Source organism: Oncorhynchus nerka, linkage group LG7 (assembly GCF_034236695.1).
Source record: "Oncorhynchus nerka isolate Pitt River linkage group LG7, Oner_Uvic_2.0, whole genome shotgun sequence".
Lineage (NCBI taxonomy): Eukaryota > Metazoa > Chordata > Actinopteri > Salmoniformes > Salmonidae > Oncorhynchus > Oncorhynchus nerka.
Window position 1 is genome coordinate 53,550,839 of NC_088402.1, and position 125,017 is coordinate 53,675,855.

At 43.0% G+C, this 125,017-nt stretch overlaps 5 protein-coding genes and 1 non-coding gene across 7 annotated transcripts; 2 read left to right on the forward strand and 4 right to left on the reverse strand.

Moving 5' to 3' along the window:
- Window positions 1-15,042: 15,042 nt before the first annotated feature.
- On the reverse strand, window positions 15,043-42,369 carry kif5aa (kinesin family member 5A, a). Of its 2 annotated transcripts, none has more exons than XM_029664026.2 (29): window positions 41,757-42,369; window positions 34,812-34,899; window positions 34,460-34,533; window positions 34,058-34,162; window positions 31,660-31,708; window positions 31,491-31,546; window positions 31,249-31,336; window positions 30,370-30,494; window positions 30,076-30,180; window positions 29,433-29,581; window positions 28,816-28,964; window positions 28,309-28,493; window positions 27,603-27,671; window positions 21,886-22,092; window positions 21,489-21,635; window positions 21,105-21,293; window positions 20,527-20,644; window positions 20,375-20,436; window positions 20,150-20,280; window positions 19,914-20,015; window positions 19,740-19,800; window positions 19,506-19,577; window positions 19,284-19,388; window positions 18,007-18,223; window positions 17,685-17,850; window positions 17,491-17,573; window positions 17,266-17,293; window positions 17,016-17,101; window positions 15,043-16,887 (listed from the first exon to the last, which is right to left on the reverse strand). In XM_029664026.2, the coding sequence occupies exons 1-28, from the start codon at window positions 41,883-41,885 to the stop codon at window positions 17,023-17,025; spliced, it is 3,138 nt and encodes a 1,045-aa protein (XP_029519886.1). In that variant the 5' UTR covers window positions 41,886-42,369; the 3' UTR covers window positions 15,043-16,887; window positions 17,016-17,022. The 2 variants fall into 2 exon arrangements, with proteins under 2 accessions (XP_029519886.1, XP_029519887.1); XM_029664027.2 differs by having other exon boundaries at window positions 20,171-20,280; window positions 41,757-42,368.
- Window positions 42,370-42,832: 463 nt separating this feature from the next.
- Window positions 42,833-55,925, reverse strand: LOC115131925 (methyl-CpG-binding domain protein 5-like). The gene is given in 16 exon segments (XM_029664022.2): window positions 42,833-45,477; window positions 45,600-45,666; window positions 47,587-47,639; window positions 47,790-48,160; window positions 48,163-48,448; window positions 48,550-48,695; window positions 49,118-49,235; window positions 49,350-49,789; window positions 49,792-50,292; window positions 50,464-52,374; window positions 52,377-52,622; window positions 53,204-53,372; window positions 53,485-53,587; window positions 53,813-53,952; window positions 54,669-54,869; window positions 55,731-55,925. Coding segments are annotated over 14 exon segments (4,599 nt in total). The 5' UTR covers window positions 53,929-53,952; window positions 54,669-54,869; window positions 55,731-55,925; the 3' UTR covers window positions 42,833-45,405.
- A 1,700-nt stretch (window positions 55,926-57,625) lies between these two features.
- On the forward strand, window positions 57,626-63,764 carry LOC115131933 (SH3 and cysteine-rich domain-containing protein 3-like). The gene is made up of 13 exons (XM_029664041.2): window positions 57,626-57,865; window positions 58,345-58,406; window positions 58,676-58,754; window positions 59,187-59,340; window positions 59,447-59,544; window positions 59,676-59,736; window positions 59,830-59,927; window positions 60,056-60,119; window positions 60,940-60,992; window positions 61,119-61,213; window positions 61,337-61,388; window positions 61,519-61,656; window positions 62,023-63,764. Exons 2-13 carry the CDS (start codon window positions 58,390-58,392, stop codon window positions 62,119-62,121), a joined length of 1,008 nt encoding a protein of 335 aa, XP_029519901.1. The 5' UTR covers window positions 57,626-57,865; window positions 58,345-58,389; the 3' UTR covers window positions 62,122-63,764.
- Window positions 63,765-65,165: 1,401 nt separating this feature from the next.
- On the reverse strand, window positions 65,166-65,281 carry LOC115132900 (U5 spliceosomal RNA). The gene has a single exon (XR_003864156.1). It is a non-coding gene; the product is annotated as a U5 spliceosomal RNA (small nuclear RNA).
- A 9,312-nt stretch (window positions 65,282-74,593) lies between these two features.
- Window positions 74,594-83,285, forward strand: LOC115132777 (neurexophilin-4-like). Its single transcript, XM_029665516.2, has 2 exons — window positions 74,594-74,885; window positions 81,002-83,285. The coding sequence occupies exons 1-2, from the start codon at window positions 74,832-74,834 to the stop codon at window positions 81,797-81,799; spliced, it is 852 nt and encodes a 283-aa protein (XP_029521376.1). The 5' UTR covers window positions 74,594-74,831; the 3' UTR covers window positions 81,800-83,285.
- Window positions 83,286-107,158: 23,873 nt separating this feature from the next.
- Window positions 107,159-110,721, reverse strand: LOC115132778 (cytochrome c oxidase subunit NDUFA4-like). The gene is made up of 4 exons (XM_029665517.2): window positions 110,527-110,721; window positions 108,854-108,939; window positions 108,450-108,510; window positions 107,159-107,857 (listed from the first exon to the last, which is right to left on the reverse strand). The coding sequence occupies exons 1-4, from the start codon at window positions 110,566-110,568 to the stop codon at window positions 107,801-107,803; spliced, it is 246 nt and encodes an 81-aa protein (XP_029521377.1). The 5' UTR covers window positions 110,569-110,721; the 3' UTR covers window positions 107,159-107,800.
- Between the last annotated feature and the right edge of the window lie 14,296 nt (window positions 110,722-125,017).

The following is a 125,017-nucleotide window of genomic DNA, read 5'->3' on the forward strand; positions in this document are numbered from 1 at the left end:
GATGGAAATTAAGCTAGCCCAAGTCTAGTACTTTTTAGACTGGGCTAGTAGACAATGTGCCAAACTAGCCTGACACAGCAAACATCGCATGTCACAGATATAGGAACTGAATGTAGAAATCGTGGTCTGCTGGCCAGTGCCCAAAATCCTTATGTTACATCCCTGCATGTAAGTCCCTGTCAGACAATCCCCCTATCACTGTTGGCCCTCCTCAGTGACCTCAATGGTTTTAACTTTCAGAAGTACAGTCATATAGCTCATCACAATACTTCACCTCTTCAGGCAAATAGTACCCTAGACTGTCCTGATCATCAAGTTGAGCATTCCAAATAATACCTCCATCCCAGCAAAAATGTCCCATCCACATAGCAGGATTTTAGATGTGCAAATGGACCAAAACCCAGTCTATTTTAACGTTACTACAGTCAAGTCTGTTATGGTATTTAAATGTATACTGAACAAAAATATAAACGCATCATGCAACAATTTCTAAGATTTTACTGAGTTACAGTTCATATGATGAAATCAGTCAATTGAAATAAATTCAATTGGCCCTAATCTATGGATTTCACATGACTGGGAATACAGATAAGCATCTGTTGGCCACCAATACCTTTAAAAAAATGGGCCTCAGGATCTCTTCACTGTATTTTTGTGCATTCAAATTGCCATCGATAAAATGCAATTGTGTTCGTTGTCCCATACCATAACCCCATCACCACCATGGGGCACTCTGTTCACAACATTGACATCAGCAAACCGCTCGCCATACACATGGTCTGCGGTTGTGAGGCCAATTGGATGTACTGCCACACTCTCTAAAACGACGTTGGAGGTGGCTTATGGAAGATGTATTAACATTCAATTCTCTGGCAACAGCTCTGTTGGAAATTCTGCAGTCAGCATGCCAATTGCACACACCCTCAAAACTTAAGACATCTGTGGCATTGTGTTGTGTGACAAAACTGCACATTTTAGAGTGGCCTTTTATTGTCCCCGGCACCTGTGTAATGATCATGCTATTTAATCAGCTTCTTGATATGCCATACCTTTCAGATGGATGGATTATCTTGGCAAAGGAGAAATGCTGACTAACAGGGATGTAAACACATTTGTGCATACGCTTTTTGTAGGCCTGGAACACTTCTGGGATCTTTTTCAGCTCATGAAACATGGGACCAACACATTACATGTAGTGTTTTATATATATTCTCAGTCTATGCAGTCTGCCTGTGTGACATAGCATATTAATCAGGGCCACAGGTTGGATTGGATTTACTCACACACTCAAACTCATGCTCTTTCCTCTCTGTAAAAGCATCCCAGACTTTAATCAAAACTGACGTGTCCATCCTCCTATCCTCATGTGAGTCTGCTGGGCCATGGAACTCTAGAGCAGCACATCAAAACTACTGCCACTGTGTTGTCAGCTATCTGCAGACAGTTCCCTGAGGAAGGATGCAACTATTAAGGCTTTCAAAGGCCACATTTTGGGGTTGACCAATTGCAATAAAGTTTTGTATAAAACTACTGTTTCATTTTCTTGTTAGATTACAAAACAATAACTTTTTAATGTCAAGGTGGTCTTCACACAACCTTCTGTGATAACTTAAAAATAACACTTAGAGCTTACGATTCAAAAGGTCTAAAGTAAATTGAAGTCTCATGTCCAGGTGAATACATTTTTAGTCATGTAAATAAGACATCAAACAGGTGTGTCAACTAAAATATATATCCAAGACAAGATTGAAGATTAGGACAAGTAGACAAAGTGATTGCATCCGTAGCAGTTTGTATGAATTTGAGTGGTTAACAATACATGTTGACAGAATGGTTGTGAGACAGAGTGTTGCTGTACTCCCAGGTAAGGCCCTTGCTGGTACCACCGAAGGCCACAGTCAGGCAGCTTGAAGATGATGACACTATCCAGGCCCATGTCACAGCATGCAGTGACCTAATGAGGATATGACATGCATTATGTACCTAACCAAAGTCATGTTAGCATTTACTGCACAACAATTCAACACTTTTGTTGCCATCGAGGGTTAGGCAACCCTGGTCCTGGAATTACGCAGGCACTTCATGTTTTTGAATTTAACTGACCTGGATCAGGTGTGTTGAATTCAGGCAATCACTGAACTGATCAATTAAAACAATTAGTATTAAATACGGCTGCTAGAATTTTGACTAAAACCACAAAATGTGATCATATTACTCCAGTGCTACCCTCTCTATGCTGGTTTCCTGTTAAGGGCTCATTTCAAGATTTTACTGCTAACCTACAAAGCATTACATGGATTTGCTCCTACCTATCTCTCCGATTTGGTCCTGCCGTACATAAAGTTGAAGTCAGAAGTTTACATACACCTTAGCTAAATACATTTAAACTCAGTTTTTCACAATTCCTGACATTTAATCCTAGTAAAAAAATCCCTGTTTTAGGTCAGTTAGGATCACCACTTTATTTTAAGAATGTGAAATGTCAGAATAATAGTAGAGAGTGATTTATTTCAGCTTTTATTTCTTTCATCACATTCCCAGTGGGTCAGAAGTTTACATACACTCAATTGGGTATTTGGTAGCATTGCATTTAAATTGTTTAACTTGGGTCAAATGTTTCAGGTAGCCTTCCACAAGCTTCCCACAATAAATTGGGTGAATTTTGGCCCATTCCTTCTGACAGAGCTGGTGTAACTGAGTCAGGTTTGTAGGCCTCCTTGCTCGCACACGCTTTTTCAGTTCTGCCCACAAATTTTCTATGGGATTGAGGTCAGGGCTTTATTTTGTTTTTTTGCCACAACTTTGGAAGTATGCTTATTGTCTATTTGGAAGACCCATTTGCGACCAAGCTTTAACAACCTGAGTGATGTCTTGAGATGTTGCATCAATATATCCACATAATTATCCTGCCTCATGATGCCATCTATTAATTTTGGATTGGAGATGCTTAATGTGAGTCTGGAAGGAGAGTTTACAGTCTAGCCAGACACCTAGGTATTTGTAGTTTGTAGTCCACATATTCTAAGTCAGAATCGTCCAGAGTAGTGATGCTGGGCGGGCGGGCAGGTGTGCATTTAGTTTTAATGGTCCAAACACACCAAGACAGTCATGAAGAGGGCACGACAAAGCCTATTCCCCCTCAGGAAACTAAAAAGATTTGGCATGGGTCCTGAGATCCTCAAAAGGTTCTACAGCTGCAACATCGAGAGCATCCTGACTGGTTGCATCACTGCCTGGTACGGCAATTGCTCGGCCTCTGAGCGCAAGGCACTACAGAGGGTAGTGCGTATGGCCCAGTACATAACTGGGGCTAAGCTGCCTGCCATCCAAGACCTCTACACCAAGCGGTGTCGGAGGAAGGCCCTAAAAATTGTCAAAGACCCCAGCCACCCCAGCAATAGACTGTTCTCTCTACTACCGCATGGCAAGCGGTACCGGAGTGCCAAGTCTAGGACAATAAGGCTTCTCAACAGTTTTTACCCCCAAACCATAAGACTCCTGAACAGGTAATCAAATGGCTACCTGGACTATTTGCATTGTGTGCCCCCCCCCAACCCTCTTTTTACGCTGCTGCTACTCTCTGTTTATCATATATACATAATCACTTTAACTATACATTCATGTACATTGTAGAGGACTGCTAATTCCTATGTAGGTGACATTACATTACTGTAGCTGAGACACATAGTAAAACAGGTTGGGCCCCATACAGGATATCTCTCACACACACACACTCACTGTAATCATCCAGAACACTGTCACAACAGGATACTCCTAGCCACAGGTGCTAGCCGGCAGTTCGGCCACAACTCCCCTGAAGATAGGGACGCATACGCTCTTACACACTGACCCCAGAAGACAGGGACGACGCACATACAGTACACACATAGCTGCCGAGGACACCCAGATAAGACACCCACAGATTGGCAGAAAGCCTAGACTTAGAGACAAACTAACACACACACATAATCTCCCTCCCAGCCGAACATTGTGTGACTGAAGATAGCGCACACACCAGATCTCCTTTTCAGCTGAACAGGGTGTGACGACCAAGAACAGGCATGGCAGGATTCTACGATGACGGACAGACAACAGAGCCAATGCCGGATGACTACACCCCAGCCTGATCCAATCCGAAGATCCGATCTCCTAGATATCAACCTACTTTCTGTTCTGTATATGAAGCTTGTACCCATTGTTAGCTAGTGTCTTTTTTGCTAGTCTCTGATGAGCTAACAGAGGGGCCCGTATATACGCTGTACCAGATATCTCCACTTTGAAATAAACCTGTCGCTTGTCGTACAATCTACCACCTTGTCTGCATCGATCCTTGACCGACTCACCCTTTATCATATCCCATTATTAACAACATACTACCTCAATTGGGCCGACCAACCAGTGCTCCCGCACATTGGCTAACCGGGCTATCTACATTGTGTCCCGCCCACCACCTGCCAACCCCTCTTTTACGCTACTGCTACTCTCCGTTCATCATATATGCATCGTCACTTTAACCATATCTACATGTACATACTACCTCAATCAGCCTGACTAACCGGTGTCTGTATATAGCCTCGCTACTTTTATTGCCTCACTACTGTATATAGCCTGTCTTTTTACTTTTGTTTTATTTCTTTACCTACCTATTGTTCACCTAATACCTTCTTTGCACTATTGGTTAGAGCCTGTAAGTAAGCTTTTCACTGTAAGGTCTACTACACCTGTTGTATTCGGCGCACGTGACAAACAAACTTTGATTTGATTTGAAGTTTGAATAATTAGATAATACATAGATAAATAATTGAATACATAAAGATATATAGAGAAAATGAATTCATTTTAGTCTGTATTTTTGTATTTCCTTGCTCATGTATTTCATTATGTGTGGATTTACTCATTCATTTATTTATCTGTTTATGTGTGCATTTCTTTCTTTCTAATTATGGCTGGTTTGGTCCTCCATAAGATGAAGCCTTCATTCCTGGAATAAAGAAGTGTACCAATGCATCTTGAGGGTTTCACATGTGTGGCAAGACACATCATGGGAGTTGACCAATGGTCTAAAATCCAACCATTTCTTTTCTGGGGACGGAGCAACAATGCATCACACCCAAAAGTGAGAAAATAACTATAGTTTAACTGTGCAATCATTGAAAATAAGGTTGCATGATGCTACATAAGGGTTCAATGTTTTATACGCATTTGTAAGTGCATTTATAAATGATTAATAGCTGGAGGTGAATAATGGCTCACTATTTGGCAAGCACTGACTGGCTGTCGCACTAGTTTGACCAATTTGTTATAACCCATTTATTACTGGTTTATAATGCATTTACAGAAGATTAAATAACAGTTAATAACATAATTACAAACCCTTTACAAATGGAACCTTGTTGTAAAGTGTTACCGGCTTGCCTTGGGAAATCAAATTTCGTTTTCCAGAACTGAAAGGAGTCTATGATGTCATTTATTTGTATTTTATTGCCTTCCTCAAAAATGTTAATTTTTTGGTACTTAATTTTTATTTATTTAAAGAGCCCATGAGATATTTAGTAAATTACATAACCCCTATTTTCTTTCAAAATTGTAATTATTTTTACAAAATGTTCTGAGAAAGAATTATATATCATAGGGGAAAATGGAGGAGAAACCAACTATGACTGATATCAATTTGGACAAGATCCTTTCTACACCTCAAGAAGTACCATATTCCGTTGAGGTGGTACTGAGGAAAGTGGAGATTGCTGAAATGGGTCGGGCTAAACGAGTAGTCACATTCCAGAAATGGTTCTTCTTGAAACTCACACCATTTGCAATTACTGCTTTGAAGAATTGACATATGAATACAGTGGGGAGAACAAGTATTTGATACACTGCCGATTTTGCAGGTTTTCCTACTTACAAAGCATGTAGAGGTCTAATTTGTATCATAGGTACACTTCAACTATGAGAGACGGAATCTAAAACAAAAATCCAGAAAATCACATTGTATGATTTTTAAGTAATTCATTTGCAAGTCAAAATGAGTCTCAGTAGTGTGTGTGACCTCCACATGCCTGTATGACCTCCCTACAACGCCTGGGCATGCTCCTGATGAGGTGGCGGATGGTCTCCTGAGGGATCTCCTCCCAGACCTGGACTAAAGCATCCGCCAACTCCTGGACAGTCTGTGGTGCAACGTGGCGTTGGTGGATGGAGCGAGACATGATGTCTCAGATGTGCTCAATTGGATTCAGGTCTGGGGAACGGGCGGGCCAGTCCATAGCATCAATGCTTTCCTCTTGCAGGAACTGCTGACACACTCCAGCCACATGAGGTCTAGCATTGTCTTGCATTAGGAGGAACCCAGGGCCAACTGCACCAGCATATGGTCTCACAAGGGGTCTGAGGATCTCATCTCGGTACCTAATGGCAGTCAGGCTACCTCTGGCGAGCACATGGAGGGCTGTGCGGCCCCCCAAAGAAATGCCACCCCACACCATAACTGACCCACCGCCAAACCGGTCATACTGGAGGATGTTGCAGGCAGCAGAACGTTCTCCACGGCATCTCCAGACTCTGTCACGTCTGTCACATGTGCTCAGTGTGAACCTGCTTTCATCTGTGAATAGCACAGGGCGCCAGTAGCGAATTTGCCAATCTTGGTGTTCTCTGGCAAATGCCAAACGTCCTGCACGGTGTTGGGCTGTAAGCACAACCCCCACCTGTGGACATCGGGCCCTCATACCACCCTCATGGAGTCTGTTTCTGACCGTTTGAGCAGACACATGCACATTTGTGACCTGCTGGAGGTCATTTTGCAGGGCTCTGGCAGTGCTCCTCCTTGCACAAAGGCGGAGGTAGCGGTCCTTCTGCTGGGTTGTTACCCTCCTACGGCCTCCTCCACGTCTCCTGATGTACTGGCCTGTCTCCTGGTAGCGCCTCCATGCTCTGGACACTACGCTGACAGACACAGCAAACCTTCTTGCCACAGCTCGCATTGATGGTCATCCTGGATGAGCTGCACTACCTGAGCCACTTGTGTGGGTTGTAGACTCCGTCTCATGCTACCACTAGAGTGAAAGCACCGCCAGCATTCAAAAGTGACCAAAACATCAGCCAGGAAGCATAGGAACTGAGAAGTGGTCTGTGGGCACCACCTGCAGAACCACTCCTTTATTGGGGGTGTCTTGCTAAGTGCCTATAATTTCCACCTGTTGTCTATTCCATTTGCACAACAGCATGTGAAATTTATTGTCAATCAGTGGACAGTTTGATTTCACAGAAGTGTGATTGACTTGGAGTTACATTGGGTGTTTAAGTGTTCCCTTTATTTTTTTGAGTAGTGTATTTTTATAATCAAAGTCACCAGATAGATGCTGTTCTCTCTGCTGCTTACTCTTTGGGGTTTAGGCCTAGATACTGTAAAACACTTTTTTACAGTTGTTTTTTAAAGGGCCTTATTAACAACATGTGATTAATTGGTTGACTGCTGTAGAACAGGAGCTGGTGGGGAGTAGGAGATGGAGGAGGGAGAGGACATCCGGGAGGTGGATGACATCACTGAGGAGTGAGATGAGAAGATGCAAGACAAGATCCAGAGGTCCATGTTGGACATCCAAGGTTGCATTTATACGTCTTCAAGAGCTTTGTGGATTTCTCTTCGAACTCGACATGAAGAAAACCACCAAAACAGAAGCAGCACTCAACAAGGGAGGTGTGCGGCGCTGGTGGCGGGAGTCAAAAGTCGACGCCAGGAGCATACTGAAGATCCAGGCGCTTCAGCCGCCCACAGTGGACGGCATGCTGGTGGACCCTAACCTGGCCACCAAGTCTTCAACTGGCCTCTCCTTCATGCTGGGCGACATCGCCAGGTCCCTGTCCTGCAACAAGGCCATGAGCATGGCCTTTAAGTTCATTCAGATGTGGCTCCACAACCTGAACGAGGCACTGCAGGAGGGTATACGTCGAGGCCCACAAATCCCCTGCCCAGCTGGATGAGATGAAGGCTGACAACTACCGTGCCAACCTGGCCCATGCCAAAGCAGAACTGGAAGGGGGCAAGAGGAGGATCACCAAGCTGGAGAGAGAGAACTATACCTTCAGGGTGAGATCACAGCACACAAGTTCCAGATCCACAAGCTGCAAAAGATAGTCAGGTCAACAGGGTCCTGTAATTGAAGTGATTGAGCAGGTGATGGAAGTCCCCATGCCTCAGAGCCAACCCCAAAAGAAAAAGAAAAAAAAGAAACGCACACCTATTTAGGCAAGGTGCTGGCTAGCGGAGTAGAAAACTTGAAAGTAAAAGAGAGCCGCACACTCTAGGAGCTCAGATGCAAAAATTGAATTACCAACGTTTCGACAGCCAAGCTGTCTTCATCAGGGTATAATCACAAGCACTGTGGGATGACTCGTTTAGACTCGTGTAGTGTCAAAAGACACAGGTGTCTGTAATCATGGCCAAGAGTGGCCTAATTTCATTGGTTAATTATTAAATATTAAAATGGCATACAAATAACAGCATACAAACAACAAATGGAGAGCATACGATCATAAATTCCTTTTAGACTACACAAGCTTACAAACAATTACAATGGCAAGGTCACAATAATCACAAGAATGGCTTCAGATCCAAGTTTACGTTGAGACCGAAGGGAACAAGGGTCTTTAAGTTAAAGATCCAGGCAGCCTCTCATTTTAACAATAAATTATCAAGGTCACCCCCTCTCCTAGGGAGGGTGACATGTTCGATGCCAAGATAACGCAGAGACTAAATCGAGTCGCCTGCCTCCAAGAAGTGGGCCGCAACTGGGTAAGTAAAGTTTTTACACCCAATGGTGCTACGATGCTCTGAGATACGTACTTTTAATTCTAGCTTTGTTTTACAGAGCCAACCCCAGCCAGAGAGCACCCCAGCTCCATCCAAGCCTAAGTATTTCAGACGGCCCCCACCGCCCAAGAAGGAGCAGAAGCCAAAGATCGCACACCTGTCACCTTCGTTACGCGCATCAATGATTCATTGGACTCACCTGTACTCCATCACCTTTTGATTGCCTTCCCTATATCTTTCTGTTCCTCTGTTTCATCGCCATGTCAACATTAATGTTGTTATGTTTTTCATGTCCAGACGCTGTCATGTCCTGTTTCATGTCTGTTTATTAATTAAATGTTCACCCCCTGTACTTACTTCTCGTTCCCAAGCATCTGTCCTTACAGAATGCTGACACCACAATTTGAAGCATCAGGGAGTTTTAGTTTTTAGTTTTTGTTGGTGACGTCGGGTCCGAGTGCAGCTGCTGATGGAACCGGGGGTGCCTCAGCTGGCTCATCGGGCTTCCACGCCTTGGCTGTCTCGAGAGAGTTCCTTGCCTCGGTTGGCTCGGCAAGCTTCACAGTGTATTGTTTGTATTGTAAAACCATACTTAATGCTATACTTTGACATTAAGATGGTTAGATTAGTAAACGATGCCACAAAATGCTTACCATCCAGCAACATTAAAATAAAGAAATCAACCAAATTCCCCAAATTTCCTCAGATACGACAAGACTGTAATGTGCGCCTGCTAAACTCGTTCCCTTGCTCCAGCGACTCCCTTCCCTTCCGGACCATCGAGCCGCACAAGCTGATGTGGTCGCTAAACCCTGTCCGCCAGCGCCGCTGCCTGCCCCCTCCAGCCCAGGCCACCCACCTGGTGATGCCCGCTTCAGAGACCAGACCCCTGAGCCGAGTCAGGTACAGGGAAAAACCCACTGTAAAACCCCTAGTACTGTGAACTCAATAAATAGCCTTCACGTTGCTGCATTCATGTAACCATGCTGCAATGTTCAGCCTCAGCTCTCCCTGCTCTTCCTCGTTGGTACAGATACAGCAGCTCAGTGCTCCGTCTCTCTCAGGGAGCTGTTTACGGGGCCAGCTGCAGACACTATGGAGTTCTAATCTGACCACGAACAACATGCAGGTGACCAAGAAGATGTCCGCTCCCCCCTGCAACCTCTCCTCCATTTCCCTGCTGATGGAGATGAACATCAACCACAGCCGAGCCACCGCACTGTGCTCCACGCAGGTAAAGGGCTCACACACTTCAGCATCAGCTATCATATCAATGATCTCAATGGACATGGTGTGGTGCGGTTAGGAGCTTAGAGAGCAGCAATGTGTGGACAATACATGGCAAGATCTTAGTATTATTTCCTTGTGAAAGGAGTAGGCCGCTTGTGATAGAGTTTCTAAATTCTCATTGGTTTGTGATGTGTTAACACTGTGATTTAGCTCGGGATGAGCCACTGCACTTCATGAGCGCTGGAGGTGGAAAATTGACCTCTGTGTTTTATTACAATGCTTTTGGATATGACACTGGGGTTTACAAGCCTTGCAACCCATTTGCTGTCCTCAACCAACTCACTGAAAGGGATTGGTTGTGCAATCCATGAAGAGAGCAAGGCACAGGGAACTGATTTTTATCCTCTGTGTGTAGTGTACCCAGCACAAACATCTAAAGAGAAGCTGAAGTTTGAGTTATTGAGTGTGTTCTCGTCTCTTCCGTCTCAGGATGGGCAGGGGACAGTTGCTGCTTGCTAGAGGGAGATGTGTAGAAGTGTAGGGAGATGATCTACTGAAGCGTCCCAGTAAAGCATTGAAAACAATCAAGCAACCCCGAAAAGTGCCAAAAATAGCCCATAGTAACATATGCAGCCTAAGAAACAAGGTTCATGAAGTCAATAACTTGCTTGTAACAGATGACATTAATATTCTGACTCTTTGAAACTCACTTGGATAATACATTTGATAATACAATGGTAGCAATACATGGTTATAACATCTACCGAAAAGACAGAAATGCAAACGGAGGCTGTGTTGCGGTCTATATTCAGAACCATATTAGTGTAAATCTTAGAGAGGATTTCATGTTAAATACTGTTGAAGTAATATGGCTACAGGTTCATCTGCCTCACCTAAAGCCCATTCTGGTGGGAAGTTGCTGTAGACCACCAAGTACTAACAGTCAGTATCTGGATAAAATTTGTGAAATGCTTGACAATGTATGTGATATCAACAGAGAAGTATACTTTCTGGGTGATTTTAAATATTCACTGGCTTTCATCAAGCTGCCCACTCAACAGAACTTCACAACTGTAACCAGTGCCTGCAACTTGGTGCAGGTTGTCGGTCAACCTACCAGGGAAGTTACAAACAGCCCAGTCATTAAATCATCAACATGTATCGATCACATCTTTAGTAATGCTGCAGAAATTTGCTTGAAAGCAGTATCCAAATCCATAGGATGTAGTGATCACAATATAGTAGCCATATCTAGGAGAACCAAAGTTCTAAAGGCTGGGCATAATATTGTGTATGTAAGAGGTCATACAATAAGTATTGTAGTGATTCTTATGTTGATTATGTAAAGAATATGTGTTGGTCTGTGGTGTGTAATGAGGAACAATCAGACGCTGCACTTGACACATTTATGAAATTGCTTATTCCAGTTACCAATAAGCATGCTGTCACACCCTGATCTGTTTCACCTGTCTTTGTGCTTGTCTCCACCACCCTCCAGGTGTCGCCCATCTTCCCCATTATCCCTGGTGCATTTATACCTGTATTCTCTGTTTGTCTGTTGTCAGTTCGTCTTGTCTCGTCAAGCCTACCAGATTTTTCCCCGAACCCCTGTTTCTTGTTAGTTCCTATTTTCTAGTTCTTCCGGTTTTTGACCTTTCTGTCTGCTCTGACCCTGACCCTGAGCCTGCCTGCCGTTCTGTACCTTATGAACTCCGCCCTGGATTACTGACCCTGCCCTTGACCTGTCGTTAGCCTGCCCCCTGATCCATAAATAAACATTTGTTATTTTGAACTGTCTGCATCTGGGTCTTATCCTGAGGTCTGATACATGCACCCATTAAGAAAATGACTGTAAAAACAGTTAAATCCCTTCTGGAAATTGTGTTTGACCAGATACAATGCTATTTTACAGTAAACAAATTCAGCACGCTTATAGGGAAGAACATTCAACATGCACAGCACTTTGGGGCTCCTGAGTGGCGCAGCGGTCTTAGGCACTGCATCTCAGTGCAAGAGGTGTCACTACAGACCCTGGTTTGATTCCAGGCTTTATCACAACTGGCCGTGATTGGGAGTCCCATAGGGTGGCGCACAATTGGCCCAGTGTCATCTGAGTTAGGGTTTGGACGGGGTAGACCGTCATTGTAAATAAGAATTTGTTCTTAACTGACTTGCTTAGTTAATTAAAGGTTAAATAAAAAATTCATGTAAAAAAACTTACACAAATGACTGATGAAAAATATTGTGGGGGATGTTTTGTTAGACTTCAGTGTAGCTATTGACATTATCGATCATAGTTGCTGCTGGAAAAACGGATGTGTTATGGCTTTACAGACCCTTCAATATTGTGGGTAAAGAGTTACCTGTCTAACAGAAAACAGAGGGTGTTCATTAATCGAAGCCTATCCAACATAATCCAGGTAGAATCAGGAATTCCCCAGGGCAGCTGTTTAGGCCCCTTACTTTTTTTCAATCTTTACTAATGACATTCCACTGAATAAAGCCAGTGTGATTATGTATGCGGATGACTCAACACTATGCACGTCAGCTAATACAGCGACTGAAATGACTGTAATATTGTTGTATGGGGGTGTTATGCATTTTGTAATGTAGATATGTGATGTTGTAATAATGTTATATGATGATCTATTTTAACTTTGTTTTATATGTAATGTAAGTGCCTGAAGAGTAGCCTCGGCAGCAGCCAATGGGGATCCCTAATTAATACAAAAACACAAATACTTATCTCAACCATTATCCAATAAATACCACTTTCACTCCAGCCCATGCTCTAAGTCTAATTTACTTCCAAACTGTAGTTTCCAGTGGTGTCACAGAGGAGGAAGTAAATAGTTTAATGGCCAAGGCTGCAGAGCAGCCTAACTATCACATGGGCAGAAGGTACTGTTGTTTAGCTGTTGGAAGGAGGCGCTAAAGAATCCGGTCCCGCAGCCACTCAGTAGTTTAAAAAACTTAGATGACAGGATTTTCCCTTTCCGTTTGCTTTGGTGTCAGGGCTAGACATGGGTTGATTCCCCAAAGTGTGTTATTACATGCAGAAGTGTATTAGAGTTCCTTAACTGGTTCCTGAAAACCCAATTGCTTACAGTATCTGGCATTCCAGAGCAGTTCTGAGAATGACCTTTTCCTGTTTGAGCACCAGCAGGTAAAGAGATCTTTAGAACAATTGCAGCAGCACTAGCAGAATGACTACAGCAAATAATTAACTGTCGAACACAATATCCACCATATACATTTGCACAACAAAAGGAATACGTACAGTGCATTTGGAAAGTATTCAGACCCCTTGAATTTTACCTAACTTTATGTTACGTGAAAGCCTCATTTGAAAATTCATTAACATTTGTTTATTCTCATCAATCTACTCACAATACACCATAATGACAAAGCAAAAACAGGATTTTAGATTTTTTGTAAATGTATATCTATCTTTTTCTTAAATTAAATATTACATTTACATAAGTATTCAGACCCTTTACTCACTACTTTGTTGAAGTACCTTTGGCAGCAATTACAGCCTCAAGTCCTCTTGGGTATGACGCTACAAGCTTGGCACACCTGTATTTGGGGAGTTTCTCCCATTCTTCTCTGCAGATCCTCTCAAGCTCTGTCAGGTTGGATAGGGAGCGTCACTTCACAGCTATTTTCAGGTCTCTCCAAAGACATTTGATCGGGTTCAAGTCCGGGCTCTGGTTGGGCCACTCAAGGACATTCACTTGTCCCGAAGCCTCTCCTGCGTTGTCTTGACTGTGTGCTTAGGGTCGTTGTCCGGTTGGATCTCTCTGTACTTCCCTCGATGATGACTAGTCTCCCAATCCCTGCTGCTGAAAAACATCCTCATAGCATGATGCTGCCACCACATGCTTCACCATTCCGATGGTGCCAGGTTTCCTCCAGACGTGACGCTTGGCATTCAGGCCAAAGAGTTCAATCTTGGCTTAATCAGACCAGGGAATCTTGTTTCTCACAGTCTGACAGTCCTTTAGGTACCTTTTGGCAAACTCCAAACGAGCTGTCATGTCTGGCCACTCTACCATAAAGGACTGATTGGTGGAGTGTTGCAGAGATGGTTGTCCTTGTGGAACGTTCTCCCATCTCCACAGAGGAACTCTGGAGCTCAGTCAGAGTAACCATTGGGTTCTTGGTCCCCTCCCTGACCAAGGCCCTTCTCCCCGATTGCTCAGTTTGGCCGGGCGGCCATCTCTAGGAAGAGTCTTGGTGGATCCAAACTTCTTCCAGCTAAGAATGATGGCGGTCACTGTGTTCTTGGGGACCTTCAATTGTGCAGACATTTTTTGATACCCTTCCCCAGATCTGTGCCATGACACAATCCTGTCTCTACAGACAATTCCTTCAACCTTGTGGCTTGGTTTTTGCTCTGACATGCAGTCAACTGTGGAACCTTATAATGCATTTTTTTTAAACCTTTATTTAACCAGACAAGTCAGTTAAGAACAAATTCTTATTTTCAATGACGGCCTAGGAACAGCGGGTTAACTGCCTGTTCAGGGGCAGAACGACAGATTTGTACCTTGTCAGCTCTGGGATTTGAACTTGCAACCTTCCGGTTACTAGCCTAACGCTCTAAACACTAGGCTACCCTGCCGCCCGTTTCCAAATCAGGTCCATTCAATTGAATTTACCACAGGTGGATTCAAGTTATAGAAACATCTCAAGGATGCTCAATGGAAACAGGATTCACCTGAGTTCCATTTCAAGTCTAATAGCAAAGGGTCTGAATACTTATATAAATAAGATATTTATGTATTATATTTGTAATACATTGGCCCAAAAAAAGTGTGTAGATTGATGAGGGAAAAAATGTATTTAATCATTTCAGAATAAGGCTGTAACGTAACAAAATATGGAATACTTTCCTAATGCACTGTACACTCATACTATATGCCCAGCACATATTGCGGACTCACTCAGTAACCATTCGGACAGTCTTCACTCACACAATAGATTTCAAAACACAATGATTCTTTGGACATGATTGTCTTTAATAACTTATTTCGGTAAGGGTTTATTTCTGCCAACTACAACACAATGATTCACATATTTTAATGAGTATATACAGAAATATGCATGTCACACGATGAATCACATAACGAGCATATAGGCCCACAGAAATGAATACATACAGTACACATTATGGTTCCCTAACAAAGTAATATTAAGTGGCTAATTTCCTTTCATTTAATCACATACTGATATGCTGTTATACTTACAAGTTGAACAATATTATCACATATGCTAAAGTCAGACAGCGACACACTATTGTACTATAGACTGTAGTACAATTTCTCAAACATGTTACATCCAAAAACGACCTCAAACGGGAATCAAAACAGTCATCGGGGGCAAGCCTGGTTCGAAATCATTCAGTCTTTCATGTATCCAAGTAGAGGAGGTTATGGGTCTTTGATCACTTAGCAATTTTGTGGTTAAAAAGACCAGACATAGGTGGCCCCACTACACACTGTTATCAATCAGAGATCCTGAGATGCTGTAGGTTCCAGTCATATTGTTGATATTAGTAGACATGTGGGTCAAAAGGTCTGTTAGATAGACCTGAAGTCAACACTGTACAGTCAAGACTATAGTCAGTGTACCAACTCTATACAGTGCAATACTTGTCAAAAGACCAACACAGTTCCAGCAACCGCTGGTTCTCTCTGTCCCGATTGGCTGATCAGGATTCTGACTGAGAAAACACAGCAGAGCACTGGAGAGTAACGTAAAGCTGATATTACTAACATGCCACATTTACGATAAAATGAAAGTCTTTCAAACCCATTTCTGGTGGCAGCTCAGTTGGGAGAAGTTTGAAAACACATTCGGATGGTGTTTCGTGGTACATTGAATAACTTCATTTTTGAAATTTTTATAGAGGTTGAGAAATGTTTGGCGTGATTTTGTTCCCTGTAACAGAACACAGAGAGAACCGCTTGTCAAAATGCATTTTTGAGAAGCAGGTAGAAGGGCCCCTATTTTAAAATAGACTATCTGATCAATAACCTCATGCTTTACTTCACGAAGAGGAATCTTTGTATAAACAAACGAGTTCACTGGACAACATAACAGCTCGCTTCACTGCCTACAATCTACTAATATAACAACATATTGGAATCAGTTTTGGAAATGACGCCAAAAGTTGTATCAGTAGAGCTAGAGGTAGGAAATACACAGATACTTCTATATGTACACACATGGCTGGGTGTTATGATCATGTGAAATCAGCTGTTGTTTATTATTAAGGCTGGGCTAGACTCTAAAGGCCATAGAGCACGGCTGAGTTACACATGCCTCAGTACTGTCTAGACAATGACATCATACAGCGAGTACAAAAGCATCATAAACTCTGCATGACATCTGTAGCGGTTTTATCCCAGTTCATAGAAAAATTGAGTAACGCTGTCATGAAACATGCACAGATTCAGGTTGGCTAATTGGCTAGCTGGGCAACATGCAGAGTGAGATCCTTTGTTCGTAAGCTGACAAGACGTCTTATAGGAGAGATGCCAGGGCATGGCTATGACGACGCTCTAGGTCAGCATTTACGATGCCACTGTCGAGTAAAGTGGGACAGTACATACACAGACACAGTGCTGGTCAATACCCATACAGGAGTATACACTACTATGCGTTCTAATCACAGGAGCGTATGAGTGGGTGGTCACCATTGGGAGCATGGGGCTGAGCTATACAGTAAGACTTGGGCTACAGGGGGGGGGCATCATTGGCCACGTACGGGTGCAGGGGAGGGACGCTAGACGGCTGCATGCAAATATACGGGAAAGGTACTGAACACAGTGTTCGGCCATCTGTGGAAAGAAAAGGAAATCGATCGTTAGGAGACAAGTTGCAAACAGGGGAGAGTAATTCATCCCTTTGGCATGTGTACTGATGACATCATTTGCGGCGAGTTAATGTGTGCATGCGTGTTAGTTACCATGTCATTAACTTGCAGCGGTCTCCTGCTGAATGATGTAGAGTCTGCCTGGGTCGTCCACCTTACTGCCACAGTGCACATCACTCCTACACACACACACACACACACACACACACACACACGATTCAATACTGTAGTGTGGGAGAAGCAGCAGTTGTAGTAGTACTAATAGAGTAACAAAAGCTAGAAGCAGCAATTAGTCTCATTGTAATGCTTGTACAATATATAGTTGAGGCGCCGATATGCTTACCTGTTGTCATTGACGTCTACGGTGTTTCCTGTTCATGAATATAACAGGGAAGAGTGAGCATTAGTGTGTATAAAAACTAAAAACACTTTCTTTCCTGACAATCAATAACCTAATTACAAGCTGTTAGCTAGTGTAACATATAATGTACAGTAAAACAAAAACAAAACCAGACCTGGTGGCGTGATGGTGGGTGATTGTTTGAACTGTAATGGCTCTGGGACTCACCGTTATCCCTGTCTATGTTGAGTGGGTAGGACTCCAGCATGTCTGCGGGATTGACTGCTCTGTAGCCCAGCGCCGTGGACACTCTGCTCAACACAGACAACAGGACACAGTCACACCGAAGTCTAATAACACACCAATACAAGTCAACTATTCCAAGCTAAAGGAACTTAACACGAGCGTGAGATGGGACTCACGTGTTGGTCGGGACGGAGCTGATCTGAGAGAGAGGTGCCGTGGTCTGTTCTGTGATGGAGCTCTGGAACAGGGCATTACTGTAGGTGTTGACCGGCTCACTGGCACGCGTGTAGAACGGGTTGGTGGGAGAGCACACCGGCAGCTGCTTCGGTCGCACTGGTTTGGCTGCAGGATGACAGTAATGCTGAGGTCAATCAGTCAATAACTATTCCAATCATTATTCATTTATTATTCCGTTGATCAATAACTGCCTATGTAGCTCTCCATCCAATAAATAGCGCAGAATCACAGTCAGAGCTATATTTGGAGTGGGTGCGCTACCGATCTGTGCAGCATGGGGGCGCCTCAGAGCGTTCTTGGCCCTCATGGCTTCTTTGATGCGGTCCACTTCCTTCTGGTAACGACGCCTGTCGATCATGGCGCCCTCCTTGGCGTCCCTCAGTGCCGTCTCCAGGGCCTTAACTCTCTCAGCAGTAGACCGAAGACGTTTCTCCAGCTTTGGAAGCTCACAACGCAGATCTGCATTGTCACGAACCAGCTACAGAGAAATACAAAGAGAGAGAGAGAGAGAGAGGGAAGGGAGGAGAGAGAGAGAAAAAAAAAAAGAGTGACACAAGGGAAGAGAGATTTATAGCAGGGAATACCGATTGATCAGGGGTGGATAAGGTAAGAGAGGGCGGGTTGAGACTGGGTGACACCAGTTTGAGAGAGATGAGGGGAGATTGTATGAACAACAGGGAAGGAGAGGAGACTGCACACTGACCTTGACATAAAACGGATGCGTTTCATGACTCATCAAAAGTGACATTTAGCCACACACGCCCGCTTTCTTTCAATATTATTGTCCCCCCTGAGTATCTTGTATCACGGAGGTATTTTGAATGGAAATGTTTCTTCTCTCATAACCCGTAGCATGAAATCATGTAAACATTCAAAGATAAATACACGGTGTAACCTTTCCTCTTTCGGTCCATGCCAGACTAAAACAGCTCAGAACCTGTCAGATAACACGTGATAACGTCTCTGTGAGTACGGCGTCACACAAACGGCTCACTCTTTTCCTCTTTCAAACATCTCTCTCTGTTTCAAACATCTCTGATGTACAACAACAACAACAAAGACTGCATGCCAAGAAAGAGTGTTAAGGAAGCATCGAGCCATGTGTGTCCCTTTTAGAAGCCTTATGCGTAGTGCAAAAAGCAGAGATACATTTTAGGTTAAAAAAATATATATACAGAAGAAAAGGGGACGCCAAGCCTGCTGGGAGATGGAAGCGAAGGAGAAGCGAGGGCCTGTACCTGCCGGGTGTGCTCTTAACACACAACAACAAGAACAACAACAGAAACCCAATACACACACACACATCCATGCTCACACACTAAAAAAGCACAAGAACAAGAGGTGAAAAAGAGACAGAGACAAGAGGAGCCAAGGGTAGAGGGCTGAGTGTGCGAGGGGGGGTGAGAAGAACGGGGGGGGGACGGTAGGTCGCGATGTAGGACCATGGTGGGAGCAGGAGAGAAGTTCCTGGTGTGACCAGTAAGCTTTTACTTCATCAAAACAAGTCAGATGACACAACTATCCTGTGAGGCTCTCACCTGTTTGTGAACCTTTGTAAGCTGGTCCAGGTTATTCTCAAGAAAGGAAATCTTCTGTTTCTGGGTGCAAGACCCCCCACTGTCATCAGGCTCCATTTCGGAACTCTGTGGACGAAAGAAAAGAATTGGAACAGAGAGAAATAACGAGAGAGATGAAAGGGGGGGTTTAGTGCCCTGCATAGTGATTAGTGCATCTTCTGTCTTTCGCCATCTCTCACTCACTTTTTTAACCCGCGACGTGAGGTCTTGAACGAACAGCTTGCGCAGGTTGTGGAGGGTCTGGAGCTCCCGGGCCTGAAAATAGAGATGGAGAAGAAGAGTAGTCAAAGGGAGGAAAAAGAGGGAGAAAGTGGAGAAAAGAGAGGTAGATGCAGAGAGAGAAGAAAAGAAGCAGATGGGGCGAGAAAAAGAAAGAGAGGAGGGTTCTGAGAGCGATACAGAGAGAGGGCCACTCACGACGGTGTCCTCCAGCCCTTTGAGGTCCTGCTTGGTCTGCTCATGGCGTTCATGCAGGAATCTGACAGGAAGAGAAAACCCATCGTCATCAGCAACATCCAAATCAGAATACATTTCTTAACTTTGTGACTACACGTTGTGTCAGTGCGTGTGTGTGTTTGTGTTCAGACTTACGACAGTTCCTCCAGCCGCTCGCTCTTGCTGCTGTCTACACTCTTCAAACGGTCAAAGTCGGCAAGCACCTGAGCCAACTCAATCTGCAGCTTCTGGTTATGACTGAGAGATGGAGAGAGAGAGGATCATGTTTAATAAGAGAAAGCGAGAGAGACAAAAAAAATGTTTGTTTTTTTTACAGTGAAGTGAATATTTAATTTTTATCTCATCAACGGCACATAAACTGAGAGGGTTACAGTAGTCTTGATGACACTGACTCAGTGAGGTCATCGATGATCCTCTGCTTCTCGTTGATCTCATCCCGCAGACGGGCCATCTGCCTTTGCTGGAGACCACGGTGAGAGTCCCCATGCTGCCGAGGAACCTTCTGAACCACCATAAGGAAAAGAACAATGTCAGATTCCTTTCATTTTTGCTCGTTAACAGGTGAAACAATTAGCATTATTGGAGTCAATGTTTACCTTGACGTTACCCTCCTCGGTCTCACCCTTCTCTCCATCCTTCTCCTCGAGCAGAGAGTTATCTGTGACACACAGAGAAAGATGTGTAAGGTCTGGTTTCCCCACCCGGGGCCTGTAGCCTGGCTGATGTGAGGGTGGATGGTGTGCGTTACCCGGATGCTGCAGTTTGGCCAGCTCCTCGCTGAGGGAGTCGTGGCTCTCCTCCAGCATCCTCTTCTTCTGCTCAACACTCTGCATGTACTCCGTCAGAGAGCGGATCTTCGTTTCATGCTGCGAACGGCCCCGCACAGAGTCACTTGGCGCACAAGCACTCTCCCATCGACACAGCTCATAAAATGTCTACACGTTTTGTCAACGACGTGACGGAAGAATGCATGCATTGTGTGCGGCGGTAAAGTGCGTCTATGTGTGGATCAGAGGAGGCTGGTGGGGAGGAGCTGTAGGAGGACGGGCTTCATTGTAAATGGCTGGAAAGCAATCAATGGAACGGAGGCATAACGTGTGGTTTCCACATGTTTGATGTGTTTGATACCGTTCCATTGATTCCATTCCAGCCATTACAATGAAACCCGTCCTCCTACAGCTCCTCCCACCAGCCTCTTCTGGTATACATGGTGTCAACATACCATATGTATTTATATACATATGCTGTGTAGAGTATAGTCATTCGAGCTGGTTGTGATGTCTGCGTTTGCGTACACTGAGGTGCCCAGTAGAGCTGGAGGCTGACCTGTGAGATGAGGAGCTGGCAGGAGGAGAGCTCGCGGCCCGTCTCCTCCATCTTGCGATGACACTCCAGCTGCAGGTTCTCCAGCTGGCGACAGCGCTTCACCATGGACTTGACCTCCGACTTGATCTTGCTGATGTAGAGACGGGCCACCGTGAACTCCTCCTCGATCGCCCCGCTGATCTCCACCGGCTGCAGCAGAGCGAGAGAGAGAGAGATTAGAGGATGGGGGAGAGAGGGATTGAAAGAAAGGCTCACAGGGTGGGTGAGAGATGGAGGGGGATGACGCGCATACTGTGTACAGAACCGCTCTCTCCCTCTGCCCATCTATCTAACGATTCTATCTCAGTGGCTCCAGAGGGGCAGTAGGAGATGGAAGTAACTCACCAGCTTGATCTCCCCGTTGCCCACGATGGTGCTGAACTCACTGAGGTCCCTCATCAGGCCGTTGAGGACGTCGGCGATGCGCTTCCTCTGCTGACCACTCACTTCCTGCATGTGGGATAGCTCTGCCTCCAACTCCATCAGATTGGCCTGCACAGCAGACAAGAGAGTTGGACAAGATGATTGAACGGGGGCAGAAAAAAACCCGATAGATAGGCTACAGATTTACTTGTGCAAAAATCGAATCAAAATGATGCCGCCACGTCGGCAGAGCTCTGGTAATTTCAAGTGGAGCAATGAATCCATAAAGCCCACAGACTTCATACAACACTTCATAGAAAAGCATTGTAGACTTTATGTCCATTCTATGCCTTGTATTTATATGCCCTGCTGAACCCACCATCTTCTGGGCCAACTGGTCGGCCAGCAGCTGGTTCTGCAGGCCTTTCTCCTCCACTTCCAGGCTCTTCTGGTCGTAGTTGATGGCCAACTCCTCAAGTGCCTGCAGCACCTCCTTCACCTCTGTCTTGGCACAGTTGCTCTCCACCTGCAGGCGGCCCAGCTCCGCCTGCACCTTGTCCCCATCCCCACGGGACGACGCCAGCAGCTAGGAGAGAGAGCGAGAGAATCACGTGAACACAGCCTCACAAACATGATCATACGTAGGAACACAGTACACATACTCGGACAACACACAATATTCGTAAAATACTCATATTTTACACAGTGCAACCAGACACAAGAAACACACAGATGGCCTGGATTTAGAATTGGCATTTGAGTCATCCCCTGCTGTTGCTATGACAATTGTTCACAATTGAAAGAGATCTGCTGCCTCACTGAAAGGGTAGGAAATGTATCAGATTATTAACTATATTTAGAGTAGATATATAGAGGATTCCAGGTTATTCGTTTGCTTGGTTATAATTCTACAACATCTTCTGTATAGGCCTACTGTACATCCCCATAAGATGTGACCAGATTTCTGAAATTAAAACCGGGGACATTTCCAGTTCGGCAGTCAATATATCATTCAAATATCCAATGTTATTATCTATGAAATTTTAAAAAGAGGGACAATTCCGGTTTCATGTATTTAGTCTAACAGGCACACTGTGATAGAAAAAAACAACTACATTACAGAAACACTACAGATAAGACAGAACTGTCCAATCTGAACAGCCATTCAGTGGTCCTGGTAGTCTGGGTAGAACTGATCTGAACAGCCATTCAGTGGTCCTGGTAGTCTGGGTAGAACTGATCTGAACAGCCATTCAGTGGTCCTGGTAGTCTGGGTAGAACTGATCTGAACAGCCATTCAGTGGTCCTGGTAGTCTGGGTAGAACTGATCTGAACAGCCATTCAGTGGTCCTGGTAGTCTGGGTAGAACTGATCTGAACAGCCATTCAGTGGTCCTGGTAGTCTGGGTAGAACTGATCTGAACAGCCATTCAGTGGTCCTGGTAGTCTGGGTAGAACTGATCTGAACAGCCATTCAGTGGTCCTGGTAGTCTGGGTAGAACTGATCTGAACAGCCATTCAGTGGTCCTGGTGGCCTGGGTAGAACTGATCTGAACAGCCATTCAGTGGTCCTGGTAGTCTGGGTAGAACTGATCTGAACAGCCATTCAGTGGTCCTGGTGGCCTGGGTAGAACTGATCTGAACAGCCATTCAGTGGTCCTGGTAGTCTGGGTAGAACTGATCTGAACAGCCATTCAGTGGTCCTGGTGGCCTGGGTAGAACTGATCTGAACAGCCATTCAGTGGTCCTGGTGGCCTGGGTAGAACTGATCTGAACAGCCATTCAGTGGTCCTGGTGGCCTGGGTAGAACTGATCTGAACAGCCATTCAGTGGTCCTGGTGGCCTGGGTAGAACTGATCTGAACAGCCATTCAGTGGTCCTGGTGGCCTGGGTAGAATAAGAGCAGAAGAGAACATGAGCAAAATTGAGAGAAGAAAAAAAAACAGACAATAGTATATGTGAGATACTTAACATAATAAAGAAATAAGATGATGATGAGATTGGTAACTACATAATATACTTATACCAACCTAATCTGTATATTTCTCAGAAGAATGTATCTCCTTCAGGATTGCTATGTCTTCGGCCAGCTTCTCCATGAACTCCTGGCAGAGGAGGGTTGAAGTTTGTCTTCACAATAAGCATGGCCTTGATGGTAGGAACAGTGAACCTATTTCTTGCTGCTGTCCATAGATCATTCATTTAGGAGAACACTCTCTGGACTGGTGCTTTACTTCCAGGTAAGCACATGACAACAGAGCCTAATTTTAGCCAGGTTAGTGTGTGAGATGTCGTTCTCTTTGAAGTGGGTAACCCTTTAGGAACTGTTGCAATCCAGTAACCTCGTCAAACAATGCATCCTCATTGATGGCCACAATGGGGCATTTTTCCTGCAGTGTGTCTGCTGCCTTCTGGATCTCTTCACGCTGAGGTTGCCTTTGTAAAAAGGAGACCATGTAAATATTTTAGATGATCTGTGTGCTTTCCCCATGCTTGCAAGTAGTTCACAGCCGTAGTGAAGAACGACTGGGATGTTTTGAGAAAGCTCTCTTTAGACGTGGCTCCATTGTCCTCCAGCTCTCTCAGAAGTCCTCTGACCAAAACTGGAATGAAGTTGTCATCACGTCTTGCAGTCAATTTTGCCTCAATGTTTCTCAGAATTGCAGCGGACTCCACAGCACAGTGGTCCTGGCCCTCAAGCATCTTGATTGTGTCACCGAATACGGTCAGGTTTCCATGGACAAAGACCAGCCAAAGTTCAGTCAGTGGATCTTCGAACATTGTTCATAGGACAACAGGGCATTTGTCTTCAGAAAGAAAAAAGGATTTCAATGGCACATACGTTTTCAGCACTCTTTCTAGAGCAGGGAACATGGACAGCCAGCGAACATTGCTGTGTCCTAAAAAAAAGCTCTTCAGTCTTTCTACTCCCAACGGTGAAAATGTCCAAATATCTTTGTGAGCAGGTACTCAACATCAAGAGGGATTATATCCAAAGCTGTTCTGGCCGTGTTATGAATGATGTGGGCAGGACAACCTAAGCTAATCACCTCCCACTGCAGAGCATTTTTAACTTTGGTATGGACATTGACCCTCCCCAGCTGGTATTTGTGTTGTCGGCAGAGAATGCCGCGACTTTGTTTTCCAGGTTACATTTTTTTAAATGACCTCCAAGACCTCAGCTGCAATTTCCTCTGCTGTTTCTCCTTTCAATTCAACAAAATCAAGCAGGTTTGTTTCCACAGATGTGTTGCCATCATATATCTTACAATATCTGACTACTATTGGCAGCAGCTTTACATGTCCATGATTGGACGCATCAATGGACAGGGAGACAAATTCAACCTGGTCTAGGTCCTGTGTTACCAAAGTAGTTGCCCATGGTGCTAACACGCTACTTACTACGGCTTCACATTTTGTCCTAGCACATGTCAACTTCGGCTCATAAAGCTTCCGTTGTGCTGTGCAGCCCAGAGATCTGTAACTATGATTGTGTCGCATAGTGTGGTATGCAAAGACATCCCTCCTGCACAGCTAAATCATATTCTTCTTGGGAAGGCTCTACCTTCTTGAAGAATGTGGTGACAGAGGGCATACCAACACGGGCAATCAGGGAGGCTTTATGCTTTTTGGTCTGTTGATGTTCTACCACTGCCGTTCGTCCCCCGCTGCCGATTGAAAAAGAGGACTTACAAAGGGTGCAGTGAACCATTCTATTGTCTGGACCTGAGCGTATAAATGGACATTGTCTCATGTCATTGTGTCACTCTTCTTACTCTTAACTTTTTCTTCTCCTCCAATCTTTCTCCTACTCTTTTCTTCACTCCTCTTCAATGCCTCAATGTTGTCACTCTTCCACACTCTCCTCGCTTCACTCTTTTTACTCCCTTCATCTTTCCTTCTCCTTCTCCAATCTGTAATAATAAATAGTACACTATTAGATAAAATACTTTGGTTAACAGATTCCCATTGCTTGTCTCACTTTTGTATTTTATCTCAAAAACATTGGTTGGAATAATAAATTGGCTGTTTCTGTAATCATATCTTTACCTTTCCTCCTCTTTCACTCTTCTTCCTATCCAGTCTTCATCCTCTCCACTCTAACAGTAAACATTATGCGAATGTTATCCACGACAATTTCAAAATATATTTTCACACTACTTATTATAATGCCAAACCATCAAAATTGTAATCTACAAATAAATATCATAATTAATTGTGCATTCATTTAATATAATCATATTTTCAAAATAGCCTGTCCACTGCATGTTTACAAGTGAACGTTTTTTAACCTAGCTAGCTAACCTAACTAGATAACTTAGTCGACATAGCTCATGTTAGCTAGCATAACCTATTTAAAACCTTATAAAGCAGATCATCTATCTATATAATAAATTGTGACATTATAACATCATTAGCTAGTATCTCAAATGATTGTAACTTACCTGGCTTGAAAAGACGTTTGTGGTGATGTTGTGGATTCACTTGACACTTGCTAAGCTTCTGGCTGAGTTTTCCACAGAAGTTTTCTCTAAAACTAGCGCGAGCAAGTATTTAGTAGGAGAAGAGTGAATGGAAATGATATAGTGAGCAGCCCCATCTGCTGGACAAAATAAGCACAAGGCGATTGAGACGTCAACCGGCAGACTCTGCTGTCCAGTCTTTCTTGCCACGTAAAATATTATTTCACTTTGCAGTCTGTTTTTAACGCAGAGTTAAAAACGGGGACATTGCCGGGGGACAGGCCACCAAAAACGGGGACTGCTCCCGGAAAACGGGGACGTCTGGTCACCCTACTCTACCAATAAAGACTCTACTTGCATATAACCCAAGTTTTAGCATGGACACTTCCATTGAGGGCTTCCACCATTTTAAAGAGGTCATCGGGGTGGGGATTCCTATGGGTTGGGAGAGATCAGCCAATGATCAGAGCATTGTCTTCATCTTGAAATTGGGTGCTATGGTCTGTAAATGGCTTTAAGCTTTATCACTGCCATCCAGTGGTCACAATAAATGAATGACACACAAGATCTGGTTCAGGGCTCTAGCGCTGCAGGTGGCAGGCAGTACATCACCAATATTGGCTGTACCCTTTTTTCAAACACTTTAAAATGGAGATGGGCCTCAATGGGTTTTGACTAGATGTCATACAGCTACGGTCAGAAGTGAGTTTTTCGTAGCTGGTTAGGAGAACTTATGCAGCAGGTTAGGAGAATTAGGTTAAGGTTAGGAAAAAGGTTAGAGTTAGGGTTAGCCGCGATTCACCCTTGGTGAAGCCTGGTGAGATCAATGGCTCAAAGGAGTGGAAAACGGCAGTGTAAATCAGTGACTTTTTCGCAAACACTTCAAACCAATCAAACGCCTGGCTTGGGCGGAGCTCCAAAGGCGCTCAGCAGAGTCGTACCGTAGGAGCGACAGTGCGTGACGATGGCCAGGAAATCGCAGATGAAAAACCCTATCATTTTTGTGGCGAACCCTACGACTCTAACAGGTAAACAAACACAACCTTTTGACAGGTTAATCGTCTTTATTGCAACAGGACAGCACACTGGCGGTCGGAAAACCGTGACGAACATAACACTCCTTCTACGGGCATGTGTGGGGAGGGTAAATCTAACATCCAATAAAAATGCAACCGTTGGAAGCCGGTGGACCATTGTAGCCGTTTCGACCTAACATAGAATTCTCCAGACCTCAAGGAGGTGTGACAACAAGGTTTTCGAGGTATGGCTACACACTCTGGCAAAATCCCCACATTTTCGCTGAACGTGCAACTTTTGACGTCACTTTGACATAAGCTGTATGCCATCTACCCATGACTGCCTAAATGGCGCTGCCCGTGCTATAATGGCAGATACACAAAGGTGAGACCTCCTATATGCCTCTACCACTACCCCCCCTAGTGCCCATAAACACAAAGAGCACTATATACTACGATAGCATTATACCAGCACGTATAGATTCAGGATCATCAAGATTTGTATCCCAATAAAAAGCGGACATATTTGTTAATAAGACTGTTGCATGAACGAGAGATGCCTGGACAGAGATACATACAGAGAGGGGAACCGAGAGTGTGTCTGGAGTGTGTCCTCACCTCATCCTGATCCAGCATCTGCTCCTTCAGTTTCTCAACCAACTGGCACTGCAGGTTGATCTCATCATCCTGTGGAGAAACACACACTTTGGTCACTTGGTCTGCTAGTGGAAATATGGACGTTAGGAACCCCTTCCTAATATTAAGCTGTACCCCCTTTCGCCCGCAGAACAGCCTCAATTTGTTTCGGGCATGTACTCTACAAGGTGTCGAAAGCGTTCCACAGGGATGCTGGCCCATGTTGATTCCAATGCACAGTCGTGTCAAGTTGGCTGGATGTCCTTTGGGTGGTGGACCATTCTTGATACAAACGGGAAACTGTTGAGCGTGAAAAACACAGCCGAGTTGAAGCTCTTTACACACCCGGTGCGCCTGGCACCTTCTACCATACCCTGTTCAAAGGCACTTAAATATTTTGTCTTGCCCATTCCCCCTCTGAATGGCACACATACACAACCCATGTCTCAATCGTCACAAGCCTGAAAAATCCTTCTTTAACCTGTTTCCTCCCCTTCATCTACACTGATGGAAGTAGATTTAACAAGTGACATCAATAAGGGATCCTAGCTTTCACCTGAATTCACCTGGTCAGTCTATGTCACGGAAAGTACATTTTGTAACACTCAGGGTATGTAATACCCTTCAATGTGTGTGTGTGTGTGTGTGTGTATGGCGTGGTGTATGGTGTGTTTCAACAGGCCCTGACCTTGTCGTCCAGCTGCTTGTAGAGCTTGCGGATCTCCTCCTCGTACTTCTGACGCTCCTCCTCGGAGATGCGCACCACGATGGAGGAGGTGTCGTTGTCCAGGATCATCACGGGGCTCCGCTCCTCCACCGAATCCAGACGCACCACGTCCGCAGTGGTCCTCTCCGTCTCAGGAACGTTCTCCCCTGGAGGAGCAGAGAGGAGCAGAAGCGTCAGCAGTCCACGTCAGCTCTTTAAGAGATCTGGCTTCCGATTCATCGGTCTAGCTTTTTCCAGGAAATGAAATGTCCGTGTGCCTTGCTCCCGACCTCATGCAGAGTTCAAGGGAACATCAAGAATATGCATGACAAGCATGTCCTTTTTAAAGTATGTTAAGAGCATAAATTCAATCAACATTTAGGGGGGAGAAGAAAAAAAACTATCGTTAACAATAAAACAAAGAAATAGACTGGAAATCCTCAACCATGATAAATGCTCTCCAGCTCGGTGTTTTACAGTATGTCTCACCGTTCCTCCAGCGGTTGAGCTCAGCCTCCAGCCTCTGAACCGTTTCCTTCATGGTTTTGTTCTTCTCCTTCTCCTTCTCGTACTTCCTCTTCCACTGATCAGCCGTCAGCTCCAGATTGACGGAGGCCGTGTTCCTGATGGTCTTAGCGCTGGAGGGCAGGGGGAACGTTAATGACATTAATGACATGTTGAAGCGGTGGCTTCGACGGCTTCTATTCATCGCACCAGTAATATCTGCATATTCAACAGCTTATACTCATCATACCAGTAATATCTGCATATTCAACAGCTTATACTCATCATACCAGTAATATCTGCATATTCAACAGCTTATACTCATCATACCAGTAATATCGGCATATTCAACAGCTTATACTCATCATACCAGTAATATCTGCATATTCAACAGCTTATACTCATCATACCAGTAATATCGGCATATTCATATTGGAACAAGTGAATGTGAATACGGGTTAAGGAAATATTGCATGCAAAATCATTTGACTTCGGACATATTGGTACATTGGCCCTTTCTGTGGAGAATTGACAGCTGACACTGCTGACATGGTACATTGTCAATGCAGGGAGAAGACAAGATGGGGCAAAGTGTTTGTTACCGTTGTCCAAACATCAGGGTGGACTTGGTCTCAGCGTCGTTGAAGCTGGACGGAGAGCAGCAGATGAACATGGTGGTCCTACAGTTACCCCCCAGAGAGTCCTGCAGGATACGGGTCATCTTGCTGTCACGGTACGGCACGTGGGTTTTCTAGCAAACAAAACAGAGGAAGAAGGGATGAAAGTGAGTAAGTGCACTCTTTCGAAAAAAAAAAAAAAAAGGTTCCTAAAGGGTTCTTTGGCTGTCCCCATAGGAGAACCCTTTTTGGTTCCAGGTCTCCCAGGTCACCCTCTGTGGAAAGGGTTCTACATGGAACCCTAAAGGGTTCTATATGGAACCAAAAGGAATCTACCTGGAACCAAAAAGGGTTCTGCAAAGGGTTCTCCTATGGGGAGGGCAAAATAACCCTTTTAGGTTCCAGATAGCACCTTTTTTTCAGTTGACGGCAGAGTAAGGCCAGGAGAAGGTAGGCATTGATAGGTAAGTGTGGTGAGTTGGCATTGACCAGGCTTCAGATGGGTTATGGCATGGATGGCAGGGAGATGATTGTACAGTGAGTTGGTACTGGTGGATGTGTGCAGGAGCTGGATCGACATTAGGGTGACAGGTGTGTAAGGTAGACGGCTTCACTGTCCTGGACTCACCGTCCCTTCAGCCAGTGCAGAGATTACGTTGCCCAGGGCTGACAGAGACTTGTTGATGTTTTTCGCCTCATCAAGAACGGCACCGGCAGCGCCCGTTTTGCTGACCTGAGAGAGAGAGAGAGACTTAATTACTGACTGTGACTCAATGACCTTTGGAAAGGTCAAAAACCCCAGTGTTACTTTGCTTATAATGTCAGCTCTGTCACAATGGCATATGCAGAGTAGACTGACCCATAGTCTCTCTCACCTCAGCCCAGCTAGATAAACCAGACAGACAAGGATGTGAAGTCTTACCTTCTCACTACCAGCCAAGTCCACCAGGTAGAGTTTCCCACACAGCTTCTGCTCCGTCTCCACGTGCTCCTGCTTGATGTTGATCAGGAAGATGCTGTGACTGCGAGAGCTGTGCTCATTCATGTCTACGAGGAGGGAGAACAACACGGAGGCGAATGAGCATCTTCATGTCAATATGCACAACATCTAATCTAGTGTTTACAGAGATGGTTTTACATGTGGATTGTTTAATGAATGCTTTTCTGGTGAATTTCACTGATATAAGATTGAAATGATCAGTATGTTTTTTATTATTTTTTATTTAACCTTTATTTAACTAGGCAAGTCAGTTAAGAACTAATTCTTATTTTCAACGACAGCCTAGGAACAGGTTAACTGCCTGTTCAGGGGCAGAATGACAGATTTGTACCTTGTCAGCTCGGGGATTCGAACTTGCAACTTTTCGGTTACTAGTCCAACCACTAGGCTACCCTGCCGCCCCTACCAAACCCTTTTCAGGACAAAACTCATATCTGAATCCTTCTCCTGATGCGACCTACAATCCCCCAGAATAAGGGCTCGTGTTACTTCTCTGTTCCTATCTTATTGCACCCACTATTTTACAGTGAGAGTATTACACCAGCCAGCAGACACCCAGGTGGACCATTGCAATTGTGAACGTCCTTCAAATAGAGATGCTGCTTGTAAGCAGGATACGTGTGAGAAGAAGTCCCGTTATATAAGCCGTATAACGAGCCACATGACCCAACTGTCGTGAGACACTTGACGAACCATGTAACTCTCCTGCTAGCAGAAAGACAGGGCGCTGGACAACAACAAAAAAGGAGACGGGTGGGGATGAAACGGAACGGACGGACAGAGAACGCTCTGAAGGCTTACTGGTGACGGCAACATGGCGGTTGTTCTTCCCCTCGTCAATGACATCCATGACCTCGTCGGGGCTGGACACAAAGCGCTCGGTGCAGCCCTGCATCACAGGGAAGGGGGGGACGACAGCGGAGTGCGGTGATAAAAAGGGTTAATAATGAATATGCATACTCCTCTTCCCCTGGAAAACGTTAGGCACCGTTGGGAACGGACGTAGGTGTAGCTAGTGACAAGTGGGCATCGTCAGAACCCACCTTCACATATGGGATCTTGTTCTTATCCTCATGAACAGCCAGGTTAGTCTTGGTCACTAAAAGATACCGGGAACAACCGTTAGGATGGGCCATTTTTTGGGGGGGGAGAAGATTTGCCTTTGTAATGGCATTAGATGTGGACTTGGTAAATAAAGAACTGTGCACAAACCATCCAGCAGATCCCGAATTTTGTCCATATAGACTTCAAAATATGAAACCTAAGCACAGGAAAGGGGAAAGAGAAGAAGAACCTTAATCAAGGCATCCATACCGTGGCTCCGTGTAAGAGCACCAAGTCATTGCGGTATACAAACGGATGATTACTCTTACACTCTTAGGGAAAAAGGGTACTATCTAGGACCTAAAATGGTTCTTCGGCTGAACCCTTTTAAAGAATCCTTTTTGGTTCCCGGTTGGAACCTTTTTGGTTCCAGGTAGAACCATTTGGCGTCCCATGTAGAGCCCACTGTGGAAAGGGTTCTACATGGAATCCAAAAAGGGTTCTACCTAGGGTTGTGGTGGTCATGACATTTTGTCAGCCAGTTATTGTATAGCAAATGGTAACTGGCCGTTAATGAACATAAACAGGTTGAGCATCTCCAGGCCTCCACACCTAGAGGCCTTGAGAAAATGTACATTTAAAAATTGTCTAATAAATCAATTGAACTTACAACACCAAAATAAATCCATTGTTTATTTTCGGCAGGTCTAAAGAAACATTAGGATATGAAGAGAATGTATTTCAGAAGAACAGAATATGAGTCGGCCTACTGTATGTTATCCGGTTATGCTCTGTGCCATAGGCTGTAGGCTTGTTCATTTAGCAGACAAGATATGCTTATAAGTCCTGTGTCATTATTTTACATTGTATGATTTTATAGTAAGAAGAATATAATTGAACTTAGCTGAATAAAATATACATTTTATATTTCCCATTACGTAGCGAGTGTGCATAAGAAGTGGCTATGTTGAGCGTAAAAATGATCATTTCAAACAGGTCCTATACGTTTAGAATTTTTGGGGCAACTTTAGTTGTGAATGATGCAAACCGTAGAAGGTTTTAGAAATCAGAACATACATGTATATGGGCTGCATGATGCGACTGTAGGCCATTGATGATTTGAGAAAGTCGCAAAAAAAGCTTGCGCTCTGTTCCTTGCCTCAGGCTGCACAAGCTGTTCTCTCATCAAGTGATACTATTTTCACCCATCTGACTATTCTCAATTTAATCTTGTCTTCACTAATATGTCAAATTTGTTTCGATTTTCAATGGCCCAATATCAAATGGGCTGGGGGAAAAAGACGTCATCTGTATGCACTCTAATAGCAAATGGAGCCCGCATTTGTGCAGGTTCGTTTTTGACTCATGCCGGGTAAGCTACTCTGGTTATTTCACTTCAGCATGGCAGGTGATATTCCGCCCAAACTCTGTATGCCATGGGCTCTCCAACCCTGTTCCTGCAGCTACCCAGTGATTAATTTGGGAAACTAAGTGAAATCTGTCCTGGAAAATCAATAGTAAAATGTTTTCACAACTAAACATATTTCATTAATCTGTTGACATCTCCTCTCTCTGCATGCTTGAGAAAGTAATGAAGGAGAGAGGGGAGGAGATGGAAACGCACGGTGGTGAGATATTCTGACGATAACGGTAGCCTAATGTGACACCCTATTACTACGCTATTCAAATACAAATTCACTATAATTGTAGGATTCGTCTGTAAGCCGCACTGCACAATCAATGAACCAACAGCATCGCCTAGGCCTGTAGCCTACGTTCTCTCCTAGACGGGATAGAAAGTTTGGAGTGTGGCATCGTGTAACCAGTCCATCTAGTATGCATAATAATACAGTCCACACTCAAAGGCGATTACCAGAATTTGTTACATTTTGGAATATAGGCTAGATCAAAGACATCCGTTTTGACTTAAATCTTAAATCAGTTTTTGTGTATGTTTTTCTGCCATTCATAATATGTGGTAGGCTATGTACAGTATAACAGCACAATCCTTCTTTTTTTCCCGAGGTTGGGCTCGTATGCATAAGCTCTAATGTTGTGTATGGGTGTTTTTGAATTAATCAAAGTGCGGTCCATTTCGTTGTTAGGCTTTGAAACAGCACCCACAACGACCATGTGTTCCACTTCTTTCTTCAAATTGATTCATCACAGTGGAGTGAGTTTTAAAAGCACATACTTGCTTTGATGACAAGTGTTTAAGGAAATGTTTTATTGCATTTGCATTGATGTCAGAGTGGTTAGAGGGACAATAGAACCCTGAGTACCAGGCCTTTAGCGACCTGATGGTTGTTAGCGAGTTTGGGTACTACCAATGTCCAGAGTGCATAAAAGGAGATTACTGTGACCATGGTCACATGGAATCTTACTGGTATGATAGTAATATGGTCACTGCAACAGCCGTAGTTCTAACTGCAATAATGGTGCTCCTATGGGGTTCTCCTAAGGGGACAGCCGAAGAACCCTTTTGGAACCCTTTTTTCTAAGATTGTAAGGGATTCACAAAAAACGAATCATCCTATATATGGATGAGATGGAGATGAATCCAAACCTTGATGTGGAACTCCAGGTTCTCGTCCATGCCAAAGATATGGTTGAAGATGTCCTCTGCAATCCTGGGGATGATGCCCATCTGATTGGGGTCATGCAGTTTTCCCTATAAAAACATACTGTACAGTCAGTCTCTGGAGTTTGAGAGGTTAATACCTGTTAAATGTATATTGTATGAATATTAAAATCCTCATATAATTACTAGCAGTATTTTTTCCAATACCATGTAGTAGATGGGGTGCAAATGCCCCCAAAGCAACATCCGGGGTATTACATTTAGATTGAAACCAAACGGGAGCCAAATTTATGCTGATTTATAGAGTTATTTCATAATGGGAGATCATCACTTTTTCAGAAGTATTTGAAAATACTCTATTATGCATATCATTGACTCCCACTGTACCTCCATGGTGTGAGTCTTGCCGGAGGCGGTCTGTCCATATGCGAAAATAGTGCCATTGTATCCACCCAGAACATCTATATAAACAGAGGGAAACCAAGATAATTTGAGGAAATGGCAGAAATTAAAACAAATGCCTTCAGGCCTTCAAGTTTGAAAATAAGAAAGACACCAATAACCTTTAATATGAACACAGTTATGGGAAGTAGGCTACTAACGTGTGACGTCGCCAACTGATTTAATCAATTGATGAGTCAGAACCTCACATTGACTTCTCTTTTGTCTCTCTAATACACCTCCACGGACTGTGTGTGGATGTTCATTCTGTCCATTGTTGGCAGTATTTTTTCCTTACCCTTGACAATCTGTTTAGCACAGGTATTGTAGACCTGCTCCTGAGTGGTGTTGGTGGGGAAAACCCGGTCGAACACGTACGACCGCCCCTGGGAGACACAAAGAGATTAGGTCAGTTTTGTAAACCAAATACTGTAGCTATTATTTGGAATGCACAGACCAAGATGAACCATGGTATAGACATACTGAAGTGGAAAATAACGAGGGACATTTTCTTGTCTCCAATTGTCTTTCCAACTAGCATTGTTATTTCATTTATATATCCCAAACAAACAAACCATGGAAATGCAATCAAGTTTGATCTTGGTTCCTTGTTTATGGATAGTAATAGATGATTTATGTATGTCGATCACTGAATAAATTAACGGGACAGGCCTGGCAGTGTGGTGCCATGACAACAACCTCTCCCTCAAAGTCAGCAAGACAAAGGAGCAGATCGTGGACAACAGGAAACGGAGGGCCGAGCACGCCCCCCATCCACACCGACGGCAGCCTGTAGTGGAGGAGGTCAAGAGAGCTTCAAGTTCCCTCGATGTCCACATCACTAAGGATCTATCATGGTCCACACACACCAACACAATCGTGAAGAGGGCACGACAACGCCTCTGCCCCCTCAGAAGGCTGAAAAGACTTGGCATGGGCCCTCAGATCCTCAAAATGTTATAAAGCTGCACCATTGAGAGCATCTTCACAGGCTGCATCACTGCTTGATATGGCAACTGCTTGGCAACCAGTACATCATTGAGGCCGAGCTCCCTGCCACTCAGGACCTCTATACCAGGCGGTGTCAGAGGAAGGTCCTAAAAGTTGTGAAAGACTCCAGCCAACCAAGACTGTTCTCTCTGCTACCACACGGCAAGCGGCAGCAGACCCAACAGGACCCTGAACAAGCCATAAGTTTGCTAAATAGCTAGCTACATAGTTAACCAAATAGCTACCCAAACAATCTGCATTGACCCTTTTTGCAAAAACTACATATTTAACCAAACAGCTACCCGGACTATATACATTGACCCTTTTTGCACAAACTACATATTTAACCAAACAGCTACCCGGACTATATGCATTGACCCTTTTTGCACAAACTACATATTTAACCAAACAGCTACCCGGACTATATGCATTGACCCTTTTTGCACAAACTACATATTTAACCAAACAGCTACCCGGACTATATACATTGACCCTTTTTGCACAAACTACATATTTAACCAAACAGCTACCCGGACTATATGCATTGACCCTTTTTGCACAAACTACATATTTAACCAAACAGCTACCCGGACTATATGCATTGACCCTTTTTGCACAAACTACATATTTAACCAAACAGCTACCCGGACTATATACATTGACCCTTTTTGCACAAACTACATATTTAACCAAACAGCTACCCAAACAATCTGCATTGACCCTTTTTGCACTAATGTATCACATATGCTGCTGCTACTCTTTACTATCTGTCACTTCATTCCTAGTTATATGTACAGTGCCTTCAGAAAGTATTCAGACCCCTTGATTTTCCCCCACATTTTGTTACTGTCACGAATATTACCGAAGGTGGCTCCCCTTCTTGTTCGAGTGGCGCTCGGCGGTCGTCGTCGCCGGTCTACTAGCTGCCACCGATCCTTTGTTCCGTGTTCGTTTGGTTTTGTCTAATTGTTTGCACCTGTTCATTGTTTGGTTGTTAGGGTGCTGTTATTTAAGTTTGTTTAGCCCGCTTCTGTTTGTGTGGGCTTGTTCTTCTGTATTTTGTGAGAGGTGTTAGTGTTTTGTTGGGTTTTCTCGCTGTCCTGTTATTTACCCTAAGGGTACTATTTGTTTTAATAGTTACGCCTGTGTTGGGTAATACTATTTTGTTCTTTTTATTTTGGACATTAAAGCGTGTTTTTCCTTTGCTCTCTGCGCCTGACTCCACACCCATTCACTCATTGAGCGTTACAGTTACGTTAGAGCCTTATTCTAAACTGGATTAAAAAAAACATTTAAAAAATCCCCAAAAATCTACACACAATGCCCAACAATGACAATGCGAAAATAGTATTTATTTTTTTGCAAATGTATCAAAAATTAAATACAGAAATACCTTATTTACAGAAGTATTCAGACTATTTGCTATGAGATTCGAAATTGAGCTCAGGTGCATCCTGTTACCATTGATTCATTGAGTCCACCTGTGGTAAATTCAATTGATTGGACATGATTTGGAAAGGCACACACCTGTCTATATAAGGTCCCACAGTTAACAGTGCATGTCAAAGCAAAAACCAAGCCATGAGGTCGAAGAAATTGTCCGCAGAGCTCCGAGAGAATTGTGTTGAGTCACAGATCTGGGGAAGAGTACCAAAAAATGTCTGCAGCATTGAAGGTCTCCAAGAACCCAATGGACTCCATCATTCTTAAATGTAAGAAGTTTGGCCGCAATCGAGGGAGAAGGGCCTTGCTCATGGAGATGACCAAGAACCCGATGGTCACTCTGACAGAGCTCCAGAATTCCTCTGTGGAGATGAGAGAACCTTCCAGAAGGACAACCATCTCTGCAGCACTCCACCAATCAGGCCTTTGCGGTAGAGTGGTGAGGTGGAAGCCACTCCTCAGTAAAAGGCACATGACAGCCCTCTTGGAGTTTGCCGAAAGGCACCTAAAACATCTCAGACCATGAGAAACAAGATTCTCTGGTCTGATAAAACCAAGTGTCATGTATGGAGGAAACCTGGTACCAACCATACGGTGAATCATGGTGGTGGCAGCATCATGCGGCAGGGACTGGGAGACTACCGTAATTGCTGGACTATTAAGCGCACCTGAATATAAACCGCACCCACTGAATTATTTAAAAATATGTATTTTGTGCATAAATAAGCTGCACATGTCTATAAGCCGCAGGTGCCTACCGGTACATTGAAACAAATGAACTTGGTCACTATCTTCCTCCTCCTGTGCACTGAAACCACTGAAGTCATCTCCTTCGGTGTCGGAGTTGAATAGCCTCAGAATTGCTTCATCCGATGTTGGATCGTTTTCATTGTCGCTCTCGTCACTTTCATCCGGAGGCAAATACCCCTTCAACACGCAGCAGTCCAGCCTTTCGAATCCCGTTGATGATAGTGGATTTTTTGACAATGCTCCACGCTGTCAGGACCCACTGGCAGACTTGACCATAAGTTGCTCTTCGCATGCGGCCCGTTTTAGTGAAGGATTTCTCCCCACTTGTCATCCAAGCCTCCCACTGAACAAGGAGCGCCACCTTAAATGCACGATTTACAGTGATGTCGAGTGGCTGCAAATACTTGGGGCCATCTGCTTTTCTTCCCTCTGAAAGCTTTTGTTGTCTTTTTGCACTGAGTCAGTTCCTCACGCTGCTGTTTCCAACGTCTTATCATCGACTCATTAAGGCCAAGCTCCCGTGCAGCAGCTCTATTTCCTTTTCCAACAGCCAGATCGATCGCCTTCAACTTGAAAGCTGCATCATATGCATTTCTCCGTGTCTTTGCCATGATGAGGGTGACAAAATTACTACCGTAATCAGAATGATAGGAAGTTTGAGCGCGCTCGATTTACGTCACATTATGTGACGGTGCTCAGTTTTTTGGCGGCATGAATCTTGTGAAAGCGGGAAAAATCCATAAATTAGCCGCGTCATTGTATAAACCACGAGGTTCAACGCGTGGGAATAAAGTAGCGGCTTATAGTCCGGAAATTACGGTAGTCAGGATCGAGGGAAAGATGAACGGAGCAAACTACAGAGAGATCCTTGATGAAAACCTGCTCCAGAGCACTCAGGACCTCAGACTGGGGCGAAGGTTCACCTTCAAACCGGACAATGACCCTAAGCACACAGCCAAGACAACGCAGGAGTTGCTTCGGGACAAGTCTCTGAATGTCCTTGAGTGGCCCAGCCAGAGGCCGGACTTGAACCCGATCAAACATCTCTAGAGAGACCTGAAAATAGCTGTGCAGCAACGCTTCCCATCCAACCTGACAGAGCTTGAGAGGATCTGCAGAGAAGAATGGGAGAAACTCCCCAAATACAGGTGTGCCAAGCTTGTAGCATCATACCCAAGAAGACTCGAGGCTGTAATCATTGTCCATGGTGCTTCAACAAAGTACTGAGTAAAGGGTCTGAATACTTATGGAAATGTGATATTTCCGTTTTAAAAAATGTGCAAACATTTCTAAAAAACAGTTTTTGCTTTGTTATTATGGGGAATTGTGTGTAGATCTATGAGAGAAAAAAACGATGTAATCCGTTTTAGAATAAGCATGTAATGTATCAAAATGTGGAAAAAGTCAAGGGGTCTGAATACTTTCCGAGTGCACTCTACATACCGTGCCTTCAGAAAGTACTCATACCCCTTGACTTATTCCACATTTTGTTGTGTTACAACTTGAATTAAAAATGGATTAAATTGATTTGTTTTCTCATCAATCTACATCCAATATCCTATAATTACAAAGTTAAAACATATTTTTAGAAATGTTCGCATATTTATTGAAAAATAAATACAGACATATCTCTGAGCCAATACTTTGTAGATGCACCTTTGGCAGTCTTTCTGGGTAAGTCTCTAGGAGTTTTCCACACCTGGATCGTACAATATTTGCCCATTACTATTTTTTAAATTATTCAAACTCTGTCCAATTGGTTGTTGATCATTGCTAGACAACCATTTTCAAGTCTTGCCTAGATTTTCAAATAGATTTAAGTCAAAACTGTAACCCGGACACTCGGGAAGATTCACTGTCTTCTTCGTAAGCAACTCCAGTTTATATGTGGCCTTGTGTTTTAGGTTATTGTACTGCCGAAAGTAATTCATCTCCCAGTGTCTGGTGGAATCAGATTGAACCAGGTTTTCCTCTAGGATTTAGCCTGAGTCTAGATGCATTCTGATTATTTTTTTATCCTGAAAAATGTCCCAGTCCTTAACAATTACAAGCATACCTATAACATAATGCAGCCACCAATATGCTTGAAAATACGGAGGGTTGTACTTAGTAATGTGTTGTATTGGATTTGCCCCAAACATGACACTTTGTAATCAGGACAAAAAGAGAATTGCTTGCTCCATTTTTTGCAGTATTACTTTAGTGCCTTGTTGCAAACAGGATGCATGTTTTGGAATATTTTTATTCTGTACAAGCTTCCTTTTCACTCTGTCAATTAAGTTAGTATTGTGGCGTAACTACAATGTTGATCCATCCTCCGTTTTCTCCTATCAAAGCCAATTAACTCTAACTGTTTTAGTCACCATTGGCCTCATGTTGAAATCCCTGAGCGGTTTCCTTCCTCTACGGCAACTGAGTTAGGAAGGAAGGACACATGAATATTTGTATTGGCTGGGTGTATTAATAACTTCACCATGCTCAACGGGATTTTCAATGTCTGTTTTTTTTTTAATTGTACCCATCTACCAATAGGTGCCCTTCTTTGTGAGGCATTGGAAAACCTCCCTGGTCTTTGTGGTTGAATCTGTGTTTGAAATTCACTGTTCGACTGAGGGACCTTACACATAATTGTATGTGTGGGCTACAGAGATGAGGTATTCAAAAATCAGGTTAAACCCTATTATTGCACACAGAGCGAGACAATGCAACTTAATATGAGACTTGCTAAGCTAATCTTTACTCCTGAATGTATTTAGGCTTGCCAAAGGGGTTACGTTTTTATTCATTAGAAAAACCTAATTCCACTTTGGCATTATGGGATATTGTGTGTAGGTCATTGAGAAGAAAAAAAATCGACATTTAATCCATTATAAATTCCGGCTGTAAACACACCAAAATGTGGGAAAAGTTAAGGGGTGTGGATACTTCCTGAAGGCGCGGTATCTACGTCAATAACCTCGTACCCCTGCACATCGACTCGGTACTGGTACCCCTTGTAACATAGCCATCTATTATTACGTTCTACTTTTCTGAAGCAGATGACACGTGGCCAAGAGCTTGACATGGCTGGTCTTGAAATGGGGAAATCATTCAGGCTGCATTGTTACAGTTAAAGGTATACCGTACACGTGTCCATCGTTCAACAGGCCTTCATTGAATATCACCCCCCTTTTTAGAAAAACCTAACACAAGTAGCCTGAAGCTGACCCATTCACATCCCTAGCAATGCAGACGCATCGTCACGAACATAACATCGCTGTCCAGAGTGAGGCAGTCAGTCTGGCACAGAGGTAGAGTGAGTGGGTTCTCAACAGGAGAATAATTATTGATCCTCTCCTCCATAAGCAGTTAGAGAACAGATTCTTGGGCCGCTGTAAAGAATTATGACTGAGGAGAAGGTCAGCCAAAAGGTGTGTCTCTTAACGTCCTCAGTTAAACTCTAAATAAATCCACTCTCTCAATCCACTCGGTCCTGGCCCTGAGGAACCCAACAGTACTAGTAGGCCTGTCTGAGGAGGGAATGATTAAGCTATGTGGCGTACAATATGTATGTGGCATTTATTACATAGGCCTAATGCAATCCCTGCCTATACATTTAAAGTACCATTGCCATTACATATACGAACCAAATCATTACAATGAGAATAACAACAGCATATTGTTGCTAAAATAACATTCGAGCAATATTAGCTATTGGCAGGCTATGTAGACCATCCATATAGGCGGCGGCCTGTAGTAAATATCTTGAGCCCATTTCCATTGAAAGGGGTTCATTTCTGTTATTAACAACCTAAGCAAGTACAAGGTTAATGTAAATTGGTAGGTTATTGGATATGAGGCCTGATATGTAGCCGCAGTAAATAAAACATGTAGGACTATACACTGGGTGGAAATCAGAGCCGACTGCACTGAATGCTCAACTGATGCCTACGCAGTTTACAGAAATTATTACAGTCAGGTAGCCTAATTTTAATCACAAATGATTGCTATTGGCAGTCCAAACGAAAACAGAAAAAGTGAATCATGTATTAATGAGCATATCAGAAACAAAGTGCCTTACCCCAACGCTGACACTGTCATCTCCCAGAAATGTAGGAATAAATTGATCCCCACGCAGAATCTCCGATTGATTCAGAGGGCGAAAGCGACACAACACCTTGATATTACATTCGGAGGTTGCATCCGCCATTGCGCAAATTCAATTGACGGGGTTGGAATAAAATAGTCGAGAATCACAATTTGCAGGCCCAGTCGACTGTAAAATAAGTAATGACAGACCCGCTTGGATGCTACAAGATACGTCCTTAATTCTTATGTCTTCAAGGCTGAAACAATATTGCAGCCCAGAGGTAAAGCTTGACAGTTAACTACGGAGGAATTACAATTTAAGAGACAAAAAAAAAAGATGCTTCGAGCATGTCGCAGCAACAAAAAAATGCCTATGCATATAAACTCTAGTTAAAATCGCAGTGGGTTACATCATTGTAAGAATATACTATAACGTCGAATTCATCCTCTGGCCAAATCTTTAAAGATGGACGTAGTTCTCGGATGTTTTTCTTAGATGTTGTCGTTGTTAGATGATGGCACCACTCGGTCGGGCCTGTTGAAGGTGAGGCAGACTGAGGTATCGCCGGTTTTGCGCTGGGACTCACTGTGTAGAGCGTAGGGCGTGGTCTGTCGCTTCCCTGATGGTACCCGCCTCAGCATCCACGTTATCCAGACACCGGATGTAGCCTATCAGCATCACCACCACGTTCTTCGCATAGGCCTATAACGTCTTATGGATGAAAGGTTTCATTGTTTATATGTTTTTTATTAAAAGCTATGAATAATGTTCCCTAAATCGCACAATTTCATTGCCGTTTAACGTGTTTACCCCCACTTGCAGGCATGAATGAAATGTAAGCCCTAAAATCGCCTTAATTTATTTTCTATCCCCCATGAAGTCTTACTGGAATGTAAGCTCGTCACATCACCGATGGGAAGCAATTGGAATTATTGATCAAAAGCCGAGTTTGGGCTCCTGGGCTTTTTCCACTGTCTCAAGCATGAATTTGCAAATAAGAGGTTTGCTAGATACAATTCAGTAGATGAAGCCTACTATTAGTTGCAAATACCAACACAAAAGAAGGCTCATTTTCTGTAAATAGTTTAATATTAAATTAAAAAAGACTCCCATATAAAAAGAAAGCTACAGTCCACAATTCAATATTTAAACATAATTATTGAAAGCAAGGGTATGAGAAAATACTTAATTACAATTCCCCCCAAAATTCACAATTCATTGTTGTCTCTCTAACAATATAAAATCAAAATAAAACACATTAGCTGTACATATTTACAAATCTCCAAGTGTAGAAATTGCATAATCTGCTTCTTTTCATTTTATTTAAATACAGTAAGAGATGCCAGTATTATTGGGCTGGCAGATAGTGTACAGAGCAAAGCCATTTGAAGGACAAAGAAAGTATAACTCTATCCCACCAAAAATACATTGCGTTACAAACCCACACAAGATGGGCAAAAAATTATGTATAAAATAAATACAACTACTGAGCGATATTGTATGCTAAAAAAACATGGAAAATTATATTTCTTTTATACTAATACACATTTTTGAGAGAAAGAGATTTTGTTTAACAAATGTCACAACATATTGTAATGGCCATCTCAGTCTCTGGACTGGAATCCCGTTGAAAATCTGTGGTTAGAATTGAAGAGGGTTGGCCATGAGAACAGACAAAGGGTATCAAATATCTGGTAAGATGATGTATGGAGGAATGGTCTCTAAACCAATGTGTTCTCCAATCACATAAAACATATTAAACATTTAAAGGCTCAGTGCCATTATCCTCACAAGGTGAGTTAAAGGAATTGAATTCAGAGGTGCCAATAAGTTTGACCCCTATCTTTGAGAAGAAAAAAAAATCTTACTAAACAAAATCTCTGTTTCCAATTGTATAAAATATAATTTTAAAACATTTTGGAGCATACAATGGCTCAGTATTAGGATTAGGATTTTTTGTTGTTGTAATTTTTGTTCAATCTTTACCAAGGGTGCCAATAATTGTTGACTTGGATGTATATCTCAACACACTATTTCTTCAGCCATTCCCGTGAAAGGAAATAATTGAAATGTACATTGTTTGCTAAACATCACACAGAGAATATGTTGGAGTGTATCACAAAACATGACCACCAGATCGAGCTGGTACATTTAAAACCTCTACAGGATCGGTGTGCCCCTGCGGGACGGTTGAGCTAACGTAGGCTAATGTGATTAGCATGAGGTTGTAAGTAACAAGAACATTTCCCACGACATAGACATATCTGATAGGGCCAGAAAGCTTACATTCTTGTTAATCTAACTGCACTGTACTATTTAAAGTAGCTATTACAGTGAAAGAATACCATGCTATTGTTTGAGGAGAGTGCACAGTTATGAACTTGAAAATGTATTAATAAACCAATTAGGCACATTTGGGCAGTTTTGATACAACATTTTGAACAGAAATACAATAGTTCATTGAATCAGTCTAAAACATTGCACATACACTGCTGTCATCTAGTGGGCAAAATCTAAATTGCTCCTAGATTCCTAAGTCATTTATTGGCCTTTCTCTTGCATTTCAAAGACAAAAATAAAAGTAAAAAATAAACATGTTCTTTTCCCCTCCTTTGTATTATCTTTTACCAGATCTAATGTGCTATATTATCCTACAGTACTTTCACATTTCCACAAACTTCAAAGTGTTCCCTTTCAAATGGTATCAATAATATGCATATCCTTGCTTCAGGGCCTGAGCTATCTGCAGATAGATTTGGGTGTGTCATTTTTAGAAAACTGGAAAAAAAAAAGTGTCCTACCCTGAAAGCTTATCTTGAATGTGGGTTGTTAGTAGTGTCAAGTCATGCCCATTTCACATTATCTTTATGAACTTGAAAATATGACTTCAGAATATTTAGGCTGGAGTTTGCTGGCCAACTCATTGATCCTGCTTTGTGATACACCCCCTGATTGGGAATTATTACTTTTGCCATTGCATGGTTTCCACATCAAGGCTATGTGTTGAGTAGTAGTGTGTCTGTCTGCAGAGAAGCCCGAGACTGTCTGGCACAGATGCATGGTCTCTCTCTCTCTCTCTGGGTACACATACTGTATGACTACCACAGTGAAAGGGCTCAGCAACAGCAAGCATCTCTAGGAGTTGGTATAAGTTGCCCCACAACTCAGGTCCAGGATTAGATATATTTTGTATCCTCATAAGGATTTGGGTTATCTGATCCCAGATCTGTGGTCAGGGACAACGTCTAGCATCTCGAAAACACTCTTGGAACATACACAAACCACACATATCATACAATCTCAAACAGAGAGCAAACATAGGTCATTCAAGTAGATACTCTTATCCTGACTCACAGTAAACACACTGAGAAACAGTACAGGTTTTTTTTTGTAGACAATTCTAACACTTACATCATAACGGCTCTCAATCAATAACGCCAAGCAACCACACAGACTTAAGACGGGTCTTCTCCTAAGTGAAAGCATCCACAGAATTATGTTTATTTTTTTATCTAGATCACTCCTGTTCAAAGGTAAGAGGTTGGCATGAAGATATAGTAGTGCAGTTGAAAAACAGTGGGGGAGCCAGGATTATATAAAGCAGTGATAGTGGGTGAGGTTGGCGGTGAAGGGGAAACAGTCACTGTCTCTGGGACCTGGCACCCCGCCGCCTCCTGCCCCGGACCGACCTCTCAGGCTTCAGCAGCACCACCTACAACACAGACACACGTCAGCATCAGAACTGCTGTTAGAAAACAGGCCGTGGCAACTGAGATGATATAATAGGTCCAATTATGTTCAAATGAGAGTTGCGGGAAGGTCTGGTGCTTTTACCGTGGGTTTAGGTTCCTCTAGGGCTGGAGCATCCAGATCTCGGAAATCCTCCAGCACATTCTGTAGCCTAAGACACACAAAGAAATGAATATCACTATATATACACACACACACACACACACACACACACACACTGAGTGTACAAAGCATTAAGGACACCTGCTCTTTCCATGACGTGCATTGACAAGGTGAAAGCTACAGTACGATCCCTTGATGTCACCTGTTAAATCCACATAGAAGAAGGGGAGGAGACGGGGTTAAAGAAGGATTTTTAAGCCTCGAGACAATCGAGACATGGATTGTGTACGGTGTGCCATTCAGAGGGTGAATGGGCAAGACAGAAGATTTCGGTGCCTTTGAACAAGGTGCCAGGCGCAGCGGTTTGTGTCAAGAGCTGCAGCGCTGCTTGGGTTTTTCACGCTCAACCGTTTCCCGCGTGTATAAAGAATAGCCCACCACACAAAGAACACACAGTCAACTTGACAACTGTGGGGAGCATTGTAGTCAACATGGGCCAGCATCCCCGTGAAATGCTTTCGACACCTTGTAGAGTCCATGCAACTTCCTAATATTGAGTTGCACTCCCTTTGGCCCTCAGAACAGCCTCAATTCATCGATGCATGCTCTACAAGGTGTCGAACACACATATAGTGCGCATACGGAAAGTATTCAGACCCCTTGACTTGATCCACATTTTGTTACATTACAGCGTTTTTCTAAAATGGATTAATTGTTTTTCCCCCCATCAAAATACACACACAATAACCCAAAATGACAAAGCAAAAACAGTTTTGAAATCTTTAGAATTTTTTTTGAAAATGTATTACAAATAATAAACTGAAATAATCACATTTATTTTTTAAATATTTAATATTCAGACCCTTCAGACCCTTTACTCAGTACTTTGTTGAAGCAGCTTTGCCAGCAATTACAGCCTTGAGTCTTCTTGGGTATGACGCTATAAGTTTGGCACAACTGCATTTGGGGAGTTTCTCCCATTCTTCCTTGCAAATCCTCTCAAGCTCTGTCAGGTTCGATGGGGTGCGTCGCTGCACAGCTATTTTCAGGTCTCTCCAGAGATGTTTGATTAGGTTCAAGTCCAGGCTCTGGCTGGAACACTCAAGGACATTCAGAGACTTGTCCCAAAGCCACTCCTACATTGTCTTGACTGTGTGCTTAGGGTCGTTGTCCTATTGGAAGGTGAACCTTCGCCCCAGTCTGAGGTCCTGAGCGCTCTGAAGCATGTTTTCATCAAGAATCTCTCTGTACTTAGTTCCATTCTATCTTTCCCTCGATCCTGACTGATCCCCACATCATGATTCTGCTGCCACCACCATGTTTCACTGTAGGGATGGTGCCAGGTTTCCTCCAGACGTGATGCTTGGCATTCAGGCCGAAGAGTTCGATCTTGTTTTCATCAGACCAGAGAATCTGGTTTCTAATGGTCTGAGAGTCTTTTAGGTGGCTTTTGGCAAACTCCAAGCGGGCTGTCATGTGCCTTTTACTGAGGAGTGGCTTCCATCTGGCCACTCTGCCAAATCCTACCCAATCAATTGAATTTACCACAGGTGGACTCCATTCAAGCTGTAGAAACATCTCAAAGGTGATCATCAGCTCAATTTCGAGTCTCATAGCAAAGGGTCTGAATACTTACGTAAATAAGGTGTTAAATACATTTTGAATACATTTGCAGAAATGTATAAAAACCTGTTTTTGCTTTGTCTATTGTGTGTAGATAGATGAGGGAAAAAATCATTTAATGTATTTTTTAATAAGGTTGTAATGTAACAAAATGTGGAAAAATTCAAGGGGTCTGAATACTTCCCGAATGCACTGCACACACACACACACACACATACATACTGGTATTCAATTGAATTGTTCTAAGGAAAAGTGGTAGTGTTATAACCATTGAGAAGATAGGCAGAAAAGAACGTTGGTGCTCATCGTTATCAAAGATTAATGTACAGAATCAAAATGAGCTCACGTTTGTTTTCTCTTCCTGCCCCTCCTGGCTCCCGCCGTTTGGGCAGTTAGGTTCTGAAAGGGAAAAAGGCCACTGAAATCAATAAGGCACAAATGTAAATGATATCTCAAATCTTTCACTGCATGTTATGTAATATGCAATATTGTGGAGGAATGGCATTTTGAACCATGCAGTGTTAAAAACAATACATCCTTATGGCTCACCCTGCCCTGCTCAATGTGCTGCAGACCCACAGTCTCATCCTTGGGGCAGCTGCCCCCATCTCTGGGGCTCAGGTACCCCCCTGCCTGGGGTCTGTCCCCATTCCTATCTGTGACAGCCTGGCTGTACGACTCGGTCTTGGCTTCCTCAAGGTAGATGGGAGGCAGAGGGGGGTTAGTGTGGCCCTCTGGGACCCCTGGCTTGCTCTGCAGGGGTGTGGACGAGCCGTCGTTGCTGGGTTTGGGGGTGCCCTGAGCCGGGGAGTGGGCCGCCTCCAAGTTGAGCCGGGACAGTTCCGGGTTCCTCAGGGAGCAGGCCAGGCGAGGGCTCAGGGACAGGGGGGCGGAGGGGGCAGGGGGCTCCCCAGGGTAGGAGGGGGTAAGGCACAGAGGACGTCGGCCCCAGTCTGAGATGCTTCTTGCTCTTTAGCACTGACCTGGAGGAAAGAGGTGTAGATGGTGTCCATGAAGGAGGCATAGGGGTCCAGGACGCTCCCCACGGAGCCCTCACCACGTTGGGACACGGGGGTACGGACGGGACAGGGGCTGGGCACAGCCTCCGGGGTAAGCCGATTGGCTGGAATATCCTCCTGAGGGGCGGGGCTGTCTTTTTCCTGTAAGGAGATTGTCTTTTCTCCCTCGGAGGGCGGCGCCATGTTGAGCTGAAGGAGGAAGAGGAACGGCTGATGTGATCAACATCCAATACTGATATTTAAAAATCACAGGACAAGGCTCGTGTCAGGAGTCGGAACACAACAAGTACCTGGATGTTGTTGAGGAGGTTGATGGCCCCATCAGGGCCCTGGAGTAGAGGCATGCCCAGGGCAGAGGTCTGTACGGGGGGGAGGAGGAGAGGGCCTGCACCTAGCCCCAGCAGACTGTGGAGGCTAGTCAGAGCAGACAGGTCTCCTACAAAGACACATGGTTCATCACCAAAATGGTTTCTGAATGATCAATATGTGGGTAATGTACAAGATATAGCTTGGTTGTAGCTGTTCCCCACAGTTGTGCATAACACACTATTCGGAGAGTTAAATGTAATAGACAATACTAACTATGATTCAGCATAGCGAGGGCTTGGGACTATAAGGTTCTTTTAGCATTTTTGTCAAAATGTAGTTATTCTGTTCAATGTTCTCTAACTATATAGTACTCTAAAACACCCCCAAAAGAATGCTGTTAAGTTCAAAAGAATACAAGATAAAAAATATTGCTGACACCATTCAAACCGATGAGGGTTCAGAACTTTAAAAGCCAATTATTTCAGAATCAATAGGCAACAAAAGCGCTTGATATTACTAGCAGTGGAAATGAACAGTGCTGTGACTAACCTAGTAGGCCTGGGTTGAGGAGAGTGGGCAGTAACTGGTGGAGAACAGGGTTGTCCTTCCCCTGAACAGACAGGGGGATGAGGGTGTCCACCCCCCCATCAGGGCCTGAATTGGAGACCTGGATGGAGACAGGACCAAAACGTCAAACTGACCTCTCTAATACAGATAGAGCCAACTCTTTCACAAGGGCAAACTACTGAGTATGAGCACTAAGATAAGGGAGGGAGCCTACCTGAGGTGGGGGTTGTTGGGGTAGGGGGAGCTGAGGGGTGGTCGGGAGGTCAGTAGAGCCCAGGGCAGCGTTTAGCAGAGTGGGGCTGAGGGAGAGGAAGCCCGGGGGAGGGAGAGGAGCGGGGAGCAGGAGCGACTGCAGGGCCTGGAGGGGCCCCTCGGCTGGGGGCAGCAGGCCCTGGAGGGCCTCGAGGAGCCCAGGGCCGGGGAGGGAGGATAGGTCCAGGAGTCCAGAGCCTTTATCCAGAGACAAACTCTCCAACAAGGCTGGGATGTGCTGCTGCTGCAGGGGGAGGTCCAGGCTCAGCTGGCCCAGCCCAGACAGGGGCAACATGGCAGCCTGCTGTTGGCCAAGGAGCAGGGAGGCCATAAGGAGAGCCTGGAGGCCCAGTTTCTCCCCTATACCCAGATCACCCTCCTGGCCTGGGGTAAGGGTGGCAGAGGGGGTAGAAGTGGGTTCAACAGACCCAGGAGATTGAGAGGCAGCTCTCCCTGACCTCCCATTAGAGAGGGGAGTAGGCTAAACGGAAAGTTGTGGTTCAGATGGGCAGTCTGTTGTTGTTTCTGGTGTTGCTCTTGGTGTTGTTCATGCTGTAACAGTAGTTGTTGGTGTTCCGATTGTTGTTGATGATGATGATGATCAGGCAGTTGATGGTGTTGCTGTGAGGTGTTAGAGGTGGGGAGGTGACACTGCTGACCGCCCAGCCACAGGCCCAGGGGCAGGGAGCCCAGGATGGTGGGATCCAAGAGGGAGGGCAGGCCGGCTGTGGCAGACAGAAGCTGGAGGAGCTGCTCCTGGCTCATGAAGGGGAAGGCTTCGGCCAAGGGTAAGGAGCCGGGGGAGTCCCCTAGGGAAGGGGTGTTGCAGGAGCCGGGGCTGCAACCTCCTGGGGTTTTGCTCACTGTCGAGCTACGATGATCAACACTCTCAGGCTCTTGCACCCCTAGAGAGGATAAAATAGAACCCGGATGAAAAGGAGCGAGGGAGATGATTGTTCAAAATGCACAGTGCTCAACAACAACTAACATGAATACAGTCAAATGAACAATGAATCAATTTTCCTATTCCGTGGACTTCGCTTAGTTACAGACAGCATTTCAAGGCTCAACCTCACCTGCAGTGTTGTTGCCGGTGGTTGTGTCCAGGCCCCCTTCCTCCAGAGGCGTGGTGGAGGAGGCTGCCAGCAGGGCCAGCACGTGGTTACTAAGATCCAGGGGTCTGGGGGAGGTGGTGCTGCTGCAGCTGGTGACGGTGGCTCTATGGTTGGAGGTGGGGGTGCTGTTGGGAGGATGACTCAGGCTGAGACCAGGGCCTAGTGTTGATATGCTCTCAATCACTGATGCACTGACATCAGGCAAGGTCTGGCACATGGGAGACTGTAAGGTGGTGGTGGTATCCATAGGTTGGTTTTGGGCCTGCCGTAGCCTATCAGGAGTGTGTCGGGTGGGCGAGGGGCTACTGCGATGGTGTGCTGACTGAGCGTTGGACAGGGCCGTGGAGGGAGACCGTCTCTGTTTGGGACTGGTCTTCGTATGTGGAGACTGTGCACTAGCACTACCAAGCCTGGACAATGACTGAGTGGGAGACAGGGGCTGTGACAGGCCTTGCATGGTACAGGGATGAGAGGGGGACTGCATGGGGAATGGTCTAATGTTTAAATGGGAGGGAGAGGGAGACTGCCTGGGGCTCTGCCTCGTGCCTCCTGTACCGTGTCCAGAGCCGGGCTGGGCTCCGGCGGCTTGGGCGTTCTGCATACTGAGCAGGTGAAGCAGAGCGGAGAGAGGCTGGGTGGGGGGATCCGGTTGACCTGCCATGATTGTAGTGAAGTCCAGGGCGCCGTCAGGCTGCTTCTGAGGACCTGTGAGCGGGCAGGAGTGTCGGACTGAGAGCCTCAGACCCTGGAGGTGGTTCTCCGACGTGGCAGAGTGGGACGAGCCTGAGGTAGAGGAGGGTTGAGAGTGCAAGGAGGAGAGGTTGAGCACGTCACCGGGGGTTCTGAGACCGCTCACCTGGGAGTCCTTCAGCATGCTGAGCACCGTGGGCGAACGCCGCTGCCGCTTCCTGTGGGACGTCCGGTCTGTAGGGGAGAGGTGCAGGGGACTCGAGGCTAGGGGCTGCGAGAGGGTGGCGCAGGGGTGGAGGAGCAGGTGGGAGGCTGCAGGGAGGGGCCTAGTGATGGAGGGATGGCTGTTGTTGTGTAAAGTGCTGTTTGTTACCTTTGACTGCCGGGACTCTTTCGAGACCTCCAGAGAGGTGGCCGAGCTGAGGACGCTGGCTGAATTGGAACTGTGGTCGTGGGCCATCTGGCTGGCCAGCTGAGCCTTAGCTGCTGCCGAGAGGAGGCTACTGGCAGGAAACGAGGCTGTGTGTGGTTGCTTCTGGTGGTTCAAGAACTGTCCAAGAGGCAACCCAGAAGGACCAGCACTGATCCCCATGCCTGAGCCGGTGGCAGAAGCAGGTGCCTTTGAGGGCTTCTCACCCTTTTCAAGAGCTAGAGAGAGGATCTGAGGATTGCTTTGGTTGCTCAGTGAGTTTGTGTTAAGGATGTGATTATTAGTGCTACCGTTGCCTGAGTTCCTAAACTGCTCTAAGATGTCCTCGAGCTTGTATTTGGGGAAATGGAGGTTAGGGGACCCCCCGGGTAGAGGAGAGTGTGGGGAAGAAGAGGATATCCTTCTGGGGGGGTAGCCGCCCAGCACCACCCCTCCCACCTCCTGTTCAGAAAGCGAGGAAGAGGCGGAGGGGTGGCGTGAGCGCTGGCGGGGAGAGGGGGAACATGAGGGGGACAGGAGAGACCCAATGATGATACCATGTGGGTGGCTCTGCCCTCCCCTTCCCAGTGTCCCAGGGGAGGAGGGAGGAAGGGGAGAGAGGGGCCCCAAATGAGGAGATCTGGGGGCTTCCGGAGTCTGGGGTGTCCTCTGACCCTGACTGAAGTTGTGAGATGTGGGGGTGCATGGTGACCTCTGAGGTGCCCCATAGCTGGAGAATTGAGAGGTGGTGGGAGGGAAATGGAGAGGGGGGGCAGTCTCTTCAGAATCTCAGGAGAGTGATGAGAGTTAGTGCTAGCATGTGAGAGGGGTGAGGAACCATTGTAAGAATACACAAGTTGGGTAGAATATTTAGGACTGCCACAAGGGTTGTGGTTGAGATTATTGTTGGGCCTGGAGTGGACTAGATGGTGTTTAGAGGGATAAGTGCCACGTTCTTCTTCTTCCCTGTCCACTCTCATCCTCTTTGGATCTCGGTTCTCCATAATGGCACTGGTGACCTCTGCAAACAAACAAAAAACCTACATTAAGGGCTGGCACAATAATCGTATGGTTGACAACGACAACCACGAAACAAAACAAAACCACTGTCATAATGGTCTCAATTCAACTTTATTTTCAAGTAAATATAGTTTCCCAAAAAAGCTTTCTTTTTTTTCTCCATTCATTTTTAAGTGTAGAGGGTAAAGTTGGCAGGCCTAATCATTTTACGGGCAGAATGGCATGGTCGGGAGGAGAAGATTATTTTGAATAAGTCCCAAGCGGTCAAAACCATTCGTTTTTTAAGACGGGTTTCACAAAAGCTGTGTTGTAATCATTAGGTATGTCGTAGCACATTTTCAAAGATGCAAAATGATACGTTACAAACTAGAAACTAAAACTACTGTGACAATAACAGTGGTCATTTGCATGACAATTAATCACTACCCAAACCCCCATAATTGTCACAGAACTAACCAACACGATTAGTTACATTTCTGAGAGCAATTTTTCAGTAGCACCACGAAAACCGGTAATAGCAGTACAATATCCGACAAGTACTTCTGTTATATTAGATCTATTTTTTTCTTCTTTCATATTTACCTGTGTGACAGGAAACATAGGGCAGCTGTGAAGCCTGCATACTGCGACAGAGCGCTGCCATGGCAACCACTTTCCTTCGATGGTTACAGAGCTTTGTCATGTCCTGCTCTGCCTTCCCCACCGGCTGGCTGCGCTGCTGAACTTTGACCCCTAGGCTAAAGTTAAACACCTGCCCGAGACAATAAAGGAACATACCTTCAGCAAACCGCAGTCATAAAATCAGGTGTGACACAGCGGAAATGAGATGGGAGATGCAGAGGGAAAAGTGAGGTCTCCTTTACCTTGTGGATGACCAGCGGACATTCCAGGCCACACTTGCATGTGCCATCGGTCAACAGATAAGACTTAACCTCCTCCAGTGAAGACAGGAACGTGCCACTTGGACTGTTGGAATGGACACGGATGCAGGAGATTCGTTTTTAAATAAAAGAGAAGGGAAATCAAATATATTTGACAATTCCCTGCTCTAGCCCAGCTTTTGGGAAATGAAGACAAACGCACACCCAGACTAGTCTGAATATATAATATGGAATAACATCGTATAAGACACATAAGAATAGATTAAATGTTCGTAACACAAGCACTATGCCCGTTACTGGACTCGCTTACCTGACATACACCACAAGCCCGTCCTCCACTCTCCTCTGCCAGCCAATGGGGACTTGTATTGCCACAGTGTGAACTCCATCTGTGTCTCCACTGCCACTCTCACTGCCTCCCATCATTTTGTAAAAACCGCCTTGCAGCACCTTTGGGATAGAAGTGGCGGGAACAAATGTAGTATGAATCAGGGCTGTGGACGATCCCAGAATGGCAATATTTCTTCCATGGGAAAAATGGAAACACGAAGCAGATCAAACTCTTTAGTCGTTTATAAACCTGTAGTACGTAACATATTGTGTGCTTTAGATTGGAAAATAAATAAAAGTGACTGGATTTTGGACAACATAATATTTGTTTCCAACATCACCTATTTATTGCCTTACCGCCTCACGCCATTTGCACACCCTGTATATAGACTTTCTTTTTTTTCTTTGTGTTGTTGACTGTACGCCTGTTTATTCCATGTGTAACTCTGTGTTGTTGTTTGTGTCGCAATGCTTTGCTTCATCTTGGCCAGGTCACAGTCGTAAATGAGAACTTGTTCTCAACTATCCTACCTGGTTAAATAAAGGTGAAATTTTAAAAAATGACAGCTTTTTCCTTAAGATGTTAAGCCCTCTTCGTGTTTTGTTTCCTGGTCATGATACTAACGAGTACCACAATACTGGTATAGTCCCAGCCCTAGTATGAATGCATGAGAGCTTTAATGAACAACTATTACGACAACAGTACTGAGATTCGGATTTCAATATTTCCCCACCAAAAACGCAACCAGAGTTCCAACTCATAGAAACCAATATAAAGTCAAACAGAGCATGGCTGATGAGTGAGGAAGGATATCATGTCGTTTTCTCCAGTATACCTTGTCATCTTTGAAAAGTCCAAGATAGTATTGGCTATGGTATCCACCGTTTGAAGGCCATGGTGTCAGCGGAGAAGAACAGACTCTGCCAACCTCCTTCCAAACGCCTTGCAGAACTCTCCAAGAACGAAGTCTTCTAGCCCTACTTCAGAAGTCAGCCCCTCCAAAAACGCTGCAGCTCACACTCGGGCCACTGTATATCTGCAATTGAAGATAAAGATGTACCTAGTTAGTTAGCCTTTAAATAAACACATGAAATGTTGAACAAAAGGGATCTCTCAATTCTGATCGCTACAATAACCCACACAGACATAGAAGGGAATGCATATTTGGACATGCCTAGTTGTATTTCAATTGAGTCAGTAGCGTAGTATCAAATAGCTAGCTAGTTGGATGTTGAAATGAGAAGGGAAACCCAGCATTTGTAACCTGATAATAGAATAGTTAAATGCACACTATACTTATCTAATATATTACAAGAGAAAGCAACACGCAAAGTAGCGAAATCACATGCACAACGAGGAAGGTCCTATATCCAACCTCGGGCTAGCTTTATCCCAACTAGCTAGCCAACTAACGTAAACGTAAATGTTGCAGTCTGATGTTTCGTGACAGGTTGATAGACACAGTGCGAAATAACAGCATTTTAATCATGAGAACTTGGGGGGGAATGGTTGTTTATAACTAGTCATGCATGCTAGCTAGATAACGAAGAATTGAGCGAATTGCATTCAACCGTTCTGTTCTAAAACAAGCTCTCGAAGTTTTTGGAGTCTTCTCCTGTAAGCTCGCGGGAGAACACATAGTTAGCTGGCTTGGTAATGCTAAACTATTTTGGATGTTAACCTTATCTAGACAGCCAATACGGTGATCAATCTTTCAGTGCAGTCTTTTCGCCACCAATCAAATCTCCGCAGGTCTATTAGATCGCTACATCTGCCCATCAGGTTAAAAACAAAGGGCAATAAATGCTTCATTTTACTGCGCCTATGATCTTGGGGCGAAGCTAGCTCGCTAGCATTGACAGACATTTACTTGATTCTGTAGTGTCCCAAGACCCACCGATGTCCGATCGTGTCGCCAAATTATTCAGTTATTATCTCCAGACACTGCTCGATCAGGTCGGTGTAGGTTAAGCAAAAAATTAGCGTAGCTGATGCACCTTTTAATCCCTATTTCACGGTTTCAATTTTTTTCTTGCAGATTCCGTGCAAAAAAAGAATGGAGTTTTCTAATGAGCATGCGCACTTGGGATGCGAGAGACGGTTGTACCCACAATGCAATGGGACCTTTGTAGTGGTAGTCAAAGATTGTGTACTATGTTTACAAGATAGTTAAGTGACCGCTCTAACAATGGAAATACATGTCCTCAAAGATGGAAGGCAGGCGTGAGGAAGCGACATCGGGTGGAACCATTCCAGCCAATGAGAGGGCAGATACACGTGTCAACAACAAGCCATGGAGATAGATCGAGCCGGGGTTTGCCAAACTTTATTGCTTCGTGTCTCACCAATTGAGGTGTCTTTTGAGTCCTGACCAACCATATGGGTTGGGCGGTGAAAAAACATACACAGACCACACAATAAGTTAAAAAATACAACCTTGGCAGCAGAGAGAAAATGTTACCGTTTTAAAGCTAATTTCCTGCAAATCTACACATTTTGTAATGGAGCTGAAATAAAATGTTGCCGTTTTATAGCACATTTTTCTGCAATACATTTTTCCATATGGCTAATGCTATGTTCTTATTATAACAAAGTCAATGATTGTCTCGTTTTTGTTTTGATGATTGTAAGTATTTAAAGATTCTAGGCTATTTCTATTCGGTTTTAGTTGTTGAAGTTTACCCTGAAAGCGTTTTTTTCCATCCCTAAAATTTTTGTTTTTTTATTACCAAAAATGTAATCCCACGACCCACCTGGACCCCTGCCGCAACCCACAAGTGAGTCCCGACCCACAGTTTGGGAACCACTGAAATAGAGGACTCATCTTTGTATCTGTGCTGTTATAGTGTCTGTGAAAGCACGGGCAGTGCCAATGCCATCTCCATTTAAAGTAGTACATTTTCTTCTTCCTCATTGACTGATTGCTCCAAACTCATAGGAATCCCCACCCAGTTGACTATTTTAAAATGGTGGAAGCCCTCAGTGGCAATGTCCATGCTCAAACAGGTTAGATGCATGATGAGTCCTCTATCTATCTATATGACAATAAACACAACTCAATATTAGGTCGTTTTTTCAAAGTATGTCGAAATGCCACGTGCGTCCACTTATATTGGTGCATTGTAACACCCTAAACATTATGAAACGTTTATTTGATCAAATTACCACACGTAGCAAATTAGAAATTCATTTTTTGTGGACCAAATTCAACACTCGTTGACCACCATATAATAAGTCCCCTTATTTTCATGGACAGATTTTGAGCGGAGTAAAACCTCTTGCCTCGCGCAATCTCTGTGGTAGCCGACGCAAAAAATACAATAAACGAGCCAGTTTGTTGTTCAACAGTGCTGGGGCCAAAAATAGGCCTTTGTAAAATCTCTTGTTTTCATCTATGGATTAGCTACCTCGGACTACTCCCATATCAGTCTTCCACAATATGAATACATTTTCAAATTCTATTATTTTGATCCTCTTACATAAAAACCACACATTTTTCTTTCTGTTTTAGAATTTCTTACCTATTCAATAAGGATTTTAACTGTTAAAGGTTTTATATGGAATAGTATAATGTGGTGTTCACAGTGTATTGAAAATGCGAGAAACTACAGAAATTCTGATGATGCCTGCAGTTTGTACAGTAAGCCAACAGTAGGCTGTGTGTGTCTTGGCCTGCCCTCTCAGGTTGTGAGCGGGGTCTGATTTCCCCTCGTCATCGGTGCCCTGAAAGTTACCCAGCTGTCTCACTCACTCACAATGACACCTGCCCTCACAGTCCCTTACTCACTCACCCCTCTGCTCTAACCACTAACCATTGGATCACTGCTAGGAAATGACATGCATAAAGAATAGCTCAAAAGGGAAGTACCAATCAAGAGTTAGAAGTGTTTCGGAGGTCTCCGGTGTGACAGGTTGCTCATCACACACGAAAGGAACATCTCTGAATCCAAACTGGTGAAGAAAGCCTTTGCCATTCATCCACATACCAGATTCAATTTCTTCATTGACTGGACTAGCAACCAGTGGGACCAAGTATGTCTCAATTTCAACTATATTGCATTCCTCTGTTTTTAGCGTGTGGTCTGTTCAGTTCTTTTCTAACTCGACATCATATATTTAATTTTTCGGTCAGCTATTAGTTAGATAGCAAATTGTTTAAGTTTTCATTGAGAAGGGACTGAAATGTCAAATATTCACGAAGACTTCTGGTCTTATATCGTTGTACTTTTCCCCAGAACTTCTCAGCTCATGCCCAAATTTAGCTATGATGAGATTGAGTTACCCTTCCCCAAAATAGTAGAGTGGATGAGCGTATCTTGGGGGGGGTATGCTTGTGCTTGCTTGTGTGTGTGGGTAAATCATCCTGCCCATACCTAGCTGTTCTGTAAATCATTTTTTTAAACTCCCACAGACTAGACCAAAGTAGTCAAGTGTTCCATTCAAATGGTTCTCAGATTGAAGGTGATATTGAAAGCCAGTGTTTCTGTTCCCTAAACTGTCTCATGTCTCAGGTGCGTAGCACTGCAGGACGAGCGTGAGAGCTCACACATCACACCATGGCCCAATATGACCAGTGAGTCTACTCTCATGTTGCTGAACTCAATACACTCTATGTACAGCATGTGGATAGTCCTTTTAAACAGTTACCCCTGGTTCTAATGAACACAATATGGGAAATCTTTAGGAATTATATTTTTCATTGCAATAATCATGTTAAACTTGGTCAAATTCAAATGCTCAGCCACCATAACAATTCTTCTGCAATGTTCACTCTCAAATACATTTCAGGTGTCCTTGCTGCACGATGTTGCTTAATGTTCTCTGTTTGTTTGTCGGTGTTAGACTGGAAGATAAACATTCGGTGGATATCCACGACAACCCCACAACCCCTGACAATATTGTAAAAGAGGAAGACAATACTGTGAGTGGCACATCAATCTGCCACCGTTGGCAACACCATCCCCCAAACATATTAAAATTACCGCCAGCTAGGACGCTCATTAGTGTAATATATGTGAGGCTTCCCCGTTCCCTATTTCTATTCTGTAGTTAGGTGACACTATGGGCTAAACCTAGAGCTTTTTTGTCATTGACCACATACTCGCCCGAAGTCAAATAATATTTTAAATGCTTGTTAAATGAAAAGCTACTTTTACTTTACTGATTTACTTAACTGATGCAAAAAACAACAACATTTGCCCGTTATAGAGAACGACCGTGTGGACTTGTCAATGACAGGAAAGCATTATTTTGACTAGACTGATTTTTACCTCTCCAAACAGTGGTCACTAGGGAGAAGGAAGGAAAGCTGTCTACCACTAATAGTATTGAGACGTAGCCACTCTCTCTGCAGGTATACTTTGTTTATGAGGAGGAGGTGGAAGTAGAGGAGAAGGAGCCCGAGCCTGAGCCCGTTGTTATATTGGTGAATGACAAACCACACAAGTTCAAGGACCACTACTGCAAGACGCCCAAGTTCTGTGACGTCTGTGCTCGTATGATCGTCCGTAAGTTTAAAATGGACCAGGAGTCGCTCTTGTATTTATTCATATTATCTGTAAAGCTTAATCATACTGACTAGCTTCTTTACTGTACATATTTTCAACCTTTCAGTCAACAACAAGTTTGCTCTAACGTGCAAAAACTGCAAGACCAACATCCACCACTCGTGCCAGTCCTATGTTGAGTATCAGAAGTGCTTTGGCAAAATTGTAAGACGTTTTCTATTCATAATTCAGGTCACGATCGGTATAAAGTCAGATCACGATCAAGTTCATGCTGCATGTGGTTGCCGGAAACACATAAATTCCTCTGCGTATTCATATTGCGGTCTCTCCTGTAGCCCCCAGGTTTCAGACGAGCATACAGTTCCCCTCTATACAGTAGTGACCAGACAGATGCAGGTAAGACACTAGACATCTCGACAAGCTAAGGGTTCAACTTGTGTTCAACATATTTTGAACTGTGTGTTCCCTCTGCTGCGTTCTCCTGTCCAGCCCACTCCAACCGTAACGACCCTGTGTTTGACACCCTGCGGGTTGGGGTTGTCATGGCAAACAAGGAGCGCAAGAAGGGGTCTGAAGACAAGAAGAACGTGAGTGTGGCACACATTAGCCAAAAGGGAAATGAATGACGATAAGTCACAATAACGGTATCATTAACTGACAGACATTTGCATAGGGAATATAAATTGTATGTTAACCATATTTTTCACCCTCCAAGATGATGATGATGATGATGGAGGAAGAGGAATCACAACAACCCAAAGAAGACGAGCAGGCAGAAGGTATTGAAAGAGGATGAAGGATGTTCATATTGACGCATGTGATAATTCAAGTTGGTGCCATCTATGGTTCCACTGCATCAACTGTACAAAAATATGGTGTATTTATTTATAACCACATAGTTTTACTTAAACAAATTGTGCCATGTGATTTGATATTGGATCCCATCAAAGGGAACGGTAAACTAACTGAGCGGTTGTTAAGCAGCATTAAATAAAGGTTCAATAAAAATTAAAAATTAAAAATTAAGAATATTGAGTTGTACAGTTGTGTAAAGTGGGATGGATGTCCTTTGGGTGGTGGACCATTCTTGATACACACGGGAAACTGTTGAGCGTAAAAAAAATCTAGCAGTGTTGAAGTCTTGACACAAACCGATGCGCCAGGCACCTTCTACCATACCCTGTTCAAAGGCACTTAAATCTGTTGTCTTGCCCATTCACCCTCTGAATGGCACACATACACAACCCATGTCTCAATTGTCTCAAGGCTTAAAACTCATTCTTTAACCGGTCTCCTCCCCTTCATCTACACTGGTTGAAGTAGATTTAACAAGTGACATCAATAAGGGATCATAACTTTCACCTGAATTCACCTGTCTATGTCATGGAAAGAGCAGGTGTTCTTTATGTTTTGTGTATGTATGTCAACCTTTTCTCAGACAAAACAGAATGGCATACAGTACAGAATAAATCCCCAAAATTCTTACACTGAATGTCAAGGAGCTACATAAAATACTTGTAATACTGGGTCTAAACGTTGAAGAGTTCACCATTGTTGTATTGAAACTCTACAAAGACCATGTGTGTGATGTGTTTGTAGGAAAGCCCGAGGGGGATAAGAAGGGAGACAAGGCTGACAAAGCAGATGACAAGGTAAGGGGCTTTAACCGCCTGACAAGCCCTGACGTCATGTATACACTAACCACGTCCACATCAACAATAACACCCTGTCTGGTATGTCAATACCAGTAGACAAACATCGGTCTATGTATGCTACAGAAAAAGAAGGAGATGGGAAACATGGGAAATCAGTCCCATTACTACCTGGCTCTGTACCGCTTCAAGGCCATTGAGAAAGACGACCTTGACTTCCAGTGAGTTTCCTCAAACATTTCCTTATATTGTATGAATGACGTTTTATGTCCAATATTTCAGTCTGGTGAACGTTTTTAAATCCAATTTCATACAAATATTACAAACCTTTGTGTGTCTTTCAGTCCTGGTGATCGAATCACTATAATCGATGACGCCAATGAAGAATGGTGGAGGGTAATGGTTCCTGACCAAATGATCAAGCAAGCTGACAATGATCAAAACTAGCAATGGCTCTACCAGCTCATTGGCTGTGCTTTCTCATTTATTGTCGACATCGTAAATAAGGCCTATTTTCTATTCTCAGGGGAAGATTGGTGAGAAGACAGGTTACCTCCCCACCAATTACATCATTAGAATAAAAACTGGGGAGAGGGTGTTCAAGGTGACACGGTCCGTCGTGGGAAACAGAGAGATGGGACAGATCACTCTGAAAAAAGACCAGGTAAGAAACAGATGGGTCGCTGTTTGTCAGACCTGAGTCAAATACTATCACATCCTTGAAAGTACTGTAATTTAGGTGTACTTTATGTTTCTAGGAAAATAATGTGTTGAGTTTTTCTTTGTACAGGAAACTGATTTCAGCTTTATGATCATGAACAGTATGGATGGAGGTGTGCATGTGGACAGTGACTGTAATGACGCTACTGTGTGTGTGTGTGTGTGTGTGTGTGTGTGCGTGCGTGCGTGCGTGCGTGCGTGCGTGCGTGTGTGTGTTCGTGCGTGTGTGTGTGCCTGGTCATCTGCAATGATTACAGTACCTCTGTGGAGCCACAGCACCTTCCTCCATCCTCTTTGTATTGTGTTGCAGATCGTGGTGAAGAAGGGAGAGGAGGTGAATGGCTACCTGAAGGTCAGCACCGGCCGCAAGCTGGGCTTCTTCCCCGCCGACCTGCTCCAGGAGATCTGAACCTTACCGGATCACAACCACAACCATAGGACTTGGGTCACACCGTCACCAGGACCATAATCACACAATTCATCAAACCCAGTTCCAGTGAACACACGTGACCAGGCACATCATTTTTATACTACCAATCTAGCACCACTATCATTTTCCACCTGTAGGGGCCTAGGTCTGATCTGGTGAGTCTGTAAGCTGTTTGAGGGCTGTAAAGGCTCAGAGGGGGCAAGGTTCTTGAGTGTAACCCAATACTGCAGCCTCCCCAGCCTGTTGAACTGGGTCAGCTGGCCATGCAATCCGAGCTGGATGGAGAAATGTGTTAGGTCAGACCGTACATGTGTGTGGTGGGAATTTAAAACGTTAACATGTTTGTGTCATTTTAATGTGATGAAAACTGGACAAAACCTTAAACTAGATCTTCAGCAAGGTTCAAAAGGCAATGGCTGTAACTACTGTAAGTAGCTAGGATTTCGACATATTTTTTTGTTATTCATTCTAACAAATTTATATTTTGGAGGCTATTGCTTACTGTCACTGTAGTAGCTTTATTTTCCCCTTTGATGTCCATGTTAAAGGGAGCTTGTTAAAGTGCATGTCGTTATTTTTTTGCATGGGCCCGTCTTTAATAATCATTGCCAAAACAATGTGCTGTGTATTTGAGGAATTTATATAGAGCAATAGCCTATGGTGACACACAGACCCACATGCTTTTGCCAGACTAACGTAGGCCTATCATTGATGCAAGATTGTAACATTACAGGCCTATCATTGATGCAAGATTGTAACATTACAGGCCTATCATTGATGCAAGATTGTAACATTACAGGCCTATCATTGATGCAAGATTGTAACATTACAGTACAGCCATTTGTTATTCATGTTCTATTGAAATACCAACAGCCAAGTGCAGGCTTATCCCATGTGTTGTCTTTCTTGATATGCATCCTTTCAAAACCTATATAACTCTGTGATACCGTCATAGTAAACTTGAATGACTGACCATTGTGTAAACATGAAATCAATTCACAATTAGAAATAATGTACTTTATTTTTGTAGCAGTATTTTGCATTCGCTGATATGTGTGTGTCTACTATAACTCAGGACTCATATGCCTAACCTAAACAGGTAGGCCTTATCAGTTCAGCTTTTGTCTACAAAATAGTCATAACAGGTACTCATCTTGATCCAGTGATGGGGACCAGAGCCATATATTTGTTCTAAATACATGGCTCTGATGTTGACAACTAGTGATGTGCAGTTCGCAAACTATATTTATTTATGTCGTTATTTTTGAACTACTCTTTTTTTCTGACTCGAGAAACATTATTTGTTTTTTTTTGAGTGACTGGTTCATTTTAGTCCTTCATTTGACTTTCCTCTTCTTCTTCCTCATCCCCTTCTTCTTCCTCTTCTTCTACTTCATCATGTCGTTCACACATTTTGTTTTTGCATGCCGCTACCTACCTAAATTTGCACCAACAACTAACCCTACACTCAATTGTATAACACTATTTTTTATCATTAAAAAATGCATGTAGAAACTGTCCAACTATGGAGAATATCCTAGCTCCATATATGAAATTAAGGAAATGCGTATATGGAGCATGTCTACTCCTTATATCTAATAAAATGTCAGATATACACGCTCCTTTGTCCCATGCCCTCCTTCACACTTCTTACATCTCCAAATCTCATTCCTACACACTGCTGCAATATGACCATAAGCTTGGCATCTGAAACACCTCAGTGGGTTCGGCACAAAAGCTCTCACTGGATAACTGACATATCATAACATGACTTTATCAGGTAAAGAATCTGCTTAAAAGGACAGACCCTGCTCTGGAGAGCAAAGCAAGTCACAGGTCTCGTTTCACTAGTCATGTGACATGAAGTGTCCGCTCCCTCTGGACTGAAGAAACACAGAAAATCCTCACAAGTCCACTTTGAGTTACCTTCACCAATTTAACAGTACCCAAATGATTTCCTACCCAGCCTGAGACTACATATAGATCAGCCAAAAGGCAGGGATCCACTTTCTTCAAAAATGTCGAACCCACTGTGCCCGAAACATCCTTTGCATGACCATCAGGGCAAAGCTTGGACAGAGGTCTTCACCACAGCATTCATCCTCAGGTTAAATTTCTGAGCCATCAAAGCTAGCAGAATACGGGTTGTACTTGATGCCATTCTTCTTCAACACACTTCTTCTCTCTACACTCAGCTCTTCTCCTTCTTCCTCGCTGTCCATAACCATATCTATCTGTTCACCACGCTCTTGCCATGCCTTCAACAGCTGTATTGCTTGCAGAGCACGCACTGATGGCGTTTCTCCAACATAAACTTCAGTTCCTTAGGCCAATTTACAAGTCTGGCTATCTCTTGCCTCTCCGTGTTTCTCTTCTATTGTTACAACTGAAACCCGATTGGATTAGTTTCACTTGAACCTGAATGTTCAAATGGCATGTGACAATCTGCCAGCAAAGTCACAGGAACTCCAATAGACTATACAATAAAAACTTTGATGCATATGGTTCACATACACTATACATATACAAAGGTATGTGGACACCCCTTCAAATTAGTGGATTTGGCTATTTATACCATACCCTTAGCAGCCACAGCTAAACCTCGTTTCAAATGTATCAAAACATAATATTATTTGTATGCCAATCAATCAACACATATACATAGTTTAAAGCACACGTTTACAAGTATCAGTCACAAATGACAGCTCCAATAAGCCCTATATGGTAAACGACATGTGAACGGGAGGCTCGTAAAATCATGACTCTTTCGAGTTTTCAGTTTATCGTTCGCCGGTAGGGGTCCTGAATGCTCTGGGCATTGCTGACTAAAGTGAACGAAATGTGTCGAAATATTTGAATTTTGAACAAACGAACAGAAAAGATCAGAGTAAGTACAAATAGTCCAACTTCCCGTCACTAGTTACAAAATTTAGCAGACTACCTGTATGTAGCTCTCTATGGCAAGCCTTACATACAACAACTTTCCACAAAACTTCCTCAACATTTATTTCACAAGAGTAGGAAGCCCAGCCGTGAGGCCGGGCATCAAAAAATTAGTTGATACTCATAATGTTCCTCCCCACGGAAATCTTTAGTAAAAGGCGAAAGATTTATGCGATCTGAAGAGAAACCAGAGTGTACTGCAGACTAAACGAACCGGCTAGCAACACGTTCAATTCATTACAAGTCCCGGTGACGTTATATATATATCAATATCACCAAAACTGTAAAGTTGGCAAATCACAGTTTTATTACATTGAAATGAAAATAATCCCACATTCGTAGTGGAAACATGTTGCAGTATTATTATTATATTTAAACATTTAGTAGCCTATAATTCCGCACGAAATGCATGCTGGGGATTATTACAACCACTTCCTATTTCAGCCACACCCATTGCTGACAAGTGTATAAAATTGAGCACACAGCCATGCAATCTCCATAGACAAAACTTTGGCAGTAGAATGGCCTTACTGAAGAGCTAAGTGCCTATCAACTTGGCACAGTCCAACAAGTCAATTCATCACATTTCTGCCCTGCAAGAGCTGCCCCAGTCAACTGTCAGTGCTGTTATTGTGAAGTGGAAACATCTAGTGGTAACAACAGGTCAGCCACGAAGCGGTAGTCCACACAAGCTCACAGAACGGGACCGCCGAGTGCTGAAGCGCGTAGCTCGTAAAAATTGTCTGTCCTCGGTTGCAACACTCACTTCCGAGTTCCAAACTGCCTCTGGAAGCAATGTCAGTGCAAGAGCTGTTCATCATGAGCTTAATGAAATGGGTTTCCATGACCGAGCAGCCGCACAGAAGCCTAAGATCACCATGCACAATGCCAAGCGGCGGCTGGAGTGGTGTAAAGCTTGTCGCCATTAGACACTGGTGCACTGGAAACGCATTATCTGGAGTGATGAATCACGCTTCACCATCAACCAGATGGTGTCCAACTGACAAATCTGGGTTAGGCGGATGCTAGCAGAACTCTACCTGCCTCAATGCATAGTGCCAAGTAAAGTTTGGTGGAGGAGGAATAAAAGGGTCTGGGGATGTTTTTGATGGTCCGTCCTAGGCCACTTAGTTCCAGTGATGTTCCTTCCACCTTCTAGACAATTCTGTGCTTCCAACTTTGTGGCAACAGTTTGGGGAAGACCCTTTCCTGTTTCAGCATGACAATGCCCCCGTGCACATAGCGAGGTCCATACAGAAATGGAGTTTGCCAAAAGGCAGTAGTGGCAGCATGTTCACCAAAAAGTCCCTGCCACTGAAAAACATCCCCACAGCATTATGCTGCCACCACCATGCTTCATCGTAGGGATGGTACCAGGTTTCCTCCAGACTTGACGCTTGGCATTGAGGCCAAAGATTTCCATCTTGATTTCAACAGACCAGAGGACCTTGTTTCTCATGGTCTGAGAGAAACCTGGTACCATCCCTGAAGGACTCTCAGACCATGAGAAACAAGGTCCTCTGGTCTGTTGAAATCAAGATGGAAATCTTTGGCCTCAATGCCAAGCGTCAAGTCTGGAGGAAACCTGATACCATCCCTACGATGAAGCATGCTGTGGGGATGTTTTTCAGTGGCAGGGACTTTTTGGTGAACATGCTGCCACTACTGCTTTCTGCGCTCAAAATAACGTTTTTCTGCAGAGAAGACATAAAGTAATTATCTAAAGAGGGTGAATCTTCATTGCACAAACAAGAGAGAGCGCCTCAATCTGGTCCAGGCAGATTTGTTTTCTTCATTCTTTTGCAGGCCATCAAATCATTTGGCCAGGTAAACATTTATTTGAACGTGCATTTTTTACTAGGGGTCCTGAATGCTCCGGGTATTGCTGACTAAAATGAAGAAGATAAACTGAAATATTTATAAATAATAAGTGCAAACAGTCCAACTTCCCGCCACTAGTTACAACTTGATTAAGCAGACTGCCTGTAGATCTCTAGAGCAAAGCCTTTACATACACCACTTTCTCAATAAACTTCCTCAATATTTATTTCACACGAGTAGGAAGCCCAGCCGTGAGGCCGGGCATCAAAAAATTGGTTGATAAAGATTGAATGAACCGGCTCGCAAACACATTCAATTCATTACAAGTCCCGGTGACGTTTTATAAAGAAATATCACCCAAACTGTAAATCCCGCAAATCACAGTTTTATTACATTGAAATGAAAATAATCCCACATTCGTAGTGGAAACATATTGCAGTATTATTATTGTATCTAAACATTTAGTAGCCTATAACTCCGCACGAAATGCATGCTGGGGATTATTACAACCACTTCCTAATTTCTCAATCTACGTATAGAGAGAGTGCCATATGCCATACACCACTACTTTTATTTAATCGAATTATACATGGAAATAATATTATAGCTATTAGTAAAAGGCATAGTCAAAAAGGAAAACAAATTAATTGAAACGTCTTACGTCTGTATTTCACTGATCCCACCGTGTAACACACTCACACGCATGCGTAGTACAGCTAACATCTCCACCACATCCCCATAGTGCAGTCCTCAAACAAAGCCTACGTTTTCTAAACTGTGTAGACATCTTCATTAGGTCTGAACTTTAAGCATTTGTGTATAATGCATCATTCTGTGTATAGTAATTTACTCAACTGCAACATGCAAAATCGATTAGCTCCACTCTTTTGATATAATAAAAAAAAATCCTAGCGACATGCTGTGGTCATACTAAGTACTACACACCATGATAGCCCATGAAACCCACAGCGTGTAAGGTGGTCGTGGACTGGCCTAAACCATTTATATAGTAGATGGGCTTGATGCTATCATAAGTACATTGAACCATCAAATTATGTGAATCTTGGGTGTCCTTAAAATGGGCCCGTGGACTGTGACAGTGTGAATGATAATGGACTAGTTAAGACAAAAGCCCATGTGCCTAATGGGGCTCCCTCTCAGGGCCCTCACGGTTAATTATTAGGGGCCTAGCTACACGTGAAACACGAATACACCAATGCAGTCATTTGAGTCCTATCACTTTCTATAGTTTTTAAACATGAAGGCCTAAAGCGGAAAAACAATATGTTAGGCTTGTAGGCCTACAGCTAGAGCTGCTACTACGTCTAATTAGCAAAACAACAACAATTAAACAAGCCAACAGTAAACATGTTGTCCCCCACGAATGATGTAGCGCCCCTCTTTGGGCCAATCAGTGTAATTTTGTAAAGGATGGATCTTTTGGAGATCATTACAGCCTAAATTACGTTCTTTTCATCATCGCTATACAATCCAGGCGGATTTCTGCGACAGTTTCGCTGTTTAAACAAGTTTTGTTAAGCTAATAAAACGAAAAACATGAATTCAAACTACTTTTGGGTACCTTGTTAACATTACAACATGAAGTCCATGTCATAAACATTTCTACGTTTCAGAAATGGCAAAGAATGTGTAAACTAATTTGACACAGTAAAGTTACTAACCCTACAGATCAGGAAGTCAGCTAATTTCCACTCCATTCATATGCAAATCCTTTTGATTCATACACTGGTTTGTCTGGCTGTCATGTTTTTATTTAACCTGCCCTTCCCTTATCAACACTGAAATAATATCATTTCAGTTGTCCTCTATTATAATATTATAATATAATACCAAGTCCTTTAAAAGTGACCAGTTCTTCCACACTGGTATCAGTCCCACATAGATAACTATTAGAAATTATGTTCTGACAGTCTGCCAGTAGTGAGGAATTCTTCTTCCGTTCCACTGGTTGCACTTCACTGGTGATCTTGCATTGTTTCAGGTACAGTCCTTGAATCGAAGGATATTGCTGCAGCCTCATACGATAGATTCTCATAACCTGTAACAAAGGAAAGAAAAAGTGAAAGTAACATGTCCTGGTTTCAAAAGAAATTGATATTTCACATAGATTTCCCTAAGTAAGCATGTCCCAATTTTCAGGATAACGTTGGACATTTCACCTAGACATCCCTAATATGACGACTGCGGTATACAACATCGAAGCTTATCAGGTTCTGATCATCTTATTATGCTTCTTCACCCGAGATAGGCCCCCGATTGCTAATCAATCAGTTCTTTATTCTCCAGGCTCAGCTTTGTCATCACAATGGACAACCTTGCAACGAGTGACATGTATCCATCGTGATTTTACCTGGATTTTTACTGCTGACCTCGTTAGAAGCAAAACTTGATAAGGACCTTCCCATTTTGGCCCTAATGCGTCTGTCACATATTCCTTTACCATCACCCACTGTCCTGGTACTACGTGAGTTATTCCCCACACCTCTTTAACTTGTCTGTCTGCTCCCCTTACTGCATTAGAGAGTTGTATGCAATAGTTAAGCATTGTGTCACTCATGAAGTGAACGTCTGCTTCCTCAAGCCTAACGTGCCTGGTAGTGACACGAGTCGAACTGTGACGACGTCAAACGGACAGTAACCCTGTGGCTTTGTTATGTGTTGCCCGTATGTATACTACATAATACCGTAGGCAATGCATGTGGTCATGCCATATCCCTTCTTGATGCATCTTTGAAAGTCTCTCTTTCAAAACCCCATTTGTGTGTTCTACCTGTCCACTCGATTGAGGATGATAAGGGCAGTGTAGATGCCAGTCTATGTTCAGAAGACGAGCTACCTCCTGACAAACCTTTCCTGTGAAATGAGTGCCTTGGACGGAATCTAATTGTTCCCGGTTGGGAATTATTTCTCGAATCAGAATTTTAGCTGTGTGTTGTGCAGTGCATTTCTTAGCGTAGATTAGGTTTCAAGCCATCGTGAGAAACTATCAACAATGACCAGCATATCTTCATGTCTTTTACATTTGGGCAGTGTGATATAATCCAGCTGTAGATGTCTGAAGGGTCCTGGTGGGGCAGGCGCTCGTCGTGTTTTGTACTTCCACTCGTCCTTTGGTGTTGTTTTCCATACAAATGTTGTAATTCGCCACAACAGCCTCAGCCTCTTTCCGCACATCAGGATTCCACCATTTGCCCACAAAACGATAAACTATCCCAAAGAGTGGATCTATGTCACCAAGTAGAGTAAGAGTGCATTTGGCACTACACATCTCAGGTTGTATTTCCACACACCTTCTTGACTGAGTTTGCATCCTGCAGCCATCCATTCCCACACTTCATCTTTTGGTGCACTGCTTTGCATATCTCTAATGTGTTGCAACGTATCCAAGGTGTATCTCCTCGTCAGTTTAGGTGACAGAGGTGTTCTCTTGGCAGCCGCCTTAGCAGCTCTGTCAGCCAAATCATTACCTTTTCTGTTATCTGTAAAGATTATTTCCATGTGCTTTCATTTTCAAAATTGCAACTTGTCCAGGTAACTGGAGAGCATTCAGTAGAGCCATCACCTCTGGTCCATTCTTCACAGGAGCTCCCAGTGATGTCATGAATCCTCTGTTTTTCCATATTTGTCCAAAATTATGGGTAACACCAAAAGCATATCTTGAGTCTGTGTAAATGTTGGCTGTTTTTTCCTTCAGCCTGTTTACATGCTTCTGTCAAAGCCACCAATTCCATCACCTGTGCTGATGTTCCTGCAGGTAACGTGCCTGTCACTATCACATTGTCCATTGTAGTAAATGCCCAGCCAGCCTGCCCCCCCCCCCACCCCTACACATTGCTTGAACCGTCTGTGTATAAGATAAGCTCAGGGTTTTCCAACAGATGACTTTTTATAAACTCATCAGAGAGCTGATTCAAAAACCAGCTGACAACAGTCGTGTTCAAGTAATGTGGTATCTGAAGGATGCTTCAGAATTGCTGGATTACTTGGTGTACCACGTTGTATGATGATGTTAGGAGCCTCCAATACAGTTGACCATTTGTTCCAACGACCGGCTGTGACCTGTGCAGCTCGATTCATTGTCAAAAGAGTATGAACAGGCCTCCCGGGTGGCGCAGTGGTTAAGGGCCCTGTACTGCAGCGCCAGCTGTGCCACCAGAGACTCTGGGTTCGCCCCCAGGCTCTGTCGTAACCGGCCGCGACCGGGAGGTCCATGGGGCGACGCACAATTGGCCTAGCGTCGTCCGGGTCAGGGAGGGCTTGGCTGGTAGGGATATCCTTGTCTCATCGCGCACCAGCGACTCCTGTGGCGGGCCGGGCGCAGTGCGCGCTAACCAAGGTTGCCAGCACGGTGTTTCCTCTGACACATTGGTGTGGCTTGCTTCAGGGTTGGATGCGCGCTGTGTTAGGAAGCAGTGCGGCTTGGTTGGGTTGTGTATCGGAGGACGCATGACTTTCAACCTTCGTCTCTCCCGAGCCCGTACAGGAGTTGTAGCGATGAAACAAGATAGTAGCTACTAAACAATTGGATACCACAAAATTGGGGAGAAAAAGGGGTAAAAAAAATATATATATAAAAAAAAAAAGAGCAGCATGTGGACACTTGATGTTGGTCAAGAACAAGCGATGCCACCATCGACACAGATGCATAGCTCTGAGACAGGGACCCCATCCCAACGCCACATCATCCAATTTCTCCGAATAGTAGCCTACAGGTTTCTGACAATCACCATGGTCCTGTGTCAACACTGAAGTCATGTAGCCATTTTCTTCAGCCACAAAGAGGGTGAATGGTTGGCCTGAGTCTGCAATGTCCAAAGCCGGTACTGATGACAAAGCTATTTTGAGCTTGCCAAAAACCTCTGTTCTTCCTTTGAAGGCAACAGTCTTTTGAACCTCCTTGAGGAGGTCGTTAATGGATTGTGCAATTTCAACAAAGGAGTCCACTCAGCATCTATTGTAATTGCACAAGCCCATGAAGGAGCGAAGTTCTTTAATAGTAGTGGGCTCTTTAGGCAGCTTGTATGGCAGCCATACGATTTTGTGTCATCAGTTGACCAAGGTAGATAACCTGCGATTGCATGAGTTGGGCCTTCTTAGGGCTAGCTTTATGGCCTTTGGCATGCAGGTGGTCTAACAGTGATTTTTAGATCCTTAGCGTGTGTTTCCTCATCTTCTGAAGCCAACAATATATCATCAACATATTGTATGACAACAGATGACATCTGAGGGAGAGCTTGGAGATGTCTCCGCAATGCCCGATGGTAAATCGAAGGACTATTAGGAAGGCCCATAGGAGTCCTAGTCCACTGATACCATTGACCATCCTCAGAAAAAGCAAGCCATGGACGGACCTCTGGATATAAGGGTACAGACCAGAACCCATTAGCCATATCAATGACTGAGAACACAGAGTGAGCAGGTGACAATGAGGAAAAAATTGTTGAGGTGTCAGCCACCAGCGGAGTGAGCTTGGAGATGGCTTAATTTGCATTCCTGTAGTCCACAGTCACTCGCCAGTCACCACTTGATTTTTTCACTGTCCATACTGGGCTATCGGAGGCAGAATGTGTATTTTCAACTATACCCATGTCCCATAGATCTTTAATCACTACTTTAGTAGTGGCCATAGCTTCCTTGCTAATGGAATATTGTTTTGTGCAAGGTGGGGCAACACCTGTCAAGCACACTGTGCTCCCATCCGGCTCCACAACACAGTAGAAGCCTCATTCAAGATTCTAAAGACAGTTAACATCTAGTGGAAGCCATAGGAAGTGCAACTTTATCCATATCCCACTGTGTATTCAATAGGGGCTAGGTTGAAAATCGACCAACCTCAGAATTCCCACTTCCTGTTTGGATTTCTTCTCAGGTTTTTGCCTGCCATGTGAGTTCTGTTATACTCACAGACATCATTCAATCATTCAGTTTTAGAAACTTCAGAGTGTTTTCTATCCAAATCTACTAATAATATGCATAATCTAGCTTTTGGGCCTGAGTAACAGGCAGTTTACTTTGGGCGCCTTATTATCCAAGCTACTTAATTCTGCCCCCCCAGTCCCAAAGAAGTTAATGGGTATTGCTTCCACCCACTTGGTAAAGTGATCGGTCGCCGGCAGACACCAGCTGTTGTCATTGCTGGATTTCGTGAAGGGTCCGATGAGGTTCACCCCTAACATTTAAAGTGTTAGCTGGAACTAAAGTTAGAAGATTACTTTTTATTCTTTATCCCATTGGAAACGACAGACTGTGGTCTATCTTGGATTTGTGATACACATCTTTGCCTATGCTTTCCGTCCAGTTAGCGGAACGAGATTGTGTGAAGATAACATACGGCGTCATGAAATACATCACGATGTGTACGGGCAACCGTCCAGTAGCGGAACGAGATTGCATAAAGATGACGTACGGCGTAATGAAATACATCACGATGTGTACGGGCACCCGTCCAGTAGCGGAACGAGATTGCATAAAGATGACGTACGGCGTAATGAAATACATCACGATGTGTACGGGCAACCGTCCAGTAGCGGAACGAGATTGCATAATGATGACGTACGGCGTCATGAAATACATCACGATGTGTACGGGCAACCGTCCAGTAGCGGAACGAGATTGCATAAAGATGCCGTACGGCGTAATGAAATATGTCACGATGTGTACGAGGCATGAGATTCATTTCAAGTGCAACGTTAATAACGGAGGTTTAATGATGCTCCTACGGAGGTTCTAACGATTAATTTAGCCTTAAACTGCTTTTGGGAAACCGGGCCCTGATCTGGTAAAAGTAGGACATATAAAAACACATTGTAAATCTTGCAAAAACAAATGTTGCAAATAAATTGGTCTATTTACTGGCCTGCTACACCAGATGAAAAGTTACGGTTAACAGGTAAAAAAAACTGTTTTCTAAACTCCCTAGTGTAGGGGCTAGCTTTTTAGACTATCATATACATTTAAAGCCTGAACGTTAACCACATGTGGTAAAAATTAAAAAAAGACGAGAGCAATTTAGATATTAAATGATCTCTCTGCCTCATCATGCTATTTCCACACACCATCACACACATACGACTATAGTCAGCAGCAACCAAAATGGCTACAGAAACCACATCCACACATACTGGCACTATATGCCTACTGTCTTTATATTCCACTGGGAGAGCGTTCTTATCATTGTGTCAGCCTCCCTGTGGCAGAACCAGGGGCAGAAGTCACCTCCCCGGGGATGAGTTCTAACGACCCAGGAGGTTTGGTGACAGATAGACAGTAGCAGAGCAACTCTTTATCTGTCTGATTTTCTCTTGAATGTATTACCAGTGTGATGAGAGGGTCTTTATGATTTCAATGGTCTCACATTCTGTCTACAGTTATATAGCCTACATGGAATATAATTAGCCTTCAAAATGTGTATTCTTTGACCATGGTCTATATTTACCATGGTCAAATTCAAAAGAAAGTCCGCTAATATGCAAATTCTGCAGGGTAGGTGGTTAGTGAAATGATGCTCATATACATATTTGTTCTAATTTGCTCTCATTGTACAAATGATGAGAAGCAAACAGACGTGTGAATGTATGACACAGAGAGAAAGAGAGAGAGAGAGAGAGAGAGAGAGAGGGGGTGTGTGAGGGAGAGCTAGAGAGCACAAATGAAATCACAGGGGCTGTCCAATATCATCACTAAGGTGAATCTCTCAAACACTTTTTTTTTTAATCTTTCCCCCAGTTCGTCCTGTTTTCACAGAGCCATGGACCTCCCGGCAGAGTGTCATTGAAGCCACTAACAACATTTTCTGACTTTTGAATCAGTCTGAAGTGTCCTAAGTTTTCTTCCAAGGGAATTGCTCCCAGACTTTGATTGCCACGGTGTCCAGATTTGTTCGACATAAGACATTCAGGGACGAGATGAGGATACTATTCATCAGCTTTGCCATCTTCTGTCTGTGGCTTCTACCAATGGTAAGCTACAGTATTTGACATTATTTTCACATGAGGGTTGGCAATCATCTTGAGATAAACGGCTACTAAATGCTATACGGAGAGTTTAAGTAAACGTGGCTTTTGTAAAATCTCAAAAGTGTTTCGTCTTTGTGCCTGTTCATGCCTTCTTCATTTTGTGTGTTCACACGCAGAGAAAAATCTGTGATTGTGGTGCGGATTTGAGAGGGAGAGGGAAAGCATAACTATAAATAAAATATTAAATTCCCATTATATAACAAATCCATCCCTGGGGCAAGAAAACAACAGGATCATATTGATTATCTGAATAATTATTCTGCTGAACATAGAGGGAGCATTTCAGTCCTCACACTACCACAAAGCCATAGGCTACAGATGGAAATCAATGATAAGACAGTCTCTGTCTCTATGGTAGAGGTTGATAGTTATGAAGTTGTATGCTATGCAGAGATATGTTGATGGTGATAACATAGAATAAGGGCTTTGGGTACACTGTAAAGGGGTTACCATGAATTGTAAAGTAGCTTACTGGCAGCTCGTGGCAAGAAAATTCTGTATTTCATATTACAGTACACTTCCTGTAATATAAATATGCTACCAAAGCATGTACTGTGTAATGACACACAGTACACAACTGTAAAATGGACTATTAGACTGTCAATTTTAGTTTTTATTTCACAGAATTTTATTTGACAAGGGATTGGTGCAAGCCGGTTGGCTGCTTAGTAAAGTGTTAAGTTTACAAATATTACAGAATATTAACGAATATTTGGTGTTTTATATCACTTGAATTTCTAAAGGCCTTAACACAGGCTTCCAAACTGGCAGCGTCTACAGGGCATAACAGACCAACATTTTTTTTTATTCATACAGTTGAAAATGTTCAAGTTCAAATTCAATCCATCATTAATTTCAAATCCTAAATAATAAACAATTCCAAAAATAAGCAACCAATTAAAATTAGGCAAACCAAACGGTCATCCAATCAAACGAAAACAGAAAAACTAAAGCAATCAATCAAAAAGGAATCAGAAAAAAATCAGTCTGTCAGTCAGTCCTCAATGTGTCTGTGTCTTTTTGTTAGGGGGGGGGGGGGGGGTCTGGGCTGGCAGTTGCTGAAAGCAGGTGGCAGTTGTGCTAGGTGGGTGCGGTGTACAGGGTTGTTGCTGGATGTGGCTGGGACCGGGAAAACCTGGGTTGGTACTGGTGTTGGGGCCAGGACTGGAAGTCATGCTGGGACTGAGGCTGGAGGATTGGTGCTGGGGACTGGGAAAAACAGGTTTAAAACATGCTGCCACTCAAATCTGTCCCCGACTGTATACATGTTAAATTGACGGGGAATATAACTAGTGATAGAGCCGACTCGTTCGCGAACGACCTAAGAGCCAGCTCTTGTAGGTGAACTTTGGGAGCCGGCTTGTATATCAGAGCTGAATCTATTTATAAAGATAAATAAAAAATAAAGATATGAATAATCAAAAGATTTGAATTAATAGAATTAACTAATTCAAAGAACGAAAAATGAAATAAAATAATATAGGCCTAAATGCTCAAGTGCGCACACATTCATTCTGCCTGTCTGCTCAGACTAACAGCCTCACTTGTTGTTCCTGTCAATCAGACACGCAGTGTCAACCAATGAACCAAAGATGCGTGAGGGAGGGCCGAGCCAACTCACTCACAGACACACACTAAGCAGCCGAGGAGAGAGAGGAAGGACAGCTGTGAAAACAACAGCTGTAAAATGAGTCAGAAGCACAGTAGCATTTGGATGCATTTTAATAATGTAGACAATATTAGAGCACAGTGTAGAATTTGCCAAAACAAAATCTCATATAATGCTGGTTCTACACACAACTTTACACCAGCATATGCGAACTGTGCACCCAATTGTGAAGCTAGCTGTAGCGGAGCTTCCAGAAACTAGCGGGCCTGCTAGTGATAGTGGTGGAGCCAGCACCTCCACACGGGAGATGTATCCACTCAGTCAAGTAGGCCTACTCCGCAACCCACAGCAACACAGTCTTCTATGGAACAGTTTATGCCAAAGTCTATGTCTGTAGCAAAACAAGGCCAAATTGATATTGCATTGGCTAAAATTATTGCCACCGATTTCCAGTCATTTTCGATCGTGGAGGACAGAGGTTTTAGAAATTATAGCAATAGTCTAAATCCAATGTACACAATTCCAAGCAGGAAAACGTTTTCAAAATCACTTATTCCACAACTGTACGAGAGCACACAGGCTTCAGTGTGAGAGAGAGTCCAGAAAGCTACTGCAGCCTTACCACTGACTGCTGGACATCAAGGGTAACCACTTCTTACATGTCGGTTACATGTCACTTCATTGAAGATTTTTCAATGTCTAGCTGTCTTCTGGACTGCTTTGAGTTCAGCGACAGAAACACCTCAGAGAACTTGGCAGAGGAACTGTTGAGAGTGGCCAGAGAATGGCAAGCAGATGGAAAAATGGTCTGTTGTGTTAGCGACAATGTAGCTAACACAACCTCAAAAATCTTGCCATGAAAATGTTTAAATGGACCCCTCATCTATGTCTTGCCCACACAATCAACCTGATTGTAGGAGATGCTCTGAAGGTGATGAAGCCCACTGTGGACAAAGTGAAAGCAGCTGTGGAATACTTCCACAGGAGCACAGTAGGTGCTGCACTACAAGGTGGAACTCAACATTTTATATGTTGAAGTGGTTTCTTGAGTCAAAGGATGCCATCATCTCTACCCTGGCCATTGTCAATGCACCTGTTGATACTCTGGCCCAAGAGGAATGGGAGGTGGTGGAGGAGGTGTGCAGAGTCCTGGAACCCTTTGAGCAGGTCACTGTGGATGCTGTTTTACGAGAGAGCAACTGGGGATGCAGCACGAAGGAATCCTCAGCAGATGCCATAATGGAGGTCCGATGCTATTTGGAGGAGCCCTTCCGCCAAAGATCTGCAGATCCTCTGAGCTGGTGGAAGAACCTGGCCTCTTACTAAAGTCATGACAGGGAGACTTTGCATAGTGGCCACATCCGTTCCCTTAGAGGGTTTTCTCAAAAACGGGACAAATAATTACTGAGAGAAGAAACCACATCAGTCCCTGGAAAGTGAGGCAGCTTGCATTTCTGAATGCAAATCTCTCATAAAAGAAAAATATGGTCAGCATTGCTGTGTGCTGCTGGTTATAACATGGCAATAAGGAAGAGAGAGAAAAGAGGGACCAGTTTAATGTTTTAAGTGGGATGCTGCAGTTTTGCACATTGCTATTTATTTTTCTTTGATATGGTGCAATATTCTATTATGCTGTTCAGATTGTATTCGTTTGAATGGTTAGATTTATATGCACTTGGTTTATATACATTAAAAGGTTACTTTACTTTAAATGCAAATGTTTAATAACATCCTTTTTCATAACAAACCAATGCATTTTTAAATACATTGTGGTTAAGGTAGAGTATGATTTAATTTAATAACTTAATTAGAATAGTTTTAACACCAATCATAGTCAAACTATCACAAACTGTTTGAGATGAAAAAATCCAAAACATGTTTTTTTTAAGAGCCGTTTGGGAGCCAAAAGAGCCAGCTCTTTTTGGTGAGCTGAGCCGAACAAACAGGCTTACTGAAAAGAGCCAGAATGCCCATCATTAAATATAACCAGATAGGAGTTAAATTGGTACAGCACTCTTACTCATGGGTGCAACAAAGATAGCCTTTTACAAGGCACGCCTCAAAATATGCTATTGAGCCAAAAACAACAACAACCATGCACCTACTAGTGGTCAAAAGGTTTTTGACCCTCCAAAAATATGGTACGGTACTGTAAACTGTGGGGTGGAATTACAGCACCATTCGAAATACAGCAATCTTTCCCTACCGACGACATTTTCCCACAATGCACCATAATGTTCAGTATGCCGCAGTAAAACGGTTGAAAATACAACAAAAAAATTACAGTATAATTTACAGTTTTCCATTACAGTGTAGAACTTCCTCAAAGTTCATTTCTCTTTATCTAAGTTATGATCTTATATTCAACATACCCCAGAAGACTCTGGTTCCCTCAAACTGATAAATAATTCCAAATGCTATTTGTGTCTATGCAGTTGTAAGGTCTGAAGATGTTCACTTACGTAACGGCATTAATTAATCCTCTTGATGATAGCAAGACACTGTTACCCACATTTAGCAAATTCATGATTTGTTATCAATGCACTGGATGAATAAGGTATTAATTTAAAATAATACTATCAAAAATTGAAGAACACATACTCTTATTGAAATTGGATCATTAGACAGACGGAATTTACGCAATCTACAGTCTCCATATTAATGCTATATTAATCACTTTTTTTAAAATTCATGCACCAATAATAACTAGAAATGTTGTCATTTAATTGGCCTCTTCGGTCGCAAATTAACTCCATGTGTCGTTACAGTACACATCATCCTGAGGGTTGACAGCTGTGCCGGGTTAAACTGATCATTTGCTCAGCAAACACAATCTGGAGAAACATACAGTGCATTCATTGTTCACATTAGAGAGTTGGTCTAACTCGGTTATGACGCAACTCAGGTTGAGTGTTTTCCTCGGGGGGCTCAGCATGAACCACAGTGAGCCGTAACAACATTTTGATGATCTATCCATTTACCAAAAGCAGCCTCTATTTTCTTTCCCCCAGCACCATTCTCACACATGACGATCATGTGAGTACACTAAGGATTATTGCCCATGGAGCCATGTGTAACACATGCACCATCTTTCACTGCCATCCCCATTACCAGGAGCTGAGGTTTCCCATGTCAGATTGTATTCTAACCCAGCCAAGGCCAGACATACAGACAACCGGACACAGAGCCACGGACATGACTGTCAGAGTGTGGTGCCCAATTAGAGCTGGAGCATGGCTGGCTTACCACCCTGCTAGTGGAGGAGATGAATGCAGTGACTCAGAGTTCATTAGACTGATGAGGGTTCTGTAATGGATCATTGGTTTGACAGTGGATTACAGACAGGAGGGTAGTTATGAGAGGGCATGCAGAGAAAATAAATGTAGTCAAAGCTATACTATATGTTGATGATGTGTAGGCTAACATTCTATATACAGATGTGCTGAGTAAGGATATATCATATTACCAATCAATGGATGGGATTGGGAGCATGCTATGCTGTATAATATTGGTCCCGTGGGCTTGGCATATAGTACACTGTAGCAGACATTACAACTCACCGTTGTACTTAATCTAAGAAATATTGGATTGATAGAAAATCCTCATGACTGATGTGCTTATTAGTATTTATGTATTTTTATGGAACACGTCAATAGGTGGTAGCCTTTCTAGCTCAGTAAACGTCATTATAATGATTCATCCAAAGATAATTGAGGAACATCATTCCCTTTCTATTTAAGCCTGAAAATAATTGAGATGGAATGTTGCCAGTTCCAATTTGAAGAAAAGAGACATATTATGCCACGGCCATGAGTTTATCTGTTTCCTAATCTTGATCACTGATCACGAAATCGGCAAGAACTCAAATGTGTGTGTGTGTGTGTGTGTGTGTGTGTGTGTGTGTGTGTGTGTGTGTGTGTATGTGTGTTTTTCTGTAGCTGACAACTATGAAACAGATAACAGATGGCTGCAGCAGAGGACATGGAGCCATCTGACTTCACACTCAGCTGTGTCTAACAGTCACATTTACATGAGCACTTAGTGCAGCACAGTCTATACTCTCCAACTATATGTTACAATCAACCTACCAATGAAACACTCCTGGGCCACAACGGCTCGGGGCAAGAACAAAGAGACTGTATCCAATGTCTTTTCGAGTGGATAATGGATCGATGAGATGAACTATCTTTTTATACATTTTCATGAGCTCGTGGCATCATCCCATCATTTTAATAATGTCTTTGTCAATTCCTCATTAACACTCATGTACTCTTAATTGTAGTTTTAGGATCATGTGGGAACTGATCAATAGATTTCTACCTTTACTTTATCAAGGTTACATCCATATCAAGCCCACAGGCATGTGAAGATTGACAGCAATTCATTAGAGACAAAGAGAGAGAGGGACTGAAAAAAATACTAAACTTATCCTTCATTCATCTGTCCGTAGGTGCAGGAGGAGGATGCTGGGAAGACCTTGGACTATCGGAACCTCGATCCAAATGTTGACAACACCTCACAGCCCCTTACCTACGAAATAGGAAGGAGGGGGAAAGAAGGAAAACTTGGAGCTGCAATGAAAGTCAAACACCTTTCCAAAGATGTATCCACCAAGCCTAAGGCCTTCAGCTATAGCTCTGTGGGCCCATATGGCTGGTCACAGAACCTCTCCCTCCCCTTGGATCAGTCACAGTTTCGCTCCAAATCCAAGCCCCCCATAAAAACACCTATCAAGGTCAAGAAGACCTTTGGGTGGGGCAACTTCTACCTCAACATCAAAACCATCAAGTTCAGCCTGCTGGTGACAGGTAAGATAGTGGACCACATCAACGGCACCTTCAGTGTGTACTTCCGCCACAACTCGTCCCGTCTGGGGAATATCTCAGTGAGCATCGTTCCTCCCTCCAAAGCCGTGGAATGGGAGGATGCGGGACGCCCGAAACTCCACTTCCAGAGTCAGCCGCAGTCCACCCCCAATGAGCACCGGCAGGAGATGAAGGCCCTCAACTGCGTGGTGGAGTACCAGAGGACCAACAGAGCCAAGAAAACAAAGCCATGCCTCTACGATCCCTCCCAGACCTGCTACTCAGAACACACCCAGTCTCACGCCGCTTGGATCTGTGCCAAGCCCTTCAAGGTCATCTGTGTATTCATCTTTTTTCTCAGCGCCGACTACAAACTGGCACAGAAGGTCTGTCCAGACTACAACTTCCAGGCTGATCTCCAGCACTTTGGAAGACGGGGATAGTGGATGAACTAGGCGGGTTATTAAAGCATGTTTTCCTTCATCTCCTATATCATTGGAAAAGGGGGTTTGTTTTGAACAGGTCATGATGTACCTCTTGGGAGAACCAACACAGACATTCAGATGGAGAGATGGAGAGATTTGCTTGGTAGAATGGAAGTCGTCAGTACCGGGATAATATTTTGATAATACACCACTGAAGGGTAGAAGAATGACAGAATATCGAGTAGTGGTTGTTATAGTAGTGGTAGTGGTTGTTATATTTGGGGTCAAATATTGAATTGGTTGGAGTGATGCTCCATGTGCATGGCAAAGCAGCTGGTATTAGCACAACAATCATTCCTATTTTTTACTACTGTAATTGTGTTTGTGTAAGTTGTCTGCTTTTTTGTCACATAATGCCCATCTGTGATGGCCCTTACATTAAACCTTTTCACTATTCATTTGGGGACATATTGCAAACAAGGCACCGCATCTACACAAAGAAAATGCCAACCTAACCAATTGCTTAATGTCTGTGAGTTGAGTGGACTTCAAAAGGAAACTAATTTGAGCTAATATTGAGGTTTGTTTTAGCTGAATTTCAACAAGCTTGTTGAGTAAATTACAAATGTATGTTTGCTCAAAACCACTGAAAATCACACTCATCGATATCACATTTCCCAGGGTGCTCTATTGCAGGTTGATTTTCAGAATTGTTTGCTTCAATACCTGTGTTGTTTGTACATTGACTGGTTGATTAATCGTATACTACACAAACATAAATAACATACTTTTTCCCAATCTAATCCAACTTGTTAGTAGTTGGGTTTATTACACCCATGTTAATCTCAGTTAACCCAGAACCAGGGCGTAGCCACCCATTGGAGAGCCAGGCCCACCCAATCAAATTGAGCAACAACCAAAGATATGTATATCAAATCAAATCAAATCAAATTTATTTATATAGCCCTTCGTACATCAGCTGATATCTCAAAGTGCTGTACAGAAACCCAGCCTAAAACCCCAAACAGCAAGCAATGCAGGTGTAGAAGCACGGTGGCTAGGAAAATATATAAATATATATACACACTGAACAAAAATATGAACACAACATGTAAAGTGTTGGTCCATTGTTTCACGAGCTGAAATAAAATATCACAGGAATGTTCCATATGAACAAAAACATTATTTATCTCAAATGTTGTGCACACATTTGTTTTCAACCCTGTTATTAATTATTTTTCTTTTGCCAAGATACTCCATCCACCTGACAGGTGTGGCATATCAAGAAGCTGATTAAACAGCATGATCATTACACAGGTGAACCTCGTGCTGGGGACAATAAAAGGCCAGACTAAAATGTGCAGTTTTGTCACACAACACAATGCCACAGATGTCTCAAGTTTTGAGTTAGTGTGCAAGTGGCATGCTGACTGCAAGCATGTCCATCCCGAGCTGTTGCCAGGTAATTAAATGTTCATTTCTCTACCATAAGCCACCTCCAACATTGTTTTAGAGAATTTGACAGCACATCCAACCGGCCTCACAACCGCAGACCATGTGTAATCACGCCAGCCCAGGACATCCACATCCGGCTTCTTCACCTGCGGGATCGTTTGAGACCAGCCAACCGGACAGCTAATGAAACTGCGTTTGCACAACCGAAGAATATCTGCACGAACTGTCAGAAACCATCTCAGGAAAGCTCATCTGTGTGCTCATCATCGTCACCAGGGTTTTCACCTGACTGCAGTTTGGCATTGTAAGTGACTCAGTGGGCAAATGCTCACCTTCGATGGCACCTGGAACGCTGGAGAAGTGTGCTCTTCATGTATAAATCCCATTTTTAACTTTACCTGGCAGATGGCAGACAGTGTGTATGGTGTTGTGTAGGGTGAGCAGTTTTCTGATGTCAACGTTGGGGACAGAATACCCCGTTGTGGCAGTGGGTTTATGTTATGGGCAGGTATAAGCTACGGACAACGAACACAATTGCAATTTCACAGAGATACCGTGACGAGATCCTGAGAACCACTGTCGTGCCATTCACTCGCCACCATCACCTCATGTTTCAGAATAATTATGCACATTCCCATGTCGCAAGGATCTGTACACAATTCCTGGAGACTGAAAATGTCCCCGTTTTTCCATGGCCTGCATACTCACCAGACAGGTCACCCATTGAGCATGTTTGAGATGCTCTGGATAGACATGTACGACAGCGTGTTCCAATTCCCACCAATATCCAGCAACTTCGCACAGCCATTGAAGAGGAGTGGGACAACATTCCACAGGCCACAATCAACAAATTGATCAAATTGATCATGAGGCAAATGATGGTCATACCAGACACTGACTAGTTCTGATCCACACTCCAACTTTTTTTTAAAGGTATCTCTACCCACAGATGCATATCTATTCCCCAGTCATGTGAAATCCATAGATTAGGGCCTAATAAAATTATTTGAGTTGACAGATTTCCTTATGTGAACTGTAACTCAGTAAAATCTCTCTCTCACTCTATATATATACAGTGATTATTAAACAGCACGATCATTACACAGATGAACCTTGTGCTGGGGACAACAAAAGCCCAAACTAAAATGTGCAGTTTTGTCACACAACACAATGCCACAGATGTCTCAAGTTTTGTGTTAGTGTACAAGTGGCATGTTGACTGCAGGCACGTCCACCAGAGCTGTTGCCAGGTAATTAAATGTTCCTTTCTCTACCTATGTATTTTGTAAATAACAACTGGTGCACGATATCTAAGGAAGTCTCAAACTATTGCTCACCTGAGGTAGAGTATCTCATGATAAGCTGTAGACCACACTATCTACCTAGAGAGTTTTCATATGTATTTTTCGTAGCTGTTTGCATATCACCACAGACTGAGGCTGGCACTAAGACAGCATTGAATGAGCTGTATTCCGCCATAACCAAACAAGAAAATGCTCACCCAGAGGCGGCGTTCCTAGTAGCCAGGAACTTTAATGCAGGAAATCTTAAATCCGTTTTTACCAAATTTCTATCAGCATGTTAAATGTGCAACCAGAGGAAAAAAACTCTGGACCACCTTAACTCCACACAGAGATACATTCAAAGCTCTCCCTTGCCCTTCAATTGGCAATCTGACCATAATTCCATCCTCCTGATTCCTGCTTACAAGCAAAAATGAATGCAGGAAGCACCAGTGACTAGATCAATAAAAAAGTGGTTAGATGAAGCAGATGCTAAGCTACAGGACCGTTTTGCAAGCACATGTTCCGGGATTCCTCCAATTTTATTGAGGAGTACACCACATCAGTCATTGGCTTCATCAATAAGTGCATCAATGTAGTCGTCCCCACAGTGACCGTACGCCATGGATTACAGGCAACATTCGCACTGAGCTAAAGGCTAGAGCTGCCGCTATCAAGGAGCGGGACTCTAACCCAGAAGCATATAAGAAATCTCTCTATGCTCTCCGACGAACCATCAAACAGGCAAAGCATCAATAAAGGACTAAGATCGAATCATACTACACTAGCTCTGACGCTCATCACATGTGGCAGGACTTGCAAACCATTACAGACTACAAAGAGAAGCACAACCAAGAGCTGCCCAGTGACACGAGCCTACCAGACGAGCTAAACTAGCTCTATGCTCGCTTTGAGGCAAAAAACACTGAAACATGCATGAGAGCACCAGCTGTTCCAGAAGACTGTGTGATCACGCTCTCCACAGCCAATGTGAGTAAGACCTTTAAACAGGTCAACATTCACAAGGCCGCAGGGCCAGACGGATTACCAGGATGTGTACTGCAAGCATGTGCTAACCAACTGGCAAGTGTCTTCACTGACATTTTCAACCTCTCCCTGTCCGAGTCTGTAATACCAACATGTTTTAAGCAGACCACCATAGTGCCTGTGCCCAAGAACACTAAGGTAACCTGCCTAAATGACTACCGACCCATAGCACTCACATCTGTAGCCATGAAATTCTTTATCCCAGAAACCCTAGACCCACTCCTATTTGCATACCACCCCAACAGATCCACAGATGATGCAATCTCCTGTATATAGTCTCGCTATTGTTATTTTACTGCTTCTCTTTAATTAAATGTTACGTTGTTACTAGTGGTTAGAGCGTTGGACTAGTAACCAAAAGGTTTCAAGATCAAATCCCCGAGCTGACAAGGTAGAAATCTGTTGTTCTGCCCCTGAACAACACTGTTCCTAGGCTGTGATTGAAAATAAGAATTTGTTCTTAACTGACTTGCCTAGTTAAATAAAGGTTAAAATGTCCTATTCTTATCTGTATTTTTTAAACTGTATTGCTGGTTAGGTGCTTGTAAGTAAGCATTTCACTGTAAGGTCTACACCAGTTGTATTCGGCGCATGTGACTAATAACATTTGATTTACAGTATATGGACAATATCAGTCGACAGTTTGGACACACCTACTCATTCAAGAGGTTTTCTACTTTGTAGAATAATAGTGAAGACATCAAAACAATGAGGTAAAACAAATGGAATCATAAAGTAACCAAAAAAGTGTTAAACCTTTCAACATATACTTTATATTTCAGATTATTCAAAGTAACCACCCTTTGCCTTGCTGACAGCTTTGCATACTCTTGGCATTCTCTCAACCAGCTTCATGAGGTAGTCACCTGGAATGCATTTCAATTAACAGGTGTACCTTGGTAAAAGTTCATTTGTGGAATGTCTTTCCTTCTTAATGCGTTTGAGCCAATCAGATAGCCCTATTTGGTAAAAGACCAAGTCCAAATTATGGCAAGAACAGCGGAAATAAGCAAAGAGAAACGACAGTCCATCATTACTTTAAGACATGAAGGGCAGTAAATCCGAAAAATTTCAAGAACGTTGAAAGAAGAAAAGAGACATATTATGCCACGGCCATGAGTTAATCTGTTTCCTAATCTTGATTACTGATCACAAAATTGCAAATTACTCCTTCAATGTCGTTTTTCTAAATCACAAGTGTGTGTGTGTGTGTGTGTGTGCGTGCGTGCGTGCGTGCGTACGTGCGTGCGTACGTACGTGTGTTGCTCTTGGCTGCTGTAATATTTATGTAGCTGACAACTATGAAACAGATAACAGATGGCTGCAGCAGAGGACATGGAGCCAAGCTGACTTCACACTCAGCTGTGTCTGACAGTCACATTTACATGAGCACTTAGTGCAGCACAGTCTATACTCTCCAACTATATGTTACAATCAACCTACCAATGAAACACTCCTGGGCCACAACGGCTCAGGGCAAGAACAAAGAGACTGTATCCAATGTCTTTTCGAGTGGATAATGGATCGATGAGATTAACTATCTTTTCATACATTTCAATGAGCTTGTGGCATCATCCCATCATTTTAATAATGTCTTTGTCAATTCCTCATTAACACTCATGTACTCTTAATTGCACCTCAGATTGCAGCCCAAATGAATGCTTCACAGAGTTCAAGTAACAGACACATCTCAATATCAACTGTTTAGAGGAGAATGTGTGAATCAGGCCTTCATGGTTGAATTGCTGCAAAGAAACCACTACTAAAGAACCCAATAAGAAGAAGATAATTACTTAGGCCATGAAACTCAAGCAATGGACATTAGACCAATGGAAATCTGTCCTTTGCTCTGATGAGTCCAAATTTGAGATTTTTGGTTTGAACCGCCGTGTCTTTGTTAGACGCAGAGTAAGTGAACAGATGATCTTCGCATTTGTGATTTCCACTGTGAAGCATGGAGGAGGAGGTGTGATGGTGTGGGGGGGCTTTGCTTGTGACACTCTGTGATTTATTTAGAATTCAAGGCACACTTAACCAGCATGGCTACCACACCATTCTGCAGTGATACGCCACCCCACCTGGTTTCGCTTTGTGGGACTATCATTTGCTTTTCAACAGGACAATGACCCAAAACAGAATATAGTCAAAGCTATACTATACGTTGATGATGTGTAGGCTAATATACAGTGAGATGTGCTGGGTATATAGTAAGGATATATCATATTAGCCATCAATGGATGGGATTGGGATCATGCTATGCTGTATAATATTGGTCCCGTGGGCTTGGCATATAGTACACTGTAGCAGACATTACAACCCACCGTTGTACTTAATCTAAGAAATATTGGATTGATAGAAAATCCTCATGATTGATGTGCTTATTAGTATTTATGTATTTTTATGGAACACGTCAATAGGTGGTAGCCTTTCTAGCTCAGTAAGCATCATTATAATGATTCATCCAAAGATAATTGAGGAACATCATTCCCTTTCTATTTAAGCCTGAAAATAATTAAGGTGGAATGTTGCCAGTTCCAATTTGAAGAAAAGAGACATATTATGCCACGGCCATGAGTTTATCTGTTTCCTAATCTTGATCACTGACCACGAAATCGCCAAGAACTCCTTCAATGTCGTTTTTCTAAATCACAAGTGTGTGTGTGTGTGTGTGCGTGCGTGTGTGTTGCTCTTGGTTGCTCTTAATTTTATTTTTAGGATCATGTGGAAACTGATCAATAGATTTCTGCATGGCTACCGCAGCATTCTGCAGCGATACGCCATCCCACCTGGTTTGCGCTTAGTGGGACTGTCATTTGCTTTTCAACAGGACATTGACCCAAAACACACCTCCAGGCTGTGTAAGGGCTATTTGACCAAGGAGGAGAGTGATGGAGTACTGCATCATATGACCTGGCCTCCACCATCACCCGTCCTCAACCCGATTTAGATGGTTTTTGGATGAGTTGGACCGCAGAGTGAAGGAAAGCACCCAACAAGTGCTCAGCATATGTGGAAACTCATTCAAGGCTGTTGGAAAAGTATTCCTCATTAAGTTGGTTGAGAGAATGCCAAGAGTGTGTAAATCTGTCTTCAAGGCAAAGGGTGGCTACTTTGAAGAAGATAAAATATATGATGATTTGTTTAACACGTTTTTTGTTACCTCATGATTCCATATGTGTTATTTCATAGTTTTGATGTCATCTTCTACAATGTAGAAAATATTCCAAATTAAGAAAAACCCTTGAATGAGTAGTTGTGTCCAAACTTTTGACTTGTACTGTATACAAACTCAGCAAAAAAAAGAAACATCCCTTTTTCAGGACCACGTGTAACAACACCTGCACAGGTGCTCAGTGCTCAGACTGTCCGCAATAGGCTGAGAGGCTAGACTGAGGGCGTGTAGGGCTGTTGTAAGGCAGGTCCTCACCCCCACATCACCGGCAACAATGTCGCCTATGGGCACAAACCCACCGTCGCTGGACCAGACAGGACTGTTAAAAAGTGCTCTTCACTGACGAGTCGCGGTTTTGTCTAACCAGGGGTGGTCGGATTCTCGTTTATCGTCGAAGGAATGAGAATTAACCGAGGCCTGTACTCTGGAGCATACACTGAGCTTGTTGTCATTGCAGGCAATCTCAACGCTGTGCGTTACAGGGAAGACATCCTCCTCCCTCATGTGGTACCCTTCCTGCAGCCTCATCCTGACATTACCCTCCAGCATGACAATTCCACCAGCCATACTGCACATTCTGTGCGTGATCTGCTGCAAGACAGGAATGTCAGTGTTCTGCCCTGGCCAGCGAAGAGCCCGGATCTCAATCCCATTGAGCACTTCTGGGACCTGTTGGATCGGAGGGTGAGGGCTAGGGCCATTCCCCCCATAAATGTCTAGGAATTTGCAGGTGCCTTGGTGGAATAGTGGGGTAACATCTCAAGGCAAGGACTGGCAAATCTGGTGCAGTCCATGAGGAGGAGACGCACTGCAGTAGTTAATGCAGCTGCTGACCACACCAGCCACAACAGCAGACTGTTACTTTTGATTTTGACCCCCCCTTTGTTCAGGGACACATTATTCCATTTCTGTTAGTCACATGTCTGCGGAACTTGTTCAGTTTATGTCTCAGTTGTTGAATCTTGTTATGTTCATACAAATATATACATGTTAAGTTTGCTGAAAATAAACGCAGTTGACAGTGAGAGGACATTTATTTTTTTGCTGAGCTTATATATATATACATATATATATATACACACACACACACACACACACACACACAGCTGGAAGTTTACATACACCTTTACATTACATACAAATTACATTACATACAGTTTTTCACAATCCCTGAAATGTAATACTAGTAATAATTCCCTGTCTTAAGTCAGTTAGGATCACCACTTTATTTTAAGAATAGGAAATGTCAGAATAATAGTAGAAATAATTATTTATTTCAGCTTTTATTTCTTTCATCACATTCCTAGTGGGTCAGAAGTTTACATACATTCAATTAGTATTTGGTAGCATTGCCTTTAAATTGTTTAACTTGGGTCAAACTTTTCAGGTAGCCTTCCCCAAGCTTCCCACAATAAGTTGGGTGAATTTTGGCCCATTCCTCCTGACAGAGCTGGTGTAACTGAGTCAGGTTTGTAGGCCTCCTTGCTCGCACACACTTTTTCAGATCTGCCCACAAATTTTCTATAGGATTGAGGTCAGGGCTTTGTGATGGCCACTCCAATACCTTGACCTTGTTGTCCTTAAGCCATTTTGCCACAACTATGAAAGTAAGCTTGGGGTCATTGTCCATTTGGAAGACCCATTTGCGACCAAGCTTTATCTTCCTATCTTGAGATGTTGCTTTAATATACCCACATAATTATCCTTCCTCGTGATGACATCTATTTTGTGAAGCGCACCAGTCCCTCCTGCAGCATAGCACCCCCACAACATGATGCTGCCACCCCCGTGCTTCAAGGTTGGGACGGTGTTCTTCGGTTTGCAAGCCTTCCCCTTTTTCCTCCTAACATAATGATGGTCATAATGATGGCCAAACAGTTCCATTTTTGTTTCATCAGACCAAAAAGTACGATCTTTGTCCCCATGTGCAGTTGAAAACCGTACTCTGGCTATTTTATGGCGGTTTTGGATTAGTGGCTTCTTCCTTGCTGAGCAGCCATTTAGGTTCTGTCGATATAGGACTCGTTTTACTGTGGATATAGATACTTTGTACCTGTTTCCTCCAGCATCTTCACTGATATAGTGCATTAAAAGTTTAATAATCTTTCTGTCTGTTCCCAAGAAAGGTAAGGTAACTGAGCTAAACGACTATGTACATATTCTTTATCCCCTTACACTTGTGTCTATAAGGTAGTAGTTTTGGAATTGTTAGCTAGATTACTTGTTGGTTATTACTGCATTGTCGGAACTAGAAGCACAAGCATTTCGCTACACTCGCACTAACATCTGCTAACCATGTCTATGTGACAAATAAAATTTGTTTTGATTTGATTTGATTTGTAAACAATTGTTGGAAAAATGACTTGTGTCATGCACAAAGTAGATGTCCTAACCGACTTGCCAAAACTATAGTTTGTTAACAAGAAATTTGTGGAGTGGTTGAAAAACCAATTTTAATGACTCCAACCTATGTGTATGTCAACTTCTGACTTCAACTGTATATAAATGATGCTCTCTTTGTCAGTGTTCCAAATGGGACATTATTTGTCTTTTTATCTAAGTACAGTACTTGACTTGGTCAGGAGCTCACCAGAACTAAATACTGGCACCTCAAATGTTTTTCCGCTTTAGTTCCTGCATCTCATTTGACATTTACATTTAGTGTACGCTCTTATCCATAGCAACTTACAGGAGGAACGCTCTTAACCCCTAGGCTTCCTGCCACCTCCTATAGAATATTAGCGCAAAACTATTGAGGAGATCCTGCATCTAATTATAAACGGTACCTGCACCCAAAATGAGTACCAGCATCTATTTCATTCCATGTCAACCACTGGCCATCAGATAGAATTCATAGTAAACAGTACGGAGGAGGTTGGAAAAACAACAGGGATATATATTGACATATTAATAATAAATAGTGATAATAATACATTTTACTTTGCAGATGCCTTTCAGGACACTCAACGTCTTTCATAAAATGTGTAATGAATTTGAATTATGCTTGATTATTTACAGGGACAAAAACTATAAAAACATATAGTAAAAAAACAAAAGAACAACCAGAACAAAAACAATCAGCTAATCAATTACAAAATAATGTGTACTGATACACATGTGCAGTAAACATCGCTGTGTAGGCTAGGCTGCACTGTGTAGGCTAGTCACTGTTGCGCTAGCTAGCTAATACTCACTAGCCAACTTGGCAAAAACAAGTCAAATGGCCAAACAAAGCTCACTGTAATATTTTTCCAAGACACTGTGTATTGAAAATGATGACGGACAATATTCCAAGTTATTTGATATCAGTGATTTCACCATGAAGGGCCTCCAGTCCCCCTATGTATCAATCACTGATTATATTGACCTAATCGAGGGCCTTAAAGACAGTTTCAGTACTGTTATGGGATTTTATGAATAAAGACTAAATGATGTATACATTTAACGCAGGATTATAACTAACAGAATTCTATGCTGTTTGATGAAGAATGTTTGTACATAGGCAAAGAGGAAGTGTTAACAGACAACTTGTGACCACAGTGAAACTAACAACAGGAAAGATGTCTGGTCCCCAACCAGGAAGGGGAGAAACCCTTGGGCTTGCAGTAGATTGTGTAACATGTGGTAGTATATGATAAGCAATATGTATGTGTTGGAATGGAATTGAAAAGCAGCTTTGTCATTGTCTGAGAGGAGGAGGGACATTTATGACGAAATGAGAGGTATATAAACCAGTGTACATGAAATGATGGGTAGAGCTCTCGAGAATAAACGTCACTGACTATTTTTGACTGGTCTTCGTCTGTTTCATTTCTCCCAGAACCTTACAAACTCTGGGTACAGACTGAGTATTTTCATTGAAGTTCAGTTCATGAACACTGAGAAATTAATTCTCCTAACAAGTACATTAAGAGACAATGATCAGCACCACAACAATGTTTTTATTCAACACTTTCAGAAATCATGAAACATGCTTCTCCACTTGAACGTGAATGCAGAGTCATGATTATCAGTCCACTGAGGAGTGGCTTCCATCTGGCCACTCTACCATAAAGGCCTGATCGGTGGAGTGCTGCAGAGATGATTGTCCTTCTGGAAGGTTCTCCCATCTCCACAGAGGCACTCTGGAGCTCTGTCAGAGTGACCATAGGGTTCTTGGTCCCCTCCCTGACCAAGGCCCTTCTCCCCCAATTGCTCAGTTTAGCCGGGCGGCCAGCTCTAGGAAGAGTCTTGGTGTTTCCAAACTTTTTCAATTTAAGAATGATGGAGGCCACTGTGTTCTTGGGGACCTTCAATGCAGCAGAAATGTTTTGGTACCCTTCCCCAGATCTGTGCCTCGACACAATCATGTCTCGCAGCTCTACGGACAATTCCTTTGACCTCATGGCTTGGTTTTTGCTCTGACATGCACAGTGAGATCTTATATAGACAGGTATATACCTTTCCAAATCATGTCCAATCAATTGAATTTACCACAGGTGGACTCCAGTCAGGTTGTAGAAACGTCTCAAGGATGATCAATGGAAACAGGATGCACCTGAGCTTAATTTTGAGTCTCATAGCAAAGGGTCTGAATACTTATGTAAATAAGGTATTTGTTTTACATTTTGTATAAATTTGCTAAGATGTTTAAAAAACAGTTTTTGCTATGTCATTATGGGATATTGTGTGCAGATTGATGATGGGAAAAAAAATATTTAATCCATTTTAATGTGGAAAAAGTCAAGGGGTCTGAATACTTTCCTGAATGCACTGTATTGGCCTATGTTTTGTTATGTGTAGGTCTATGCGGGTCACATGTTAAATGCAACAGTCATGGATTTATACCACGCATACAGATTCTATAGTGCCAGTTATGTTTATCTGTCCACGGGAGATTACTGAGATTGCTGTTCCCGTTTATATGATTTAGGTAGTCTCAATAATCCATCTTCACTATCCAAGCAGTTTTTTTCAATGCAAGTTGCGGGTTATTAAAAGTTCACCCTGGCTGTATTCCAATAGGACCATGTCACTTTGCAAGCGTAATGGGATTTGCTTGCTTGATGTGGCTTGTAAACCAGGGGTTTCAGACCACTGTGTCAGGGTGTAACTAGCCCTCAAAGAAATTAGGCCTTGTTTTTTTAAAGTGTTATTAAGCTCATACATCACACACTAGGTTTCCTAATGAGTTAGGGACAACAACATTAATAAGGAAAACAAACTGTAATGGACAGAAATAAAGCAGCTGTCCTGGACTGAAGCAATGATCCGGAATTGTCTTAGTGGGAATTGATGCTCAATGTGAACGCCTTACAGTCCCGTCCATATTTCACTTTCACCTGCACCTTTAAGAAACGTTTTACTATCTCGACATGCTCTCTCTATCCCTGTTATTACAATCTGGTGAAGCGTTTTTTAACCGACTGACAACGCAGTTTATAGAGATGAATGTAAGGCTAAAACATCATTGTTATGATCATCGCATTGCACTCTAATCATCTTGCCGCTGTCGTTCACTGTTTTGAATAGGCACATTGCAACTATAAGTTTGTCATTTCATTTATTTGGGAGATGCATGGTTATGGCCTTTCTTGATTTGTCAAAGTCAGAATTTCTTATTTCAAGCATCTTATCCTTTTCATCGCCACATATTAAGATCAGATAATGACCAAATGGAATTCACAGTTTTATTGTAAATTTTACACACAGCACAATCATGTAGACAAAATAGAGTACAGAACAAAGACAGTACACTTTTCATATCTGGGGAACACACTGAGTCATTTGAACTGTTGTACAATTCAATTACATCCCCAAGATGGTATTTGACTTGTACATAAGTTTGGCTCTTGTTGCTAATTGTGTAATAAGAGGTCAAATCAACCAGCTTTTCAGCATCCACTAACTCAGTGGCCTGTGCAAGGTGTGGGACCTCAACTTGATAAGCCATGAAGTTTCTATCAAAAGGTTATAGTTTGAAATGGTTGATATTCCAAACAATAAAGCCTAGAATCAACAAGAAATGTGTTTTTGACCAGTTCAAATTCTGGCATATTACCATTCAGTACTTTGGCAAAGATCATGAACTTCTGAGTTATGTATTTATTAGAATTTATTACAAGCCATTTGACTGATACAGCATGGTTTACTTCATTGAAACCTAGGAAGTCCCTCAATTTTCCAAGTAAATATTGTAGATCTTTAACCTCTGATAGAGGTCCCATCTCCCTTTCATTTGAATTTTTTTTGGGGTGCATTGAACGGTCAACATCTTGGCAGCTTTCATATATGTGGTTCTGATTGATCAAAGACATGCAAATATTTTTTAAATTGAGCTTGGAAGCCCATTGTTTAAAGAAACAACCGCATAGACATATGTCTAACCATTGGCCCCAATGACTTTATCTGCGATGGCAAATGTATCATATAATGCTGTTTAGGTGTAACATTGCGGTCTGGAAAAAGCTCGTTCCAATGCTTCAAATGATTTTCAATGAGTAACTTCAACCTAGACACAGTCCCAATGGTAAGAACAGGTGCAAATACTATCTGTACAATCTCTATTAGCTCAATTATCAGTTGTATATATGCATTGACTTCCAAACTCTCCAAACCAAATGGCAATATCCTTAGCAGGACAAGCATATGCCAAGATGACTTTAGTTTACCATCACTTGACTTTAATGTCAACAGAAATTGGGGGTGGCCGATCTCAAACATCGAGAGGGAAATAAGAGAAACCAAGAACAGCAGAAATCACTGAGTCCAGATCAATCTGTCCTGACACAAAAAGATGATTCGAAACACATTTTGACTTCCAATGGGGCTATGCCCTCCAGAATGACATGCATAATGTCTTGCAGAGTTTGTTGTATGATATCAAAGGCTGGGAATTCAACTAACTTGCTCTTTCTATTGATCCCATATGTTGTTCTCAGGCTGTTGCTAAGCAAGTCCGTCTGCGCCTTTTCTATTTCATCACAGCGTCTGACATGCTTCTCCAATGTCCTTTTAGTATATGCATCCTCAATGAAGTGCATGTCCTCAAAAGAACACTCACAGTTTATTTTTATTTAACCAGGCGAGTCAGTTAAGAACAAATTCTTATTTTCAATGACGGCCTGGGAACAGTGGGTTAACTGCCTGTTCAGGGGCAGAACGACAGATTTGTACCTTGTCAGCTCGGGGGTTTGAACTCGCAACCTTCCGGTTACTAGTCCAACGCTCTAACCACTAGACTACCCTGCCGCCCCAGTGTCTGCGCTTACTGTAGGCAAAGCCCACACCCTCTTTGAACCCTGCTAGTTCATGTTGTGCCAGGGTGTCTCCACAGAGAGAGACCATGGCACCATATATCGTTTTCTCTCCGTTAATAGATAGCATTTTAACCCCACTGTACAATGCATCTATGTCATCCTTGATTCTATTCAATATTACATCTACACCAGATTGACGGAGGTCTGCTGATCTAGCCATGGCAGGTAGCCTGATAGCAGCCAGTTTAGACCTGTATTTTGGATTTATATTTCCTAGGGTGTATTACACCATAAACAACTTGTTTTTTGATGCAAAGGATCCTAGTGGATTACAGATTTCTATTTCATCCGTGTACAGAACAATCTGCAAAGCCTTTGGTTTCTCTTGAAAATAAGGGATGTGATTTTAGATGAGCACCATCAACAATGTCATGAAAAAAACTTTCCCTGCACATCTGGGGTCCCTTTTCAACCACAGACAAAATCCTTGGGTGTGATAAGAACTGTTCTAGACTTTTGACTAATGGTACATAATAAAATAATTTGTCTTTGATGAAAATGTCTTTTGATCCTGCATATGGTTCGAGCAAATTGGAATTTCCTCTGCGTCCAAACAGCTTCTTAATAACACTGTCCTGTCTAAATAAAAAGGGTAAATAAAATTGTCAAATATATATAGATATCTTTTTCAAGTTGACCTGATGTGCACCCTGAATGCTTCTTTAGCACTGCCTCCATCTGCTTCCTGAGGTTGTCCAATAGTGATTGATACTGCTGTACCCCAGCAACAATGTCATTCACGCCTTTCTGAAAAAATATATAAATGAGAGAGAGAAGAGGAGAGAAAGAGGGAGAGAAAGAGAAAGAGAGAGACAGAGACATAAATCACAGAGGTTGGAACACACCATCATGTATACCTATGATATTCAGATTTGCTTATCACATATTCATTAACATAAGGGATCAACAATAGTAAGGTGGACAACCTAGCACTGAGAATGAACTCAACCATCACTGAACCACTACAAAATGCTCTGCATAATGTAACCAACCAAATGCTGTGCTCTGTTCAAAAAAAGCATCTTACCTGTGAGAGACGATGCTCGGCTCTGGCATTTATCACAAAAGCAGTGGCATGTGTTGTCAGATCCTAAACAAATGTTGACATTGAATGTAGTATCCTGACATGTGTAGGCTGGACATTACTAGTTCATGACAAGTATAATGTTTGTGACAGGAGAGGTGGTTGCGAAGACTGACTATGAATGCTATTAGTAAATCTAAGTACTTAAAAAAATATGGTCAATTTCAGTAGATTGCCACCAACCGAGTAACTTACTTGTTGCACTGTGACAGCTCTATGTTGGTCAACGCCCCTTTGCCCTTCATCCGACTCAGGTGTACGTAGTTGCTGATCAGTGATGCTGGAGTTAGCTAGAAGCTGAACGTAGTTGCTGATCAGTGATGCTGGAGTTAGCTAGAAGCTGAACGTAGTTGCTGATCAGTGATGCTGGAGTTAGCTAGAAGCTGAACGTAGTTGCTGATCAGTGATGCTGGAGTTAGCTAGAAGCTGAACGTAGTTGCTGATCAGTGATGCTGGAGTTAGCTAGAAGCTGTACGTAGTTGCTGATCAGTGAGGCTGGAGTTAGCTAGAAGCTGAACGTAGTTGCTGATCAGTGATGCTGGAGTTAGCTAGAAGCTGAACGTAGTTGCTGATCAGTGATGCTGGAGTTAGCTAGAAGCTGAACGTAGTTGCTGATCAGTGATGCTGGAGTTAGCTAGAAGCTGAACGTAGTTGCTGATCAGTGATGCTGGAGTTAGCTAGAAGCTGAACGGGTTAAATGTTGTCCTGTGTACTACACATCAAAGATTATTATTTGAAATTGTATTTAGTTTCACCAATATAGCTATTTAAGTGTTTTGTTCCTATTTATCATTGATTATTTTCACATTAACCCAGCTTTAGCCATAAGAGTCATTATAGCTAAAATTATGGAATAGACTATGGACAGCATGACTTTGGTCCCTGCTTCGTCCATTCATTTAAAAAAATTTGAAATCCAGAGAACCTAAACTGAAATGCTAGCTAGCTACTTACTTGTTCCAGTGGTACTTGGCTTTCCTCCGAAGGCTGTTCATCTGGTCAGGTGCAATCAAGTAGGTGTTGACGGTGGTTTCTCGGCACATGATGATAGAAGGAACTCTACACTCTATATTCCTCAGTGCATCTGTCAATACCACAGAGCAAACAGAAATCAGGGCTGCGACTATGCAATCTATTGATACGGCTCAATAACAGTTTCAATGAAAAATAAAACAACGTTCACAAGTATTTATTATATGACCAAGTCATTTGATTGGAGTAGAGAACAACAGCACTGGGACTTTTAACTATACATGTATCACTCTAATAACCGTTAATCACATTAACGATCGTTATCTATCTTGCATTGTAACAAAGATCGCACCGCAAAGATTAACATATTTCCACAAATAACATTTGAGTTCAATCATGAATGGTCGTCAGGAGAGGACGGTAACGTGGAGACTTACACAAAGTAGCAGTAGCAAGCTAGTGTGTAGGAAAATGTATATGTGGTGCTTGGCAACAGTCCAGTCCCAGACCAGTTGGGGAATTATGTGTGTTGTTGGAGCCAAATAAATGATTCAATAAATCATAATCTGCTGTCGCTTATTACTGTTAACCAATCAATTGCGCTTGTAGAACTGTTGTATAAAAGCAATATCACAGTGGAGGTTGTGCTGTTATACTGAATATTATTATCTGTGGCCTCGCACCTACGACCGAATCACAGCCGTGCGGATATTCAGCACTCCCTTTACGTGTGATATTGCTTAACAGATGTACGTTCATCACATTATCTAGGGAGGCCTATAACTAAAAAGTCAAAGACGGTCCAAAGCTTTGAGTCATCTAACACCACCATGAATGAAGATGGAATGGATGACACATATCCAGACATGGATCATATACATTTTCACATGTTAATTGGTCGGGTTTGTTATGTTTTCTGGCATCAGAAACTACTGAGAGCCTACAGAACCAGGCAAGACATTATAAAACTCTACATGGGATGTATAAAACCAAGGCCAGACCCAACCAGAAGGATGTTTCCCAGCTCCTGGGACTCTGATGCTACTAAGGAGCAGGACAGGCCTACCAAGATACTTCAAGCGTATCCCTGCTTCAGAGAACTGGATAATGTAAGCAAATGTATTCATTTTAAGTAGGCCTATGCTTCTTTAGTCTGGTTAACACCAGACCGAATCTCAAATGAGATAAGGTGTGGGAACTGAGCAGCGTGAGAAGCCATAGCAGGGACGGGGGTAAACTACTTCGGGCAAATATAAAACAGTGAGCTCGAGAGAATTCGGTCTGGTAGTAACCAGGCTAATGCTTCCTACGCCTCCAGCTAGATAGACAGAGAGTCTTACACTGTCTGTCTGTCTGTCTGTCTGGTTACGGATGAACTCCGGTGGATCCTCGATCTTTTACAACAAGGCACAGATTTATGGAGTGCTCAAAAAGGTGTTGAATCCACCGCTGCTGGACAAAGGTAATTACTGGCTCTGTTGACAATGGAGAATCCCATGAACAGATTGATTTTTTTTTAAATAACTGGCTGCAGTAAATCAAATGAGACTATTTTCGTTTTTTAACAGTGAAGCACTCAATCGCCGTGATGAAGGTTTTACCAGACATGTTCCCATCACCTGTGGCTTTACCAAAGAAGTTAGGACACTCTTCAGCCCTGTCGTGATTGTCTGCGAAACCAACTGCGTACTGGCCATTGGAACCAAGCCTGTGGTGACCTTCCCAAAAGAGAACATCTATGCCATAACATCATGGTGTGTTATTACGCCTTTCACCTCACACACACATATATATATATTTTTTTAATCCGTAATTTTAAGTGCATTGTGACACTCCTCTCTGTGCTGCAGACAGAAGTCCTCTCGGGCGCCATTCACGACCGGGACATGACTTCTTCATAGAAAAAGGCTATGGCCGAGTGGAATTACCGAATTACTGACTCGGGTTGCACAGTACAATTTTGACATTTCCGGTCCCGATAACAGAACCTTGTGTATTGGCCCATCCGAGAACCGATCCGATAACCTTTAATAAGTAGGCAGGGCGTTTGTTGTTTATTGTAAGGTTTAAAGCACTGTTATGTTTGTTATCTCCCCATTGGTCTTACATTTTCACCTTGACCACCAATGGCCTTTGTTGTTGTTCTTGCATCCTTTGTTCTGCCAGTATCAGCCTCTGGATATACTGAGTCCTCAATAAAGACGTGAAAATAAATCAGATTCATTCTTTCTTTAAGCAAGCCAATCTCATTTCTAGTAGTAGTACATTTATCTTAGTCAGGATTACTTATTTTAAGCACAATATGCTATTTTTCTGTAATGTCCTGGACATATTGCCTAATTTCAAGACGATTGCAATTCTAAATTTCAGCACATTTTCCTACACGATGAGAAAATTATTCTGAAATATTTTCTTTGTATCCAGACAAATGCACTTGTTTTTAGTGTAGCTGTACTGGTTTTAAGATATATTTACTAAACATACAGCCTTATTTCAAGATGATGGCACTAGCATTTGCTACATTTAAGCACATTTTCCTACATATTGAGAAAATTATTCTTAAATATTTTCTTTGTATCCAGACAAATGACTTGTTTTTAGTCTGAACGCACACGGTTTAAGATATCTGTGCGTTCTTTGAGACTAGATATTTTTTACTTGTTGAGAATATCTTGGCAAGTAAAATTTTCCTGTACTGTTGGCAGATAATTTTGCTTATTTTAAGGAATATTTCCCTCATTTTATTGCTTTTTTTCTTGTTTTTGAGAGCTGACTTTTTGCAGTGTAACTACATTTGATTTTGAATACTCATGTTTAAGTTGTGTTTGTTTCTAATTTATGTCTTTCAGGTTGGTTGGTGCAAGATAATATTTAAAGCTCACTTTGGATCGACAAGCAGGTTAGCCTCTGTAAAGTCTTCTGATGTATTTGAAGTGTGATTACAGTGTGTCCTTTGTTATTTCTTTATATTTTCCAATACTAACCGAATGTCGAATTAATGTATTTACAGTGTAATTATTGTTCTGTTATGCCGGTCTCTGTCCTCCATACTCTCCCTCTCCATAATGTCTTGTCATAATCACTGCAGCTAATAGCATAGCACATACTCAACTTTTACTTGATAATAATCAACGCCAACAATCAACGTAAATTGTACTCCAAACCTAATTGTTAGTCTAAAGGTAGTCTTGTACGTTTCTATTTTTGCTTTAGGTACTCCACTACCCAAATATACATGTATGTCTGCACAGCGCTCATTCAGAAGTACTCCTTGTTGAGAGACCACACTTGGAAGGGATATGTAAGAATTCTTCAATTTTCCTACTCACATTAATAACCTTTGTACACCACATTGTGCCGACCTAGACCATAATGTGCTGGCTTGGATCATTTCTTTTCAAATGGTTTATTCCATCACATTTCCAGCAGCATAATGAGACGATCGCTAGGAATGTAATTGACTAAGTCTGCTCGCTAACCCATGTCCCAATAATCCGTCATCACATTTCACATGTACCCTTTACGCTATGCAGCCATTCTAATTCTATTGATTCTAATCCAGCCTTTTTATTACACACCCTCCAATTGAAGGTCTCAAGGTCACTGCGGCCATTTTGCTCCTTCTCAAAGAAGATTCCAAGTAGGCTGTACCATATCTGTATGTCGCAGACAGGCTATGTATTTCCCAGCAGACAAATAAAATAAATAAATGCAAAGTTACAAGTAATACTGTGTAAGGTGGGCTCATTTGTTAACTTACTGTGTGAAAATGACTTAAGTAACCTTAATCTTATTTTTATTTGGTTCAAGTTCCCGTCACCTACCATAATAATACATGGGAATCCCTTTTCGGATGAGAGCCCCGTCCAAGTCTTCCTAGATGGAGAGGAGCTACTGACTAAGGAGCCGGAGGACAACTCCATGGGATTGGGAGTGGCAATGGGGGTCCATTTCTTTTTTAATATTTAGTATGCAGCATTAGTGAAAAGTACTACACTGTGCACTACAGTGCATGTTGTGGGAATTGATGAGGGGGGTAAATGACCAAAAAATGTTGAATGGCAGACTTGTTGCTGCGGAGAAGGATAGGGGAGACCAGAGCAAAGTAATGCGAGATCAGTTGTAACAGCCAAATAACTCAAATTAGAAACCACTTAGAAAGTGCTAATGCTTTGTTAGCGTCTCTACATGCCTATGGGTTTTATTATTGACCCTGTGAAATATGTTTAATGTATTTAAACATAGCTTTTTATCAGTAAGATAGGGATTTTGATTGGTATACTTACATCTGGATTTCTAACTTTCAGTCAATAAATCCAAAATGTACTTCCGGCGCCAACAGAGATGGCTGCTTCGCTTCGCGCTCCTAGGAAACTACGCAGTATTTAGTTTTTTTTTACGTGTTATTTCTTACATTGGTACCCCAGGTAATCTTAGGTTTTATTACATGCAGTCGGGAGGAACTACTGGTTATAAGAGCAACGTCAACTCACCATCATTACGACCAGGAATACGACTTTCCTGAAGCGGATCCTGTGTTTTGCCCACCACCCAGTATAATGGATCGGATCCCAGCCGGCGAACCAAAACAACGACGCTGTAAAAAGGGGCAGACGAAGCGGCCTTCTGGTCAGGCTCCGGAGACGGGCACATCGCGCACCGCTCCCGAGCATACTACTCGCCAATGTCCAGTCTCTTCACAACAAGGTTGATGAAATCCGAGCAAGGGTAGCATTCCAGATTGACAGAGACTAACGTTCTTTGCTTCACGGAAACATGGCTCACTCAAGAAACGCTATCGGAGTCGGTACAGCCAGCTGGTTTCTTCACGCATCGCGCCGACAGAAACAAGCATCTTTCTGGTAAGAAGAGGGGCGGGGGGGGGTATGCCTTATGATTAACGTGACGTGGTGTGATCATAACAACATACAGGAACTCAAGTCCTTCTGTTCACCTGACAATCAAATGTCGACCGCATTATCTACCAAGAGAATTCTCTTTGATTATAATCACAGCCGCATATATATATTCCCCCCCCCAAGCAGACACATCGATGGCCCTGAACAAACTTTATTTGACTACGTAAACTGGAAACCACATATCCTGAGGCTGCATTCATTGTAGCTGGGGATTTTAACAAGGCTAATCTGAAAACAAGACAAGGCTAATCTGGTAAAACCCTGGATCATTGTTATTCTAACTTCCGCGACGCATATAAGGCCCTCCCCTGCCCTCCTTTCGGAAAAGCTGACCACGACTCCATTTAGTTGCTTCCAGCCTATAGACAGAAACTAAAACAGGAAGCTCCCGCGCAGGTCTATTCAACGCTGGTCCGACCAATCTGATTCTACGCTTCAAAATTGCTTCGATCACATGGATTGGGAAATGTTCCGCATTGCGTCAAACAACAACATTGACGAATATGCTGATTCGGTGAGCGAGTTTATTAGCAAGTGCATCGGCGATGTCGTACCCATAGCAACTATTAAAACATTCCCAAACCAGAAACCGTGGATTGATGGCAGCATTCTCACTAAACTGAAAGCGCGAACCACTGCTTTTAACCAGGGCAAGGTGACCGGAAACATGACCGAATACAAACAGTGTAGCTATTCCCTCCGCAAGGCAATCAAACAAGCTAAGCGTCAGTATAGAGACAAAGTAGAGTCGCAATTCAATGGCTCAGACACAAGAGGTATGTGGCAGGGTCTATAGTCAATCACGGATTACAAAAAGAAAACCAGCCCCGTCGCGGACCAAGATGTCTTGCTCCCAGACAGTCTAAACAACTTCTTTGCTCGCTTTGAGGACAATACCAAAACCTGCGGACTCTCCTTCACTGCAGCCAACTTGAGTAAAACATTTAAACGTGTTAACCCTCGCAGGGCTGCAGGCCCAGACGGCATCCCCAGCCACGTCCTCAGAGCATACGCAGACCAGCTGGCTGGTGTGTTTACGGACATATTCAATCAATCCTTATCCCAGTCTGCGGTTCCCGAATGCTTCAAGAGGGCCACCATTGTTCCTGTTCCCAAGAAGCTAAGGTAACTGAGCTAAACGACTACCGCCCTTGTAGCACTCACGTCCGTCATCATGAAGTACTTTGAGAGACTAGTTAAGGACCATATCACCTCCACCCTACCTGACACCCTAGACCCACTCCCATTTGCTTACCGCCCCAATAGGTCCACAGACGACACAATCGCAACCACACTGCCCTAACCCATCTGGACAAGAGGAATACCTATGTGAGAATGCTGTTCATCGACTACAGCTCAGCATTTAACACCATAGTACCCTCCAAACTCGTTATCAAGCTCGAGACCCCAGGTCTCAACCCTGCCCTGTGCAACTGGGTACTGGACTTCCTGACCGGTCGCCCCCAGGTGGTGAGGGAAGGTAACAACATCTCCACCCCGCTGATCCTCAACACTGGGGCCCCACAAGGGTGCATTCTGAGCCCTCTTCTGTACTCCCTGTTCACCCACAACTGCGTGGCCATGCACGCCTCCAACTCAATCATCAAGTTTGAAGATGACACTACAGTGGTAGGCTTGATTACCAACAACGACGAGATGGCCTACAGGGAGGAGGTGAGGGCCCTCGGCGTGTGGTGTCAGGAAAATAACCTCATAATCAACATCAACAAAACAAAGGAGATGATCGTGGACTTCAGGAAACAGCAGAGGGAGCACCCCCCTATCCACATCGACGGGACAGTAGTGTAGAGGGTTGTAGTTTTAAGTTCCTCAGCGTACACATCACGGACAAACTGAATTGGTCCACCCACACAGACAGCATGGTGAAGAAGGCGCAGCAGCGCCTCTTGAACCGCAGGAGGCTGAAGAAATTTGGCTTGTCACCAAAAGCACTCACAAACTTTTACAGATGCACAATCGAGAGCATCCTGTCAGGCTGTATCACCGCCTGGTATGGCAACTGCTCCGCCCACAACCGTAAGGCTCTCCAGAGGGTCGCGAGGTCTGCACAACGCATCACCGGGGGCAAACTACCTGCCCTCCAGGACACCTACACCACCCGATGTCACAGGAAGGCCATAAAGATCATCAAGGACAATAACCACCCGAGCCACTGCCTGTTCACCCCGCTATCATCCAGAAGGCGAGGTCAGTACAGGTGCATCAAACAAGGGCCGAGAGACTGAAAAACAGCTTCTATCTCAAGGCCATCAAACTGTTAAACAGCCACCACTAACATTGAGTGGCTGCTGCCAACATACTGACTCAACTCCAGCCACTTTAATAATGGAAAAATGGATGTAAAAAATGTATCACTAGCCACTTTAAACAATGCCACTTATTATGTTTACATACCCTACGTTACTCATCTCATATGTGTATACTGTACAAGATACCATCTAATGCATCTTGCCTATGCCGTTCTGTACCATCACTCATTCATACATCTTTATGTACATATTCTTCATCACTTTACACTTGTGTGTATAAGGTAGTTGTTGTGAAATTGTTAGGTTAGATTACTCGTTGGTTATTACCGCATTGTCGGAACTAAAAGCACAAGCATTTCGCTACACTCTCATTAACATCTGCTAACCATGTGTATGTGACAAATAAAATTGGATTTGATTTCAAATGAATTTGTGAATTTACAAGTTTGCCACTCTTATTTGCATTATTGTATTATTAATATAACACATGGGACATACCTAGAAAGATACTTGAACCTTTTTAAAAGGTTCATCAGGGAAAAGGTTCCTGGAGACTCCTTTAGGGGTTCTGCTGGTGTTGCAATCTGAGGAACCCCTAAAGGTGCCTATAGGAACTTTTTCTTTTTAGAGAATACAACACATTTCACAGCACATCCCATGCATAAAATGCAACATCTGCCAATACCCACACATATTGTCTCACGAAACATTTATATTTTTAATACCTTAAAAGACAAACACGAAGTCAGGCTAACCTAATTTCAAAAGAGGCCAAGGCATCATCGCGCTCAATCATGAACAAATAGGATAATTCTTTGTTTTACCAGTGAAGCAGGCCAATCATTTGATCTCAATCATTTTAATTGGAATATGCATTTAGATCTTCTTGAATTACTGTTTTGTGGGCAAATTACAGCAGATGGTGTCAACAAATTATAGCCTATAGCCTTCCTGTAATATATATATATATATATATATATTATATATATAATCAAAGCCCAGTGGTGCTGTTGAGTTTGACATGAGATTTTGTTTTACTATTCAGTGCATCATCCTAAAATCTCAAATTCCATGGTGTTTTTGGTGTAATAGTGTCGTTATACTATGCTGTTATATTTGGTTATGTTATGCAAAATACTAACCCACTGGGCACACACTGGTTGAATCTCACGTTGTTTCTACATCATTTAAATGAAATTGCGTTGAACCAATGTGGAATAGATGTTAAATTGATGTCTGTGCCCAGTGGGAATGAATCATTAAGTGATCTTCCAAGACATTGATTCAGCTTTGATCTATACTGAACAAAAATGTGAACACAACAATTTAAACGACTTTACTGTGTTACAGGGAAATAAGTCAATAGGAAAAAATTCATTAGTCCCTAATCTATGGATTTCACATGACTGGGCATTGGCCCACCCACTGGTGAGCCAGGCCCAGCCACTCAGAATGAGTTTCTCCCCACAAAAAGGCTCGTTACCAGACAGAAATTGTAGGAAGGCCTATGGAGTTGGTGGAATCGTCCTTTAATGTATTGCCACTTGCTCAGCTGGGCCAGGGGGCGCTTTAATTGGGTCAGGTGGAAACGTCCGACAGATCTCATTAAAAGGAGGAAATGTAAATCGCCTAGCCAAGGTAGCGAGCCTTGCTTGCATCACCACTCAAAATACTAAGTAAACCTACAATATGTCTAAGGAGAGCGTTATCTTGAGCTGGTCCTGACGATCATAATTCTATCATTGTACTAAATGAGTCTATCAGAGAAGGCACAGTAGAAGCCAGGCATTTATGCTATGTGTAGTGTATTTAACAACTATCAGTTCGACCAAAAAACAACATTACACTGAAATATGAGGACTACAGTAGGCTACGTATCAAATTAAAAGTAATCAGGTTTATTACAGTTAATGCAATAAGAATACAAATGGCAGAGGCTACATATTAGAAGTATTCAATGTACAACCAATACAAAATAGTAAGTCTAAATGCATACAAATACACTGACAAACTGGAGGTTGTCAGGAGCTAGATTTACAATGTCGCCATTAACATGGGTTTCAACCAAACTTTTATTCTTTCCAGAGCGGCAAATATCAGTAGCCGTACGTCTATAATTAACATCACTTTGCATGGCCCAAAACATTTCATCAAAAAGGCATAAAACACCACACGCAATCTCTAAACTAGTCACCTCACATCAAAACGGACAGAATAACAGTTTCCCTATAACTCATACAGTACAATATAACTTTATCAAAATTCACAGCTCTTTTTGAAATATTGAAACAAATCAAACAAGACCATTTTGAATCAACATGCCAGGCTGGCGTCACTAGACGGATCTTCAGCATTCACATTTCGTTAGCTTTATTTTCCCACTACCAACAGCAGTTTAACACGTGCATATAGCAGCAGTAACACACATGTCTGATAGGAACAATATGACTGAAGGCTTTTTACATGGACTGCAGTAAGGTGGGCTGGACCTTGTGCCATTTGGACAGGAGGAAGGATTCTCAGAATTGAGGTCCCTCCTTCTTCAGGTTCTTGTAGTCTGTGCCTATGGCCACAAACTGGGGAAGACAATATGGCAGGATTTATGTAATCCAGGCCATAAAAATAAGAATGAATAGAAAGAAAAGGTGGCACCATTCAAGTCAATTATGGCATAATGGGTGGACTCGCAGCAGTTTTGAGCGTACCTATGCCAGGAAGTCAAATCAGAACGTGTACCCTTCAATCTGTGCTGTGATTTGTCAACTCAACTAACATGATTAAAAATACATTCAGTTAGGATCATTTGAATGAACAGTCTAGATTACCATGGCAATCCAGCATCAGTTGATAGAACATTCCAAAATCCCAACGAAATTATTGTATCAAAATACCAGGCAGCCATTGCGAGTGTACCCAAGAGTTTACCAGTCAAATGCCATGGTTAGAGCTTCCAAGTCTGTTCTATTCATTTTCATGTCTATGATCCAGGCAAGCACAGTAACGCTCTTGGCTACTTATATTGATCAAAAATATATTATTGACTGGTACTATTGATAGGCTGATAGGCATTACTATTACACTGTTGTCACATGTAACAAGAATCGTTTAATATAGTGATTCATTCACTTTGTGGAGCTAAAGTGTGCTCGAGTGTTAACACTACGGTACCTTGTACTGGTAGGTAGGGTCAAGTTGATTCCAGGGCTCAGGGTTGTTCTTCTTGTTCCAGCTGTCAAGTGACACAATAGTCAAAGCAGGCCGAAGTAGGACAGATACAAACGGGATCAGAGGGAACTGTATTAATCTGCCTGCGAGCAACTATTCATTAGCCAGGCATAGTTTTCAAACACTTACAACAGTGGTATAGGCCTTTAGTAGTGAATTGGAAATTGATGCCCTAGAACTGCACAAGAGGTGGGATTACCAAGAGCAGTCAATCATGAACGGATTTAGCCTAGGCTTTACGATGCAAAAGGGGATCCACTACTTCGTTTTGATTTGATAGTATTAAGAAATTGATTAACCAATATTGAGACAAAAGAGAATGGAGAGTAAGGGTGAATGAGTCTTACTTAACATGGGGCCCATTTGCAAGACGGCACAAGTACATAGAGGCTCCTCCTATTCCCAACAAGACGACAAGGAACTGGGGGATGAGCTATGAGAGGGTGAGAAGATAAGGAGTTAAGTTGAGCATGGCATTCATGAGTCATAGAAATCTGAGTATTCTTAAACACCTTTTGTCAATACAGTTTTCCAGTAAACAATGGCCAGCTGATTACAAATGGAGGGATCCATAATATACTTTGCTCTGTCATGCTTGAGGTCACACATGACGCTACTGTGTCTGTCCTGTTCAGGGAGACTCATATGGAACTTCCTCTTCATATTATATGGTTGGGCAACTCCAGTCCTAGGGTGCTCGAATGGTGTCATACATTTTCCCCATGCAGCCTTACCTAAAACACCTAATTAAACAAAATGTATTCTAAACTGGAGATGATGATTAGTTGATGATTAGAGTCAGGTGTGTCAGCTAGTGCTGGGGCAAAAGTGTCAATCAGGCCCCGTCCCTGCTATAGACCAAGTGTAAATAGCTATGACTCATGGCTACCCAAATCCGATCCTGAACGGCCGAAACACTTCTGGTTTTCATCCCCTTCAAGTCAGAGACTAATTCAGACCTGGGACACCAGATGAGTGCAATTAACTACCAGGTAGCAACAACAACAAAGTTTTCCGGCCTCCAGGACCAGAATTGGGCAGCCCTAAATGTAGTCCGTTGATAAACTATATTGACTTAAATCTAATGTATTGAGTTTTTCTAGCATTCCTTACTGTTCACTTGCCTTCAGTTATCACACATGGCCTAATGGCTCTTTAAATAAGGAGGAACTGAAACCATAACGCACAATAGCGTTAGATACAATTAGTTGTACATGTTCATTAACAAAAAGCGTGTCTGTTGCCTTCTCAAAAAGTTGGTATAACTTTAGCAAGCCTGCGTGAATGTAGCCAAAAAAATGCAGACCTAGTTTGCCCTGTTTAGCCTATAGTCAGACGTGACACTGGTAGCAAATCCTATGGCGCAGTCCAAATGTTGATCCTGCTGCACAAGGTGGTTAGGCTAACTTGCATCCCTGGCAGTGGAGGCTGTTGAGGGGACGACGGTTCACGTCTGGAACGAAGAAAATGGAATGGCATCCTGTTTGATACCATCCCACCAACCTCCTGTGATCCCTGGGGTTTTCAAGTTTATTTCTAAGCTCCCATTTTGACAGAAACCCGATGTAAATCCTTGCTGATCTGCGTTGAGGACCTCTAGGCTAATGCAGCCTATGAGATGGTATAGTTGTGTACTATTTCAGTCATAACTCCAGTCTTTAAATCTCACTGTCACTACACATACGCGAATAGACAGTTTTGTGCCCCTCTTTTAACCAAACCATTCACCAACAACGTCACGACAAGAGGACAAAAATCACTTTTTCAACGCCCAAAATAATTTGGCAAAATGCAGTAATGCCTATTTAGAGAAGTAATTTTTCATTTCAAGTACCCAAATTACAGTCGGTCTGTGTGGACAACTGATGTTGTAAACTGCAATTAAAGTCATTTTATAATTTAATTGAGCAACAACTGGTAGCACATACACACTGACAGAAGGAATTGTCTTGCAATATTATAGACGACTAAGTCACTTGAGGCAATAAACCGTAGAACCAAAATAAGTAGGTATTCTTACCCCTGGATGCTTCTTTGCGTGTCCCATCGCTATTCTAATCATTTTTGATTGCAGTTGCTCTAATTTATTATAAATGTCAAAATTATTATATTAATATTATATTAATTGTGAGTAAGCAATATTAGCAGTGATTCCCAAACCAGCCACTTGCCTCAACCACTCTTATAAACTCGCTTGGAGGGCCCTCCGTAGTCACATGTTGCTGAACAAACTCCGAGGGTGATTTACATACAGGCTTGTGGCCAGGGGATCAATAGACCCATCAAATTCGGGACACACTTGTGACTTCAATGATTAAAATCCTGATCTACATTTCAATTATAAAATAGCATGAAATTCAAATGACAAAATGTCCGTTGTTGTTTTATTATAGGCTAAACCTCAGCATCAACTTGTCATTTGGGACAAACCTCGAAAACGGACGCGAACAAATACACGTGTGATATAACTCGCCATTTGCTGTTGCTCTACTTTTTGATTGTTATATTAATTTCAAGATTATTATCCACATTTTAACAAGTCATTTGAAATTAAAAAACATTGTGGACGCGTTATAAAGACGGCCTCAAACAAGCTTTTTGGTATCCAAGATTAGACCTGTTGGGTTCTCTGCCCGGGATGGGCTCTCAGGGTTAAGGAGATGAGGAAATGTGTAGATGTCATCTTGTCCTCGTACGATATCTGTCCTCTTGGGACATATTGAGCATGTACTAGCCCATCAACTGGGGTTTAGAGCAAATTGATTAAACAATCTTGATAAAAAAAAGAAGAAGAGAATGCAGGCATAGAAATGTGAGCATTCTTACATGCCTTTTGTCAATTGTGTCCCTGTAAACAATGACCAGCTGATAAAGCTGATTACACAGGGGGGATCCATAATACTTACCTCTGTCATGCTTTAGGTCATACGACCGATGATGCTACTTTCTCACTATGCGTGTGTGTACAAAGTTTAAAACAAAAATGAAACATTACCTAAGAGAAATACTTAAGAGATGAGAGATAAGAGAGAGAGAGAGAGAGTAGCTACTCATGAAAAGCTGTACTTGCCTCAGGCAAGAGAACCAGAAACACACTTCCTGCTGCTCTTAGGGCCATTGCGGCATTTCCCTCTCTGCAGTAATAGAAACATTGAAATAGTCAACAAAAGCACTCTTTATAGCTGGTTAATACCTAAGCTGTGGCGTAAATAATAACTTATTCAACACAAAGTTAGTACCCAATGTTGCTCTCAGCCCGTTTTATTCACATCACCCAAATACGTTGAACAACGTCATATCTTGGTTTATCAGACACATTTCACTGATTCCTATTTATTGAAATATATTTATCTAAACGACTTACTCCGCCTTTCCGCCTTTAGTGAAGGACAAATTACAAAACACGTTCCTAATGAATGAACAAATAAAAACGAAGATATCTTGATTGTGTAGGCTATGCCTTCAGACCCCAGAATACTAGGTGGAAGCACCTTTGGCAGCCATTACAGCTGTGGACCCTTTTGAATAATATTCTATCAACTTGAAACAAGAATTAGGGCAAAAACGACCTTGTCTTGAATGCAACCATCTAATCGATGCCTATGAAAAGGCGAGACACATATTTTAGGCTGACGTCCATCTAGCCTGGAGGAGAAAATAAAAGACAGACCGTTAATATGTGCACTCACTGGTCATATCGCCACTATAGTTCCAATAAAATAAACAAGGCTACTGTTTTCTCAATAGCCTATCGCTAGTTGAGAATTTTGATAGCCTAACTAAAGACAGATTTGTTTTTTTCTTGGTCTCCTCTCTTCTGTGTTTTTTCCCCAGCGATTTGTATTTAGATTTTAGACCTAGGTCTATTTTAGATGCATTTAACTGCATTTCAACAATCGGCTATAATCCATGCCTTCTGGGAATGCAATAAAGTCCAATTGGCGGGGTGTTCGAAAAGTGTCTGTCAGAAGTATCACAATGTAAATGTATTTTTAATCCGTCTGTCTGCATATTTCAAGACATGGGAAAGGGGATGGATACCTAGTCAGTGGTGGCACAACTGAATGCATTCAACCAAAATCTGTCTACTGCATTTTAACCCAACCCCTCTGACTCAGAGAGTTGTGGGGTCTGCCTTATTAATCGATATCCACGTCCTCGGCTCCCCGAGAGCAGTTGTTGTTGGTGATTAACTGCCTTGTTCAAGGACAGAACGGCAGATTTTTGCCGGCTCTGGGATTTTAACCAGCGACCTTTTGGTTACTGGCCCAAGCGCTTAACCGCTAGGCTACCTGATGCAGTGAGATACCCAATTGGAGGAGATGATACTTTTCTCATCAATCATCTTGAGAAAAAAAAAACTGGAAATCAACCACAATGGAAAGGTCAAATGCTTTATTAGGCCTATCCAAATGTTGAAAGTTCGTGGGCGATGGAGACCAACAAAATAGTGCAGTAGGAGGCCATGTGGCAGAGAGTGATATGGGCGCTGGAGATGGGGGTGTGAGAAGGTGGGTCTGGGCATGGGTGATGTTTGTGTGCATGTTTGGTAATGTAAAAAACAAAAATAAAATCGTATCAAAAAAAGACATGCTGCCCAAATCGCTCACTTCCCAACTCTTGGTAACACCCTGGCCTTGTGATTTAAACTAATCCACAGCATAAAAAAAAAAAAGAACCTAATGATCAGGATGGGGTGTTTGAGACGAGCTGTATAGGGTGGTCCAGTGGTGTGGCGTGCTGTTCCCTGGTCCCTCAAAGGGGGAACAACTCACACGGTTTCCAGGGTTGGAATTTAACCTAGAAAGTGCTTTTGTTTGTCAGAGATGGACTCCGACTCACCCACGTTACCCATGATTTATGAAGAGATGCTGCTGGTGGTGACGCGACCCTTCCCCAACGTCTGTACTCTAACCCAACCTCTACACTGGCATGCAGCGTGTTTTAGTCTTCCCCAGGTGGAGTCACACCTCTTAGGAAGGGTCCTCATACAATCCTCTATCCTCTTCTTCTTTGTTCCCTCTCTCATATTTTCCTCTCCTCATCTCTCACTCTCATCTTTGCCATCTTTCAACCCTTCAATCTCTTCCTCCTCTCTCTCTTCTTCAGTACTCCCAGGAGTGACGCACCCAAGGTAGGTCCTGGCAACAGGGACTTATTCAGGTTGAGACCGTGGAACTGAGCCTGCCTGCACCAGCTTTTGTATCTCAGCACTGTAGGCTGCAGCTCTCTCTGGATCCTTAGCAAGCCATGTCTCCGTGCTTCTAAGCCCTCTGTAGGTCTGCACTGCTGCGGCGGTGAAGCCTCTAGTGGGCTACGGATGGGGTTAAGGGTCTGGCCTAGGTATCCATGGAACCTGACCTGGTCGGCGACCTGGCGGGTGCTCTGGTTGCCTTTGGCTCTTCGTGGCTCATAGGCTGCTGCATGAAGGTGAGCTCTTGGAGGAAAATACTTCCGGGTCACTGCACCGACATAGTGCTGTGAAGTTGCAGCACTGGCCTGGTGAGGAGGTTGGCTATAGTCCACATCAGGGTGATAACTTGACTCTCTGAGACACGGTGAAGGTATAGCCTCTCTGGGAGGGTGGCCTGGAGTCTTGACTACTGATGCTGGTCTGCTCTGCTTAGCAGCAGCGGAAGTAGTCTGATCCCTCATGACTTTGAACTCACTCATCATCTTGTCCAGGAGGTCTACTACTTGCTCTTTCTCTGGCTGCTCTGATTTTCCCTCTGTAGGCCATGGTGGTGAATCAGTCCACTCAACATAATCACATTCCTCTTCATTGTTATCGTACTCCTCACTGTACTCCTCGCTGAACTCTTCCTCTAGCTCAGGTGGGGAAATGTGGTGGACTGGGAGAACAAATTCAATTTGTACAGCCGGGACAGACTCTTGTTGATTAGTTAGATCAAGGGGAGACTGGAGACTGCAGACCTTATTTATCCACAAGCTTCCTCATTCATGTTTAACTCCATCAAACTTGGCAAATTCTCTCTGAACTGCTAGTTGAGAGATACGCAGATTCTCGTTCTCTTTCCGGATCTCCGGAAACTGTTGGCAGCTTCCTGTTCCCGGTAAAACGGCTCTGCTGTGGTAAACTTTTTCTCTGCAGGCTGTGTTCCCTGGAGTTCTGAACCATACCCTCTGTGGTGATGGCTCTGATGGTTCCTCTCTGGGGCAGCATCTACCTCCATGTGCTCTCTTTTTCTCTGCAGGCTGTGTGCTAGCTGGAGTTCTGAACCATACCCTCTGTGGTGATGGCTCTGATGGTTCCTCTCTGGGGCAGCATCCCATTGAACCTGGCGAGTGGACGAGGTTGCACATGACGAGGAGAAGGGGGTCATCTTGGCCACTCTTTCATGATGAGAATATCCCTCCTCTTCCTGCCCATATACATCATACCGTGCTGTGCTATGGTGTGGTGATACGTACAGTCTATGACTCACATAGCCTATCTTGTAGATGTTGTGGTGGCCGTGTCTGACGCTTCTGATGACCTGCTGACTGTGTGAAAGCTTCACTCATGTAGTGGTCTTGCATTTTGCTCCTGGAAAAAGCTCTGAAGATCCATCTTGAATGGACTACAATTGTAGTTGAGGACTTGGTGGACTGTATATTCTGTAGGTTTAGGTTTTACTCAGCACTATATCTCTCCCAGGTGCTTGTAAGGGCACAGATGACAGACCGGTATGATTCCAGTTGAGGTTGTTTAAAGATGATGATTCACATAGAGCAGTAATGGCACAGAACAATCGTGTTAAACAAGAGTGTGTGGTTCTGAAAAGGGGGGAATTAAATACAATAGTAAATGGCAGGTGTAGGCTTAATGCAACCTCCAATTACATAAGCTACAAATAAAATGGCTACAATAGGTTATCTGCTGCACAGGGCAACACAACCAAACAACATTCCTGTGACTTCACTAATGAATGATCAGAGTGCAACTACACAGCACTACTGAGCAGCACCATCATCCTCACACAACTGCATGAACTTGAATGTATTATGCATCCACAAGGCTCATTGCTAACAAAATACCCACATAATCTATACAGTATACACCCATATAACCACAGGGTATATAAGACTATATACTGAAATGCTAAATGTCTGAAATGAGATGACAGAAACAACGGGGTTAGCAAGCTTACAGTTGCTAGCTGGCGGGAAAAACATGAATTAGCGTAACAAAAGGAGTGCGTCCACAACACATGAATTGTAAGAAATATGAACTCACATTTCTGAAGGACGCACACTGGCCTTGTCTAAAACAAAGAATGCTAACTTAAGGTAATCACAGGAGATGTCTGGAATTTATCACGGCTTGTGTACTTTCTGTATTTACTTCCTTCTCCTCAGTTAGAGATCGCCCAGCATGCTCTGCTCCACATCACCGCTGGTGGGAGCTACAGCTCTCCTATGATGAACTAATATTTACTCTTAATAGTCCTTGTATTCTAATTCTATGTGCCTGCCCATGTTTCCCAGTTGCTTTCTTACAAAATTATAGTGTAAGAACACTTTTAAAGCCTCGAAGGATAAGATGATCCAACTTTCAAAACATTTTGGCTAGCAACAGCAGTCAACTAGCTAGCTAGGTAGCTGTTTAGCTTTCTAGCACATTCATACAGTTGTTTGTAAAAAATTAATAAGCTAGTTAGCTACCACATGTTCTTGTCAAACTGTCAACAGAGTAGCTAGCAAGCAGCAAGATATACCAAATAACGGTCTAAAATCCACTTGAGGGCAAATAAATCAGATTTGACCATTTAGTCACAAGTTGCATGGCCTGGAATCAGATTTATATCTGATTTCAAACCACCTATGGATGTGTTTTGAAATGTGGCTTGAAATATCCGATTTCCATCTGCTTTTGGTTGTTCAGACTGCAGGAAAATGACATATTCAAATTGGATATGCGAAAAAAATAGATTTGAGTCACTTCAAACTGGCAATGTGAACAAGGTTGAATCAAAAATAGTACAGTATTGTAGAGAGATAAATGAGAACAGAAGCTTGAGTTTGCGGAGTGATGTGACAACACAACCACCCCCAGCCTAGCACATAACACACAGCTGTCTGTGCGGGTCGCTACACAGCCCCCCACCACAAAGTCCCTCGTCCCGAGGAACAAGGTTGAATCAAAAATAGTACAGTATGAAGACAGGCAGAAGCTGCTTCTACAATAGAAATCTCTGATCACACTTGTAGGTGATGTCATGGCGATGTTAGCTAGCTAAGCTGTTTTTAATGAAAATGAAAACGTGTCAGTTTGTCATTTTCATGAGGTTGGAGTAATAACATGTTCAACTACTTAAGACATTGGCTTGAATCTAAGCTGTGCAGTTAGATTTAGAAAATGAACAACTAAGAAATCATTTTTACTTCTCTCATTGACTTCTTAAACCCCAAACCCCGGTCTGGTCTGCTTCACATGCGTTCCCGGAAGTCTTGCAGTGTTGCGCCTCTGGCTTTAGAAACTCTGTGGCTTAATTGTGCGCGAGTTGCCGAATTATGAGGTAAGTCAGTCTAAAAAACAGTAGGCATACTTTGTCCCTGTTTTCAATGCTTTTGCTTAAAAAAAATTATAAACCAGATCAAAAGTGGTGGGGCGTCTGCATACTAGGTCTGTGTCCCGACACACTCGACAGTCTGCAGCTCACAGACACCCCCTCCCCTGCCCTGTGGCAGTCAGCTCTCTCCCGTCTCCTCCGCCACAGTGGCGGCAGCCGTCTGCACGTGCCCCTGCCCTGTGCACCACCAAGTCAGCACGTGCCTGAAGCTCCTCCAACACCCCAGCCCCTCTGGCTCTCTGAAAGACATGAGCTCCACCCAGGTAGTACTTGGGGAAGTGTTTGAAGCCACAACAGCCAAGAGCTCCCGCTCGGGTGACACAGTAGCGGCGCTCATGTTTGTCAAATGTTTTGCTGAAGTACGCCACCACTCTCTCCCCCTCTGGCCCCACCTGGGCCAGCCCCACCCATGCCCACATTGCTCGCGTCTGTGTCCAGGATAAAGGGCAAGGTGAGTCAGAAGGCGGCACGGGGCCTTCGGTTTGCTTCTAGCAGAACTCGGCTAGGCTAGGCGAATACTCCCTTAAAATACATTTGTTTGAAAAATAAGATTTATGTTTTTTCAATTTGACTGTTTGTGCCTTTTGAGACACCGTTGCAACATCTTAGGCAGTATACACTTCCTCAAAATAGTCCAAATGTATCTAAGGTAGATCAAGAAATCTTAGTCACACAATTTAACATCTAACTAAGATGTTTGGTACAGTATTTCTCAAGCAAAAAAAACTTTGTGCATGAAAACTTGTCTCTCATTGAATGAGAACCAACACTACATGTTCCCACTCCTACTAGAAGTAGTAATGTTGACCAATCAACGACAAAGGGGTGTAGACTTTGGCTACCGAACTCCGATTTGCCATCAGAAACATTTGTGTGTGAAAGAACAGCTGGAGAAAAAAGTGCAGATGACCAAAATGAACAAAAACATCAAATGTAATCATAAAACACTGTATGCACAAACTGTTTCGACTGGGAAGCATACGGTAAGCTTTAGATGTCCGCATACTAGGTTCGGTTTGCTCCTAGCAGAACTAAGCTAGGCGACGCAAACGTCTGTGACTCGCATACTCCCTTAAGACTTTGATTGAAAAATGAGAAAAAAACTGCAATATTACTGTTTTTCCGTATTGAGATGCCGTAGGAACAACATACCCAGTATCACTTCCTCAAAATAGTCAGAATTCATCTAAGATCATCTCGAATTAGTCACGCAATTTTACATCTAAGATTTTTGATCCAGTATTTCTCAAGTGAAAACATGTACATGAAAACTAGTTGCACCTCGTTGAATGACAACAACAAACACTTATTTGAAGAATCCTGTCCATAGTTCCCACTCATACTAGGAGTTGTAGTACTGTTGACCAATCACTGATGAAGGTGCGTAGACTTCGGCTACAGAACCTCGACTTGCCTCAAGAAAAAAAATGAAGTGTGCATGAACAGCCTAAAAACAACCTCCCGGACACCAAAACAAACAAAAACATCATAAAAGTTCAACATAGTACTATATATGCTCAAACTATTTAGACTGAGAAGCATACTGTGTAAGCTTAACTGAAAAGTGCTGCGGTAAATGCCTGCTCGCTACACGTTTGCCGGTGGCCCTGGCTGAAGGTGACGTGAAGGTGACGTGACGTGAAGGTGACGTTAACGCACTAGACGACCAGTTTTGATAGCCTTTAGCTGTACCCTCATCCTACTCCTCCTCTGTTTCTCAGGTGATGTGGAGGTTAACCCAGGCCCTGCGTGTCCCCAGGCGCTCTCATTTGTTGACTTCTGTAACTGTAAAAGCCTTGGTTTCATGCATGTTAACATCAGAAGCCTCCTCCCTAAGTTTGTTTTACTCACTGCTTTAGCACACTCCACCAACCCTGATCTCCTTGCTGTGTCTGAATCCTGGCTTAGGAAGGCAACCAACTACAACATTTTACGTCAAGATAGAACTGTCAAAGGGGGAGGAGTTGCAATCTACTGCAGAGATAGCCTGGCGAGTTCTGTCATACTTTCCAGGTCTATGCCCAAACAGTTCGAGCTTCTAATTAAAAAAATTAATCTCTCCAGAACTAAGTCTCTCACTGTTGCCGCCTGTAATAGACCCCCCTCGGCTCCCAGCTATGCTCTGGACACCATATGTGAATTGATATCTCCCTATCTATCTTCAGAGTTCGTTCTGTTAGTTGACCTAAACTGGGATATGCTTAAAACCCCGGCAGTCCTACAATCTAAGCTAGATGCCCTCAATCTCACACAAATTGTCAAGGAACCCACCAGGTACAACCCTAAATCTGTAAACATGGGCACCCTCATAGATATTATCCTGACCAACTTGCCCTCCAAATACACCTCTGCTGTTTTCAATCAGGATCTCAGCGATCACTGCCTCATTGCCTACATCTGCTATGGGTCTGCTGTCAAACGACCACCCATCGTCACTGTCAAACGCTCCCTAAAACACTTCTGCGAGCAGGCCTTTCTAATCAATCTGGCCCGGGTATCCTGGAAGGATATTGACCTCATCCCGTCAGTAGAGGATGCCTGGTCGTTCTTTAAAGGTAATTTCCTCACCATCTTAAATAAACATGCCCCTTTCAAAAAATGGAGAACTATGAACAGATAAAGCCCTTGGTTCACTCCAGACTTGACTGCCCTCGACCAGCACAAAAACATCCTGTGGCGGACTGCACTAGCATCGAATAGTCCCCGCGATATGCAACTTGTCAGGGAAGTCAGGAACCAATACACTCAGTCAGTCAGGAAAGCAAAGGCTAGCATTTTCAAACAGAAATTTGCATCCTGTGGCTCTAACTCCAAAAAGTTCTGGGACACTGTAAAGTCCATGGAAAATAAGAGCACATCCTCCCAGCTGCCCACTGCACTGAGGCTACAAATCAATAAAGGTGAAATAAATAAAATACAAATAATTCCCTGCATGTGTTCTGTTAAAATGTCTTTCTATCACCAGGGTCACAGCAGGAAATGCTGTTTTCTCCCGACTGTGATGATGATCCAGTTGACAGGTGGCCAATGACACTCGAATATAGCTGCAGTGTTCCCCACTTGACGGAAAAATAGAATGAATGTGCTCTCTTTTGTACTTTTGAAGGGGGGTACAGAGGGAATACAATTTAGTCATATCAAGCAGTTTAGTGAAACAACTCCTCTGTTAATGTGATTTTTGTCTTGTTTGCCTTGGTACTGCTCCATTGTTATTGTCTGTATCTATGGGGTAAAATGACTCCCTGCTGTTTCCTTTGGGGCTGGCCGAAAGCCTTGTCCATGAACTTATCAATGGTTCTACGGCTGCTGCAAAGGTCAGGACAAAGCCATTTGTAAAACTTCCTGTTGCACAACTAGTCAATGTCACATGTATATCCTTGATTAAGAATGTCAATCACGCATAAGATTGTGGATTATGTTTTGGTATTGGATTGCTGAATTGTTCTACAAAAAAAAGAGTCTGGAAAACTATAGTTTATGAGGTTGTTCATGGTGTGTTCTGAGGACAATATACATATAATTTCTCCTGCTCTTCCCCAGCATAGATCAGTCCTCTCAGATAATCTTATCATATACACACTTTTTGGACTGGGTTCATTTAAGTCAGACTGTGTCTGCCAGTGGAGGCTCCTCAGAGGAAGGAGGATCATCCCCCTCAGTGAATTTCATTAAAAAAAATATTTTAAAACATTAAAAAAGTTATCCTTCTTAGATAAAACTATACTATGTCACGAACCGGCTCAAAGCCCGTAACAAAAGGGAGACAACATGGAGATAAGGAGTAACAAAATATATATTTATTAAATAAGTAAGTATAATATACAATGGTGTGTGTAATCAGTAATCAGTAGTGTAAGTGAGGGTTTTGTGAGTGTTTTGCATGCATGAATGTGATAATGCAGGGTGATGAAAGGTGCCAAAGCAAACAACCAAAAGGCCACCAAGAAACACAACTAAATCTAGAAAGGTGTCTGCATGGAGAGAGTCTCCTCCATGAGTGTGGAAGAGGTTTATTTATCCACAAACAACAACACAGAGTTACACATGGACTAAACAAACGTAAGGTCAATAACACACCGGGCCCAGGTGTTTCCCATGTAGCTGACGACCCTCCCAACTCCGCCCACCGGCATCCTAATAAGGAAACAAGAACAAAGAGAGAATAAGGCAGACAGAGTGGGAGGGCCATCACAACTATATAATCACGTTACCAAATAATTGATTACAACCCATTATTTTTGCAATGAACGTCATCAGTAGCCTCAACAGCACTCTGTAGTTACCAACATGGTGTAGTCGCAGGACAGCTAGCTTCCGTCCTCCTCTGGGTACATTGACTTCAACACAAAACCTGGGAAGCTCATGGTTCTCACTCCCTTCCATAGACTTACACAGTAATTATTACAACTTCCAGAGGACGTCCTCCAACCTATCAGATAAACAGATATGTTGTCCACCCAATCAAAGGATCAGAGAAAGAATCTAGTACTGAAATCATAAGCTACAGCTAGCAAGCACTGCAGTGCATAAAATGTGGTGAGTAGTTGACTCAATGAGAGAGAAAGACAATAGTGAACAAATACATTTCTTCCTAAATGAAGGAGAAGCGAGAGAGATTTTGAAATTGATTTTCATTTTCACTTACTAGCAAATGCAGTCAGCTAGGTTAGCCTACTCAAAGCACCCTGCACAAACAGCGGGGTAATATGTTATCTAGCTGGCTATGACTATCCAACACAACACTGGAACTCTTCCAAGTGAAGGTAAGCTTTTGGTTTTACTAATTTATTGCCAACCGGGCCTGCCTGTGTAACTGCTAAGCTGCTTACTGACTAACGTTATTGTTTGATTGTAGCTGGTTTTCTAACGCATTATTTAAATGAGCTATGTTGACTATGACGTTACTTTAGCTAATATGGTGACAACGATGCAGGCTGTGTGTAGCGGTTATGATATGGTTTGGAACGTTTTTTTTGCCTGTTCACATACAGCTGAAGTTTTGTGTATTGAAGTCCATAAGCAAAAGGTGAGAGAAGTAGAGCACATAGATAAAAGAAGGAATACAACGTGGCTGCTATGAAAGTGAACTGTGTTTATGCTTGATCAGGGGTGTATTCATTCCGCCGATTCTGATGAACGGAAGCAAAAGGATAAAAAATACCTGAATTTGTCCAATAGAAACTCTTGTTTGCAACTGTTGGACTAATGATTACACCCTATATCAGCTAGATGCAGGCAAGAGTGTGCAAGGCGGTAGTGAATGTGTCACTGTCACCTCAAATTTTTATCTCGATCAGTGTGCACCTACGTTGTAAACTTTCATTCATAGGCTAGGTTGTAGCAACCTCACGATGGGTATAGGGAAAATTCTAGCATCATGTAGTAGCCTAAACCTATCATTGTTACATTGAACTGGGTGAATGGAATATGAATGACAGTCATCCAATATGCTGTAATAGAAATAAGGCCATGCTCATGGAACTCTGGACCCACTGGTGTCTGCTAATACCTATAAATCCTGTGCTGAGGAAGATGTACAGAACCAGTCAAAAGTTTGGACAAACTACTCATTCAAGGTTTTTTTTTTTACATTTATTATTTTCTACATTGTAGAGTAATAGTGAAGACATCAAAACTATGAAATAACACATATGGAATCATGTAGTAACCAAATAAGTGTTAAATCAAAATAGATTTTAGATTCTTCAAAGTAGCCTCCCTTTGCCTTGACAGCTTTGCACACTCTTGGCATTCTCTCAACCAGCTTCATGAGGAATGCCTTTCCAACAGTCTTGAATGAGTTTCCACATATGCTAAGCACTTGCTGCTTTTCTCGCACTCTGTGGTCCAACTAATCCCAAACCATCTCAATTGGCTTAGGGTCGGTGATTGTGGAGGCCAGGTCATCTGATGCAGCACTCCATCACCCTCCTTCTTGGTCAAATTGCCCATACACAGCCTGGAGGTGTGTTTTGGGTCAATGTCCTGTTGAAAAACAAATGATAGTCCCACTAAGCGCAATCCAGATGGGATGGCATATCGCTGCAGAATGCTGTGGTAGCCATGCTGGTTAAGTGTGCCTTGAATTCTAAATAAATCATTGTCACCAGCAAAGCACCCCCACACCACCTCCTCCATGCTTCACGGTGGGAATCACTCATGCAGATCATCCGTTCACCTACTCTGCGTCTCACAAAGACACAGCGGTGCTCAAATTTGGACTCATCAGACCAAAGGACAGATTTCCACCAGTCTAATGTCCATTGCTCGTGTTTCTTGGCCCAAGCAAGTCTCTTATTATTATTGGTGTCCTTTAATAGTGGTTTCCTTGCCGCAATGTGACTATTAAGGCCTGATTTACAGTCTCCTCTGAACTGTTGATGTTGAGATGTGTCTGTTACTTGAACTCTGAATCATTTATTTGGGCTGCAATTTCTGAGGCTGGTAACTCTGGGTCTTTCTTTGCTGTGGCGGTCCTCATGAGAGCCAGTTAGATCAGTGCTTAATGTTTTTTTTGTGATTGCACTTGAAGAAACTTTAAAAGTTCTTACTTTTCCGCATTGACTGACCTTCATGTCTCAAAGTAATGATGGACTGTTGTTTCTCTTTGCTTATTTGAGCTGTTCTCGCCATAATATGGACCTGGTCTTTTACCAAATAGGGCTATCTTCTGTATACCAACCCTACCTTGTCACAACACAACTGATTGGCTCAAACGCATAAGGAAGGAAATTCCACAAATTAACTTTTAACAAGGCACACCTGTTAATTAAAATGCATTACAGGTGACTACCTCATGAAGTTGGTTGAGAGAATGACGAGTGTACAAAGATGTCATCAAGGCAAAGGGTGGCTACTTTGAAGAATCTCAAATATATTTTGTTTAACATGATTCCATGTGTTATTTAATAGTATTTATGTCTTCACTATTATTCTACAATGTAGAAAATAGTCAAAATGAAGAAAAACCCTGGAATTAGTAGGTGTGTCCAAACGTTTGACTGGTACTGTATGTCTTAAATTACACTTTGGATGGTGTACTAATACACCCAGTCACTACAAAGATACAGGCATCATATCTAACTCAGTTGCTGGAGAGGAAGGAAACAGCTCAGTGATTTCACCAAGAGGCCAACAGTGACTTTAGAACAGTTACAAAGTTTAATGGGTATGAAAGGAGAAAACTGAGGATGAATCAACAACATTGAAAAGAAGGGAGCCTGTACAGAATAACAATGTTCCAAAACATGCATCCTGTTTGCAACAAGGCACTAAAGTAATACTGCAAAGAATGTGGCAAAGCAATTCACTTTTTATCCTGAATACAAGGTGTTATGTTGGGGGTAGATCTAATACAACACATTACTGAGCACCACTCTACGTAATTTCAAGCAGAGTAGTGGCTGCATCATGTTATGGGTATGCATGTAATCGTGAAGGACTGGGGAGTTTTTCATCATTAAAAAATAAACTGAATGGTGCTAAGCATAGGCAAAATCCTAGAGGAAAACCTGGTTCAGTCTGCCTTCCACCAGACACTGGGAGATGAATGCACCTCTCAGCAGGACAATAACCTAAAACACAAGCCACATATAAACTGGAATTGCTTACCAAGAAAACCCTCCCGGGTGGCGCAGTGGTTAAGGGCGCTGTACTGCAGCGCCAGCTGTGCCATCAGAGTCCCTGGGTTCGCGCCCAGGCTCTGTCGTAACCGGCCGCGACCGGGAGGTCCGTGGGGCGACGCACAATGGCCTAGCGTCGTCCGGGTTAGGGAGGGCTTGGTCGGTAGGGACTCCTGTGGCGGGCCGGGCGCAGTGCGCGCTAACCAAGGTTGCCGGGTGCACGGTGTAGCCTCCGACACATTGGTGCAGCTGGCTTCCAGGTTGGATGCGCGCTGTGTCAGGTTGGATGCGCGCTGTGTGTTAAGAAGCAGTACGG

Coding starts and splice junctions, on each gene's coding strand:
- kif5aa (XM_029664026.2), bottom strand. CDS start 41,885: ATGGCGGATGCAACCTCCGAATGTAATATCAAGGTGTTGTGTCGCTTT. Junction 19,578..19,739: donor AAGGGCTGGAGGACACCGTC/GTGAGTGGCCCT, acceptor CTCTATTTTCAG/GCCCGGGAGCTCCAGACCCT. Junction 17,574..17,684: donor AGCTCCGTCCCGACCAACAC/GTGAGTCCCATC, acceptor TGTGTTGAGCAG/AGTGTCCACGGCGCTGGGCT.
- LOC115131933 (XM_029664041.2), top strand. Junction 60,120..60,939: donor AGAAGACGAGCAGGCAGAAG/GTATTGAAAGAG, acceptor ATGTGTTTGTAG/GAAAGCCCGAGGGGGATAAG. Junction 61,214..61,336: donor AAAGACGACCTTGACTTCCA/GTGAGTTTCCTC, acceptor TGTGTCTTTCAG/TCCTGGTGATCGAATCACTA.
- LOC115132777 (XM_029665516.2), top strand. CDS start 74,832: ATGAGGATACTATTCATCAGCTTTGCCATCTTCTGTCTGTGGCTTCTA. Junction 74,886..81,001: donor GTCTGTGGCTTCTACCAATG/GTAAGCTACAGT, acceptor ATCTGTCCGTAG/GTGCAGGAGGAGGATGCTGG.
- LOC115132778 (XM_029665517.2), bottom strand. CDS start 110,568: ATGATTAGAATAGCGATGGGACACGCAAAGAAGCATCCAGGG. Junction 108,940..110,526: donor ACGCAAAGAAGCATCCAGGG/GTAAGAATACCT, acceptor ACCCTCTCATAG/CTCATCCCCCAGTTCCTTGT. Junction 107,858..108,449: donor ACCCTACCTACCAGTACAAG/GTACCGTAGTGT, acceptor TGTCTTCCCCAG/TTTGTGGCCATAGGCACAGA.